The sequence below is a fragment of the Chelmon rostratus genome, chromosome 7 (genome assembly GCF_017976325.1).
Source record: "Chelmon rostratus isolate fCheRos1 chromosome 7, fCheRos1.pri, whole genome shotgun sequence".
In the NCBI taxonomy this organism is placed as follows: Eukaryota; Metazoa; Chordata; class Actinopteri; order Chaetodontiformes; family Chaetodontidae; genus Chelmon; species Chelmon rostratus.
The window spans coordinates 14665589-14783286 of record NC_055664.1 but is presented as its reverse complement, the minus strand read 5'-3'; the positions used below and the strand labels follow the sequence as shown (position 1 = coordinate 14783286).

The window sequence follows — 117698 nt, the reverse complement described above, 5'->3', positions numbered from 1 at the left end:
TCTCTCTCGAGAGAAAAGGGAATCAGCTGTTTCCTCATTGATTCATGTGATCCACGTCCAGCTGTTCTGTGAGCTTATTGTGTGCTCATTCGCGTAACTGTGGCCAGGATTAACTGCAGAGAGGGGGGGGGGTGTTTTTATACATAGTCACAGTTGACGCTAACCTCTGAACTGCAGGTGTAGCAGATTTTTTTTTTTTTTTTTTTGCTATATAGGGTTACTTTGTGTGTCTGTTACATCACTCTCCTACTCATTACCCACTACTCCCCACAGCAGACAGAGACCTCTGATCCCTCTGAGGCCACAGCTACGCTTCCTCGTGCCAAAATTCCCGGAGAACAGCATTTCTATAAGGTTTATCTTGGTTGCCACACGCAGGGCCAAGGCCTACTTACTGATATGATTAGCCTTGCTCGTGGAAAAGGAACACATTATCCTCAGACAGTCTGATCCCACCTCCATTCTTTCCAAACACCCTTAGTTGTCTGTTGCTTGGAACTAGTAATAATGATAGTGTCTGAGAGGCACCTCTCTCTTCCTAAAAAGAAAGAAAAAAAAAATGTCGGCAAGTAATGTTGAAGCTAATAGATGCAGACAGGCTGGCAGAACCGTGGCCGCTGAAAGTGATGACATCACTCCGATAGGGAGACTTTGAGAGAAGACGTGTTTGTGACAAGTGGTGGCTATTAGAGCTGACAGGCCACTCTCAGGCACTTTCTTTTTCTGGGTATCAAAGTGCCAGGGCTGGCTTTTTCACACCGGCAGGTTAAATATTAACACCATCCAAATCTTTTGTTTCGTTTGAACTCAAAATCTGTGACTCATTGGATCAGTTTGCGCCAGTCCGTTCGCACCTCCGGCAAGGCTCTAGCATGTCTGCTTTCCATGCTGTGACACCATGTGACAGCATTGCGGCAGACCGGCCAGCGAGATGCCTCAGACTCAACTGGCACTCCGTTTTCCGACATGCACTCTCACGGATCAATAACCTCTTACATAACATTCTGGTTTGGACTAGAGGCGAGATTCCAGCTGACTGGAACATGTGACAGGGCTTTGACTGCGTTGACCCACATTTTCCCTTCCTCCCGAGATCCCTCCCCTCCTGCAGTCCGTCTCCTCTTCCCACCGAGTCCCTCCACCAGCCCAAACCCCTCGCTACCCCTTCACGCCCTTCAGGAAAGCAGTCATGTAGGCAGTCAAATCCAGACTTGGGTGGGTCAGGCCTTTCTGTGACGTGCCCAGACACGCAGCCAGACAGAAGGAATGACACACACGGGGAATGGCTGGTGGCTGAGCAGGAGTTCTTACTTGGACAAATGGCATTATGTGTACAGGGGTGGCCGTGGAAAATGTTTGACTTTGTATGGTATTCCAGACAGACACAGCGTTATAGCTTGATGCTTTTGCAGAATTTATTTTTTTTAAGTGTTTCTCCTTTAACTGCCAGCTAATAATCAGTGTTGGGGGACGTGTTGCAGTAATGGGATTGCCTTTTTCAGGAATGTGCACTCGCCATTAGAAGAGATTGTAAATTTTGTAAATACGTCACAGTTGCTAATCCCAGTAAAGCTCCATTATTTTGATCATTTGGAGTTTGAGGGAGGATGGATCAATTTCTTGTCTGTGTGTTCGGAGGACAGACTGCTGTGGGATGCATCTGCTAGTGGCTGTGCTGCATTAGCTCAGATTTCAGACTCAGGAGCATCCATGCATTTTCTGGGAGGGTTACCCCGACTGCTGACCTTGTAGTCACACCATTTAAATGGCCTAAATTGTCTTATTTCTATGCATGTTATAGAATATAAGAGGTGTGAGTGTGATTGTTTAAAGGCATTTTTGACTGAGCTAGCTTGGGTAATGAAAATAAATAGTAATAGAAATGTAGTTCATTGTTTTTGTTTTTTTTAGCTGAGGAATTAATAAAAGAAGTAATGTAATAATTTTTTTCAGTGAGTAATATATAATTAGTAATATATTACATTTGGAACTAACTTGCCCAACAATAATTGATATAATGTATTGATGAATGTGATTGTCGTGGCTGTTTTTTATCCAGTTTTCTGAGGTTGTGTTCAAGGTATCAGTTGACTAACTCGTGTTTCCACACACAACATAACCTTGTTGTGCCTTTAGTGGAGAAGGGAGATCATCCTGTGTGTGTGTGTGTGTGTGTGTGTTTGGGCAACACAAACACACACACACACACATATGTTAGAAGCAGTTGCACACTGCATTGTCTCTGCAACGTTCTTTGATGTTCTTAAAGCGAACAATCAGACAGCATTACAGTACAAGACTGAGGTTTAGTGAGGCGAACTCCATCCTGGTTTCCCGCCACATTAACCTGTCTGACTTCGCATTACAGTAAGCTGATTAAGCCACCACAGGTGTCCTATTTAAGTGTTTGTTTCACTAAAACTTCTTCCACACAAGTGCCTCTGAATCTTGTAAGTCAGTTTACCCTTTGGCAGCTGAGTGACGAGTGGCCTCTGTGCTGAGAAATGTCTTTCGTGCAGTCTTGATCACTCTGAGCAGATGAATGAACAATTCCTTTCTACTGATGTGTTTGCGAGTTTGAAGCATACCAGGTCTACACTGGTATGTACTGGATCCGGGAAATAGCCATGGCTTGCACTCTAGAGTCTGATGCTGAAAAAGCTCCTGTAGTCTCCATCATCCATATAAATGGTAGCAATACAGCTTTAAATAGTGTTACAAACTCTGTCAGTATTGTATTTCGGCTTGCTTTAAGTAAGTGCGGTCATGACTGACTGATGCATGTTTTTTCCTCGGGGCTTACGGCCGCTGCATGCTGACAGCGGCTCACGTACATACTCACAGCCCTTGACGCTTCCTGTACATGCCGAGCTGAATTGTCGAATACTGAAGAAACGTTTGTGGGCTCCAAGGCTTGTCAGATTCGCACGTGTGCCAGTCAGACAGTAGACTGTGCTATTAAGCCTGCTAGCCTGTGGATACTGTGGGTTGCCTGCAGACTTGGTTGATATTAAGACAACTATCAGTGCCTGTTAGAGTTAATAATGGTTTTGCACTTTGCTTTAAATACTTAAACCGTCTCTCAGCCGTGTCTTATTTCTGCTGATGTCATGATATATATGGACAACATTTTTATTTTATGTGAAAAAAATACACAGATAGCATCACAATTACCACCTCTTGATTAATATTTTGAGAAGATAATGCAGCATACTGTTTCCCTTCCGGTCAATACCAGCATGGATCATGGATCACGATCCAAACTGGATCGTGGCCTGAAAGGTGCCCAACACCCAATACTTAACAACTCAAGAGACTTCTGAGGTCCAGGCAACATAACGCTCAAAGCTCCCAGCACTAATCATGACTCATCTTAGTGGAAAAATTTACTCAAGTGTTCTCTATAACTTGATGTACGAAAGCATTACCGTAACTCCAATTCTCTGCATGACTTTTTTTTGTGTACTTATGTTGTCTCTCAGTTGTCTGCTTGGGTACACTATGTGAGTAATTAGAAGACTGTGAGTTGCACTGGGCCTGCAGTTGGTTCTTTAGGAAGTAGCAGTGACTCATCAGCAGCTCGCTTCCTGCTTCTATAAATAGCCAGTTATTCACTAGCTTGAACATGAGGTACCAATCAGACTACAGAACCATCTCTTTTATTCTTGTTATTATAAATCTAAATATCAGTCCATGGCCTCATTCTCTACAGTTAAACGGAAAAGATTGGTTTGTATTTCTCATATCCCGTGTTTGAATTGGGGTCTTTTTAACATCCAAGTTAAGGTTGAATATAAAGTTTGAAAAGGTTTTGTGGACATTATCGGCAATATGAAGTCTGATTAAGGAAATCATGAACTTGTTTTTTATTTTTAAGCCTTCTATAGGCCAAAGCTGAGTTATTTTTAAACCTACAGTACCGAAACTCAAGTTAAAGATCTCTCTCTTGTCTTTCCAGCTCAAGCACTTTTGAGTCAATGTCTGTCAGTGTCACTTTTTGTCTTTGCAGACATCAAAATGAAAATATATGTAAAGTGATCAGATTAAACATTCTGCAAGTGTCAGGCATAGACTGCTCAATTTCCAGCTAATACATGACATTCAGAGCCAAAATTCACATGAATGCAAATTAAAAACAGTGACAGCTTGAGGCCATGCTTCCCTTTCTTACACTTAAATGGCTGTTGTGTGACAGAAAAGAAAGGAACCTGGAGGGAGAAGAAGCCTGAGAGGAATAAAAGAGTAGGGGCAGAGGAGAAGGGCAGGATGCCACCACCAGGGTGGTGGATGGGTGTGCAGCAGGTCAGCCAAATGGACTGTGATGAGACATATCAGTAAAAGAGGAAGAAAGAAGGCTGGTATTTTTCCAGGGAGGCTTCCTCTGCACGTGCATGCACACACGAACGCTGATAACGCACACACACACACACACACGCTCTACTCACCTCTCTTATCCACCTTCTTGGTCTTATTTACCTTCTTTCAATTCTCTTATTTCTTACACTGTCTTCCTTGCTTGTGCTTCTCTCCACTCCCTTTTCATCTCAGTCCTTCCTTGTTCCTCCCTTTCTCCCTTGCCTCCTCACTCTTTCCACTTTAATTTCCCTCGTCTCCTACATCCCTCTCTCCCTTTCTCTCCTACTCCCTATTGCTCTTTCCTCGCTCACTCCCCATCTCTGTCTCTCCTCCCCACCTCCCCTTCATTTCCCATCTGCGGCCCTCGTCAGAGCCGTGCAGCCCAGACAGACACCAAGGGCAAGGAAACATCCTCGGGTAACGCCTTGCTATCACACACACTGATATGACAGTGTAAAATATCTGAGGAAGAGACTTTGGTTTTGTTCATACAGTGTATGAGCATATTGAGATAGATGCAATATCTGCATGCCAACATGTAGTGTGGTTGTGTGTGTGGAAGAGACTGCATCCTGGAGTCAATTTTTAAAGCAGCTGCTCATGGGCTGTTTGCTTATGTAAGCCTGTACTGTAAAACACAGCAGAACAAGAACAAACTGCCTGGGACAAAGGCCCTGCCCTCCCTCCTGCACTGTCAGACATGCATGCTTTTCTGTCTGTCTGAATCTGGGAGACACAAGATGATAGAGACAGAAAATGCAAGATAGAGACAGAGAAAGAAAGCGAGACTGAGTCTTCTGGATATTAAGGTACTGTAGGGTCACGCTGTACAGGACTGGTGTGCTGCAGATGAGGGGAAAGATGAGCCTTGCTGGGCCCTGATAGTCCACCTGCTGCTCTCTGGCCCTCATATACTGCTGCTCTGTCATACAGCACACTGCCTTGCACAAGACTCCATGGGTTGCACAAGAAGTGAGAAAAGGCAAAAACAAGATAGCATTACAGGCAGAAGGAATAAGAGTGAGAATACAAATGAGAGGAAACAAGAGAGTTTGACATAGATCCTCAAACTGAGCCCTTTAAACTCTGGTCCGGCTGCAGCTGAAGCCTGGGAAACTGCAATTCCAATCCCAATCCTGCTGAGTTGTTTTGTTCTATCATGAACCCATGTTTTCTAATTATACAACAAAGTTGCATAAATTGCATTTAAAATTTGCTACAGTATCAGTGATTGCACATGACAGTCATTTCAGTGACAAACACCTCACAAAAACCACTGTTTTATTTCCCCGAAACTGAGACAAAATAAACCAGGACTGACCCAGCTTGCAGGTGACTCTTGTCCTATGCTCTTGTCTTCAGAGATGCTTTGGGCTTGGTTGCCAGGGTTGTTTGAACTGTGTGCAGAGACAGTTGGGCAGACCAGGCTAGCTGTCATGTTGCATTAGCTCTTCCAGTGTTAGCTGACTCCAATTTAGCCTGAAGGAGAGGTGGTTACCTACCAGCAATCTCATCGTACAGAGAAAAGAACATGCATACACATGCAGCGTGTGCAGACTGAGATGTACATTCACAGCAGTATACACTGACAAAATAAAAGACTTCTTTCTCATGCTTGTTTACCTGTCTTGTGTCTCTAGTGTCCCTTTTCTTGTTTCTTTCAGGGCCAACAAGAATGAAACTAGCACACATGTAGCTGGTGGATACAAGCTAAACTGCTCCTCAGCAGAGAATGTCCACACCCTGTATAATGTGACAGTTAAGGAATTTGCTGCAGGCTAGCCACAAATACTTTCAGCCTGAGTCCGAGATACTTGTACGTCACTTGTGGTGTAAATGACAGGAAAATTGTGGAGCGTGAGTCAAGCTTGCTGAAAACAGTTCAGTACAGCATGGCATGGCACGTTGCTGCCATTTGATGGAACCTAGGTAGTATTGCATCACCCCAGATGGCAGTTGTTTTTGGCCTTGATAAAGAACATGTCAGCACTTGTGACTCGTACTGTCACTAAATATTGAAACATGGTGGAAAGGGAAGGACGATGCCGTCATCTGCATTTTTGTCATGCGCTAAGTCATGGCAGTAGAGAACATGATTTTCCCTCCCGTTCCAGTGAAGCTCAGTGGAGACTAGAGTGGTACTTTGGACTTTTTCAGTGCAGAGTTTGAAGATTACAGTTTAGCACCAGCACTGTAAGAGAAATCGGCGGAAGTCTGAGCAGCTACCGTGAGGAGTATCATGGGCACTGAATACAGGCATGTATACAGGCACAATCTGGAATGAACCCAAGGTGGAGCAGATGGAGTTAAAGACAATTCTTGATGCGTTGGAGGGATACTTCAATCCCTCTAAGAATGTGATTTGTGACCAATACATTTTTGGCTGTTGCAACCAGGAGGATGGTGAGTTCATCGACGGTTGCGCTATTTGCATGAAGAGGGAGAAAAGATTTAATACTGACAGCTGCAGAGGAGGCATGCCATACTGCAGAGCTGAAGGACATGAATATATGATATGATATGATGCGGCTACAGATTGCGTTTCCACATGTAGAACCTCCAATGCTTCACATGGGCGGGGAAAAGAGCAATGTCCAGCTTATTGCAAGGTGTGCTAAGGGCAAACCATTTTGCAAGAGTGTGCATCAAAGCAGGAAATAAGGGCACAAGTTCATTCCGTGGACAATTCAATTCCAGGCCAGAGCTGAAAATGACGTTCATTCAGACAAATGTATTGTGGCTTTGAAATGAAAATGACAAGCGTGATTTGTCACTCTTCAACTGAACAACAAGCAGCAATGCCAGCTTGATTCAGGAACCACTTGTAATGACATGAATTTCAAGAAAAAGATGCGGATTGCATCTAGTGCTAAGTAACACCAAACCTAAACTCTACTCGGTCTAGTTCATGCCCTCTATGGGCCTGTTTGTGACAGAGTGCGTCATGCGTGGCTTCAGATATACAGAAGTGTTTGAGCAGCCATTGCTCTCAGGGTCCACTTGTGAGTGCCCACCATAATGCTATCAACAATGTTCAAGCTGGGTCCTGACTAAGGACACACTGCATTGTATCTGTCCCATATGGTCTAGCATTTAGGATTCCTGGTTTTCACCCAGGTGGCCTGGTTTCGACTCTTGGTATGGCAACAAATATTTTGGGGCAGTAGCAGTGGCTAACCCTAACCGGTCGAGGTGCGACAGCAGTCCAACATCTCTCCACATCAATTGCATGTATAGGTTTCTCTGTCTACCTGTTTGTCCGAAATTTGTAATAATCAGAGTGCAAAGATACATTTGGGGCATTGATAAAGGAATTTGTCTTTTTCAATAATAAGATGTTTTCTCTGCTCCAGTTGTACCAGGTGAGGTTAATTGTTTGTTATATGCAGCGATTCACCAAGTCCAGTGTGCAGCTCGCAATGTTCAAGTTGGTATGCAAACAGCACTGCAGGCGCAGCTCTACAAACATGAAACAGAGGGCTACATTGCTTTAGTTATAGAGCCAACAGGTCGGATTAGTAATATGATGATTGTTAAGAAACGTGACAAGCTGAGGATATGCATTGTTCAAAGCACTTCAACTAAGGTCTGAGTCAATCACACTGCATCATGCCCACCCTAGAGGATGTGCTGTACAAGCTCCCAAAGGTGAGGGCCTTTACTTTTGGATGCCAGAGATACCTTCCTTCAATGCAAGCTTGATGGTCTGTTGCAAAACAGATGAGACAGACCATGATATCAAGATGCTGGCCATAATGGACCAATGCAGGCTGGTCAAGATGCAACTTTGCCTAAAAAAGCTCCAATCCAAGGTGCCAGAGTTCACTTCCATGGGCTCATCGTTTCCTCTACAGGTTTGATAGCAGATCCAGAGAAGCTGAATGTAGTCGCTGTCTCCAAAATCTCTCAGCGGAGATGATAAAAAAACACTGCAAGGCTCAGTTTCCTCTCCTGATGTCGAGGCATCTGAAGACCGTGTGTGGTGACCAGGGTACTGGACCAGCTGTGGCAGAAGTTTCCAAAGTGATCTATGACAAATCAGCAAGGGACCTATCTGCACTGAAGCCACTACAAGGAGACTGAACATGCATCCGGAGGGGAGAGGACCCTGTGTAACAAAGGTTGCTCCACAGTCGTACCTCTTAGAAGTGCAGGGATCATTGCAGTGCTGAAACAAGCAGAGCCAGCACTGTCGAGTAACCCAGGAACTCATCTGGAAAGTATGCCAATGGCCTGACCTCCTGCATGCCATGCCAGCCATGAGGCACTGCGAGAAGAGCTGAGTGGTCACAAAGAGCATGCACTGCACTGACCCTGATACCCCACTCAGTCGTTCCGACGTTCAGCCTGCCCATTCTCTCGCAAATATCCCGGCAACGCTCTTTACACAGCTGTGCAGAGCACAGCTGTCCCAGGCAACTCTGAGCTTACTTTGTAGCTGGGCTACTCTAAGTTTCTCTGTATGGGACTGTTCTAACATTATTGTTGAATAAATAAATGGGACAAGATTGTTGAATGTATCCTGATAACTGCATAATAATGTCTGAGAGTGAACTGTAATACTTGTGTCGAGTAATGGAGGACTGTGTATGGTTTGCTTCTGAAACCCAACAAAGAAACCCAACTATTCAGAAAGGCAAGATGTTAGGAGTCTTAGATGGCCTGTTTCTGCTGTTGGTATCTAGGTAGTACGGCATTACTTGCTGTGTATTACAGGAAGTACGTCAGTTGTTCTTGGGCTTCATGACTCGTCACAGTTGGCCCCTTTTTTTAATTCTGCAGGTGCTTAAATAATTGTTTAGCATATTTTTAAATACTTGTATTTGTAAATGGGGGTAAAACAAGCAAGCCGTCAGAAACTCAGAGTATTTATATAATTATACTGTCAGATTCGATACCAAAACCCTTAGTTTCCTTTGTAATATACAGAAGATAGTGATATCTGTGTTAGGATTGGTTTTCAGTGTTTTGAGAGCTAAGAGAGTGCATTCATTGAATGCGCTCATATTTTTAGGTCAACGGTGAACTCAACCAATCTATTTGTAACTCATGCATAATAATTTGGTGCAATGTGTTTTACGACACATGCCGGATGGCAAAGGTATGACTGCCTTATTCTGCCTCTGTTTGGTTTACTCTGATGTTCTTATCCTAACCCTAACCAGCTCAACCAACAAAGTCAATGAGTCCAAGCCAATCAGAGGCAGAGCAGGGTGGGTCATGACTTTGGCATCCCGAGGAAAAAAAAGGCATTCCTTACAGATTCCAAAGGAAAACAAAAAAATCTACATTTTTATGCAAATTAGGCCCATTGGGTCTGAAGAAACAAGTCAGACCATCAGCCACATAAGCAATGAATCTGAAACAACACAATGAGTTGAATCATTCAACCAGTCTTGGGAAATATCTGTGAGTGAATGATGGCCCCAAGAAATCATTAACAAAGAGTAAGGTCATGACAAAGGGTCAAACTCACAGTATTTGCAAGGTATTGGTTACCTTTGTTTCCCAATCAGTAGACAGATGTGCAACTTACTGGACTACATTGTAGGAGATCTGCAGCCTTTGCTACTCATTCAAAAAAGGAAGGAATAAATGTTGAGTAGTTCATTTTTGTGATTCAGAATTCAGAATTGTTAACTTTGAGCGTGAACTAGTTCATTTTAATCTGTTGTCAGTGGTATCAGGAAACATCTGAGTTTCTGTAGCCTCTAGTCCAGACACTGTTTCTGCAAACAACTTTGAGAACAAAATGTTTGCTTAGAAGCACTGAGAACCATTTTTATAATTATAGTAAGTGATATATCACTTAAAAGTAATTTCTATTACACAGCATCTTAAGTTGCTTTGACGTCTTGCCTGTTCCACTTTAGAGGTCTATGACATAACACACATTGAGTCACATGACCAGTTAACTCCTTGGACATCACAAAATACAAATATGCTGCACAGGCTCAAAAGCTCGGAAAATGTAGACCTTGTGCATTTTTGTGCACAAGGTCTCATGTTTGTGTTACACATTATAACTGCACTTCTGCTTTTAGGCTCAAATCTGGAAACCTGAGCTTTTTAGTCAGGTGCACTGACACACACTGTGCCACAAGTCAAGAGAAGCCAGCAACAAGAATGCAGATCATATCACATTTTCAAAAATGTTCAGTATGAAATGGTACAATGCTGTATCCAGTTTAGGCTTTCAGTTCAAATTCCCAAGGTTACCAAAATAACTAACATTCAATCAAATCTGAAGGTTTACCAACATGTCCCTCTAGAAGCTTCTCACACATAGAGCAGAAAAAGCATTTTAAATGCACTTATTATAGAAATACATGTATTTATCATTGTTTAAATATAATTCAACTATGATAGAGTTGTACAATTCTTTGATTAACTACAGCTGTGGGGCTGGTTATTTGACTTGTTTTATGGCTCCATTGTAGAATCTGATGAAAACATATGTTCTTTCTCACATTATTTCTCCCACAACTGACAAATCATGGTAACTCAGCATTGGTTTTGTTTCATGGAGCTGTTTTGGTTCTTATTGACCCAACTTTGCTTGTGAATTTTCACATTCTGCAGAATATCAGTCCTGCATGTACAGGCACACCACATGTGGCTCATTGTCAGTGATCATCTATTGATTTGTGGACCAAAAGCAGACACAAAATGAGTAATGTATGTCAAAGAGTTTTTTACGGTCTTTCAGATAACATTTAGTGAGAATAGTTGTGTAATCGTTCACTGGTCAATCACCATGAAACACAAGATTCTAATTTAGGGAAATTTAATGTGATTTTATTGCGAATAAATTGTTAAGCAGGGAGTAACTAACAGACTGGCCACAACCCAAGTGAGCAACACCCACAAAGAGGATCAGAGTTCAACGACATGGTACACTAACATACCAATGAACACCAAAGTACACAGTTCTTGTGAGCTGATGCTAAACACATGGCGAACACATGTTCCAACACCAAGCCAGCATGCAAAGAAAAGAATGGCTTCTACTTCTTGTCACCAGCTATCCAGTTCTCAAAGTGAAAATAGAATAAATAGCAAAGATACAGAAAAAAACTTCAGAGCTTATGAATTAGTTCACCTGTTTGCATTGTCATGCACATTAAAATACATAGGTTGCTACGTGTCCTTATGTAAAGTGGAAAGAATTACAATGGAGTCATGTATCAGCAACCAGTTTGTATCACAGCAAGTAGTTATAACGAATCAATACACCCAGTTTGTCCACATCTCTTCAATATGGAGTTGTGCGACATAAAGTCACACTTCATGAATGTGCATTTTCCACGGAAGATGATCCACTGTTTCCTCAGAAGTATCAGTGAGGACCCAGAATGAATATGCAACAATTAAAAACTTGGTCAAATGCTTTTATATTCAGGTTCTCAGAAAGTTGAGCTCCTCCTTTACATCCGCCCAGTATTTAGGGACATATGTGTGTCCAATTTGTGTGACTCGGCAGATAACTATTTAAACTGCCAGCTTAATATATTCCCCATGTGCTGAGCTCTAATTTTAAACAGGGTGCTAAATATACAGACAGTTTCCAAGCCAAAAGCAGAGATAGCTGCGTCATTGTGTCTGTCAGAGCAGAGTCAACCTCTGGAGAAGTCAGCGCGTGGAACATTCCAGGCAGAAACCTGGTCGATACCACCATCTGCTGGCCGCTGCAGCAGAACAGGAGGAGGTCTCCATGGCGACGTCAGATGACAGGGTTGGGTAATTTGGATGGGCAAGTAGGTCGAGTGATCTTGATGAAGGCATCATTGTAAAACCAGGTCACAGGGAAGCAGACAGACGTACAGTATTGTAAGGGTTGTGGCTGTAAAGCTGCAATAAATAATGATGTGCTCAGAACACTGGCGTGGTTTTAATTCCTGTTATTGCTGATGGACTGTTTGCTTTGTTAGCTTTACCTTTTACTCCCATGACCACTTTATAACTTTGGATGCAGAATGTCTTTTCTGCCTCAAACTTTTTCCTGAATTAACTTTTTTATATATAAAAAAATTGCTGTCATAAAGTTGGCTAAATAACCTAATCATTAATACTTAAAAAAAAAAAAATCTGTTCCTATAATACCAATAAATGTCTCCCTTGGACCATATCAAGCCATAATCTTAAATACTAAAATCACTTAAAATGTATCACATTAATGACCCAGAAAAATCTTTTGCTGACCAAAGAAATCTCCATTTCTTTTTCTTTTTCTTTTTCTTTTTTTTTTTTTTTTTTACAATGTAATTGTGAATTGAACATTCGAACCCTCTTCTGCAATTCACACTGGAAAGATCAAGCCTTTCCCCACAACATCCACAAGATGGTGCCCCTGATCAAAGTAATTTTCTGTGTGATGTCTCTAATGGTGAGGGCTGTGTTTTTTTTCATAGCTGCATTTTCAAATACTACAAAAGCACAAAACGGAAAATATAAAAGAGTTAATCGATCCCTCAAACATGCAAAACTAATGACTGATCACAAGCCAAGTATGAATCCCAACAGGAAGAATTTGGTGATATTACACCAAATGTAAATTACATACACTTTTACTTGTAATACGAGTGGATATCTGAACAGCTTGTGAGCTCTGGATCTCAGACATGTGGAGCCTGATTCAGTGAATCATGATGGGCCATGCTCGCTTGATAAACTGAACTGTGTTGTGGTAAATACTACATTAGAAATACTGCAGGTGCAATATTAATATTTTACACCGTCACGTTTCATAAAAGATTGATCATGCAAAGGACTTGTTTTGGAGACAAAGAGTAAATACGCCCTGAAGACAGTGAGTAGCTAATAAAATGCAGCACTATTTGTGATTGATTTAGTCCAGTTTTTTCATGCGTAAATAGTTGATTGCAGCTCCCTCCTGAACATCAAAGGTCATCAGTAGGTGTTCGTGTTGAACTCTAAAACCAAGATTTAACAGCAAGCATAATGTGTACACCACTGTAGATCAAACTCTTTTGCTACCTCTCGGCAGGCATCAGAACCTGAGAAAGAATGAACAGAAAGCTGAGAGTCATATAACACTCTAAAAAAGTTCAGGAAAGCTTTCAGTAACAGAAGTCAGGGAAGGACTTACTGTTGGTCCCTCTGTTTTATCTGTCTGCCACACTATCTCTGGTGTTTTATTGAAGTTTTGCACACATGTAAACACCAGACAGACAAGACATCCTCTACTATAATCACTGCCCGTGCACAGTATGATTCTTCTGGATACTGACAGTGAAGCGGAGCCAACAAAAAGGCACCAAAACAATCTTATTCCTCACTCGCTGATTATCATCTAAACCAAGTACAATTAGGGTGTCAGCGACCCAAACCTAAACATATGTTTTGCATTTTTGTTAGCCTGCTGGTTGCTAGGTCCTCTCTGATCTCATTTAGTCGTCTTGGCTCAGGAGATTCCGATGACGTAATGCTTCTGCCGAAAATATCTCTAAAGTGACTGCAAAAAATCTCAGGCATTCCTGCTATTTTCTGTGAACCAGACAAGTAAAAGCTTTGACCATACTAGCCATGAGATCTCTTTTTAGCAGTAAAGGAAACATGTCAACAAAAGGAGTCCATAAAGTATTTTGGTGAGGCGGTTCTTCTTATGCGCAGGGGGCCATCCTGAGGATCTCAGTGTGTTGTTGCTCCTTCCTAAACTGGTTTCATGTTGATTTTTGGGGCGAGCGGTTCAGTGCTGAAAACTGGACAGACATGCTAAGCCTCAGTGAGTCAGTGCTCATCATAGACTGTATAAAAACAATCGGTGAGACATCGGTCTTCAGAGATACGCTGTTCTGTTCACATTGTATTTAAAGGCCAAAGTTTATCTGCAATAAAGAGTCTTTAACAGAAACATGCATGAAGGAAAGAGTTTGATATTTTTGAGAAATACAGTACATTTCTTCACTTGCAGAAAGCTACTTAGATGAGAAAATCGATACCTATGTAATATATGCATGCTAAATAGCAAGCTGCAGCCAGGTTAGCTTATCTTTGCATAAAGACTGGAAACATGGGAAAACAGCTAGCCTGTCCAAAGGTAACAAAATTTGCCTATCCTTCTAAAGCTCATAACACGTTATATATCATTTGTTTACTGTGCACAAAAAACAAAGCGTGCTGCAAGCACACTGTGGTTGTACGGTGTTTATGTGTGGGACTCTTGACCAGGACCAGCAACTTCCTGGATGCTTGTTGTCACTGTGAAGTTGTCCGGCAACGAGCTGACACTTCAGAAAACTAGTGCACCCAGCCACAAAACCATTTCGTTCACAGGGACTTTACTAAAATAAATGCAAAAGAACATTCATATATAAAATGTCATTAAAAGAAAATCCAAAGTACATAAATAGTAATCAAGAAGAGAATTCAAAGATAAACTCAATTTAGAACCAAAGATCACTGTCATTTTTACAGTTCATCTAACATTCAGCAAGAAATCAAATGGTCATATTTCCCAGAATGTTAAACTATTTATTATTTCATAGATAAACCTATGAAACTTTTCCCAAACAGTGGCAATAAGTGGCAACTGTTGGATAAAATTTAGAATGAATGTGAAAATGTCATGCGTGACAGTAACACAAGCATAAAGTCAACTGTTGGACTCAGTAATGTCAGTTACACAGCAATATCTATCAAACCTAAGCTAACATTAGCCACCAAAAGCTAATGGTCATACCAGACCAAAAAGGTTAGAGTAGCAAAGTTTGTTGTGTGCTGAACTGAGAAATTGTGCGTTTTATTATCTATGAATGCAGCTTTTGATTAATGCATAAGATTAGGAATGTGTTAGTCCTTCTTTTAAAAGTTAAATAGTCTTGCTTTAACACACACATAGTGTCTCGTAGTGTTACCTCAGGGGCTGTAATAAACAACAACAGAAAAAACAGCTCATGCATGTTTTTTATTGCAAAGTTTATTTCATATGTTGTCAACTTAAATCTTGTTAACTGAATGCAAATAATTTTCTATTGTATATGATGTATATGTATATACTGTACAAATGTTTCACCTCTTTTTTCACATTAAGATTATAATGCTGTAAACATTGTGTACTAATGAGATGATACAAACATGTTTTCTTTGTTTCAACAAATGGCTAGCAGAGTGTTTGCCTGAACTCAGAGAGCCTATGATTTAGTTCATTCAAAGTGATGTGAATGTCAGGTTCTTTGTTAATTAAATATCAGTCATTTTAATTAAATCAGTCCCTGGTCGCTGATGCAGGCTGTTGGGTCTGAATTGAATAAGCAAAGTGGGAAAGGGCAATTCAATCTTAATGGCTTAATTTGCTGGAGGCCAATGAAAGCCAGCGTTTATTGTGGGGAAACAATGTCTACTTTTGCTTATAGGCCTACATGATGAGGCTTAATGTCAACAATAAAACAGGGTGGATTGTGTCAAGCCCTGTTTTTGCATGGTTCCCCTTCTGGTCATTTCAAAATAAGAGTGAGCCAACATCTACTCTTAAACACACTTTCTGGACAGGAGTGATAGAGACCAGTGAATTCACAGCTCAAAGGGCTTGAGTGATGAAGAGATTGCTTAATTTCTTTGAATCATAAAGATATTTGTGTACTTTATTTACTGTGTATTGGCTAGACATGTTAGTGTGCATGATCTCTCTGCTATGACAAGAACTATTTAAGTCCTTCAGGCACTAACATTTTACATTATTACATTATTAGATCCTTTTAAAACAATCGAAAATACTGCTACAAAACAAAGATTTCTGCATGACCACTTACATCTTAATAAGACAGAAATTCATCCATGTTTTGTCTATTTTGTCATGCATCTCTTGCTCTGATCCGTGCTTGTAGATTTGGCTACTGTCATACATGTGTAGAGTTGTACGCAGTGAAACTTTTTGAGTGTCCGTCAGTCTTTTCTGGTTTCTGCTCCATTAAATGGGGTCAGATTTTAGCCTCAGGATACTACGCATGAAGTGACAATCCTCTGAATCTAAGCTTGACATTTCTTTGGGACAAAACCTGAAAATTAAATGGATTTAAGACCAAAGATATGTCGGTTTCACCCCAGGTTTTGTACAGGGACAGGAAAGAAAATAATACACAACCGCTTCCCTCCACAGTGATTGGCAGTTGCAAACAAAGTCTGTATCTTGTTGGGTCCAACCTACAGTATTAGAGAATGGCAGCAAAGTCTGTTTGTCAATACAACTTTTCCTGAATACCAAAACAGAAAATGAAATAACTTTTGAAAATTTGCTTCCTTTCACATTTTTTTGTGTTATTTTTTGTATTTCTGTTGGGTTCATGAGCCAGATTCAGTCTTGGAGTCACTTCAGGTTACTTTTATGGACGTATTACATGTTTTATGAACAGCGTCATTTGCATTGGATAGTGCCTGTATGTGTGCATGTGTGTGTGTGTGTGCATGTGTGTGACAGGCAGTTTTTGTTTTGTATGAGACTGTGAATCCTCCTGTAGATAATGAGCATGTGTAACAATATCCTGCATGTGTGTGTTTGTGTGAGCATTTCCGTGTGAATCCCTCTGTTTGTGCGTGTGTGTGTGATGGCGAGGATGTGTTGACAGTGTGTCTGCCGGCACAAATTTTGTGTGTGTCTGTGTGTACACTGCTGTGTCCCAGCTGTCTGAGTGGATAAGACTCAGTGGGCAGACAAACACTGCAGCGAATGTCACACACCCACCCACCCACACACACACACACACACACACACCCATTCATACACAGCATGGAATGGCTGTGGGGACTGAGCTATAACAGGGAGCGTCTGTGAGCATCGACTCTGCAGGGGTTTGACAAGACCACAGATCATAGCTTCAGCGTGATGTTCTTTAAAAAAAAAGATTTTAAGCAAAACTAATGAGAAATTGAGATATACAAGATATTAATGTTACTAAGGATTTACTTACCTGGGGTGGAGAGATTGTTAATTTTTTTTATTTTTCAAGACACATTGCCTCACAGAATGTATTTGCCAAGTTTTTCCATCGTGTTTCATTTATTATAATTCCAACTTTTTAATCCATCACATAACACACATTAAACAGGTTTATAGCATTTTAATAAAACAACAGAAGACAAAAATCAGAACTTCAGGCCTTTTCCTGCTTATAAAACAGCCGAGCTGCCCTTTGATGTGTTTCTCATCTGAACGCTCTCAACACAATATTTATTACTTTGTGTCATTTTAATTTGTACAATTTAACGTCCTAATGCTCGAGAATGATAAACACATTTCCAGGAACTCGAGAAATGTCTCAAACGATGTTAAGCTGCTCAGTACAAAACCCACCACCCTCACATCTTCGCCACCTTCAGATCCTGAGCAGCCTGGGTTTCAATGATGAGAGAGGAAAACTCACAGAGTGCTCTGAGCCACCCAGCTCATTAAAATGAAACCTTCACACACAGACTTTCCTCTAAAAGCTAACTGGGTGGTAATCACGCTTGAGTTCCTCTATTCTGGGCATCACAGATCATTTCCCAATACAGAAAAGAACATTCAATAAACAGTAATCTCTCTTTAATGTGCACGATAATGCCAGCATGAGTTCATTAAACACTTTTGACATTTACCTCCTATTAATTTAAAATTTTTACTGGATTTTCTACCCTAGGCACAAGACTTTCAGCGCTTTTGCTCCCCAATAAATATCCTTGCAGTGATGAAAAAGAATAACAGTAAGATACATCAGGTTTCAGATATCCCGAATGACGATGCAGTTGTGGTTGCAAACATAGTTGCAAATGTAGTCAACGGTGTAAAATGTGAGGCAGACATCTGTGTGTGTTCATAAAACAGACGGAATGACAGAATCCTTCAGTTTTAACAGCTGGCAGTGAATTTGTGTCTTCTGTAGAAAAATACAGTATAAAGTCACTCATCCGGAGATTTAGTGTCAACTGTTGAGCAGTTAAATGTAACAACTGCATGCAGGCTTGTGGCCTGTCATGATCTTTTTTCTATTCTTGTGTTTTACGGCTCCCGTCGAGTGTGTGAGAACAACATTTAAAAGTACTCTATGACCTCAGTTCTTGAGCTTCTGCACTTTTCTAGTTTCTTCTGTCTTAACACTTTGTAGCTGAGTGTCATTCAGGCAGGAAACAACCTCCCAAATCCAAACACTATCAGAAGGCGTCAGTGAGTCCATTAGCTACCGTGAAGCTCCCTCATCGTGTATAGGACCTCTGCCAGTTGTAAATGGCGTGGATGTTATGAGAACATGCTGGCATTCGTTTGCATGTACTGACGCTGCGGTGGCGGAAAACCCTCCCGCCTGCGCCTGCCCCCAGCCCCCTCCTCCTTGCGGCGAGCTGCTTCGCTCTCTCCTCTGCAGCAAAGAAGTCTGTGGTCGCCCTGAAGAATTCCAGCAGAGCTTTGTGGCTCCAGTTGGTCCCACGGCTCTCCGGCCCACTGTTCGGCGCAGCCACAGAGCTGACTGCACCAAACGCACCGGTGGCACTCCCCTCGGACTGGGTGGAGAAACCGCAGTGACCTCCGCGGTCGGTTAGGAGGAGAAAGAAATGTGGGTTTGTCTCAAAGAGTTCCAAGGGTACCGTGGATTGGGTGTCACCACGGACAGGGTCATCCTGAGCGCACACATTCAGAACAGGAATAGCCACTTCGTCTACGTCTCTTAGGGGTTCGTTGCGTTCCCAGTAAGCATCCCATGCACCTGCAGTGTTGCTGCTACTGCCGGGCCCCGTTGATGCTGCTGGCGCGCAGCCCACAGTCTGACAGAACAACGACTCCTCCAGGCCACGCAAGGAACAGCTAGAAAACACGGCGTCTGTTCGTATGGTCTCACCCAGCACAGTCTTGTACCTATTCATATCATCCGAGTACACACACGCACAAAAAAGAACACAATCACACAAATAAACAGAGGCAAGAGAAAACCAGTAAATCAATTTTGAAGAGCTGCATGGGTCTCGTATTCGCTTCTCGGCAGTGATTCGGGAAACTTAAGCAGGGTCACAATGTCTCTCAGAATCAATGACTTGACACTGAGCAGGCCATCTGTTGCTACAGTAACTTGATTGAATTGTCTTTGCCTTTCCAGTAAATGGATGGTGAGCACTTGCATCTGTTTTTCATTGCCCATTTATGTGTTTCTCTCCTTTGGCTGACTGAAAATTCATAATTTTCCACATTTCAGTGTATTACAGTATGTAAAGACATTCAGCAGCTTTATGAAGCTTCATTTGTGCCTTCCAAAACTCATAATGCTCACTTAAACTAATGCACTATGATCCCAAGGTTTAGGATTTCTATGTACTGCATATCTGCATCAAGAAATCTACTTAATAATTATTACTGTTTTGCAGGTTATGTTATTTTTGTAGTTCTGGCCATTGTTCCTATTGATAAATATTCACCTTAATTGCTAACATCTGGAAACGCAGCAGAGCTACTAACAAGAATTCAAACGTCAAAGAGGCACAAGCACTCAGATGATCAGGCAGGTTTTGACAAACTTTTGGGTCAGCTAAACATTTTTCTGGTTCAACTCTGAGCTACCCTACTTAGTTGCACATGCACATGTGTTTTAAGTGAAAGGAAGGATTGTTGCTGACATTTCAGATGCACTTTTATTCAGTTTTGCTAAATCTGGCTAAAGTGTTGATTTGTTTGCCTTTTAGATTTTGTAGTACCGCTGTTTCTCCGTACCTGCTGAGACATATCTTCTGGTAGAGCACCAACGCCCACTGCAGGGGCCGGCTCAGCCCGTTCTCAAACCAGCTCTGACAGCGGAACACGGGTGACAGGCAGACAGCCGCTGTCACATAGCTCGACGATCCGCACTCCCCCAGGTAAGACAGGAGGAGGCCCGACCCGGTGCTCTCGCTCACGGCAAACAGCCTTCCTGCAGGTTGTCGGTAGCGGATGTAGCGCACGGCCTCGCGCAGATCTGCAGGGTCCCCGAACTGCTGCAGCTTCAGGGTGGTGAGTGGGGTGCCGTTGTGGCTGCGGCGGTTGAAAACAGCCGGAAGGTAGCCATGGGACAGTGCCGTCTCACACAACTGCAGAGAGCGGGAGTAGAAAAAAAAATCATCAAAGGATGTATTCAAAAAGGTGAAGGTGCTATGGATTGGGAGCATATGCTTAGTATTTTACATATGAGAAATCCTCTTTTTTCCCCTCTGAATAAGCCACGTGGTGGAATTGGTGTTACCCGGTCTCTTGGTTGTAATACCACAGAATTACACAATGTCTACTTGCAGAAAGAAATCAGCGTTCATTCTGTTCCATTAAATGTTTTTGCAGTTGTAACACCTTGCTGGTAGAAGTGAGAATACAGTAAAGCTACAGGATTAAGTGTTGCTCCCTTTTTGCTTAACCAATACTACAGAACAGGTTCAAATGTCAACACTGCATTAAAAAAAAGAACATGTAAACATTTACTCATAACACTGAATCACATGCTGCTTCCTCTTACACTTTCACCTATATTTGATTGAACAGTAGAGGAACCAATGTTGTGAGACAGATGTACAGTATTAGGCTGCTTAGTGATACAGTTCTGCACAGATGCAGCCCAGGATACTGCCTTCACCATGTGGCCCAAGTGACAAAATAACAAGATGCTTTCTCTCTGATACATAAATATCAACTTATTTTCCTTTGTAAATGAGCAGTAAGACAAAATTTTGAAGTACATTGCAGTTGTCGTCTTGGAATTAAGTATAATAACATGCAGACATGCAGAAACACCTGATGGGGCCATAACCAGGTAGACTACTGATAAATGAGAAGTTCATCTCCAGCTACAGTAATCATGTTGCTCGGCCTTAAAGTGGAGAACGTCCAGGAATTTGAGGCCATTCTCACACTGCGGAGGCCTCAGTGAAGGCAAACATTATGCACAATCTCATTAGCTGCGGTGATGTCCATGAAGCCCACAGCAAGCTGTTTAGCTCACCCTGTACTGGGGCTGGGAGCAAAGCTGGCACATGAGAGCAGAAAGGGTTTGACTGTGGAAACCTGTGATCTCATGTCTCTGGCAGGAAGGCTTCTCTTTCAGTCGGCTGCACTGTGGAGAGAAATATCACCCCTCATTGTTTCTTCAATAGAGAGCTATTTTTATTATGTTCATTTCATATGAGATAACCGGGCTGTAGTCACTGACGCTGAATGAAACTTTAAGAAAATGTGATACAACTGAATGAGAAGTGATGACTTCCATGTTTCTTTCAGAGAAATATGTAAATATTATAGATCAAAGTGGAAATTCATGAAGAAATGTAAACTTAATGAGACTTTTTGTTTCATTCGGCACCTAAAAAACATTTTACTACACTTTGAATCTCTAACCCAAAAGCTTTTTCATCTCTCCGGCCCAAACGTTAATCATCATTCTCTTTTGCTTTTAAGGCTCTGAAGGATCTGGCTCTCCAAATTTAACGGCTCTGCTGGTGTTTTTCTGTTTTTCTTCCCCTCTGCATGTTTACAGTAAACTGTTTACTGGCCTTGTGCCTGCTGGTGTTAAGGACGGAGATCAGAGTAAATATATGACTTCTTGTAGCCCTGCCTGCAGATTAGATTATTGTAAACATTAGTTCATTCATTAAAGTCTGTGAGTGAGTCTTGGTAACATAATTAACACAGATTCTCATATGTTGTTTTTTTTCTGTCATATCCAGAAGGTTGAGCAGTAAAACCAAAATACTCATTACCCATCATCAGACCTTAAGAAGCCTAAGCCTGAGCTTATAATTACACAAACTGGGAAAAATAACTCTGGAAAGTTTTGATCCGGAGCATAGCAGAAATGATAATTATACAAATTACACTGGAAATCTCTCCATGCAGAGAAGGAATGAAAATGACAGATTGTTCCAGTCAAGGCTCTGCATATTACCTTTAGAATAAATTATCCGAATCCATTACAGTGTCTGGAAACGCAAGGAGGGGTTTGTCTTCCCTCTGCATCTGCAGTGTCACTCTGCTTCATCTCAACACGGCAGCTGAAAGCTTGTGGTCAGAACCACTGGCGGAGCTTTTGGTAGCCTGTGCAAATAAACAGTCGGTTTAAAAAAAAAAGAGTTACTTCCTGCTTTAAATCTGAGATGCCGGTGAGGAAGAGCTGCAGAATCGCTGCATTAAATATTTACAAGCTGAGAAAGACTGCAGATGCACTTCAGCCACTTTCCGGCTGTCTAAATGAAAGGAGGATTTACTCGGCCAGACACATGAGAAGGCAGCGTCAGAGCAGGGCTAATACGCCGCAACATCATTCATTTGCTCATTCATTAGCCTCTTCCCCGACTCAATGCACAGATTCTGTTTTGAACCTTCGTGATTCGAGAGTTCATGAGAGGAGGGGAAGAGAGCAATTTCAAGTGAATATAAATCACTTGAGTTCAGTTTAATTCCCAAAGATATTAGGATGCACGATTAGATATTTCACAGTTTAAGCTGCAGACATGAGCCAGGGCTGAGTGATGAATGCTGCGGCTGAGATTAAATTAGGCGAACTGAGTGTGGAGTGATTTCGTCCTGCTTGTGCTGCCTGCTCAGGTATTAATACAGCAACACGGTGTAAGCTAACATCAGACACTGTGTGAATCTCCCACAATAACAGACACAATGAGTCACAGCCGCTCAGAGATAGATACTAAACACACCTTCAGGATGCAGGATGCTGACACTGTTACCTGGTCAGGAAGAGTCCACTCTGATCTGTTCAATCATTTGATTACAAATAAATACAATAACTTCACCTTTTTTAGAGGTTTCTGGCAATACTTTTCCTAACGTGTTATGTTGACAGTGTGATTTTTAAAGATCCCAACTTCAATTTCAGAAACAGTAAAAAAAAAAAAAAAACTAACAGCAGCGACTCCAGCAGTTTCCTGTCAGAGCTGATAAACTGTCAGCTCAGTGACAAATTCCTCCAGACACTGGACGACATGCCAGCTCTCATACACACATGCAAGAAGTAGCATTCATTCTCCTCACCCTCTCTGAGTAAACGCTGTCCAACAACATTCCCTTCAAAGCATATTGAATAATGTCATCGCCTTCAGTGAGACCACCTCTAGTGTGAAACAAACTTCAGCAGCTTCATCGGGGCATGTTGCCACAAATCAAGTTAAATTAAGGATGTTATTCGATTAAAGGCCATTTAGAGGCAACAAAGCATCTTGCTACAATGCTCTGTCCTCTATTCAGGTCAATAGTTTGCCTAAATACTCTCCAACAGGCCTGTGATACATGTCCAGGGAACAGATTTGCCCTTCTGGGTTAAATATATGTGGGAGCGTAGCCAACAATTTGCTTTTGTGACAATTGTGTGGAATAATTTAATGTTCAAATGCATCCTACGACATGACTCTATTGTATATACTACCAGATAAGCTCACCCAGCATTACTTCTTTGCAAGAAACTTTCTGACAGTTCAAACAAATACTGAAAATCTACATTAAAAATTACTCTATTTGATTTATAATAAGTGCCATGACAGCCAGCTTTATTGTTAATTGGTTGGCAGCGTTCTAACTAATCGTATGCGACCTAAATATAGTTCGCCAAAAAAAAAACAAAAAAAAAAGAGGCTGTTCTTTAATCTCTTGCATTTCAGCAGAATCATTTTTTTCTCCTTCCATTCAACATGGCTGCACCGCTGGGGAAGACTGGGAAGTTAAAAAGTCAGGATACGGTGAAGTCTTACAAAGGCAGACAAAATGGTGGACTTTCAAATGTATTCTGCAGTTGCGAGGCAGTTTGTTCCCATCTCAATTTTAAAGTGATGAGCGTCACAGGCAAACATTCAAAGGGAGAGCAGCTATCAATTATTGAAGATAACGCCACAGTAAAAATGCCAAGAACCGGAGTCCCGACTGTTGTTCAAGCGAGCCTTCGTAAAAATGGACTTAGACTCTCTTCATAGACTCTATATTTAAGGTAAATTAATACCTAGTATGCTGTACTGTTTGGCAAAAATGTGTCACATGAGTCTTAGACAGAAGTGTTGCCGAATCCAGATGTGCAGTTTGCATATTTCCGATTATGCAAAACACTGATGATGGAAAAGGTCAGTGGACAAATGAGCAGTTTGCTGAACATCGGGGGTAAATTTCTTCTGTGTCCCCGTCTGTCCACTCCACACACTCCTGTTCTTTGCACATATAAACATTGTTCCATTTTGAAACCAAGAGTCGACACCAAAAAAAACAAGTCGCTGTCTCAAACTGAAAAAATCACAAAGAGATGAGAGGATGGAAAACACAGATCTGATGCCCCACTTGCGTCTGTGCCCCCTCATTGTTACTGGTTCCCTGTTTCATCAACAGTCTCCTTAGTAGCTATAAATCAGTATATTTGTGCCCTGTACTGTAGCTGCGTGGTGCTTTGTAGTGCTGGTAATGTCTCTATGATTGAGAAATGTCCAAGACTCTGACTGATGGAGTGTTAGTGCTACTATAGCCTCTCTCACTGGTCTAATCGTCACTGTTAATGGTAAATCTTTTCCACTTAGCTGAGCTATTATCCTATCCCCCAAGGAATTTGGAAAATTCCAAAGCTGCTCCCTCAGTAATCAGAAAGTGGAATGAATGGCCTGAAAAAGTGTTGAAAGGTAAATTACACACGATGACCAGATTATATCATACCTCACATCCATAAGGAATGTTGAATAGTGCTTGATGTGAGAACTGAAAGCCAAAAACACGCTGAATAAAACGCTTGTGACTGTAACTAGGTCGCAAAATTATAGTAAAACTGCTCACAAATCTATCTGCCCTGTCAGGAAAGTGTGACGGGTGTAAATCATGTGAGGCAAGACGGCTGCAGCAGCTGGAAGTCTGCTTCCAGGAACATTTATGGCCTTTCAACGCATTTCTCTGAACAGCGATCACAGGCCACTGGATATTGGGCTCATTCCTACATGTCTTTACACACCTCCGTGATATTAAACTGGCCTCTTTGACCTCTTTTTGATGTTCGTGATTTGAAGTTGGTTGAGATCAGGAGATATCATCGGTTTCTGGAGGGGTAGCTGTCATTGTAGACCTGCTTGAACTTGAGAGTTCAGACAAACGTAGCACTGCTTTAAAGGAATAGTTTGGGAAATACGCTTCTTCGCTGCTCCCACAGCGTCGCACACATTTGCAGCTTCTGCAGTTAGGCTTTCTTGGCCAGGCAGAGTAGGATCTTCATGGTGATGAATAAACTCTCGGGGATCACTGCGCCAGGCAAAGAAATAATCTGGCAAAGAACCCTGCATGTAATAATATGAGATATAATTCAATGAACAGTGACTTAGCTAAGCAGCTAACTGACTGCCTGAAAGAAAGAATGAACAAATGAAGTATATTTTGCATATTTAAGGATGAACACATTTCTAATTCTGATCCAAATACAAAGCCACTGGAAAGACTGCACTGTGTATGACAGCTAGTTAGCTGCATCAATAGATCATAGATTCATGAGCTCCTGAAATGTGCTTCAAAAGGAGTCTACGCTCCCCTCTCTGTGCCACAGATACACACCCACGTGTGTGTATGGCCACGCAAACATGTGCTCTTTTTATCTTCCTTTCACACACACACACACACACACACACACACTCTGGGCCATGCACAGTGAATCTCAGCAGTGACAGGAGCAATCTTAATTGGTGTATATCCCTTGTGGTGCCTCAGCTTCCAGGCCTCCCAAGCGTAACCGGCTGACAGCATCACAAATACTCTGTACCCTGATGATGCACGAGGCACAGATCTGTCTCATTGTGACAACTACCTTTTCATTTCTCCATCATTTTTCTTTTCCCCATGGCGAGGCTCAAAGTCAGCACATATTTAAAACCTTTTCACACTATGTGTTCCCTCTATTTTTGTCTCGCCATTGTTTCCTCTCCTCTCCTCTCCTCTCTTTGTTGTTTTTTTATAGATCCACATAAGAACTTAGTCGCTCTCGCTTCATGTCAAACCCATTTGGGTTTGTTAAACTTCTTTAGCAGAGTTGCTATTTCTGACAGGGGCCTAACACTGAGCCTGTGATGGATTTGCACACAGAGCTCATGGTATGAAATGAAACGAGCGAGCACGATGCCAGGTGCCCAGGGTGGCGCGAGAGCCAGCAGGCATTCATGTGGAGCAGTGCTGCGCTTCCCCAGGCCCCTCAAGTCAAGCGATGCTTTGTAATCCCTCACTCAATTACCTCAGTCAGTGTATTGAAAGAGCAGTTGAAAGACTGGAGTTGCCTCCGCATCTGCTCTTTTTTTTTCTTCTTCTCCAAACTGGGCTTGCCATGACTTGAGCTCACACGACTGCCTTTGCCAAATTTGATTTGCACATGGCATCTCCTCATGTCTCTTAGAAATAACTGAATGTCTGACTTCTCTTTTAGTCGAAGAACTTGCAACCAGTATTTGCCTGTGCATGCATTAAATATGTGTCTTGCATGTTTCTGGCTTCTACCCTTTGCTGCTGTTGGTTTAGACAGTGGAGAATAGCGCACAACATACTCTCATGCAGACTCTATGGAAACTCAATACTGGTCATCAGGTTTGTGAAAAGTTTAAAGTTTTTTATGATTTTCTTCTGTGTTTTATTATCATCATGCTCTATTATATGACTTGCTGCTCAGTTTCTCTATGAATATGATTCATTTATGGATATTCAAGTACCATCATCTCTATAATAAGATAATTTTAAGAAGAACGCACAGATTACCTTTAGCACATTTCTAGTGATCTTCCCAAAAGAGTTTGGGATGATGAGCAGCACGGGACTGGCAGAGTGGCTGGACGTCCTGCGTCGTTTCTGGTAGGATGGCACTGCCCAGTCCAAGGCCACCAGCCCATCGTCGCTCAGCTGCAGGTTGTCCCGCACAAACTGGACCGGGCTGTCGTACGGCCAGCACGCCTCGTACACGCTCTGCAGGAAGCCGCTGGCCCGCCACGTCCAGCCAGCACACGGCGAGTAATTACTGAAAGTCCTGCAATGTTTCAGGAGGTAGTTGGCGAGCGCGGACGGTTTGCAGATCAGTGCCACGGTGCGTGCTCTCTCAGCGGTCACGGCACCCGCACTGGCCGCCTGGACACCGTCGCTCCCCTCTCGGTCGGAGACGCATCTCCCGGTCTTGTCCTTCGTTGCCTGTTGCGAGATCCCCAGTCCTTGAAGCAAAGCGTCCGGCTGGCTCTTGGATCCTGGCCATATTAAGACCACCAGGATCACAATGCACAGAGCCACAAGCCATTCCAGCATTGGCACGGCTGGAGAGAGCAAAATGAGCACAACACGGACGCTTTGCACCCCTATTCTGGATCTTAAGTTGATAATTACAATCTTACATGATAGAAAATCGTCCACGGTAACGCGCTCAGTGAGTGTTGTTCCAAATGATGCTCAGCTCGTCAGTGAAGTTTGGTGCTTCTCTGCGGTGCCAGGACGCACCAGTCCCCCGTCTGTGACGGCGTGCTGTCTCAGTTACGCAGCGTTTCCGCTGTTCCAGCTCATTCCGAACCCGACGTCATGTTTCCATTTCTGTAGGCACTTGTTATGAACGAGGAGATCCAGTCGTTGTTTCAGGCATTCAACGCCAAACGGTACAGTTAGAGACCCTGTGCAGGACTGCGCTCAGCCAGTGCTTCTACCCAACAGCTGGGAGCGCAGGAAATATGTGCGAGTGACCCGCCGCTCATGCTGGAAACGCCCCCATCATGTCCAACTTCCCCCCGCCCCAATACACGCACGCACGCACGCACACACACAGCGAGCAGGTACTCTGTGCGCGTGGTAGTCTCTGGCGTTATTAGCCTTCCGCTTAAATCACTTCCAGAACACCCAGAACAAGGAGGGACATCTCGAGCGTTTTTGAGACTACACGTGGACTATCTTCATGCATTCCTGCTAAATGCCCCCCCCCACTCTCTCTCTCTCTCTCTCTCTCTCTCTCTCAGACACAGACCTGTCTCCAGAAACGTAGTGCGCATGGTCGTTATGAGGTCTCAGTGAATTTGGCAGCATCTGCACACTGTGCAATCAGAGAGAAGACAACAACTAATAAAGCATGAGTTCCTCATACATTAACCTACGAAGGGCGTCAAATGTAAAGTAATGCAACCTGTTAAGCAGGGTCTTGTTATGTAACAAAGCACCTTCAGGTTTTGCTCAATTTTGTTGGTGTAAATTGAAGGAAGGGTGAAAGTGGGCCAGTGCTCTGTGGACCTGCAGATTGCGATGCACAGTGAGCGCTGCAGACATCCAGTTTGATTCAAGCTTATAACATTTATGTAATGTGATAGCCTCCTCGCTGCTGTTTTCTGCATCCCCATCTAGCTTATACTGTCTATGAAACTCAAACAGATAAAAATAGATATTATCATCTACAAAGGCCTCTGTGTAAAGGACAGTTTCCTCTTCACATTAGACAGTGGAAGCCATAGTTGTTCTTGCACATTATTCAAAGATCCATGGAATATTCAATTGGCATACTAATCAGTCACAAACACACTTCGGTGCTACTATGAAAAGGCTTAATGGAAAGCTGTAGCCATCTGTTTTTGAGGAACATCTTGTTTTGGACACTCATTTAACCGACGGCAGCACAACAAAGTGCCGGGGCCTGCTTAATAGAAATCAATGGCGGCGTATGGACCAGTGGTGTGTGCAAGCGAGAGAAAACAAACCCAAGCGAAAGTGACAAGACAGTAGATCATTGTGTATTTGTTCCAATTTTCAATGCCATGCCATTCCTGTGGATTAGCCAATGGAAAATGAAAACAAATGGCAAAGCGGGAGATGCAGAGCCAACGTGCAGAGAGCAAAGACAAATGAGTGGATGGAAGGCTCTCGGTATCACCTCAGAGACGCTTTGAATGCCAGAGCACAACAGCTTCCAGCTGGTCCGCAGCGAGCCAGGTGGGGCACGTCATGTTCTGTTAATTAACTCAGTATGCAGTTCCAGACACTGGTCATGAGACGCTTCTCTTATGCGCATGATAACCATCTCTGTTGTTGCAGCCCTACGGAAAGAAACTCTCTCCCTACGTAATCTTAGAAGCTCTGTGGTGGTCTATAAAACAGTTTGCTCCTTAACTTTAATTAGACGTCTGCACACTTGATTCCTGGAAATGTTATTTGCGTAACATTGATTCAGTGTTCTTCAAGTCTGGAAAACTTGCATCAAAATGCTTTATTTCCCAGATGAATAATAGAACAATATGGTACCAACCTGGCTGACACAATGTCATGTAGCAGCGGGAGGGCAAGATTAGCAATAACAGTCTCAGGTTCAAGAGGTTTGATGATAGTTCCTATACTCTTCTATGATGGATGTTTTCAGGGGCCACAGTTTGCTTGAGTTACAGGTGGAGGTCAATTCCCTTTTTAATTGATTCACATATTGGCCTTGACATGATCAGATTTAAGCCGAAGCTAGAGATAAATGAATTAAAGTCACGGAGGGGAGCACAACCTGTTTGAAATGTTGGGAAAAATCATGCAAACCTGAATAATGGTTCTATTTTTTTGGATTCTAAATTTTATTTCGGGCAAATTACATATAGCCAGGATTCAATTAAAACACACGACGAATGATCATTTTTTGATTAAGGCCTGCTCTCTGATGTGCATACTGTCTATCAGGGGTTGAATGAGGCTGATGTCTATTATAACAATAAACACTTGAATTGCAGTTTGTCAGATGGAAGATCACTGAGTCTTAGAGCAAAATATGGTCCTTGGTGCTTGTATATTACATTATTTATCATGGAAATGGGAGGTTGCATTACATTTCTATCAAGCACTTCTTTTATTATGTTGTATCAAACTTTAAGTAAAATGTGCTTTTCACCCACATTTATGACAGTTTAATACCCCATCTCACTGATCTAATTTGTAATGGGATGAAAATAGATGTCACAGTTCTGAGATTTATTTTTTATTTTTTTGGCAATTTCTGCATTGTCCTGAAAATAAAGACTGTGAGGATTATTAAAAGAAGGCATTCGTGCCAGAAAACTGTTGGAGTCATCCAGATGTAGTCTGTGTTCAAACACAGTCGATTCCTAAAAGGTCACAGGAAAGAAAGAAGAACACAAAAACACATTTTGCATTGATGAGAGGAGATGAGGAGGGAAAAGGTCAACAAATGAGCTTGAACTTTGGGACCAGATAACTGGACCAACCAGATTAGAAAAGGTTTGGACTGACCTGGTGGTGTAGGCTCTGGAACATGTCACACAGGTCGTCCCTAAACAAACAATTAACAGTGGCTTTTAAGAACCCTGATCCTCATCTTTAGGTTTGTTGACAACTGAAAAAGGCACACAAAGAGCTGGTTGGCAGGAGAAACAGATGGTGGAGACAACAGAGGCCAGCCGTGTTGATCGCTCAAGTACTTTTAAGGAGGTTCATGCGTATTAAAGATAACACCTTTCAAGTAACATCTGTTGGGGGGAGGTTTTGTGGAACATGCAGTTCTCAAAACAAGTCCTCAGTATTTCTTTAGATGTGAACTTTATGATTACCATATAAGACGCTTTTAACCATCAAATGTGGGTGTGAGCAAACAGATGACGCCAGAGCTGATGATGATTCTTTGAACTCGATTTGTATTCATTTCAAATGAATGCAGAACTATTCCCTCAGCCCTAGAAAGCTGGTAGAGCTTCACCCGGTAACTTTCCAAGTCAATGACCACAGATGACAAATGCACACACACAAACAGACACACCTAATCCACAATGAAACATTGTGCTTTGATGTGCAGGATCTGGAGTCTTTCCTCAGGAGTGCTGACAGAAGTGGAAAAGTACTGGGTCCAAATGACGATGTATGGATGCACTTTCTCGCACAAGATATTGAATGAATGGAGTCTCCTCGCAGTGATCTCGCCGAAATTTACACATCGTCACTGTGGCACAGCGGCTACAAACGGTATGAACAAGCAAATTGAACAACAGAAGTATTTTACTGTAACTGGAAGATCCAAATCGACATTTTGGGAAGTATGCTTATTCACTTTCTTGCCAAGAGTTAGATGAAATGATTGCTAGCACTCCTGTTTATACGATATAATCATAAGAATATAAATTATATAAATATAAAGCTGCAGCCGGCAAACAGTAAGTGCTTAGAAGCTTAGCATTAATGCTAAGGGAAAACAGATGAAGTGGCTGCATCCGAAGGAAACGAGGTCAGCCTACCAGTAATCTCTATAAACTGATATCTGTGTATAAATGCAGAATCTGTGGGCAAGGGACAAAAAGCATGTTGGTTTCTGTTTGTAGTCAGATTAGCATTGAGCAATCATGTTTGAACTGACTTTGTTTGCATGCAGGTAAAACCATCTGTGTGGAGAGCAAAAGAGGTGCAACCCATAGTCTATTGACTTACGACGATTTAGCTTTTTATTAGCTTTGTTTTCATGGATCTGCATTCTCAGTTATCCATTTATAGAGGGTTAGCTAAAATGCCAAGTTGTTTTCGAGTTTGAAAGCCAACTTGCTAATCAACGATGACAAAACAATGAGCAGTGCACATAAGGGGGAGTCTTGGATAGCTATTATCTGTTATCTGGATATCTGCTGGCTACACCAGAAGCCCCGAAACATTGCCGCTTGCCCCCAGAGGCTAAGCTATCGTCAGACGATAGCTAATGGGTACCTCTAGAGCTAAAGCATGATGACCCCTGCTCCAGAGCCTGATTCTGGCTTGTTGAAGAAAGCAGACCAGCTCTGCTGGAAGTTTTCCCAAGATCCTATTAGTCAAAGGAGAACAAGGTCCTCGTCCTTGAAGTCTTTTTTCTCGCACATTTGTGCAGCTTGAAGTTTACCAAAGTGCTATGAGTGGATCTGTTTTCCAGCACGGCTGGCTGCAGCAGGAATTCAATCTCTTACGCGATAACCTCCAACTCACTGAGCTCAACTGGAAAACATCAGCAACATTTTAATGCGTCCATTATTACAATTAACCGTGACGCACCGAGAGAAAAGACTTGACTCAAGTTACTCAAAGCGAACAGGAACGAGCTGGAGATAAGATGACACTGGATCCAAGGCAGAGAGCCTCATGACTCATGGTTTATGTGTTTAGATCTAATTTGCGAGCCCAGCCAAATATCCCTCCTCCACATTTGAGATCTTATTCTTATTGCCTCCTCGGTGGGGATGCAAACCAGCTGTGGTCATTTGCCAGTTGATTTAATATTGACATTCTGAAGTCTGACGTCTGTCTAATGTCCTAGTGAGAATGAAGACTGCTCTGCTGCTCTGTTAGTGTGTCCTTGACCTCCCCTCCTCTCCCTCCCCTCCTCCTCAGGCTCAGCCCCTCATGCCCCGTCACCATGGCACGGTCACAACCTTTAACATCAAAACAAACAGGGACTGTGCCACAGCCTCAAACAGATTACTGTAATTCAGGGGAAGTGGAGCAACATCTTGGCTCCAATATGAATCTGCTTCAGCCGTAACTTACGTTTGATTGTTTTAGGGGTAAACGCAGTCTAAATAATTACTCCAACAACCCAACTATAAGCAGTTACAACAGCAGGTCACCCCTTACCCAACCTCTGCAGCCACAACCATATGCAGGAGTCATGTTTAGGTTGGCTTTAACTTTTTCAAACATCAACATCTATTTATGTGGTGTTGCAGTACATGTCCTTCCCTTGAACCCTGGCTATGACGTAGGTCTACTGTTGACTGACTCAATGATCAAACAGATGTGTGCACTCCTTCTCTGGGTGAATACTTGATGGGCCGCAGTCTGCGAGGAATGCTGCACCAGCAGAAAGAAATCCAAACATCCAACAATGTCTCAGTTTTCACACTTTTAATTTGATAACATCAGTGAATCACACATGAATTGAGAGCACAGAATGCTGTCCTCCACAAGTGCCACAAAGAAACATTATATCAAGGTAGCTGTAGATGCTTTCTGAAGTTACAAGCAGCCCAGTCAGCCACAATGTTGCATTACCGCCCTCTTGCACATGTCAGTACATGACCACATCCTCAGCAGCGGCCTTCCTGCCCTACTTCAAGTTCCTGTGACACTGACATCAAGCTGACGCATAAAACCCACTGAAACTTTAGCTAATTGCATGTAGGGATGCAGGTTGTTAAGCCATCAGGATAAAGAATGAACAGTATGTCAGACCTAAAGCCACCCAGGGGTCAGTACATGTCTTTAAAAACACAGCAGCTGGGATTTTGAACCTTCAACTTTACTTTTTGATCATTTACAAGTGAGGTTTGGCCCAGTTCATCAGAAATAGTCTGCAATGGCTTAACTTCACATATAGCCTATCTACAACATTGGCGGTGCTAGATCAGCAGAAATATCATACCCAACAAATGCAACAGCCCTGTTCCAATTTTAAAGCCTGTCAACAAGAAAGCTAATCTGCCACCTATCCTCTGAAATTAAACAAAAGATGAGAGGAGCTGTTGACTGAGCAACAGAGAGATGCCGTGGCAGAGAGGAAGAGGAAAATAAGTGATAAATCATGAAGTGATTTACATGCACAGAACGAGATATCATAGAAGGCCGAGGTGGCACAAATGAAAGGGACAAAAATTATGCAGAATATGCAGATGTGCCCTGACTGCTTTTTTTTTTTTTTTACCTCTTGACCTTCTTCTCTGTAGAGATGAGCGAGCTGCCTCCCGGGAAATAGGTTAGATGGAGATTAGCAAGTTTTGGATGTCAGTCTTTTCTCCTGCTTTTCCCATTGTCTCTTCCTCTCAAGTAAACTATCAGGAGAGCAAGTCAGGCCACACATGAGAGTGAAAAAATACACCAGCACACACACGTTTAATGCTTGATGAGCAAACATTAAAAAGGCCCTGAAAAAACTACTTCCTTAGTCAGTCTCTTGTCATGAACAACGGGCTCATTCACCTGTAGATAATTTTCTGCCAGTTTAGGTTGTTCCTCATAAAATATTTCTGTATTTGTGTTTTTCCATGTGCTCATAGTTTGAGGTGGGCAGGAGTTAGATGGAAAAAGAGATATTGCTGTGCACCAATCACAGCTTAGAAACATTTGAATCAAAATGTGACGACACATGTGAGTAATTTGCCCTGTTAACGGCACCGACGGCACTGGCAGTTAAAAATTTCATTTATCATGAGGGAAATTGTTGCAAAGTATGAAGAGTGCAAATATAAAATAGTTAGTAAGGTGCAAATTCAAAATGTACACAATGCCAGAGATGTACACAGGTTAACAGTAAGGATGGCATGAGTAGTCCCATATAGCTGTGTACGTCCAATGTCTTAAATACAGTAATGGTTAATTCAAAATGTTTATTATTATGTCTATGATATTGCACATAATTTCCCATTATTGCACGTCATATCCCATAGTGTCCCCTCAGACAGAGAGTTGTCGTGATGCTCAATGCTTTTTCTCCCGAAAACTTACCACTTTTTGCTTATTTAACCATAAATATTTAATGTTATCAAGAAGGCAAACAACATTCATTCATAAAACATTAGAAATCTTCTGTCAGCATCAGGTCAAAAGTTATCTCGAAATCCTTTCCAAAGTCTTTCCAGTTTTTTGATATTATCTTAATTGCCTTGTTGAGATTATGAGTCAAAACACAACCGGAGAAATCTCATAAAGTATGCCGAGTCTCTGGCTCAGCGATGTTTTAGTAAGAAGAGAACGAGTCAAAATATGCTGAGTTCCAACTTGGCAGCAGAATTGGGTGTTTTGACACATACATCAGGGAGTGGGAGGGCTGATGAGGGTGTACAGTATCGTTTCACAGCACTGGGCCCAAAGAGGAAGTCACTCACGTTTTCATTGAAATAAAGAAAACATGGCAAAACCTTTTTCGCCAGGCTCCTAAACTGATTAGATGATTCTAAATTGCAAGCATCTGGTATGTCAATATCAGGAGGGAAAAGAATTTCACAGACTCATTAGTTCGACCGATCGCCAGAGCAGTAAAAATGGCTCCTATTCAGCTCTACTGTAAAAGCCTCAAATTCCATTGCTTTATTTAAGTTTTATTTCAACAGTATGTATTTCTACTGCAGGTTTAGAAAAGCGCCAGCTCAGGTTTTGTGTTTTCACTGTGACCTCGGCTGCCATCGGTACAGAATACTAAGTGCCGAAAAGACTGTTTGAACACCTGCAAAAGAGCTGTCAGTCAAGCAGATGATTTAAAATCCCATGTCGGGGTGGGTATGATGTTGCGAGGCAGGCAGCCAGATCATTGTTTAGGCCTACGCTGTGACTGCTAATGTCAACACATACTTGAATTAGCTGTTAAGTACACGCATCAAATCCTCATTGAATAACATGGAACATGCCTGGAATTAATTCCAGGCTTTGCATTGACTGACTTTCCACATTATTTTGCTTGAAACTGCATATTAAATTTAAGATGCCATCATAGCAGTACTTTTCAACATAGTGCAACTGCAGCGTGGAACTGTATTGCAGCTATAATATTACTTCAACTGTAATCAATTGAGTTTTGGTGCCTGGATCGAGACTTCCTATCAGTTCCCATTTGCTCTCCTGGGGGTGCTTCTTGTGAGGAGAGCTTCTTCAGCTCTTCAGCCCACAGAGCAAATAAACACAGATTTCCATAGAGAATGAGTCAGTTGAATCATGGCAAAAAGTGGCTGTTCCAAGAGGCCGTGCCTTTTGTAGCATAACGCAACAGAAAGATGGCGAATGTCTGTGAGTGCAATATTCAGTCTCCTTTCACCTCTGTTTTTGGTCTCCACCAACTCCTGAGGGAAACATCTGGATCTTTAGCTTCTAAATGCTCCAATATGTTCACCACAGCTTGTCATTAACTGTGTCTGTCTGCTGTTTGGTGCTGACAAGGTAGTGCACAGTGGTTTTACACAGCTTTAATGCTATTTTTTAGATTGCCTCTTTAAAGTTTATTGGGATTTATAGTAATTACTGTTATTATTTTTAGGCTATTAATATCCTTGTCATTATAATAGTCATAATGCTAATAATAGTGATAACACTGTTTTAATCAGCCAGTAAGGTTAAAAAGGAAACACTAACATGTCAGTTAATGGTCTCACTATTGCCCCAACATAAGCCAGAAGGCGTTCAGTGACATTCAGAGTAATTATAGATATTTTCTAAATTTTTATGAATATATAGAGAGGTTTTATTTTCATTTATATCAGTTTTCTTCATGATGTAATTTCCATTGAAGGTAACTTTAATCAAGGCCCTGTGATCCTCTGGGATGGCGACTGCTCAGAGGGCATTTGGATCTGACACCCTCAACTCAGTGTTACTATGGTGATCTACCTCACTTTAAAGGGCGTCCCCTACCTGACACCAGAAAGTCTCATCCTACAGTGAAGAACTGAAGTCCACCTGTCAGGTGTTACACCGATTGCTTTGATAATAACTCACCACTTCAGGACTTAAGAGGATAACAAGGTTGAGATCTAAGCTGATCTTTTCCTGGTTACCAATGGCCACCGATGACGCTGGCAACAATAAACATAGAGGGCACAGTGCTCATTAACTCTCCCATAGGTTTTGTACCACAGCATATGCAGCTAACAAGATGGAAGCCAATCCCATATGTTTATGCTGGATCTCGTCCAATAACAGCTGAGGGGCTGTGGTAAATCCACGATCCTTTGTTGATCTTTTCACGGATGGTCACTCTCTTTGAGCTGCATAGCTGAGCAGCTTCCCTGTGAGGGTGCAGCGTGCTGTTTACATGTGTTTGTATGTGCGTGTGTGTGTGTGTGTACGCTCTTTGTGCCAGTGCTGAATGTACAGTAAACAGAACATGACCCCTCAGCTACAGTGCGCTGGCATAAGAAGCCTGACAATGAAGACGGGCGTGCAGGATCAGTGACTGGGTTAAAGGTCGCCTAAATCTGCAGATATATTCTGCAGACAACATAAATCACAGAAACAGAGGATTTGTAGATAATCTTCTGGGAAAAGGCGGATTTGAGTTTCGAGTTAAGGGGATAATAAAAATAATTCCATAAACAGAAAGAAGTGATCTCAGAGCAGCACAAATCAGCACCATCAGGGCGTTGGGCCATTTTGTAAACTACCATAAAACACTGTAAGACATAATCTACTTTTGTGACTTTATTAATATGCTGCAAGTAAATCTTCAACTCCACACTGAGTCTTGACTGAAATTTACAGATTGATTCCAACTGTCCACGTGCCTGTAGGGTCTGAAAAACAAAATAAAGCTCATTTTTGCTTTATTTTCCATGACAACAAATTTCAGCAAACAACAAACAATTTCTGCAAGCAACATGACAACCGTTTATTGAGTTGCAGAGATTTTGAACGAGGAAGAAATTGAATTTCCTCATATTGTTTTATGAGCAGCTTCTCAACTGAATGCTTTGCACGTCACAAGGTTTTGTTTCTGCCGGAGGCAAATTTAGGAGCTCACAGTGATTACAAAAGGTCAACCTGTCAACTACGTTGATGGCTGAGGCGCTCCAGAAAAAAGGGACATTTTTTAGTTGTAATTTTCCATCTCTCTCCTCCCTGATTTCTGTCATCTCTCTACTGTCAGGCATGAAAATGCCCCCAAAACACTTTAAGATGGAGGCAATGTTAAAGCTTTTGTAAGGTTGAGTGTATCCTAATAGATCCCAGAAACGCTCACACACACACACACTTACATCCTGTCCTTAAATGTACTGTTTCTATCACTTAGCACCCATTAAAACATTAGCCTGATGTAAGCTGTGCATAAACACACACAGATCACACAAGTCAGTGTGGGTCAGAGCGGGAATCAAGTGTTTGTTTTGATAATGAGATGGTTTATTTTACTCCAGAGGGATAAATACTGTAGAATTTCTGAGAAGCAGAGACATGAACACCATGCACTGCAGTTCTCATATGTAAACAGACCACATACACATTCATGGCCAAACACACCAAGAAGATAATCCTTCCACGTGTGCATGATAGGAGGTGATGTTTTGTACTTGTGGTTCCTTATACAGCATATTGCATACCACTCAGTTCCATAGCCTGTCTCTCTCTCTCTCTCTCTCACACACACACACACAAACACCCACACAAATATCACATCACTCTCCACTTAATTAAAGCTGCTTCCGTAGTGAGACGTATGAACCCGTGAGATCTTTAAGGATCTGTCAGTCACCGGGGTCGGCGGTCAGTCTTCCTCTGGTTGCACTGACGGGGAAGTCGGGTGCACATTATCAGTAATTGAAGTCACAGAGCCGTTATCAGTCAGTGCGCAGCAGCAGCAGGCTTCTCCAGATTCTCCGAACATGCAGGTTTATACTTTACCACATAAAATCCACCACATTTATATAAGTTATATCATCATCATGGGTAGAAAGTGACATTTAAAGACCAACTCTTTAAAATCAATCTTTATACGATACTGAGGGTTATTTGCACGTGTCTCTTCACTAATGATCAGGGCACTACATGTTTCTGCACACTGCTGGGATGCTGTAGGAATCTCCATGTCCCTGTTGTGCTTCAGCCTTCTATAGAAATCTTAAACTGTAACTGGGCTATGGTTACTGCCTGTAACTGTCACCCCTGCATGAAAGATTTAATCGTAAAAAGCTACCTGTGCAAACACAGTGCTCAGATAGCAGCATTTCGGCCGATGCTGAAGGTGAATAAAGGACACGGTAAGAGCATGTGCAGCTTTCCAGCAACCTGATGTGGGATTTTTTCATAATCCAGCATTTATTCATTAGTCAGAACGTCAAGCTGTGAACAAGATGTTATTTGTGTATCAGAAGTGGGCCATGTTTCTCAGGCCCCATAGGAGTTTTAACCCCTCCGTCACTCAGTCACCAATCATTTTTCTTTTTTCTTTTCAGAGTTTTAACCCCTCCCCAACGCTAAACATTTGTTTCAACTTTTCCACTTTCGGTCACTTACACAGTGATGACAGTTTGCGATGTGCTCTTGAAATAGCACCAATGCCATCGACAGTGAATGGCAGGAAGGAAGTCCTAAGATGAAGGGATAAATGCACATTGAGAGAATGGCCTTTAAAGAGTCTCAGACAACAATAGAGGCTCACGGACCCATCCCATCCCAACAATGATGTGATAAAGAAAAATAACGCCCACGGCCACTTTGCAGCCATTGGAGCAGCAAACAGAAAAACCTCCAGTGTTAACCTGATTCACAGCAGACACTTGACGACGAGAAAAATTGCTTTTCTATGTTGCAGGAAACTTCTAAAAGGACTTTTATGTTCACTTGGTGGTCTCAGCTTATCTCGAGTGACGGGTCTCACTGCACAGGGATCATAAATACGAAACAAAAACAATCCTTTGAGATGTTATATAATAATCCTGATGGATAAATGGTGTATGCCCTTTTAGAGTGTGAGAACATGTTACTATGAAATAAAAGCTCTTCATAAGTCGCTTACTCCCCATGATTTTTTTTTAAGATAAAATAAACCTTTAACCCTTCGGCCATTACTTCATAACAGGCATGGGAATGATTTTTTTTTTCCATTTGCAACTGATCAGCATATTCTTAGTGGTGGAAGAAGCATTTAGATCGTTTACTTGCGTAAAACTAGCAACACCTCAATATAAAAATACTCACTGCAAAAACCCCCACTAGAAATAACAGTCCTGCTTCAGTAATTACACTGAAGTAGAAGTACAGAAATATTCAGTGGCGTGCGGGGGGGGGCTGGGGGGGGCGACTGCCCCCCTCATGGCCCAGTTTTTGAAAAACGCGCGCTAAAGTGCCCTCTTGGACTCCAAAACGCGTGCTAAAGTGCCCCCTGGGAGCCAAAACGCGCACTAAAGTGCCCTCTTGGACGCCAAAACGCGCTCTAATGTGCCCCCTGGGAGCCAAAACGCGTGCTAAAGTGCCCCCTGGGAGGTCAAAACGCGTGCTAAAGTGCCCTCTTCGGTGGCGAGGACACGCTATATATGCCCTTTTTTTCCTTTTCGCCCCTGCCCTTCAACAAGTCTGTGCACGCCACTGGAAATGTTAGAAAAATTACTTTAAGAAAAAAGCAAACATACTCATTAGATAGCAGAATGCATCTTTAGAATGTCATATTATATTACTGGGTTATTATCACTGATGCACTAATAAGCAGAATTTCCTCCTTTAATGTGTGCAGCAAGACGTTGCGGATTTTTTACCAATCTGTTGTCGCGAGTGCCGTTTTCTTTGCAGCCATCTGTTGGGGCAGCAGCATCAGAGCCAGTGACACTAAGAAACTGGATAAACTGATAAAGAAGGCTGGCTCTGTGTTGGGGACTCTGCTCTGGAGGCCCGAGGGTTGGCTGCTGAGAGGAGGATGTTGCACAAACTGCTCAGCATAACGGACAACACTTCACATCCTGCTTGACCAACTAATCAGGCAGCAGAGTGTTTTCAGTTAGAGGCTTCTTCAACTCCTACCCACTGCAATAATACTGTGCAATGACTCCCCTCTGTGCAAGGAGAGGAGACCTATTGTCTGAGGGACTTTGCACATCATCTGAAATGAAATAATTTAACACGTTTTGCCGATTTGAACCATATTTCTGTAATTGCAATAGTGGGCCTTCACATTTCTCAAAGGGACTTTTTATTTTATGACTGAACCCATTTAATCAACATTCTGACTGAGCCAACTGCTTTCTTTTCCTGCATTTCATGTTTATGCCAGCAAATTACAGCATCTGTCATAGAGGTCTATTTGTTCCTGCATGGATTCATATACATCTAAAGGTCTGAAAATCATTGTGTGGCACAAAAACACAGTCATGAGGGTTGGCACTGCCCTTTTTGGCATCCTGCCTTAGTAAACAATACTTCTCTGGATCTCTGCAATGCAAATTCTGCCTCTTCCTCTTTTACACACACACACACTCACATCCTGGCCCTGAATGTACTGCTTCTATCACTTAGCACCCATTAAAACATTAGCCTGATGTAAGCTGTGCATAAACACACACAGATCACACAAGTCAGTGTGGGTCAGAGCGGGAATCAAGTGCTTGTTATGATAATGAGACGGTTTATTTTACTCCAGAGGGATAAATACTGTAGGATTTCTGAGAAGCAGAGATATGAACACCATGCACTGCAGTTCTCATATGTAAACAGACCACATACACATTCATTGCCAAACACACCAAGAAGATAATCCTTCCATGTGTGCATGATATGAGGTGACGTTTTGTACTTGCAGCTCCTTATACAGTTTAGAAAAATCAGTAAATCAGAGTATATGTTGCTGCATCCTCCCCTGCATTTAGATGAACAAGTACGAGCCAAAGTGGGTGTTTACAGCATTAGCCCCCCGCCTGCTTTGGTGTAATTGGGGAAAAGCTGGAATGGAAAAATGACACAATGGCATTTTGACAAAATGGAACAGAGATGCTCTGGCTGACAGTGAAGAAAAGTGTGTTGAGGATACATATCCAGTGTCTTGCTTTGAACACATTTACGAGGTTCCTCTGATCTGAAGAAGCAAACAGAGAGACCGGGAATTACAGTGCAGCCATTTTTGGACTTTAACATCCACTCAAGTCCAGGAGACAGCACCAAGTATACATGCCAGCCGGATCTTGTTTGATTACAGGAAAGCAAGTCAAGGCTAAAGGACCGTCATGGAATCATGTGATCAATACTTCTGATCTAAAATGCATTAATGTCGCAAAAAACGGCAAACTCATGCTCTTCCTTTGATTGACCTTGTGAGATTAATAGTTCTCCTTACAGTGTTTAACATCACAACAACATAAGCTGAAGGTAAAGATAAGGCAGTCAAACCGAGGAGCCTGGTCCGTGTTAGTATGAGCTTGGTGTTTGTTGTCATTTTCTTATCCTTTCAGAGGAAAGTAAACACATCGCCACCTACAGAGATTGAGTGAGAGTGAGATTAGGTTTCAATTCAAAGAACCATTTAAAATTTTTAATTTAGACAAGAGAATGAGGTATAACAGAGAAAATCCCCTGGAGATGAGGCTGTATGGTAACAGTTTAGATTACAGCGCCCTTTTTCTGTAACGGCAGCATGCAACAAGCAAATCACAAGCACTTACTGCAGCTGGTTTTGCAGGCTGCCAGTTTTTAAAATCTGAGTGGAGATGTAAAAACTAAGGATGCCCAAATCGTTTCACTCTACTGTTTAGCATTAGCTCAGCTCACTTGGAACCTCTGCTGAGGTTATACCAAAAAAAGTGGTGCTATCTGCAGCTTTAGATAACGGAAAACCAAAAAAAAAGCAAGTACAGTCAAGTTGCACTGAGCTGTATCATCCAGTGGAAACACGGCATAACTTAGAAATGCCAGTTATAGAGCAAGATCTATCTGAAAACAAGCAAAAAACTGTGGAGTGAAGCTAAACAGTTTTGATGTGAGAATTAGCTATTTCTTCTTTCAAAAGTTCCAAAAAGCCTCAAAATGAATCAGAAACTTCGGGCTGTTGATACAAGGAAGATGCGACAAAGTGCGACGGAAACAGACTCAGCAACAAAATCATGAAACATGTCACTTGATGTCAGCTGTTTCCGCTCCACCGAACAGATGATGAATACTGGCAGATAAAACATCAGATCTGTTTTGAGCGACGGGGAGTGTAACCTCCCTCAAATGAATACATGAAAAATGTCTTACTCCCATCATGTTTTCTCCACCGTTTTTCACCGTTTGACGTCTGACTGGCATCTCATTGTGCTCTCTTCAGCTGCAGTCACTGAATGACCAGAAAATCATGCATTATTTACATTTTCTATAAGACTTTCTTGAAATTGGATTAAGATTTGTGCTGCATTTGGATGCAAATCTGATTACTGTTCTTGTTTTAATTCAGACGCTCTCTCTTTTTCTTAGCGGTTCCCGTTTGAAATACCTCTACTGCCCTTAATGAATGTCATTAAAGGACTTCTACATCAAACTGATGCACTTTTAACATCTCAGACAGAGTGAGTGCTGCCTGATGAGATTAACTTTCCCAAAATAGAAAATGAAGTCAGCTGCAGTGTGTGTGTGTGTGTGTGTGTGTGTGTGTGTGTGTGTGTGTGTGTGTGTGTGAGAGAGAGAGAGAGAGAGAGAGAGAAAGTGTAGAGGAGGAACACTGAGCTCAGACAGAGAAGACATTCATCTAAATTAAAAGACATGGACGCTGGAAACCTCATCCATATCAACACCACATTGACACCTGTTAAAAACTCATATTCATGGACTGATGTTCCCGACAGCTAGATACAAAGCAGAAACAGCTGTTCATTAATATACTGCATGTGCACTGAGATCCCAACAAATACACGCACACACACATTTACTTGGCTGCAAATTATAAGCTGAGCTAATGAGTCCTGAAAAATGAGCTTTTTCTGCAGACCCAAAATGTTACATTGAAAGGTCACCGACATGTGGTCGATAACAATGTGTGACCTTAGTGTTGAATGTTTCCGTAATGGACAAGTGCATACTGTAAATACACAAATCCACTCAGGCTCTAAAGGGTTTAAAGGAGGAGTCACGGCTTTGCCAAAATATTCCAGACCCTCATATTCTGACGCCAAAAGACAGAGCAGCTAAGTGCTTCTGACGGCTGCCAGGAAACGTCTTTCAGATGTAATGCACCTGCAGGGACACACACACACACACACACACACACACACACACACACACACACACACACACACACACACACACACACACACACACACACACTCCCATGCACACGCACGGTATGTATATATATGTACATGTATATAAGTTCCCTACATTATGGCTGCATCCAGAGCTGCCTCCTACATACAACTGACAAACACTGTGTGCAGTATGAAACTGTTAAATCGATTTATTCTGCAGCGTGGTGGGTTCAGTTTTTTCTGGCGAGCTGACTACACCCGCAGGCGCTTATGGAGCTTCTCAACTCCAAAACTGTTCAAGCACTTCTACGATTTGTCATTTTTCTTTTGTAAAACGGCCAATTTTCAAAAATCTACGCAGTTTATTTCTCGCCTCGAAAATTCTAAGAAGTGAATTTAGTGATGAAATAGCAAATGAAATGTAAAAATGTGCGTTCCCACGCTTTGCATTGTGGGACACAGTAGGCGAGGCAGACTGGTCAGATGCATACTGGAGATTTTGTCTGAATTAGTATGAAGGTACATACATTGGTTGACTCTCATTTACAAAGCTCTTCTTGGCCTAGTTCCAATGTACTTGTGTACATTTCTGCAAAGAGCTAAAAGCCACTACGCCTTACGCTCTAGTGATATCATTCACCTGATTGTCCCTCGTGTCAGGACTGAACAGGCGAAAAGAGCCTTCAGATTTGCCGCCCCAACAGCCTGGATAACCCTCCAGTCTGATTTTAAAATGTCGGAGCTCATACCTTTGGAGAACTTTCGCTCTCTACTGACTGATAGTCATCGCGAGACCCTGGAACACTGCTCATGTTTTTAAAATTGTTACTGTACTCCACTGCTGCACTTTATATGTTAACTTTTAACCTAGTTATTGCTGCTCTTTCATTTTATTTACTGTCTGTTATTTATCGTGACGTGTGCTGACCTCTTGGCCAGGTCCCCCTTGTAAAAGAGATCATGATCTCAATGGGTCTTTTACCTGGTTAAATAAAGGTTAAATAAAAAATAAAAATGACATCTGTGTATTTTTGGCACACTGTAGATTTTGTGTTGCATGCTGCATAGCTCATGCTCTAAGACGGCCTTTGTTTCTTCGCCTTGATTGAATAAAAACTCAGAGCAGGATCCAAACACACATTCATACACACACTTACTCTTTTAGCAACAAGTCAAAGCTCCTGTGTGGACACGGCTCTTGGCATGACGGCAACAAAAACTGTATACATCAGCACCTCATGGAAAATCTCTCTCTCTCTCCCTCTCTCTCTCTCACACACACGATATAGTGCATATGAAACCTATATAAACTGTAATATATCTCCATCTATCATGTTTTCTTTTTGTAACAGCAAAGAAAACACCTCAGATTATAAGATTCAGTTACTGTCAAATTGCTTTTCATGAGTTTTATCTTGAAATCCTGCATACATACAGCAGCAAAACATTTTTACTGCTACGCTCTGCTACTCATTCAGCCGGGCGGATAAGGTAATCAAGGATGAAATACAACATGTTGTGAGTATGACTGCACAGCGATACAGGCTTATTATTCAGTTCCCTGTTTGTTTCCATCTCATTCATTCAAGTTTCTGTCACAAAGGCAAACCTTCGTCTCTGGCCTGATGCTAAATCAAACCCTGGACAGAGGTCAAGGTAATGAACTGGAAAGGGCCGATAGTTCGCTAAGAGCTCTATTCGCCATGGGCAATGGCCCAGACATCCTCTCTCCTGCAGCATCTCTGGCCAGCATGATAAGGGCCCTGTAATTAGGATGGTAGATAGGTGGAGTGTGCGCCATAGATTGTAAAAACTAATGGACTCGCTAAACTGAGAGCAGGCTTTCTGAGGGCTGCTGTCAGTGATGGAGAACGGCAAAAACATGCTCTCCGTCTTGTGCATCATTATGTTTCGCCAGTGAGAGGAGCAACATGGATCCTGAATTTAATGGCTATTATTTCTTTAATTATAAAAAAGAAAGTGTGAAAATCCCTGTGACAAATAGGCAGAATAGTATTATTACTGTAAAGAAGTCATATGTACAGTAATAACACGCTGACTGTTTCATCAGTGGATTCAATATGCCAGAGCTGTGCACTGGGTGCTTATAATGTAATGAAAGGTGTGCTTTGATGTGTGGAGGTGTTCACGTGGCAGCATCTACATGCAGTACAGAAACACTTGGATCCTTTAGGGATGAAAGAGTGAAATTGCTTTTTCTTGAACTCGGTAATTAAAGTGGAAACGGACAACTTTTTAACACCTCAGGCGTTTCACAGCGGTTTCACTCTTGGCACCAGTGTCCGTTCTCCTCAGAGCCGAGCGACTCCCCATATGAAATCCAAATCCAAAAATCCAAATTTTTGTCAATAAACGATCAACGCCACTTTTGAAATAAAAGTATTGTGTATTAGTAATAACATCGTTTGTGTACTGCTTTGCGCAAACAAGTAGCTACAGCAGGGTTGTGTGGGTGGAGGGGCAGCAGAGGAAAAGATTAGGAGACAAGTTGTGAGTTCATTCATTCATTTAGTCTATAATGGAGGCATGAGAGCAGATTGCAGGGAGATCGTACACGGTGAAAAAACAGAATTGCACAGTGAAATCAAGGCTTATAGGGAACCAATCTAAATGCTGATGGTGTCATTATGCGAGCCATTACACTGTGCAATCAACGTTTACCTCATGATGATGCGTTTAAGGAAAACACTTGTCTGTTTCCGGTTTCATCTTCATAAGGTGAAAAATGAATCACACAGATGCTGAAGCAACGCAGTTAAAAACATTGATTGGAATTGGCGAATGTGCACACATATGTCCATCAGGCATGTTTGTGCGTTGGAGAATAGATATTGTTCTTCTTTCAGGAGAATAAACATCCAGCAGAGAAAAACATTCTAACACTGGAAGCGACTGCAGTATGAATTAATGTTTTATCTTGTTCCTTGTATTGATTCAGCCAGCTGCTTCTTTGGAAACTCATTTCCATATCAAATATATTCAAGTTTGAGGTGCCTGCAGTGCATGAACAACATCCTAGGACTGTAACGTGTATGACAGCTTTAATTCAAGTCTCTCCTCACTTTACATTCAGCAGAGAAAACACACATTTGAAAAACAAAAGATGTGATATGCAACAATTGAACTGGGCAGACTTGAATAAGAACCCAGATTTCTTTTCCCACGCCCACACTGTTGCTCATAAACACAGAGCCAACAAACGCTGAACCAGCACAGCCCTCTTCTAGTGCAAAACACAGAGCCAAGTAGAGCAAGCACCTCTCACGCTTTACAACTAACACGACTGGTTCAGGTAGACGAAGGTGGGGAAATCAAGCAGCCCGAACTAACATAATAGAATAGGCTTGAACAATGTTAAAACAGGAAGAGAGGGACAGAACCAGTGACAGAACAAAATAAAAACAGAGAGATTTTAGTCCACGAGCAGGCGACGCGGCTGAGGCACAGTAGCAGCGAGTCTGCTGGCTGATGTGAAATGACAGGCTGTTTACTGAGGCAAGAGAGGGCAAAGGGAAAGCAATGGGGAGCACTTTGGCCTGCCATCAGGGTGGCTGTTGGAGCTTTTAAGAGCCTGAATGAGGGCTGGCGTAACTTCATTAGTGTCCCTGGGCAGCAGTGAGAGCAGGTGGGAGCACTGAGGGACTCGAGGGAGGAGGGCCGATCCCATCTGCAGCCAAACAAACAATTAGCCACACCGCGTCTCTGCCACCTGCCTCGGCTCTGACGAATAAAAGGTGGATGAAGATTACTGTGTAATTATGGTGGCTGTCCAAGCCATCTATCGATGTGTGTGCAGTGCATCTGTGTTGTTCTTGAGTGTGGATGTGGATGTGTACTACTCGCACTGTAGGGACATAAATCTGTTTACACTCAGTTGAGTTGGGGGGACTGCAGGTCCCTGGAATGTAAATCAACAAATTTAAGGGTTAAGACCTGGGTTAAGGTCTCCAGGAAACTAATGTCCCCAAAAACGATGTATGTATTAGAGTAACACACCAAGCTGCTGTCAGCAACAAAAAGTGAGGGCATCGAAGGCACTCATTGATCTGGACACTGTGTACGCACAAACACGAGCACGCACGCATGCACACACACACACACAGGGGGAGGAAGTTAATTGTGTGAAATGGAAGGATTGCCTATTAGTTGCTATAGCAACAGTTTGATTAAGGCCTATGCCGCTAAAAGAGGCTTCTCAAAAATGCAATTTTCTGTTCATGCAAGACAGCGAATATCAATCTTCACTTTGTTTTCCTCAGCTGTAACAGTGGTGGTCAATTAAAACTTGCAATTTAGATAAGCAGCATATGAAAAGCATAAAATCCAGGGTTGAAGGTAAATACCCCAGAAAGTCTGAATAGATTAGAGAGATTTGTCACATACATGAAAAATCTCATTAACCTGACTTGAATTCTCCTTTAACTGTTCAGGGGACACTTTTGTATCTGGCCTATTTTTGTCTTCAGGACAGATTCACTTATAAAAATTCACAATAAAAGCAGGAGAAAGCTTGTATAGCAGGGCTGTTGGTAGAGCGCTATGCAGGTCTGTTTTGAAACTGTTGGCTGGCACCACAAAACTGGGTCACAGGCCAGTTTTTGTTGAGCATCATCACGAAGAGTTCACACATACAAACAGTCTCTTGTAAACTTACACCTGATTCAAAGAATGATTACAATCTATTTGGATTCAGTGTTGTAGCAAATACTGTAGGCTTATTTCATCTCTGGAGGTTTCAGTATAATTTGTATGACATATTTGAGCCACAATAAAAACAATTAAACACATATTTTGCTGTATGTATGGTTAGGATGGCTCCCTGACACCTTTGATTGCGTTTGTCTTGTAGCACCATCTAGTGGTTAAAAGTTGTCATAGCAGCTCAATGCCTCTGCTTGTTCCTATTAGAAATTATATTGAAACAAGTGTTAATTTGTTCAGTGACAACAGTGCATTTAGATGAACAGATATTTTATTTCATAGGAACTCCATTTTCACAGGAGTAATTATCTTGCACTGCTGGTACAAACGGTTCATTTTAAAGGGCTAAGCTACTAATGGTTTGGAGAAGACAAAACATAAAGGCTGATACCGCACTAAATTGTCAGTGTATGCACTAGTGCTATAAGATGCATGGATGGCATTTTAGGTTAGATGTACTGTGACCTAAAAGAATGACTGTGAATGTGGAGATTTAAAACATGATTGTTTTTAATTACCTATGAAACACATTCAATGACTTCCTTACTCAAATGATATTTCTGAAGAATCATTTAAAAAATCCAGTCTGTTTACACACTTTTTGCCGGTTTGAGTAAAGGGAAAATAAGCACTGCTAATGACTGATACATTGGTCATATTGTTTATGTTAGGCTGAAAATATTTGCTTCTTCTTTCAGATTTCCATTAGGGGGAAGCATCGTCCTCTGGCTCTCTAACAGCGGCCTCAGGGCTGCTCATTACTGTCACTGTGGCTGAGGCAGCTGCGTTGACTTGAAAACAAACAAATTAAAGTAACGAGGAACAAACAGACATGAGAATGTTTACCTCTGCATGACATTACTGTCGCACACTGTGCTCTCTGCTCTCTCTACTGCTTGAACATGCTTTAAGATAGAAACTCTGTGCACCTTTCATCATGTTCAGCTTTTCATGTGCACTGTGGTTTTTAAAAGTATTAAGCTTTTAATATGGGCTCTCAAAACGTACTCTACATGGTGCCAAAACTATTCATGGCTCACAGATATTTTTAAAATGATAGCAGTGGTGCCATCATGTGGCCAGTGATGAAGCATCCACCGCTACCTTTGTGCAGTCTAATTCTCATTGATATGACCTCTATCTCCTCTGGTTTAACCAACACCAAACACAATTAAAGGGTGGAGAACGCCTGAAATACAGACATAAGTTATCAAAGCGGGACTGCTCTGTTCTGAGTTCAGTTAGTTCAAAAGGAGTGAAGCAGCAGGATTGCCAATTGTAATGCAAATATATTATTATGCATGCAGATAACTTATATTTAGGTATCTATACAAACAGTGTAGCCAGATGGGAACACAGCATTCGAAAATATAATCACAGCATCTTCCCATGTGAGTACTTAATCTGAAAGTGAACACATTATGAGATGGCTTGATCTGTAAAAGAAAAAAAAAAAGAAAGAAAGAAAGAAAGAAAGAAAAGAAAAAAAGAAAGTCATCGTCCCTAATTTGCATGTAGGCTACGGTTTGCAGGCTAGTGCTGCTCCCTCATGCATGTCCTCATCTTGTGCCATGCAAACATTTACTCACGTATGCATGAATGCTAAAATAGACACACATGCAATGCACCCCTCGTGTAACTTCCAGCACTCACACACGCAAACGCACCAGCCCCCCACCCCGACCCGCCAGCACACCCGCTCAATATCAGTGGTAAGCCATGTGAAAATCCACCGGAGCAAATTAATGTGGTCTTCCTCATCACCATTTGAAAAAAACAGGACACTGAGTCAGACCATATGATATGAATGTGAATAACAGGGTAATATGAAAACTACTGAATTTAGAACCACCGGATGCAGCTCTTAAAATAAATCCTTTATTCAGCCGCACGGACTAAAACATACATTTGCACATGCATTCACTGCAAGCAGCAACAACAAAGCAACACACATGATTGGCAATAACGTTAAGATGTCCTGTGGCATTCAAGCATGACTCCCCTTTTATCAAGGGGCCCGGTGTTTATTGAAAACAGAGCTGGCGCTGTCACAAACAGTCGGAGCGATGTGATCGATATGTTTTTGCCTGCAGGCCTGCTGTTAGCTTGTTGTCAGCTGGACGATTGGCCATTCTTGAGGCTCAAGGGAAAACTGAACTGCAGCTCCTGAAGTCAAACTCTAACAACTAGCAGCAACCACAGCTATGTCCCATTCAAAGGCACTGAATTATTTTGTATTGTTTAACTTACACAGATGCAATCTATGTCTTAATAATCCAGCCCACAGATGTGCATTTATTACCTGTCTTCTCTCCATCTGCGCTAATGTAATTAGATTAGACATGTACAGTAGTAAGAGAACATGCTGTAGCTTGCAACTGTTTTGGTCAGTTGCTGCATTTAACTGTATAGTAATTGCATTTCTAAATGCCACAATGAAACACCATATACTGTATGAGTCTTTTCTTTATATACTCTGTCAACGAATTTAAGGTCCTGTTATACCCATATGTATCACAACAGTCTTTACTGTTATGCATTATATGATTGTGCACCTTCTATGCACAATGTTTTTGTAGATAGTGTTGCACCAATGCTCCTGAGACAACCTCCTCTACACTAGTTGTACTTTGGAAACAAAGAGATGAACAACAATCAATCAAGTGATGAGTATTTGGTTGGAACGTTTTTAAATCATGTATAATGATGATTTATGTGCTGTGATGATCCGCTGGTTCAGCGGTTCCGCTTGATTCCAACCACTTTTGAAAATATGAATAGATTTGTTATGTTTTAGGTAACAAAGCTTCCTCTGATCACTGTAAAAATCTTGCCTGTGATGCTGTTGTAAATATTAGCGAGCATGAAATTTATTGTTGTACATTCAGCCCCACATTTGAGCCAGGTGGCGGGTGACAGGTTCAATAAGAATAATAATCATTTTGGGAATAGTGTTGAGAGATTTGATCCAGTGTACAGATATTCTCCATTTCTGCCATTTTGGATTTGATCTCATCATTGGATCATGACTCATCCCTGCTTATGGGGGCTTTTTGTAAAATGAGGAAGATTGATCCCTCAGCACAAGTTATTTTATAGCATTTGTTTAGCTTTGCTTTTTATTGAAGGACCATCTGGACCACCAAATAGCAAAAAAAAAAAAAAAAAGAAAGACAGAAATAAAGAAAAGGAAAAAAGGTATAAATGAGGAGAATATATATATCCACTTAACCTTTGCAGTATACAAAATGTTAAATCATAGATCAGGTGGACGTGGAATCAGAAATGCGATAGCAGTGAACGTATCATTCACACACACTCAGACTGGGCGCTATGACGTATGCACTTATCACGAGCCGTGCTCATGGCGGGCTCTCCTTTGTGATGAGAACTGTGATATGAACAAATACTGCACACACACACACACACACACACACACACACACACACACACACACACACACACACACACAAACACACACAAACACACGGGGTCTGGCCATATTGAGGTCTAGTCCTGTTTCTGTCTTCCACACGCATCACTGGCTGGGTTTGTCTGAGCCAATCAGCAAATGGCTCACTGGGTGTTTCCTTTTACTGCAGCACGAGTTAAGAGGAGCAGGTCAGAAACAAATGGCTGAAAGGTGTGTGTGTGTGTGAGAGAGAGAGAGGGGGAGAGAGATCAGACTATTTACTACAGTGACGCGAGTTTGTTAACTGTACGTCAAACAGGAGAGCAGTGTCACACTGGATGAACCAATAGGAGGCAGAGAAATGGGGCCACTTATGACATCAATGCTGGCATGGGATGAGAGCTGCCTGCATGAGGGAGCTTTCCAATGAGTAGACAGACGGAGTGAGCATACAGTGATACTCCAATACAATAACACAACCCACACGCTTTCCGCTTTATAATCCATGTTTGGCTCACTTTGCAGGAGCCAAAACACTCTCTTTTTTCATTCACACTTATGTGCACATACAGAGCATAGACACACACAGCTTGAAAAACACCCACAGATGGTGATTCCTGCAAAACATTAGACACTGTGGGTGTAGCATGTCTGCTCTGCAAATGTGCTGATGCTGCCTGGAAATTTTATTTCAGCGCACTGGCAAAGACCAGCTCACGCTTGGTAAAATCTAAACCATATCCCATACAAAATATATTCATTTTTCAAATGAATGCATGTAGGGTTGAGCAGAATTGCAATAGGCATATCTTTTGTACATATACAAATATTTCTGCATTAGTTATTTCTGCAATATCCAAATAAAGGGTAGTAATGTATGGCTGAGGACTAGTAATGGCCAAGGTGCTAAAAACCACTTAGATAAGGTTGCAGGAAAGATTGTAGTCATTGCTAAATAGTTCAATAATTAATAATAATTATCATATCTAAATTATATCATTAAAGTTGAAATCACACCCCATTTAATTTCAAATGCTATATATGGTCAACATTCTTCTGCAATAACCATTCAGAGTGTTTACATCCTGAATTTAACTCACTGCAGTTTTTATTGTTAGTGGCGGACTCCGCCATCGCAGCACTGGACTGAAATTGAATATTCAAGATTGGGTCATAAACTTTATTGCAAGTTTAATTTAAGAAAAAGCAAACCAGAGGTCTGACCTTGTCAGACGTACGAACACAGATGTTATCCAGATCCACCTTGGAAGCCTTCAGTGGTGTTTGATGGTTTGTTGGGCACAAGACAAAACCCTTGTGCTGCTTTTGTGCACGTGCACACAAAGACAGATGCAAGACACACAAATACGCATGTTTGTGATGGACACAAACACACACTCAGGAGGAATCCAGGTGGTCAGATCATCTATTCTCAACAAAGAACTCTCTTTGTGAGTCACTTCCTCTCTCACACACACTCACACGCATTAAGCGGCATATAACAGTATATTAATTGTACGTGGCGATCATGCTGGGTGGTGAAAATACACACTGAAGCAGCAATCATCTAAAACTGATTTTTGTATAGAGTCTATTATACACCTATTGTTTTACAGGAATTACATTTTGCTAAGTTGTTAACATGAGAAAATGCAATCAGATTTCCAAATACAAAGTGACAGCGTAACAATTAACATAACATTTTGGTAGTAAGGCAAGATTATTTTTTTCTTGGCAGGCTTCAGCCCCCCCTTAACGGCCCCTGAGCCCCAGGTATGTATGCAAGTCTTTATCCAATGCAAATCTGCGGGCGTGGACGTGTGCACATGCATCATTCATGAATATTGATGGATGCGTGAACACACAGTGTGTATATATTTTCTGCTCTGTAATTCAACAGCCCCAACGCTGGGTATGATAAAACTATTGATCCCACACAGGAGCACAGAGGGGGGGAAGTGTTACCATTCGCAAGCACACACACATCTTCAGAAGGAGCTCTGATTGATCAGAGACCTTCGTGTTTGAAGAGATGGAAATCACTGGCAACTTGTAACGACGTTTAAATCCTACATATTATGTAGACATTAGTGATGTTGCTCCCTGGAGTACTGTCAGTGGCACTCAAACAGAAATGCAGAACTGTATCTCTTTGTGCACAGACACAAATCATGCATGCAAACACATACACACAGGTACTTGCCAACACTTTTCTGGCCTTACTGACCCCCACAGGAGGGATTAAACACTGGCCTTGAGGAAAAATGTTTTGGACTAACCATTTCAGTCATCCGAGTTAAGTGACCTTTCAGTGCCATGTCAAATTCCAACCACACAAGGACAACGTTTTAAAAACACCAAAGACTTATCTTGTAGAAAACGTTCTCAAAAGTGAATGAATTCCTTCAAAGACCCAGCACATACCCCAACTTGTGAATGTTGGCTGTGACTGTGACTACTTGAGACTTGCAAAAGAGGCTTTGCCGATGCACTCCATCCTTCACGCTCGGTCTGCAAGCGACAAACTTCACCAGAAAAACAACAGAAAGCAACCTGGCAGATGTGGCGTAAAACTGCTGGATTAAGAGGTCAGCATGGGCTCATATCAAATATCAAATTCAGCCAAATTAAAAATGCTATCATAATATTATGCCTCATTACTATTATTATTATCTTTTCATAACAACCTTATCAGCTATCGCAAAGAGTGTGGTCAGGGCAAGGTCGCATAGGAAGGGATCAAGATACTGCTTGGCTCAGTGTGACTCAGGAACCAGCAGTGAGAGAAATTCACAAACTTAGTATAGAAATACCTCTGGGAATTGTGGGAAATGAATGACGTCATGACAGGCTGCTGTGAACCAGTCGTTCTTCTCAAGAGGGGGACGTGCAGAAAGAGAGTGAGGTCGGGATGTGGCTAATCAGAGGGGCCTGCCAACTCGTCCAGTTATGTTCCCACATTGTTGGCGTGCTGCACAAATGAGTGGACAAATGATTCCAAAAAAGTTGGGACGCTTTGTTTTAGACATATGCTCAATTGAAAACAGCTCATCAACTGGGAAAGTTGTGGAATGCTCCAAAAACACCTGTTTGGCTCCTTCCACAGGTAAACAGGTTGACAGGTGATAGCAATAAAAGGAGCATCCTGGAAAGGCTCAGTCATTCACAAGCGAGGATTGAGCGAGGTTCAGCACTTTGTGGTGATTGTTCCTACATGGGCTCAGGAACAGTTCGTACAACAGATTTTTTTGGGTACATTCTTTTGCAACGATATGAGACAGTCAAAAGTTGTATAATACACTGAAAGCATTAAATATAAACGCAGTACTTGCATTTACTGTTTGCTTATAAAATGATTATTTTGAAAGCACTTAGCCCAACCATCAAGATCTGTGTACACTGTGAATTCTACATGAGAAATAGGCCTTTTCATAGAAACATTGTTTTCTGATAGACAACATGAATTTTAAGTATTGGGAACAGAGCGCACATTGGCCATCTGGCTGTGCTCACACTGGTAAAAACAATGTACATTAAGTCCAGACCAACTTCAATTTGTAGAATAATGATGTGAATTTTCCATGGGCACATTTTTGTCCAATCTGATGTGATTGTTACAATCCTCTGGGATTTTACTGTACATTAATCTGCATTTCCATCTACTTTCTTTCTTTCTTTCTCACCCTCTCTCCCGCCCTCTGTTGCTGTAAGCCCGCAGCTCCTATGGGAAGGTGTTAGGACGATAAGAAACAGACAGTCTGGAAAGCAGGGAGAGGCAGGAAGGGAGCGGGGGGGTGGAGTAGTTGGGGCCTGGACAGCTGTGTCTAGTGCTTTATTCTCTTTCTATTTATGATTCCCAGATGTTTTTGAGGCAAATCCTGGTTTAGTGTATATATGCATGCACAGACACAAGCCAGCAAACCAGCATAAATTGCTACATATGCGGTGAGTGTATTAAGCATTTAGCAAATTGCCTTTTAAGATCACCAGGTGGTGCATTTTGTTGCATAACTTTGACGTGGTGCGTTGTTCAGGGACTACTTTACTGAGGAAAGAGGCAGAAGGAATGAAAGACAGAGAGGCATTACAGAGAAACAAGGAGAAGCATATGAGGTAATGGCATCACCAGTGGCTTTGTAATATCTTTATTTATCCAGGTTAAAACGCATGCAGTTACCTGGAAGCTGCCCAGCACAGCCTCATTCTTTTGCTGTTAGTCAGTGCCATTGTGATGGTAGCTGTGAGGCAGCGGGGGGTGTTGCTCATTTACTCTCCGTAGCTTTCTGTTGCTGAGAAGTCAAACCAATGACGTTCTGGGCACGAGCCCACTGCCATAACCCTGTGTCCACCTCCTACCTCCTGTGTGTGTGTGTGTGTGTGTGTCTGTGTGCGTGGGGTGTTGCAATACTCTCACTTATCATTCTCAGATTTTTTTTTTTCTTTAAAAATGAAACATGTTTCAGGCCTGGCTCAGCTGCAGATTGTTGAACAGATTGCAGACACAAAATGGAATAATACAAACCATCAGGAAACGAACGACAAAAAAACAAGACGTGCTGGTAAACTCTGAGATTTGTAGCCGTGGATGTTCTCCTCTTTTGCAGCCTCCTTCCTTTAAAGCTACACTGATCGAGAATTTCATTTGGACAGCAAATGAAATGAAGACGTGACAGAGGTTGCTCATAATGACAATCCCACAGATAATTATCTCCTGACTCTGCAGTTTCCTTCACCTTTTTTGTATGTTTTTAGACAGTTTTTAAGTTCAGTAGTCTTTTATATAGTCTGTAATGTTGCTGTTTGCTTATAGAATGGATGGATGGATGAATGTTGCTGTTTGCATCAGCCTTGTTTGGACCCTCAGCAGGTTGTTGGTTTCAGTGAACGCCACCTAGACAGACAGTTAGTGACTGGCTGGAGAACCTAGTGGAGTATTCAGCCGGTAAAGAGTTGGTGGAAACCAAAACAGAGCTTAATGGAGAGTGAATATCGGAGCATATTTATTAGGTGGCTAGAAACATGACTGCAAACGACTGTTGCTCTGTGTGTGCTTGATGTCTAAAAAGTAAATTGCTTACTAACACGTTTATGATCATAACTGAATAAAGTGATAATACATTGATGTTTCCATCTTGTTCTTCTGGCTCCAAGTGGAAAAAATCATTTAAGTCAGCTTTAATATACTATTAGAGAACTGTTTTTTTGTTTTGCCTCTGAATGCCCTGAATGAATCCAGAGTCCAGATGTTTTATTTACACATCTTCAGCAAATAGAGCTTATGTGTATTATTGCGCTGTGTAAGCAACAACCAAACTCTGTTCAACATGACTTTGAAGGGTCTTCCTCCTCACCTCTCTGGATGCCCACTGCTGGGTTTATGGCTTTACAAATAAGGCCAATTACATGTGCATTTAGCTCTGCATGCTTACTGTGAGCCAGTGTGACGCTGGTACAGTGCACCAATAATGGCTCCCTTGCTGGGCAATAAGCCCGTAAGGATGATGACTAAATGGATTAGCCTTTTCCTTATGTCTCGCCTCTGCTTACTTTCTTTCTCTGTCTCCTATTCAAGCTATGCGTGTATACAGCCTTGGTGTGTGTACATACGCTTATGTATATATGAATGTGCATCACTGTTGGTAGAATAAAGATTGCCTTTATGTTACAGACGGAACGAGCACTACATCTTCCCTTCTTACTAAAAACCTGAAAATTGTTGTAAGGTATTATGAGGCAATTGCCAAGCCAGCTGAGAAATGTAGTTCATCTATTTTGTCTCACATTTTCTGCCACTTGGTTGCCCCCTCTTTGTCTCCGATGAGGACCCCCATAGGGAGCCTTTTTGTCACTTTTCTGAACAACATAAACAGACTAGCAGCCCTGCAGGGAAATCTCAGTTAGGCAGTTTGGGCAGCTCATTCTCTTGGTCAGTAGCAGGACTGCAGCCACTGTACTTAACAACACTTCTCACTGTCACTCGAATGAAGGGCAGGTTAGAAGTAGCTGCACCGCCATGTTGGATGGCAGATGGTTCTGAAGCTGTTCAACCATCCAACAAGCAGTTCAGCTGAAGCAGACTGGCCCCCATTGCTTTTAAGATCCTGAAGTCCTCCATTTGGCATTGTGTCAGAGGTCCACCCTTCACTTGGAGGCTGGTCTTTATTGGGACTGCATCTCAGAGAGCTGAGTCCAATAATGCAAGCCAAAAAAGGCTACCGTGATGTCACCAAGCTGAATAGTCTGCAGACAAACTGGATATTCTGATGATGAATATCATAAATGAAAGGGGGGATGAGGACCTTTCAACATAGACAACCACCGTGAACATGCTTGACTCAATGCACAGCAGTCAATCTCAGTGTGCACCGCTCAACTCCCAGGGTGGAGTCGGCAACATTAATTTGGAATTTGGGAGTCATCTGCAATCAGCCTCTTCAGTTGTTTGGATATGAGGACGTGTTGAATAAACTCAGTAGAGCAGAAGAGATGAATAAACACGACAGACAAAAACAGGTTAGTGTTTCCTGCAACATCCAAACAGTTCTACCAGACTGTAGCAGAAAGTCACTCCTCAGAAGTACTTTCACTCTACAGATTTGGCCTGTATTGACCTTCAAAGCCCCACTTGCTTTAAAGGAGTTGTCTTTTTTTGTCTGCTGTTGATATCATCTATCATTAACTAACAGCTAAAGGTCTGATCCACTGCGGCAGCATTTCATGCTTTTGTCTGGAAATCAACCAACTTAAAACATTCATAGCCCAGGTGCACAGCAGTGTTATTGGTAGCAGTCCAGATTAGAAAGTGCTGCAGAAGCTTAACCACTACAGTGTCCCTCAGGAATGGTTTCTATTTCAGTGTAAGTGCACAGTCTGCCAATGGATATGGATGAGGTGATTGGAGGAAGGTTGTAGAGGAGACAGACAGGAATATTTTATCCCAGAGTGAACCTGCTCGGCGGTTTAGCTTTAAACGTCTCCTGTGTCACTGATTGGAGTCCTTAGAGCTGTACTGAATGTATATGATATTGTGTTTGGTTCAGTATAGTAAGGGATGAGATATTAAAAAGCCCAACAAGAAAAACACTTGTCCTTTTATGTCACAGTGTGAGGCAACACCCCATGAAGTCCTGCTCCACTGCAGCCAAAGAGTCCTCTAATCTGGCTTCATGATGTAACGTCTTGCAGTTACACACTGATCCTGACGTACAACCTCTTCATCACTAACGACGTCTAACTGGGGAACAAATTAACTAATCACCTCTCTACTATCCAACATGTATCCACCTGTGTTTGGAGTCTTTTTCAAAGCAACAACTGTACAAAAAAAAAAATCACATTCCTACTGATCGACCTTCAGATCAGGCTCAATGTGCTGAAACAGTAAGATCCCCTTGGTTTTCTCTGTGGAAGTTGCACTTTGACCCATAAGTAATGGAACTGATGATGCAGTCATGATGACAGTTGATGCAGCAGCAAATAGATTTAAATCGGAAGCTTGTAGCATCCTTCAACTTCTGTATTTACAGAGGGATCGAGGCAGCCTGGTGGACAGCCGAGATTGCATTTTTGTATCTTGCCTGCCATTCAAGATTTCATTCCTGGGACTCTCACTTCATGTTAGCAATACAGCTTGCAGTGTGGCGGGTTATGGGAATTAGTAATAATACCTTTGTATTTCAGGATTTTTCTATCTTATGTTTGTGAAGTGACAAGCATATGGATGAGCCTGTGTGTGGGTGTTAGCAGTCTCAGTGAAGGAAGAGCAGTGTGTGGTAACATGTTGCAAGTGCCATGGTGCCGCAAAGGGAGTGGTGGGGCGTGGGTGGGCGAGAACCAGAGGGGAACAGAGGAGCTTGAGCCAGTGAGGTAAGACAGATGAGGATGCAGAGAAGGGCCGGCATCATAAAGACGGGCATGAAGGCTCGGACTGCTGATCCGCGCTGACCAGAGTTCAACCGGGGACAGCAAGAGGGCAGGGTACGATGAAGGACTGCGCTAAATGGACTGGTTCTGTCACTTACAGTAAGATCAGCAGGGATGTGAGGTCTAGGCCTTCTCAGTGCGGATGAATGTTGCATGAATTCCTCACAACACACACACACACACACACACACACACAAACAGAGAGAGAGAGAAGCACATACAAAACAAAGACTGAAAAAACATGCTGCCTCTCTCCTTCAGAATAATTGAAGACAGACGTTTGCTGCATGAGCTGTTTGTATTGATGCTGCATCTCTATTGTGTTTTCTTCTGTGTCTACATCTATGTGCCTTTTGTTGCGTATTAGTGTTACTAGCGATGCTGTTCAGGCATGTGCAGCCACGCACAAACAAAGTGTCTTTCTCCGTCTGCCCGGATACATCTTCATCTTAGCATTCGGTCTTTGTCAGGAAATGCTTCATCACGTTATAAGTATTAGTATTATTGTCACAAGACATTCTCAAGAGAGATTTTTGCCCCATGTGGAAGGCATCCCTTCCTTGAAAAATTGAGTTTTAAGGGGAAATATGAGGGAAAGAATTATATGGCTAATATGTTTCTTTTCATAACTGGACAAATCACCCATTGGTAATTAGAATAGATTACCATCCACTTGCCCCAGTTCTGCTGTGGGGAATAGGCAGTGGTAGGAAGGAACTGATGTGATGCTAATGAAAGCGCCCGCTGAGTACTGAATGTTACAAAAGCTGATCAATGACAACCAAAAGTGGTGGCAATCATGTTTATCCAGTGTGTGCTTGTGTGTATGTGTGCGTGAGAGAGAGTAAATGGGTTGTATGTAAAGCTGGTTTGATGTTAATTCAAATTTGGCACAGTTACATTAACTTCACTGGACCCACAGGAACTCTGTCCTTCACCTCTTTCCTCCCTGCACCGCTGTCAGTCAGAGTTAAAGGTTCCTCTTTAGGCTTTCGTGCAGCATCGCCTGAAATTCTGCCAAGTCTTACACTGTGTTAAATGCAATTAGCAAAATCATTTAAAAATATTAGATGGCAGATTTATAACAAGAACGAAGTCGGTGCAGTCAGTCCTCAGAATCTGCACTGACACACAAACGGGAGAGGTATCCCACGTACAGTAATATATAGAGAAAGCTTTAATGTCAAACTATTCCCTCAGTACTGCTCCTTTGTGGGTGAGGTTAACCTGGTTATAAGAGACAAGTCTCATGCAAAAAGCTGGCAAAAAGAAGTGCAGTGTTTGGTTTGACATATTCAGTGATAATACAATCAGGAGCCACATTTTTCAGCTAACTCATTTTTTGCGTGCGTTTTGTTTTGTCTTTTTGAGACACTGTTGCATGTTTCAATTAGGTAACGTCAGGAAAAAAAGAGAAGCTTTGCAATTATCATAATGCGATGCAAGTACTGGCAATTATTCAATCAGCTGCCCACATACAGCGACATGTGTTGTAGTGGGACGAACACAACACTCCTGCGAATAGTAAACAGGTATAAAAAAAACTATTAGCATAAGGTTGAAAAGCAAAGAATAGCTTACACTAGATGAGATACTTGTCTGGAGGATGACAAGAGGCTTTTGTAGTTGCACACATACATAAATTCACATAAACACACACACAGGGCATGTGAATAACAGAGATAAAACAAGAGATAAAAAAAAATAGTGTGTGTATGTGTTTGTGTGTGCAGGATGTGTAAGCACAACGTGGCTTAGGTGTGTGCTTACATGCCTGTGTGGCCGTGTGATTGTATGATTTAACGTGAACGCGAGTGTGTTTTGTAGCTCGAGAAGAACCAAGACAAGTTTCTAACAGGTGTGTTCTCCGATGCCGCGCTGCTTTGTCTAATCAGGTGGAAAAACAGGATACAGTCAGCTTCTCTTCTATCATCCTGTTCCCTGTGAGGTGAGTTCATAAACAGCTGCCTGCATGTGTGCACACACACAAATGCACAGTACATGTGCATACTGAAGCCTCACAGATGCTTCCACCAGAAGCTCTGTCCTTTCATGAGGACAAGCTCCAGCGTAACAAGCCAACATAATTCCAAGGCAACCCAAAACACTATTTTGCATAATGCTTCTACATCCTGTTTTTAAGTGAAAAACGCCTCTTTAACTCCACTGCACGGTACCTGCCCTGCACCAAATAGCAGACAGGCAAAATTAGCAACTAGCTGGTGAACATAATGGAGCATTTAATGGCTAAAGAGCCACATATTTCCCCTCAGGAGTTGGTGGAGAATAAATCAGAGCTGTTGCCCCCTATCTGCTGGATGCTGTAACTGTTTGCTGACAAACTGACAAGTAGACTGGTGTTGTGTTCACAGTTTGTTTCCGCTGCCTCCAAGTAGCCAAAAAAATAAAAATAATAAATCATTGCTTCAACTTCAAGATGCAAACTAGTCTGAAACCTCTCGGTTCATTTTCAGTTTCTAAAGGGTGTTATCAGCGGGCGCAGACCAAAATGCCTCTGGGTGCAACAGACCCACAACCAATCAGAGCAACAAAACATGTGAGAAAGCGAGCAACAGCCAGCAACCAATTAATACGGCTTCTAGTTCAACATAATACACAGACGTTTGGCACGACAAACACAGCATTTTTAAGTAATGTGAATTTAGTCTGCGACAATCCCGATAAGGTTTTCTTTGAAACGCTGCCACAGATTTCCGAAGACACACTGACGGTTTTCCTTTTGTTTTTGTAAATTTCAGCACATCTGGATGGAAACAACTTGTGCTGTGTGAGTACCTCACACTGCAACAAACTGTCAAGCATCTTGTAGCATCAGTAGTCTGATCCTGCAGCTAACATATAAGGTTACTGCCCTTCCTATATAATTCATTGGCTTTTTCTCTAGCCACAACTCACGTCTGTTCATCTCTAACCACTAATACAGTCACACCAGGCTAGACCTTATGTTTGCTCTGTTTAAGTGGAATTTGTAAAGCACTGAGGGATGAGTGGCCCTTCTTCGGGTGTGTGTAAGTGTGTGTTATCCCAGCGGCTCGCAGTGGTTTGTAGATAGCTAGACACATACACACACACAGAGGGAGAGGGTCAGTCAGAGGTGGCAGACGTGAGAGGGAGACACACGAGAATGGAGGGGCTGTGTGCAAATAAATTGGACTGAGACCAGCGGTGAAGCACGGCTACAACTCCTGATAACACATCTGTCCTTTTCTCTGTCTCTTTATACAGTGAGGTCACGCAGCACCATACATACAAATAAAGGAGCGGATGAATACTCACAGTCTCACCACATCTCCTTTTCACCTGTAACCCCATAGATACAGCAGACGCAAGCACATATATGGTACATACCTACATACAAGCAAACATACAGTATATGTACAATTGCAGGCATGGAACTGCTCTAAATGTCTTTCAATCTAGCCCTTTGCCTACCTGAGTTAAAGTCACACACACACACACACACACACACAGACACACACACTCAGGCTGCTATCACAGCCCTGATAAGCAGGTTTTTTTATCCGTGGATTCCTGAAGGGTTAGCCAAGACAGCTTATCAAGCTGCTGACGCAATGCCATCCTGCTGCCCAGTACAGGGGCTCTTTCTAGTTTGACCAACAGGGACTGACTGGTTTGGTTGTGTTTCCTGCTCTGGTCTGATGACATCAAGCAGCAGCAGGAGTCTCTATCAGGCTCGCTGCCTGTTTCAGTTCCAAAGAAAAAGGTTGAGCGAAATACACTGTGGCTTTTCTGCTGGAGTCATAGATTTTTTGCAAGTTTTTCCTCCTTGTAAACCGTAGATACGACTTGTAAATAAGACACAAGAACATTATAATGCATACTTCACAACCACAACATAAATTTCTCTCCTCTGCTACCACACACACACACACATACAAGCCTATAAAGACAAGGATATTTGAGCTACATGTTCCAAGTCATTACTGGTGCGAACAGGCCACTGCTGAAGATTTATTCCTGGTGGAGAGTAACAAACAGGATATGGTACATAACTCATAAACAACTCCTAATCCATCATATGGTAACCATTACAGAGAGACAGAGCTCGACTGAACCAGGTGTTTGTGTGTGTGGGGTCAGGGTCGGGGTATCGCATGTGTGCATGTCAGCGTGGTTTTTTATATTTTCCTGTTTAGCAAATCAGTTCCATCAAATGAAATTGAATGAAATAAGTCCCATAGTTTGGTAGTGATCATCTCACATCAGACTCCATCTAAGAGACAAGCATAAATTGTATATGTCTCAGCTAAATTTAGCTGACGTCTTGGATTACAGTGCACGGAGGACATAATAGCAACAAAGCTTCATGTCAAACATACAAAACAGCTGTCCGTGCATTCCTCATTGCTTTATCCGTGTAGTGCATGCAATGGCCTAATAGCTGAATAATAAAAATGAAATTTCTACCATGCATCCTGTTCATTTTGTCAGCTGTGTGCAGAATCAGTGAAGCCATGTACTTCAGATCAGGGAATATTGATTGACTACCTCTGAGGCGTTCCATAGCTTCCTTTATCATTTGCAATTCAGTCAATGTTTCATACTAATGCATAAAACACCACTTGTTTCATGTAACATTAATCAAAGCTGTTATGAAGATCTTTGAAAGTTCTGAGTGCAGATGAGGTTTTGGTCAGGCTTTATTATCAGGCCTCCCAGTAGACTTCACAAGTTTTTGTTGTGGTAAAAGATTTAGTGAAGATTCAGCGTCCCTGCTTCAAAGTAGTTTTCCACTCCATACACATCCACTGAAAAAAATCTGTGTGAAAGTAAGAAAAAAAAAGGAGTTTGAACAGATTTCTGGCACTCTGGACTTTCTTCACGCTGTCAGTTTTGCATCCCGTGCATTTTCAGCTGCTCAGAGATGGCAGATGGTGCTACAAGCAAGTGACCAGCATCACCACACATTTTGGTGTCCAGCCAAAAGGAGGATGACATGATATATTAGTACACTTCTTGCCTGGATGGATCAGTTAGTCACTCTGTGCTGAAACCATGGTTTTTATATTCCTTTCGTGTTAATAGCTACTACTACTACTATTTACACGTAGCTGCTAATAGCTACGTGTAAATAGATTTATTTTTTTTTAACGTCTGTTCGTTAATGATAAAGAATGGAAGCAATAAATGAACAATTCCTCTTAAAAAATATAAAAAAAACCCCAAACACACCACATAGCTTAACTTATCATTAATGGATTAATGGATGCATCTTTTTCCAGGACTTTTCAGTTTGCCTTTGTGCATGTGTGCACAGGCGTGAGAAAGATGCACCTCTCCTTTAAGATTTACAGAGATATGCAGTATGTAGTGCACATATATGCATGTTTGTCTTCCACTTCCATACACCTTTATTGCCCCCATGCCACACACAAAACAAACACAGAAAATCATTAGAACTGCACTGCGTTTCCCCCCTCCAAGGTATTACAAGCCTAGTGTACGAGCTGCTTCTTTCTGAACCCTCCATATGATCAGACTCAGCCTTTTCTGTGGCGTCCGCGGGGGATCACTAATTTGGTGTGCTTTGTTTAGAGCGAGTCGTGTGTCCTTGGAATACAGGCTCTCCTCAGTCACTGTTGGAGGGTGCCACTGCACCCAAAACTGTGGATTGCCAAAGGCTCACGTAGAGAGCCCCCCCCCCCCCAAGAGCAGGGAAGGGTCAGCACCTTCAAATAACATTTCTGGTGTTTAGCAAAACACGGAGAGGCAGAGGGAAGAAGTGAGAGAGAGCAGTCATCTCACTGCTGCACAGCCCCCAGAGACACAGTCCCTTCTCTCTCCTCACATTCGCACATGCACACATACTCTCAAATGCATGAAGTATACACACACACACACACACACACACACACACACACACACACACACACACATATATACACATGAAGGGGCAGCAGCCTGGGTCCTCCTTCAACAGGCACAAGCACAGGCAGCGTGTTGTCTCTGGCAGCCAAACAACTGGCCAATGACGTCTCTCTGGCCCAGTGTGTCAGAATATGACGAATTTATGTGCCATTATCCAAAAAGGTTATGACAACACATGCTATAATGTCTGAAAAGAAGAAGTTTATTCAAGAGCACAGGCAGTGGGACGGGGCTGTAGCTTCGCCTGTGTGTGTGTATAACTTGGAGATAAACCAAAAGCAGTGACACGCTCGGTTTTGCTTTACATTTTCATAGCCACAAAATAAATAACAATGAGTTGTGCTGGCGTATGTTTGAATGTGTGTGTGTGTGTGTGTGTGTGTGTGTGTGTCAGAGAGAGAGAAAGGGTTGCTTGAATTGTTTTGGTGCTTAACAATTTTTCTACTCCACAGAATTCACCACTATTTAAACAAAGCCTGACTGAAATGTCAGAAGAGAAGAGAAATCAAAAGACACTCTTGATTAGGATTGGCTCTCGGTGTCCTTCCGTGTGGTGCAGAGGGTATTTTTAGCTTCTCAAAATGTGTAACGCTGCATTCTGCAGCCTGCGCGCGGCCAAACCTTTAGAGCCCAGAGCTCTAAGTTGACCATGACAAAGCTAATTAGTCAACCATAACAAAATTTAAAAAACTGTTATCATTATGAGTCACCCACTTAATTTGGAAACTCTGAGTGTTTAGAAAATTCTGTCTGTTTTATGGCACTATTCATGCTCATGAGTGTTCACCGTGTTACAATAAATGGGAGCCATGTGTCCAGAAAATATTTAGAGTTCTATTTCTGGGGGGTCTTATTTTTGAACAAAGCATATTATGACTGGGTTAATAAGGTGAAAATGGCAACTGTTTTGGATCATAGCTGAACTGATTGTGGTACTCCATCACTTGCAGCTGACGGTCACGTCCCATATCCTGCACATGAGGAAAACACATTGCTGTCTCTTATAATTGCTGCATTATAATCCAGTTGTGCACCTTTTTCCAGTAGTGCACCTTTTTCAGGTGCTGTTAAAGAGGAACTCTGCGGTGTTGTGCACGTTCACACTTCATGAGAGCTAGCTCAAAGTTCATTTCACACAGATTCAAATGAAATTTTTTAAATGAGCTGTGAAGGCTGCACATCTCCTACAATGCAGTCAGTCCCAAGACTGGTTGGATGCATCAGCTCAGTGTGTCAATTCAAATTCGCTGCCAATGTGGCTGATGGACGCTTGTTCAGTGGCCATATGCTTCAAATTACGATGCTCTGATTAGCCCTCGAGTTTCAGTTTTGCACATGCATCAAGTGATCAAGTTAGCAATAATAAATACATCTGGTTAGACTTTCAAAATAAAAGCTTCCTGGTAACAGTGGTTAATGTGAAACGGTCAGAGTTTGTTTACGTTTAGGCAACAAAACTACTTTGACGTTAAGGAAAGGATCATGGTTTGGCTAAGTACATTACTTAAATGCATATATTAAGTAATGCATGTTGCATGCATGCTATTTCACTTACAAAAGAAATCAAAGGTCACTTTTGGTTTCAGACAGGAGACAAACCCCAGTCTCCTGGGTGAAAGTCCAGTTCAACCACCATCCAACCACCCCAACCTCCTCTGTGTGTGGGCTCTTCTCGGTCTCTGAACTACGTCATTTGACAAGCTGGGAGTGAGAACGGCCACTCTATAGAAATTTACGGGCAACCATGCACACTGAAAAATGATGTTAAAAAAGTGACACCAAGGGGTCCTGACCAAGAATCGGTGTGGAACCTGGACTCATTCCCAGACTTGGTCACGCCCCCCGGCCTCTCATAGTTTACGTCTGTATGACACCCACCGGGCTTTCAACTACCTCCACCGTAAATCCGTCCGTGGAAATATTAGAAGTTTGGAGCAACTGCTCTGCCTGCCCAACATGTTCTTATCCCAGGCAACAATCTACTGTATCAGCTTCCGCAGCCCCAGCAGACCACAGTGTAAAAGTCTGCAGATGCAACCACAGAGTCATAGAAAGTCCTCAGTAATGTCCTTCATACTCCAAAGTACCTCAGTCTTCTCAGGAGATGGAGACGACTTTAGCCCTGCACAGGAAGGGCCAAAGTCGTCTTACTTAATCTGTGGCCCCTTCCTGCGAAAGTCTGTCACCATCTTCTTAGTCTTGCTGGCGTTGATGTGCAGGTGATTCAGTCCACACCAGCCGACAAAGTTAGTAACGACTTCCCTTTATTCCAGCTCTTTCCCCTGTGATACACCTCTAACATGACTTCTGGAGGTGGCAGCTGGTTGTGTTGTGTCTGAAGTCCGATTGTGTAGAGGGTGAAGAGGAAAGGAGAGAGCACAGTACCGGTGCTGCAAACTGCCACATCCAGCACACAGTCGCGAAGCCTCACATACCTGTTGGTGAGGTTGTCCACAGTCTATGCAGCCAGGTGACAGTCTACTCCAGCTCCCTCCAGCTTCCCCCTCAGCAGTGATGGCTGGATTGTATTGAAAGCACTGGAGAAGTCAGAAAACATGACCCTCACTGTGGTCCCACTGCTCTTCAGGTGGGAAAGATATCTGTGCAGCAGGTAGATGATTGTGTCTTCCACACCAATGCCCGGTCAATATGCGAACCGTAGGGGGTCCAGTTCCCTGCTCACCAGGTGACGTAGGTGGTTGAGTATAATCCGCTCCAGGGTCTCCATCAGGTGGGAAGTTATTCTTCAAATTCAGCATTTGCCAAGTTTTCGTCATATGGAAGTGTGTGTGGTTTCATCTAAAGTGACTTAAAAAAATTGAATATTGCTGAGGATGGGCCGTGACAAAACGCCGGTTTCTGACGTTCTGGGGATGACACCAGGCTTGTATGTGACGATTTGGGAGTGAGGATATTTTCTTTGTCTTTTTTTTTTCAGAGCTGGTCGGCAGAATTTGCATTTCTCTCATTTGAGTTAACAATAAACACGCTCTTTCAACACATTCATGCACAAAACTGCAGGTGTGCACATCTGGTGGGGTGAGGTCAGAGGTGTGCTCTATTGTACCTGTGACCACACCCATCGGTGACATCACAGGGTACTCATACATTTTATGGGAAAAGAGAGGTAAGAGAGGGTTTTGATATGGACATACTAATTCTGTGACATATTAGCATTTAAACGTGATGCATGAATGATTAACACAGGGACACAGAACTGCACAACTTTTGCCAAAATCAAACCTCCTGGACCCATACAAGCATTTTATTTCTGTTTCTGTGAGCCTTTTAGTGAGACTTATGTTTAAAACTGAATAGCTACAGCACACAACAGGAACATTTTGTGAAGAAGTCCTGTCGTCCGGTCTGACAGGTCAGAATGCAGAGCGGAGCGTTTACATATGATGCCATAAATATATTCTACCAGGATGTAGTGTGGCTGTGCAAGCGACCACAAACGCCAAAAAGAAAAGCCAAAAATGAAACACACACACATCCTTCTCTCCTCCGCTCTTCAAGCAGTTCACAATGATAGATGACACTGTTACAACACTTCCTCAGCACAACTGGAGAACAGTATCTGGACAATATCTCTGAGGGCAAAGGTCGCAGAATGTTATTATCATGGCCATCTTTGCCAAAATGTGATTTACAGTGTGTTTGTGCTGATATACAGCACAACATTCTACCGCTGGCGCATTAAGTTTTCCTCTCTCAACCCCTCTTACATCCAAACCAAATTTCTATGGAGCTTGAATAAGAATGAACATTTCATTCTGGCAAATGTCCACCGTCCACTGTGACGAGATGACTAAAACAGGAGATTTATGCCCTGATTGCACTTGACTGATTATACTGACCCATGTTGTGCAACATCACTGTAGTAAAACAGTGTTTCTATGTTACATCATAACTCAAACTACTAATAAGAGGGTAAAGTAGAGAACTCATGTATGTATGTATGTATATATATAACAAAATGGTATAATATATATATCCAGGAGGACGTCCAACAACTTCAGGTGTCGTCAAACTGACCTGAGTCACATGACCTCCTCTCCACCGTGGAGACGACAGACTACACAAAAACACAAGAGGCAAAGCTCAACTACAATATTCACACAGGTAGAGAAAGAGAAGAGAGAAGAGAAAGGAAACACACACACACATGGGAGAGGAAGAGGGACAAGGACAACATGCACACAAGGGAGAGAAAGATGAGAGGGGAGAAAGATCCAGATCCAAAACATCTGGAATGAAGCTCCCACAGCTGGGGGAGAGAGGGAGCGGCTGATGGTGAGTGAAGAGTGAAAAGAGAGGGACATGGAGGAGAAACGAGAGAGAGAGAGAGAGACAGAGAGAGAGAGAGACGGCACCCAGCTGTTCTTATGGGACAACAGACAAACAAACAAACAGATGGTTAGATAGATGCAGTTGTTTTCAGAAGGTTATAGCCAGAGTATGGGCTTAATATATTCACTGAGACTGAGCCTGACCTGCTGGAAGGGTGATGGTAGCAGGTACTAGGCCTGAAGCAACCAAACAATAAGACTTGACTGACGTGGATAAAGAGACAATGAACCATGAGAGGACTTTTAGCACTTAAAACACAACGCTCTTCCTCTCACAGAGCCAGTTCGAATGAACGATACAGCCGAAAGAGACGACAGACTTGAAATAGCTCCGTGTGATTGCAGTGCATCCTTGTAAATCCTCTCATAAAATGTAGGGCAAACAGGTGAAGGCTTCTAACTTGTGCTCAGCCAGTCTGCCACACAGGAGGCAGAGGATGATGTGATTTAGGATTTTAATCCAGAAAAAAAAATCATGGGTAGCAAGATGATTATTGTGAGAGCTAAATTCTGCTCTTTGTTGTTTGTAGGATTGTGCTTTTTCATTTTACGGCGCATCTGTTTTTTTGGAGTTCATCCATGAAAATAACCACTGGGTGCATAATAAGAAGCTTCCTCTGGCGGTTCTGTATGCAGCGTCTGTGATATATGAGTTTTGAGTGACCCTAGACTGATAAATGAGACAGTTGAAAGTTGTGTGGTACCAGTATGATATCCTTTTTTGGTCCCCTGTCATATTCACACAGTGGAGTGCCTCTAAAATGTATTACAGGATTACTATAGTTAATTCACATAATGGGCTGCTCCATCTTCTAGAACAGGCCAGGAAACCTTCATGTAAACATGGCATCCATCCACTGCGGACTGAGTCACATCCAGGGCACGGTGGAGCCAGCAAAGTGAGCAGAAACACGGGGAGAGAGCTGAAAACGTGACGGAGGAATCACCGGAGCGGCGCAGAAAAAAGGGACAGTGTGTAGTGGGAGGGGAGAGAGGGAGAGAGAGAGACTATGTGGGGGAGTAGAGGCAGTGGCCTGGATGCATGAAACGCCGGAGGTTGCGTTTTTGGTTCACTGGTCGACTACCAGGGGGCAACTCAATAGTAGACCAAATGTGATGGGGAAGTTCTGAATCACAAAACTAAAGGAAAAGTTGTGAAGCCCATAACCCCACACTTACTGAACTTTCTTTTGGAGGCACGCGTCACTGAGCAATATTTTGGTGTCAGCTGCGCACAGAGAACATGCATGATCGAGGGGATTACAGGTGGACCATGTAGGTCTGAGACACTCACACAGAAGCCTAATCTATCATTTTCCCGGACGGTCAGCGCTGCAGACTGACAGCGATGGCCCTGGAGGCGGACGGCGACAGGGGTTCATCAAGAAGGGCTCATGAAAAATATCCCCGGGCGGCGCTGGAGCGCAACGGCTACGTGAAGACATGTGTCACCCCGCTGTACCAGGACGCAGGGAGCCAGTCGTGGCTGAGACTCGCCGTGACATGGACTTGCCGAGGAGTGTCGTCTGCGGTCTACGTCGCCTCCGTCTCCGTTATTCTCGCTCTGCTGCTCAGATTGGTCGACTGGGATGCAGGCTGCAGCAGCAGCAGCAGCAGCGGAAATAGCAGCGGCTCCGGCTCTCGTCTTCATTTCGCGGCGGACTGCGCTGTGGAGCTGATTTTCACTGCGTGTTACTGCGTCTCCCCCGTTTTTACACTCGTATGTGCCTTCTTCTGGGTCGGGCTGTATCTTATTCGCTGCGGGGTGCTCATCCGTACCGCGGTTTTCTTGTTAGCGGTGTGCCACTTGGGCGAAGCCGCGGCGCAGTCCCTCCTGCGCGGCGCCGAGGAGCAGCTGCTGTCTCTCCCCGCAACCCTGGTAGTCCTCGGCTGCCTGGGCAGCGGGGCTCTGCTGGTCGTCCGGCTGCGTCAGGGAGTGTCCATCCTCGTCTTCATTAGCGTCATCAGGGCCGTCTCCCTCGTCTCTCTGAGCAGAGTCCGGGCCAGCTGGAGACCCTACCTGGCCTACCTGCTGGGGCTGCTGGGGGTTTTGCTTGCGAGGTATGCTGACCGGCTCCTGCCGGCCTCAGGGACCAGCGGGACGGGGTGCTGTGGCTCTGTGACCGGGGCGAAGGAGGAGGACATCCCTGTCTTCAAAAGGAGACGGAGGTCCAGCTCCATAGCGGCCTCGGAAATGATGGCTCACAGTCAGAGCAACAGCAAGTCCCACCGCAGGACTTCGCTGCCCTGCATTCCGCGGGACCAGGTAAGACCTGATCAACTTCGGACGGCTGAACCGGAGCGTTTTGAATGTTTGGTTCCTGCTTTGCTCTTGACCTTTCAACTACTTGACCTTATGGCCTAACGCGTTTTGGCATCTTCCCTCTGTCGCTGATGGCATGTGTGACAGCTTTACGCGCGTCCACTTCATGGCAACAAACCAACCGGGACATCATAGATTAGGGATTAACACGCTTATTACAATGCAACTGATTTCTTTGCCCCATAGACCTTCATCTGTAGTTCCCGAGAGTCATGACTAGTACAGTGCATTTGTGATTTACGCCTGATGTGGTTTTTGAATTGCAACACCCTCTACAACGCTGCTGTTTACCTTCGATCTGACGCTGCTGTTAATTTGGTCATCATCATGTGCTGTGCGCGCTGTGTTTGTGCTGCTGATAAGCAAACGGATGGTGCACTTAGCGTGCCGAGTTACTGTGGTGCTGCGTGTGTGTGTGTGTGTGCGTGAGTGAGTGAGTGCGCATGCATAGGTGTGAGGTCACGTCTAAGTATTTTGAGAGCCTCTGTTTATCGTGGGTGCTGGCCAGTGGCGCGGCGCACGTGTTCCCAGACTTTACACACGATGGAGCCAAATTTGATACAACGGTGTCCTCACAAGAACCTCCTCCTGTGTCGTATGCGTGATCACGGCAGGAGTGTCGCTGTCAGAAACAGCTTTGTGAATAGTTAGATAAACTGTGGGCTAAATCACTCTGATCTTATTGTGATGTGTTAATTAACATGACATTTAAGCATTGATGTAGTTTAACTCATTGATCCTGGAGGTGCTTTGACTTTTTTTTTTTAATATAAGCTCTGAGGTGAGAGAATAGCTACATTAAGGTATATGATACTGGGAGATGTTTGCAGTGTGGTCCAGGGTAATTAGCTCGATGTGACCGAAAATCCATGAATGAGGTGGATACTCTCTGCCCTGAATACTGGTTCAATGAGCTAACTTGGAGCTTGAAGCATGTCCCCGTTTGTTCATCCAACTCGAGCTGCCCGCATCCCAAAATAGCACCGATTTCAGCCTCTGAACACACTTTCTGAATTTGCGTTGGTTTATTTTTGATTGAAAAACGTTTATTTTCGGCGTGTGAGTGTGACGCTGTTTGGGATTATTTTCTATGAATCAGCATGTGCTGCATGCTCTGGTTTGAATGTGCAGGTGTAGAGATGTCGATGTTGCAGAGCAGTCTCTGATCACATGCTTCTGACTGTGACTGACTCCTGGTTGTAGACTGGTATACCATATTAATAATAATAATCAGAATAATCCTTATAGTTAATGCACAGAACTGTGCTTTCATGAATGCTGATTGCTTTGCAGCCTAATGGATAACAGCCACATTGGAAAAATTATGCTTTTTTAAAATCTCTTGTGTATTGACTTTTTTCCACAATATTACATTGATTTACACAACATACAAATAGCAGCCTTGACTACATCCCCTTGTAGCTTTATAATCTGAGTTTTTTTGTTGAGTCTGCAAACTTCATCTTAACCTTACAGAAAGTTGACTGTTCACTTTTGAGACATGACATGCGCTGCAGGATTAGACTCATGTCCACATCAAATCTTCATTTTATGCTTTGAACCCTGTTCAGAACCACTGATGTGAGCAGTAAGACATATTACCATTATCAATCTATTTGATAGCACAAATGTGTGGAGGGAAACTTTAGACTGTAAATGCCCTATTTAAATAGAAAAAACTGCAAATCCTGTGGTGTGAAAGGAACAGCGATGGACTGCAGGCAGGAACCAGCAATAGCCAATGAGAGGAGCTGGTCGGGAAGCATCACCAATCAGGTGTCAGTGTAGAACAGAAACATGGCTGCCAACAGCACGAACAGGACTTTTGTCTTTTTGACAGCAGGAGAGGAGGACAGCATTGTGGAGCTATGGCAACAGTGTGAGCGTTTGTTAAATGTCTCGTGCAAGATGCACCACAGTGTCAACAAAGCTGATGACGACAGTTCGCCTAAATGTTTATCTTTTTCATGTTTGATCACGCGAGATCCCTGGAATCACTACTCTGAAATTGTTTTTTCGGAGCAGTACAACAAACTCATTTCACCACCTCAAGCAGAAACAGAGAGGTCAGCTGCTATAAGACAAGCAGACAAACGGCATCTGCTTAGTACATCATCACCAAATCTTTGGAAAGTTGTATATTTTCCATATTCTGCCATGTCGCCAAGAATATCATTATCACAGAAACACTCTGATATATCTTGATGTTATTTTAGGGCCATATCGCCCACCCCGATCTGTTGTTACTGTCCGAGGGCCCACTTTTCTAAAATCAGTTAAGATTTGAAATTCTGTCAACCAGGCACGAGACAAACACCAAGAGATTTGGGGGGAATGAACGACCACAGAGATGGCGATCCATACACATGTGCGTACAGTGGGGATTCACAGTGATCATCCCGAGTGGGTGAGCTCATGTCATACTCACCCATGTATGGCTTAGTGAAAGAAGCAGCGTAATCCTCACTGATTACACTGCTCTTTTTCCGGTGTTTGCCACTTTGCCCAGATCTCATTTGTAGCTTTTGAGGTTAGCGAGGGAATGAAAGTGTGACACAGAGAGTAATTAATTGGCTCATCGGTTCTTTGCTTCTGATTTGTGGTGCAATTGTAGTTGACAGGGTAAATGCACAGGAGTATATACACCTCACAGTGGGGTGATGGGTGACTCTGTTTGCTATCTGTTATAAGTGCTTACCATGAGTGTGCCAGCATACTAGTCTTTGCACTTTCTAGCTACTTCAAAGCTGCCTTAAGGCCTCGTCATTTCCTGGATATTTAAACAGAACATTTAGTCAGATCAGATTTGTTCTATCTGGATTTTTTAATTATTAATTTTCTTAAAATGTGTTTTTTATGCTTTTAAATCATCAAAATACACACTGATAAATAAAAAAAATCTTACTAGAGCTACACAACGCTTCAGGTAGTCTCTCCAGTGCTGGTGTTAGGCGAGTCAGTTAGCCTTTTTGATGGAAGACTAAAAGTTAGTGTTTCCAGTGCAGTTTGAGATTGTGCTGGTCTGTGCATAGTGTGTGAGGGTGATGGTGAGTTGCCAACGGCCCTACCACAGCACATCACATACACCTTTCAAACTGCCCTGATCCAGAATTACACATATTGACCCATCGCCCAAATTTCAGCCTTTCATTTGGAAGCCGGAGCTGATCCCACATCAGCTGACCAACTCTTGATGCTTGGTTGTTCGTCGCTAATTGGTATCCAGGGAACGCTGAGTTAGTGGACTATCTGTACTGTTAGACCAGCTCCATTACCCGTTCTACCCCATTGTGCCTCTAACAGGACTCATGACAAATTGAACTTTGAAACTAAAGAAAAAAAAAAAAAAAAAAAGAAAAACCCTCACAACTGACCAGATGCTGAGGACGGCGTGTCCTCCTGCGGCCTGTTCTCTGTAATCTGTAGAGATTGATGCAGGGCACAGAGAGAGCAAACAAACGGATCACTTTGGGTTACCACCAAAGCGGCACAGTTTTCTAGATTTTTGATTCATTGTACTTGCAGTTGTAAATAAAGACTTCACTGAAGTCTGTCATCAGTATAAGACAGAACAAGGCGCGCAGGTGTCCAAAAATAATGGATGATTCCAGTGTCGGGTCATTTGACAACTAGAAGTTCAATGTAAATCCTGTCACATGTACTGTTTCACTGTTTGTTGTTTTACTTAATGAGGGTTTACACTTTGTTGTAGTTTTACCAATGGTTAGCCTACCTGTGTGGTGTATGCACTGTTGTTATTGTAACCTGCAGTTTGAAACACCTGGTTAAACTGTGTTTGGTATCCCTGATAAAGAATATCTTAATGAACACCTGTCATCCAATCAGATACAAGTGTCTTCTGTGGCCAAAGTATGACATAGATACTATGTTTTTAAAAAATAGCAATATTGTCATATGGTTGTAAAAGATTGTGGAAATATTCTATGACCCAGGCTGTCTGACATAATTTCCTGCTTGCTATCTAGTGAACAAGATCTTCTATAATTTTACGTGTGTCCAAATTAGTCCAAAAGTATAATGTATATTCAATATATATTGTCCTCAAAATTGGTACCGCTTTGATACTAACGCACAATCAATTCATATTAACTAGTTTCTTATTAGCATATAGCATATTTGCTCTTTATTAGTTATTATAAAGCACTTATTATGCCTTATTCTGGAGGTTAGTGTTCTTAAGGGTTAGCTTATTAAGATAGTAATTCATGCACAACAATTTCCTGACTTACTATCAATAAACAGTAATTAGGAGGTTATATGGGGAAAACCCTTCATGGCCCAGTAGCTGTGCAATATGGTCATGTAGAATAAGGCATTGATAAGTGCTTTAAAAATGACTAATAAAGAGTCAATATGCCACTAACATGCATGCTAGTAAGCAGCTAGTTAATGGTGAATATGTGTAACATAATGACATTCTTGGCTTTTACTTGGTTCGTGAATCAAAGTTGCACAATGCTACACCGATCAGCGAGAATGCTGCAAAATGATGATTAGCGTCAGAAGAGCACTGCTTACTTGAGAGTACGCTACTGAGTCATTATTACGAAGGTGAACAAGTGAACATGGGAGTGATTTTGGACCCAGTCCCAGTCTCCATATCAAACCGCCCCATATGGGATCATTACCCCAAGTGGAGGAATGTGAGACATGCTACCACAATCATTAGGTATTTAATAATTCAACAATACATTTCGTATCTCTAGCTGTCTCTTACCACTACCGCATGCTGACAAACTGAAATGAACCTTTTATTTGTAAGGTCTCGTCAGCCATGGCCCCTTTCGGAAGCTGCCATGTGTTCATTCACTTGAGGTGTTACAAAAGAGACTTTTAAAGACATTTAACAAATGACTCAAATCAGTTATTCGCCTTTTCTTTATCTTCCTCTCTCCTTCCTCCTCTCCTAAAGTCTCTCTCTGACACAAACACACACAGTTTGTAGGTTCAGTTTATCCATACGGTAGATAATGAAGCTCTCCAGAGTGCAGTTGTACCTGAGAGAAGCGGGGGTTTTCATCAAGCGTTGGCTGTGCAGTATTTATGAAGCAGGCTGGTGCAGCCTGCCAAGCCAGAGGCAAGACAGGCACTCTGCTGAACTGGAAGCTGGAAAATAGCATCGGCTCTGTGACTTTATTTCTGTAATTTTTTTCTTTTTTAAGGTGAATGGGATTTATTGTTTTGGTGTTGTACTGTGATGTAGAACAAACAAGCTTCTATTAAGGTCATGACAGGTTTCTACACTGTCAACATGAAGCAACTTTGAGTCTTAACATCGGAGGACTGATGATCCTTCTGCATCAACTCGGCCCAGTTGTTTGTGTTTTAGCCACGGTCTCGGTGGGATGGGGGATTTTGGGGGGGAAAGGTCTCTGCTTGTGGTTTTTGAGTCACATGCAATTGAAAAGCATTCGGTCTATACAAGATAACAACAGCCATAAATAGAAGGTCTAAAAAAGGCAGCAATATTTCCAAGTGTTTTGTTTTTTAATGCTGCATCTTGAAGTTTTCTTTCCCTCTCTAGTGCGCAGTCACAGTAGGTTATTACAGAAGTGTCATGAGAAGTATCGATAAGTTGCACCACATTGTAAACATGTACAAAGGCTGAGCAGGGCGAAACAAATGAGCTTTCTTGTAATTTTGAAACCTTTGGTTCTTAAAAAACGAGGTCAGACCTCGAAGGCTATAATGCGTTGCATAACATCTCCATCGTCTCATCATCATATAGGGTATCTGCATGAGAGAGGAGGGGGCGAAGGAGTACGGGAGACAGATTTTAAAGCAGAGACATGTGCTCAGAGATCTATTTGAGGGAAGGCCCACATTCTCTCATTGACGCAAATGCATTTCCACGGAGACACACAACCTGTTCTGGTTGCCAGAGCTATCTGAATTTGTGTGGCACCGAAGCTTATTATACCTTTAATGAGATAATGGAGGGTATTGCAGGGTTTTTTTTTCTATGTCTAATGAATTTAGAACATTAGTTGCGGGTCTGTGATGGGACACGAGCGTCAGTTTCTAGCATTCTGTGTTGCAGTTAAATGTTACCAATGAACACAAACAGATGAAATCAGATCACATTCATGTTTTTTAAACTCAGAACAATTTCAGTTTATGTAATTACATTCACATCCTGTTTTTCTATGTTTCTTGCAGACATCACCACTAAACATTTCATTAAGGCAGACGGTTAAAGATCAAAGATGTCCCAGATATTAAGAATGATTTGTCAGTGCCTCACCACTCATGGAAGCATTGTAGGCACCTGCAGAACAAGTGGTTGTTTTTTTGCTGTCTGCAAAAATGGACACTAGAAGCCAGCCATGAGCAGATCTTAAAGGTTTTATTGTGTTCCAATAGAATTTACGAAGCATTTACTTGATGTATGGTCTAATATCTTTTCATCTTCCCTTCACTCTGATACACTAACAGCAATATCGAGCATGAGCTGCACTGCCGCTGCCATCGTCTCCCACCGTATAACTGGATAATAACAGGAACACACATGTGCATCATTTGTAACGTTTTAAATGCTGTCGCTATTTACCTGAGCACTGTTTCATCTGCTGGATTTCATCATCTTTAAACTGGTCACTGTGAGTTTGTTAGCAGCTGATGGCGTGCAGAATTACTATCAGCAGGACTGAACGTACATCTCAAGTAACAATACATTCTCATACCTGAACGACTGCCAAAGAGTCAGAATCCGACACTGAACCGGTTGGAAAAGTACCGGTGACAGACCTTTGTCCTCACCTCATTAACGTTGTGAAATGGTCGCAGTTTGCTTAGATTTATGCATTGAAACTACTTGGTGAGGAAAAAGGCAAAGGAAAATAAGTAGACACTGTTTGGTGAGTTGTCACCTATGACTATTGGTTTTCTATTGGTCCTGTTTGTTGACCCATCCATCCACCCCACCTTCCTCCAAATGAAGACTTACTTGCTCTTTATACGACGTCACCTGACTTCCTTTTCCACGTCATAATTACTGCGTCCACTCCAGATTGCCACCTGGCAATAAACATAAAGATGGGTCACATACATTCTTCTCTGGTGGGGACTTGCTGTGTAAAAGCTGTGGACTTTTATTGTCATGAAAGTGGGCACGCATGTGAATGCATGCACATGTCATGACAATGCACACCTGCATATAGTCCCGCGTCTAAGATACAATAGGGACACATGTTTCTGCTTGTGTAAGAGGTACAGAGAAGCAGAGAAGAAGATGTTTTTATATATAAATCACTATATTGTAATCACATATTGTATAGCTGTTCAACTAGGCAAGTAAATGTATCCATACATCATGTAGCCCTGTGATCTGGTATAACTGGATGGATGGATGGATGGATGAATGGATATATTGTGTATACCCCCCCCCCCCCCCCCCCCCCCCTTCTGTTGATGGCTTGGAACTTTTAACTTTTTCTCACGCAGTATGAACAGAAAAAAGAATGATACTTTCATCCAAAATACATGTAAATCAATTATAGATAAAACCCCTGGTATTAATATATCAGGAAATAAGACAGATGAATGCAAATTCAATCAGGGGAGAGGCTCCAGTGCATAATCAGATGAAATATCAACTGTCCTACTCTCAGGGGCTCTTGATTGTTCATTGCTTTAAGAAAGTGAGATAAAGTGAGGCTTCAAAGAGCAGCGCAGAGAAGAGACAAGGGGCGAAGGAGCAGAGTGAGATGTGCAGAAACTGGGGAAGGAATTCGGGAATTTGGTAGCCGGGCCTGTGTTGTCAGAGGGGCTTTTTTTTGAATGGATCGTTTCATTCAAAAAGACACGCAGAGAAAAAACAGCAAAGGTAGACGGACGTGGAACAGGGGAGGAAAGATGGGTTAAAAAAAGACGCGATTGAAAGAAAAGAGGACATTGGCATGAGTACAGGCTGCATCCAGCCCCGAGCAGCCGTCAAATAGCCAAATGTGTGTGTGAGAGGAGGAGGTGGAGGAGGATGGTGTGTGTGCCGGGGTGGGGGCGGTGGGCACACTAGCTTGAGGGGACCAAATGCAGGAGCTGCTGCATGAGAGAGGAGCAGGGAGGGCGTGAGGGGAGGGGAAAGAGAGAGTGTTGAAAGATTTGTTGGGGAGGGTGAGGAAAAGAGGGGGAGTGAGAGGAGGTTCGCTGCCAAGCACAGCAGAAGTGTTGATGGTAAAAGGACAACTATCTGGTCCCCGTGTTCACCTCGCTGCTGCCGTTCCAAACACACCGTCGCTCCGAGCCCTCGCACGCACTCGCAGACGCGCCGCTCCGGCGGGTGTGTGTCGATCGCATGCGGATTGTGCGACAGATAGTGCATGTGCGTGTTTGTCTCGATGTAATGTGAATATGGCTCCATGCCATGTGCTCCCACAGAGAGAGGGGAGGGACGGGGAGGGAGAGCAAGAGCGAAAATATGTGTGTGTGTGTGTGTGAGAGAGAGAGAGAGAGAGAGAGAAAGTGGCCTCCACAGCTTGCTTCTGAAAGTCAGCAGCAAATAATTTTAACCTGAACTGGCCACTACTGTACACACGTGCTCAGACACACACACACACACACACACACACACACACACACACACACAGTGGCTTCCCTGCTGGCTGCCCAAATGAGGTTTGGTGGCCTTGGACAAGGATTGCCTTGTTACTCGCTTCAATGGTGTGTTTTAGCTCCAAAATATGCTTGGTGAGAGGTGAGGGGGGGTGGGGGTGGGGTGGTTGGCCTGGGCAGGGGGCAGCATCGACGAGCAGAATCTAGATCTGTCTATACGTCTGTCTACTTTTCTCATGCGCTACACAGTAAACACTGTCACCGGTGTAGCGGACAGGCAGCAGGTGAGAGTTCTGCTCCAACTGTGCTTCACTTTCCTGACATTCGTCAGTTTGAGCTTTTAACAAAATCTTAAGTGCAGGTCCCATCTCTCACAGCAATTAAGGACTCCCAGTTTACTTTTACTCTGCGAGCAGTTTGGGAGCAGTTAGGGGCTAAGAGACAAGACTTTTGAACTGTATTTATCCAGGAATGGGTTGGCATTGACTCCTCTGTGTGTTGTTTCGCAGCCTCGCTTTGCAGACTTAGTTACCTCCTACCGACTCATCTGGGAGCTGCTCAGTAGCTCGTCCGATTCTATCATTTATAATCATCACCAAATTCCATTAAATGATGAAACCCGACAAAGAATTTATCCTGTTAACAAGCTACATGCAGAGCTGAGTGCCGCCTAGTAAAAGCACATAAAAGAGCCGTAGTGTTGAACTGGGTGACGGTTTTCCTCTTCATTAGAAACACAGACAGCTCACCTGTGTCACATGTATATTTCCTCTCATGGCACTAAAAATGCCATCATGCCGTCATTTGCTTTTGGAAGACAGCTTTGGAAGAAGCTACATTAGGCTGTGGCTACACAGACCTTTTAGCAGGATAAATTCATTGTTTGTTTTTGGTATTTTTCACGAGGTTTGTTGGAGATAATGAAAAGATAAAGGAGAAGGGAGGGCATTACTTATTCAGTAGTCTCACACAGTGACACCATTTCAGGGGAAACATTTGTAACAATCCTCATTTAAATGTAGAACCAATTAAAAATTCTGCCTTTGGCCTTTATTATCCCTTATTTCATGACGTCAGTTTCTCCAAGTGAGATTATTCATTCACAAGACTTCAGCGCTCACACCTCATTTGGAAAGTTTAAGCAGCATTATTTAAGTCAGTTTTTTCAGCACAATTTAGGCCACTAGTGAGGTCATGCTGTCAAAAAACCTACATGACTAAAACCAGGATGAGGCCGTCACTGGACTTGCGTGCTGCAGCCCTGCCACCAGTAACGCTGGCAAAAATGGAAAGCACAAGTGACAATTCAGGAGGCTTCTAAAAACAATGCTGGACTTTTGGAAGCTGCTAAAAATTTCCCTGAAAGAACAGAACTGATATGACCCCAGCTGTCATTATTTAAAGCTGCACAATATGTTTTTACTAACTGGAACAAATGACTACATGTAATGCGAGGGTACTGATCACTGGGACAAACTCACCTCTCTCTGCGGTTCCTCTCAGCTCTGCGGAGCATTTTACTGTCTTTTACCTCATTGTTTAATTTTACATCCTCCTCCTTTGCTGCTTCGTCTCATCAACACAACTTTCAGCTGCAGCATGCAGCGTTCTCCAGCAAAAGACCGCTCTTAAAAAAACACTGTTCGCCACCTTCCCAGAACCAAACACCGTACGTCCATTAGTTAGTTAGCGGCTTGCTGGTGAACACAGTGGAGCATTTAGCTGCTGGAGAGTCAGACCCGTCTCTCAGGAGGAATAACAGAGCTGACAGGAGAGTGAATATTGGGCAACAAACACGACTCCGGCTGAATGATTATGTTGCTTTGTGTATGCTGGATGTGTAAATAGGCAACTGTTTGCTAACATGTTCACCGTATCAGTTTCATAAGGTGATAATATGGCAACGGTGAATTTACAGCTTAATGCCCCAAAGTGAGAAAAAAACAAAAAGATTGCAGGTTTATAATCTCAGTGATTGTTATCGTCTCCAAGTGGTGTCATTATTGTGCATTTAAAACACTCTGTTCATGAGATTACACCACATTTTAAAATGATTTTGTGTATTTGCAACAAGCACTAGAAGAGATATGTATAAATGTACTATTTTATATGCTATTTTAGTCATTGCATAAAGACACACACACACACACACACACACACACACACACACACACACACACACACACACACACACATCAGCCTGGCCTCTGTGAAGCTCCCAGATGTGTCATGTCCTTGTAAAGCAGGACCTCTATCCAGATTGAGTCAAAGTGTCATAGTGGGTTAGATCCCTGACCCAGTCAAGCAACATCTCTCTCTCTCTCTCACACACACACACGCACAGACACACACACACACAATATACTGTACTGTGTGTACACAGGACACACAAGTACATGCTCAAATCCAGGTGTGTGTGTGTGCATAGTTTTGTGTGTGTGCATGGTTGTGTGTGTGTTTGTCTGTACGCGTGCATCCTTGTGGTTTATGCTCGGTCAACAGTCTGCCAACAGTGTGTTTGTCTTGGACGCCTCCAGCCTGCCTGTAGATTACCCAATCAGACAATCAAGGGTATAATTGCATCACATGCATCTGGGAGTGTTTTTTCCTTCCATTATCCCTCATAATGCACATACACACATGTCGCACTCACAGGCACACACAAGCTGCAGATACACACAGATGACGTACATACAGCAGCTAATTGCCAGATGTTGTCAGCGTTTGAGAGACAGTATGTCCACTCGTGGTCTCATCTGGACATAAAAATGTAAAGGCTTGACGTGCTGCGCTCTGTTTCGACAGGAGAACGTCACTGACTCTGGCGTACCTGCTCCTTTGAAACTGGGCCTGAAGTTATTATAATGATGGGGAAGTGGACCGTGAAATGATGGATAAGAGAGTACAATGTTACTCTGCCTCTGATGTTTAAAATATATCCCAAGGGATATTTCGGTACAAAATGGGCCCTATTTTCCAACGGGTGATTTTGTTACATTCGACTAATGAACAAGGTTTTTACTCAGTCACATTTTCGACAATTGGTCCTTTACTGGAAGACATTTATAACTGCGGTTGGACTCATTCTTATCTTATCACATGCATCATTAATTACTAATGCAGTGCTATTTTGTGATGTAATGTAATTAGCCTAGTAGTGTTTGACAAAAGTCACATAACTTTATTTTAGAACTTCACATTTCATAAAGGAAAGAAAGAGAAAAAGGGAGAGCTCCACACATGTTACTAAAAACATGCCTCACTGTTTCAGATTTAGATGAATTGGATCTGGTTGCTTCTCAAATGCATATTGTGCGCATTGAGGACCTTTCCTTGCACATAAGGTTGCTACAAAACCTAAAGTGTACCTTATGCTGGGATGCAACTGTTTTGGAAAGCATGACATCTGAAATTCAAAGCAAAGCTAATCGCCATTAAATAAGCCTACATCAGAAGTCCCCATGGTCTAAATAGGGATCCATCTGATCTCGTGTCTTAAAATGAAAAGGAAGCGCATTTTTAAGGGGACGTGCAAATTAAAACTGGGATGAAACATTCATGAGAAGTCATCTTAAATTCTAAGTCTGCATGGCCCAAACCTGTAAATGAAAAACATTTCCCCAGGACATCGTGTGTCAGGATCAGAGACGATTCAACCAAACAAATTTGATCTCCACATTATCTAATACAGTACGCCTGTCGCTATGAGATTTGCCAGCAGCAGTGACCTCGGAGGTCACTTAGTTTATATTCCAGTATGAACTTGCTTCGACCTTTTAAAGTGTATTGAATTGGTGCAGGCACATCAAATCTTTGGTGCATTATCTCAAAGTCTCGAGCTGCAGTACGTTGTCTGGGAAAAGGTTTCAAAGACTCTTGATGAAAAAGAAAACTGAGACTACGTGAAGACGACTGGACTGCAGCATTCATTTGGGCGACATTTTCCCTTGGGGCATTTTGCCTCAAACCATGGGCATCTGTAGTGAAAAAAAATCTCTCTCTTTGTATCGCTTTCATTCTCTCAGCCTTTCTCTGCCTCCATCTCTTTTCTCTCTCTCGCTTTCTGTCGCTTTTTTGTCTGCCTGTCCCTCTCTGTTTTCTCTCCCACTCACCCGATTTCCTCTCTGTCCAACTTTCACAGGACAAATGCCAAAGGCAGTATTTTTGTGTCCTCAGCTGCCATCACTCACTGTGTTATGTAAGACACTGCTGATGTGTGTGTGTGTGTGTGTGTGTGTGTGTGTTTGTGTGTGTGTGTCTTTGTGGATGAGACATTTAGAGCCTCAGTAATTAAAAAAATATATATATTGTGCAAAAGACACGAAATAAAACTTCACATGAATGGATTTTGTCACTCCTATCACTATTCGTCCTCGTCTTACTCTATTTGGTAAATAACAATGTTTTAACTGTTGGAAAAACAGTTCCCATAATGCTTATGGGAATGTAAACAGGAAGTGTTGCCATGTTAATTATGCTGTCAGCTACAAGATGAGCTTCGACTTATTTGTTTGTATTTTGGCAAATATGCACCATTGAAACATGCCGATTTCGCTATTAGCAGTTCCTCTTTGCACTGTAGTCATAGATGTACAGACAACTATCACAGGGATATTGATACTGAAGAAATCTCAAAAACATACTTATTCTCAGGCAAGTTCTGGAGTTACAAGAGCATTTTTTCTGTGGTTTCTAAGCGGATTTATGAACGTTTGTTTGGAAAATATAATATCCACAGAGAGTGTCTGTCAACCTGAATCTAAAATCTGTTTATTATGTCCGTGTGTTCAGATTTCAGCAGAGCTGACACTGACCATGCACCTGTCTCCACCTCAGTATCTTCTTCTGCCTCTTTTAGAGCTTGAAGACCTCTGCACTAAATAAATCAGTCTTAGAATTATTGTGATTGGTTATTCACCGTGCAGGCAGTTCATGCATGGAAACTAATTAACTCAAGCTAAATCAAGTTATTTACTAGATGGAGGAGACCGGCTTTGAGATTAGTCATGGAAAAAATAACTTAGCTACTTTTCATTTTCTATTACTATTGTGAAGTGGCTTGTGAAGTGTACAATGGTAGTCCTAATTTGCCTTATTACCTCGCACATTTTCATATTCATACATGTTTACGCTGGAGTGTGGCTGCTGAAATGACATTGCTTGTTAATTGGGAATATTAAGATTTACGTGGGAATTTAGATGGCGCATTTAACTACATCATAAAATCACCTGTTCTAAAAAATGCACCAGTTGAAATTCAAAAACCAGTGTATTTGTGATTTTCTAGCAGATTTTGCTCTATCATACCTTCTCTTTCAGGGTACGTTCAACCAGGTGTGGAGCAGAGAGTTTATTTTCAGGTCAAGTCTCAGTATTTAGAAATAATTGGATCCATTCTATAAATGGCGCCCCTCTTTCTCTGAGCTGTGCTAAAGCATCACAAAGTGAGCGGGGGGTTCTCATCTGAAGAGCAGACGAAGGAGTTGGCCTTGGGCTGTGATGGTATACACACACACACACACACACACACACACACACACACACACTCTCTTTCCCTGTCTCAATCACTCGCTCACACACACATACACACATATGTGTGGCCGGCTTGGTTCCTTTAGGCCTGATGCAGCTTGTGCTAATGTCAATGTGTTCCCTCCTTTCATTCAGCTTATTTTCTCCAACATCTTTCTCTCGCTTTCTCTCCCTTTATCCACCTCCCACTTTTTTCCCTCTCTACCTCCCTCCATCCAATCTCATTCAACAAAGAATTCAATGAGCTGGTCCTTATTGGATGAAGCTGCTGTGGTGTGAAACATGCTGAATGTCTTTGGTTTAGCCTGAAGACAAGGCTACCCAGAAGAGCCACTTTCTTTCTCTGGATTTGTTCTCCTTCGAGTTTCATACTCGGTGTCTTTCTTGTTGTTGTTGGTTTCTCTGACCAGTGTGTTTACTAAGTGTTATCTTTTGTGTACATACACAGGACGCACACACCAACCAGAGTAATAGGTTTTGTATGGCTATGTATGCCACCAGACTGTGTGTGCATCACTGGGTAAGACAGGGACAAATACTCGTATTTTCATGTTATTTAATGGATGCTTTTATTTATAGGACTCTACTAGGAGGTCTGGGTCAATATTTCCATATGAGAAGTTTCTTGGCTAAACAGGCACAAAAAGGTTGTTTCCTGTCGATCTTGCCAATGGCAATAGGCCACACAGGTCTTTTCACTGATTTTGCCTGATGTCTTTTCAGGGCTGCGTGGCTGTGGACATACTGCACTTGTTGGATGGCTCCCTCACTCTCCTGTCAGCTTTGTTGCACCTGACAGTTCACACCTTTATCGTAGTTTGTTGACATCATATAATTCCCGACATGAAAACACCTGCTCAGCTGTGCAGAGCCTTTAAGTTATCCAAGCAGTTTCCCCTCACAGTGACTCTTATTGCGTTATTTTTTAAACCCAAGGATTTCAGTTTAAAATAGTATATTTGTAGCTGTCTGCAATAATTACGTTTTGCCTGTAGCTCATTTTCATCAAATAGGACATTAGTGTAAAACAGTATGCTGACACAGACTCGTTAATGTAATTTAAATTAGAGTTTATACATTGACACAAAAATGTTGAAGAATGCATACGGTAAGACTTAATGTTGTTTAGTTCACTTAGTTCAGGGTAAGGCCAAACCATTTCCATCATGCATGGAGCTCCTGCATTTAACATCAAGCTGCAGGACCTGAAAACTGCAGCCAGCATCACAGTAAGATGGACACAAATGTTTTACCGGCATACTCTTTCGTGAGCTGTGCTCCGGTGATAGACTCTAACAACACTGTGCCAGGTCCTGATGACGCCCCTTTTTGTATTATGCCTTGTGATTCTGAGCTTTATATTTTAGTTTGCATCATGAATCAGAGAGAAAAGGCAAAATAACTGCACAGAGTTAATACTACTGTTAATGAAGGGGCCTAAAAGACCCCATAGTAGGTCTGGTGACACCACTGTTTGGGGTATTAATCTGTGGCTGTCCGGACACACAGTGCTCAGGCCAAACTCTTTTGTCTTTTGTTTATGTCAGCTAATATATGTTTTTTCACACCTCGAAGTTTGCACCACAAATCTAAAAACATGAAATGGCTGATATCAGTTATCATCCTGGAGATTTTGGAGGGGCAGCATGAAAAAGCAAAACTTGAAGTACAGACACAAAATGGGATGCAAAGTCATTATGCATGCAGCTCCAAATGGAAGACCAGTGTCTGGACGCTCGCGTCGCTCCCGTGGGACTCGGCCTGAAATGCTAACGCCCGGCAACGTCAGTGTCAATCAGCAGGAGCAGGAAGCTGACAGAGAGAAGTGGGTTGTGGGAGCTGTGACGCACTCCCCTCTCACAGTAATAGGAGCAGAGAATGACAAGCTGGCGTCAGTAGCCTAACATGGGTACAACAACGCGAGGGAAAAACACTCCACTTAGCCGTGGAGCCTTGGAGGGAGAAAGGGAGGGAGGAGGAAGACTGGGATGAATTGGTGTGTGTGTGTGTGTGTGTGTGTGTGTGAGGAGTTTTGTGCATGCATGAGGACTCGTTTGCGTGTGATGCAGCTTACTCAGTGAAGGAAAGATGTCAAGTAGATGGTGCAAGAATGTGAATGCACACTCCTATCATTCTAACTGTTCTAAATGAAAATATGTGTGTTTTGTTATTATTATTAGTGCTACTATTATTGTATTGTTACTCTTCTGTGTTGTGTCTATGCATCATCATTCCTTCATTTAGTCATTTATTTGCTGCAAGCAGTCATAGTCTTTGAACAGATTTTAGTTGCTTTGGTGTTTATCAATATATTTTTGTTTCCTATTCATTTTCATTAGTATTGGTGAATTCTGACAAACACTCTCAAGTCTTTAATCATCTTTAATTGCACAAAGATAGCATGGAAGAGATTCTTTTTTTTAATTCAACAGTAAGAGTGGGTGGCATGGATAAAACCTCTCTGCTTTGTCACACAAGTATCATACAGTTAGCTTCAGTTGGCCATGGATGCATGGCTTTATTTAGCACAGTGTTGTGTCGACTTTGTTGGTCCAGTCATTTGTGAAGTGTCATTTGCTTCAATGTTAATTTAAAAAAATACCACTTAATACTGACTTATTGTTAACCCTTATTTAGTGCAGTGTAAAGCAGTGTACTGGTCATCTGGCATACTGGGACAAATCCCAGTGGGCTGCCTCATTGGTGTCTTTCTGTCTGGGGTGTGCGTTCCAGGACTGGGTTCACTGGCCATTGGCATATCAAGAAAAATCTTCTTATTTTAGTGGATTTATCATTAACAAACTGGCCAAAAAAGAAACATAAGGGTTGTGAATAAGAGGGTTTTTTTTCGTAGAGCAGGAACCCAGTATTATTTTGACTGCTATTAGTCACTTATTGATTACTCATTTTGCAGAAAATATATATGCACATTTAAAGAGATGGTCAACACAGACAACTCACGTCACGTTTCTTCAGTCCTGTGAGGTTTCATTAATTCAGGGTATTGTACTCTGGGGCATGTAGTCTAATTACTCAAGATGCAGTTATATTAAGCTGCTACGCTACAGAACACATGATCTCACGCACCTGCAAAACCACTGCTTTGTGAATGGGCCATGTGTCACACATGAGAAGGAAATTACAAAGACGAGATGTACAAATCTAAATTTGCTGACAAGAGACATGCATGCACTTACTTGAGAGAACATGCAAAGGCTTAGTCATGCAACCCCCGCTATGAAACACACACACACACACACACACACACACATACTTGTCCCATCACAGGGGCCTAAAAAGATCAGAGATACAAATGAAATGATGGAAATATTTTTGATTTTCTACAATTTAAATCTTAACATTCTATCTAGATATTCTCCATCAGCATTAAGTCATTTTTAATTTTAGTGCATTTGCTGTAAATGTACCACAAAGTGAGAGAAAGGCTTCTGAAAGCTGTCTTTCCCCTGCTCACCAGCCTACTTTTACTTATTCATAGCTACTGTAAACAAGACATATTACTGTGACTTTTGGGAATGCAGTGAATTCGGGGAACTTGCACTGGTCATAAATGATATACAGCAAATACATTTTTCATGAAGATGTTTAATTATGCAGAACATTTAACCTCACTGTCTTTTCCAATCATCCAATTTCCAATCCCAGTTGAAAGTGTAAGTGTATGAGTGATTTGCGCGTGTACGGTTGTGACCCATGTGACCTGTGTGTTGCATCTGCTGAGATAAAACACAAACGCCAAGTGGAGAGAGATATAGAGGTAGAGATGTAAAGCTGTGGTTAGGATCACTGTGAGTCTTGGTAGCTTTATGCTAACACTGACAGCATCAATGGAAATGTTTTGTTTTGTTTTTTTCACGTAGCAACATGGCTGAGGGATGGCAATGTCGGTCTATTGCAGAGTAAAATATTCCAACAACTACTGGATGGATTTCCATGATTTTATCTTTATTTTAAGATAAAGCCTCCTGACTTTTGAAGTCCCACCACTTTTCTTTAGATTGACAATTATGGTTGTTAGTAAAATCAACAACTATTGGATGGATTGCCCCACATGATCACCAATAGAATTCTCAATCCTTTTAATCAAGAGCCACCATCAGTATAAAATTTTACTTTGTCCAATTCTTTGGTTTATGACCAAATACCAGCAAAGCTAATCACATTCCCGTCGGCCTCTTTTACACTGTATGTTTAGGGCTAATTAGCACATGTTAGCATGCTAACACTAAACTAAGATGGTGACAACTGTGTGGCTGCTAAACATCAGAATGTGAGCATCATCATTGTGAGCATGTTAGCATTTAGCTGGAGTGCTGATAAGCATGGCCTCACAGAGCTGCTAGCATGGGCGCCAGCTCGTTTCAATAAGTACAACGAGTTGACCGGATTTATTTTGATTACTTGCTCAGTCTTAGTTTTAAATAGTTGCAGTGTTGGGCTCAGTTCTAGAGCTTTGATGGACGTGTCAGTCATCCCCTCACACACATGCACACAAACACTTGGTTTTGACTGAGTGACGTTAGCAATGTAATGAGATCAATAAGCAGTCACCGGTGTGGTCTGGTTTCACGGTGCATCGACCGCACCTCTGATACGCTCATTGGGAACAATTAGCATCAGCGCTAACATGCTTTTGAGTAATGACGGTGATGGGTGCATGTCTTAATTCACATGTGTGATTGTGTGGGTGGGTGAGTCATCATCATCCAGCCCAGGAGTCCCAGGAGCCTCACACACACACACACACACTCATAAACACACACACACACACACACACACACACACACACACACACAGGCAAACCATGCATACACAGGCAGCTTTGCCAAATCCATTTGGCAAGCTAGCTGTGTTGAGTGGGTGAACTGTGATTCTTGGGGTCATTACGAATCAGTTTGTACAGAAAACATTAGGTGCTGTACCATCAATGAAGTTAACTGCTTTCACTTCACTGTGAGGATTGCAACAAAATTAGGGTATTGAGCAACAACATTACAGTGCAGGCAATAAGAAAGCCTGAAAAATGGCATGCTCACAGGAAGCACAGATGGGGTGATGGGGTTTAAGATGAAATGAGGTGAGAGGAGATGTTTCTTCTCGTTATCAAACCTTGTCTTATCACAGTAGAGATAACACTTCATTATTATTGAATTACTGATTTGCGGTAATTTGTATTGTGACAATTAGTGACAATATCATGTTATCATTTTACTAAAAATTCTAATGAATGTAATTTTGCACACATTTGCCATATCATTTATCTATGGAAAATATTCTTTGTAATATCATAATATTGATTTGGGCTGTCTCTCTCTCTGTCTCGCTCCATGTATGTGTTATGTCTCTCCCTCCTGTCTCTCTCGTTCTGCCTCAGCTGGGATCTAGTAAGAACAGTTGCTGGTCAGTAGGGGTTTTGGTCCGGCTTGCTGGGTTCTTCAGGACTGGAGCGTCTGAGTCGTGACAAACAGAGGCCGTGTGTGTTGATGCGTGTGTCAGTGCATGTGTATGCACTCATGGGTGCTTGTGACTCTGTGTGTGTGTGTGTGTGTGTGTGTGTGTGCGTGTGTGTATGTGTAAAGATAGACGCAGGGATCTTTTGTGCTCATAGCCCATACATGGCTTTGTCATAGTACATCTTCGTATGCACAGTAACACACACACACACAATCACACACACACACACACACACACACACTGCTGTTAAGAAGCCAGGGTCGAGGAAAGTCGCCTGTAAGCAAGTCAAATGGTTTCACATTGACAGAGTGGATTCCATGTGAAGTACTTAAAGAGCAGCTCAGGGGAAAAAAGGGCCATGTCAAAGAACACGCATTGTATTTCCATGTTGTGCTTGTGGTGAATTAAAGTCGAAATTTTTACAATGCAAAACAAGGATGTTTTCTTTAAGCCTGTGGGGCTGCCAAAGAAATTTCTGTGTGTATTTTTAGCTTTCAGGCAGTTGTTTTTTATAAGAAGTGGGTCACAACATCGGAAACGCTCCGTGATTATGGTTTTGAATGGTGTCTTGTTGTAATAATGGGATTGAAGGAGGAGTTGTCGGATTAACATGTAATAGACATTGTGCAGTGTTGCATGTATTGTTTCTTGCATTACAGTTTAATAGGAAGAGTATGACGAATAATTTCTCTCGAGGACAAAGCTAATTACTTCGAATAAACCGTAACAGCTGTTCTGTGGTTTGTAGGACCATGTTTGGATCAGCGGTGTCCCAGACTTGTGCCGTTTTTGCATGTTTTAAAATTCCAAATCCATGCAAGTCAGATGAAACTGAAGCTACGAAGGTATGAAGAGTTTTGGCCACAGTGCTGCCCTGTTGCCTATCCAGTGCTTGCTGGGATGGGATCCAGCCTCCTTTGAACCTCAATATAAAAATATATTGTCAGATTCTCTTGTGTACTGTAATTAATTGTGTTAACTCCAGAGAAAATGTTCTGTCCATTGATTTTTATTTAATTTCTTTTAATGGACATAAATGACCAATTCTGTGAAATCCTGCATTCTGGGCTATGTGTTTTACGCTGTTCTTAAATCTATGCATTTAACACATGAAGGTTCTCACAGTGAACAGATTTAAATTCTGCATACCACAGAAACACCCCTGAGACTAGCAGTGTTCATGTAAATAAAAAGAGCTCCCCCTGCAGTGTGCTGTGTGTTTATGCATGTGTGAGCCATCTCAGCCAATATACAGTATAACATACATCAATATACACACTCAGGTGTGTGTGCCGAGATGAATCAACCGTAGTTGCATTTCTTTGCAGCACAGATACCTACCAATATGAAGCTGCTGTATGCTTATGTTTGCATGAGGGAAATTAGCAGCAGTCTGCTTAAGACTGCACGATGGAGCTGTCGAAGATTATGTGGCTCAGAAGTGCATTAGGGCTCTGTGATTTCCCAGCATCTTATAGACTTGACATGTGAAGTGTATTTGAGCTGTAATGGAGGCCGTCAAGGGACAGCAGAGCACAAAGGAGGATTTAGGGGCCTGGGTAAATGACAGAAGCTGAAATGTGATTTCTGCTGTGGTACAGCACTGTAACTGCATCTTTGCTTTAATGCAGCACAGCACGTTTACCGGTCTGACTCCTACACAGACGTTATCAACAAAGACGAACGGCGCGCACAGCATTTGGAGATGAAATACACATATTATGCACGATCAAGGAGTTTGGTGTGATTCAGCACCACAGTGCTTTTATTCTTCCAAACAACCTCCCTCCCATCCTGAGGGGCTCACATAAAACATGAATCCGCAGTATTAGGCAGATTATCTCATCTGCCATTCAAGATGCAAAGTCATCTCCAGTGGATGACAGTTGCACTGTCAGGTCAACTCATTTTATGCCATTTTATACATCAGCCTACGCACTATGACAGCTAGGGCAGTCCACAGACGCAGCGCGGACACACGCATGCACGCACACACACACACACACACACAAATACAGACATGCACACACACGCACACACAGACATGCACACAAGAATTAAGCTATATATATATATATATATATATAATCAAAAGTACTCATTTCATTCGGCAATTGACCTGATGCAGTCAGTTACATGGAAAATACAGTAAAGCTACATTTAGACAATAAAAGTCAACACTTGTCATCAAGTCATCAAGGCTTTGTTTTTGTTTGTTCAAATAAAAGTTCAACTGCATTCAGTGTGTTTGAGGAGGGTTGTGATTTTTTTTTCATGCCCAGCTGAAATGAAAAACGGACTGAATGACCAGCTTAAGACCATTAATATAATTCTGTGAGTTGGGCAATCAACAAAATACAAAATAAAACTCGTACCTTTTGTCTGGTAGACTTACAAGACATTATCTGTACATGCGCTCAAAAATCACATGCATCTTTGTGGTGTAAGAGAATATATAGAGAGAAATATGTCTTTTTGCTGTTTTGATGGATGTCTTGTGATCTCTGCTCTGACATTTAGCAGCTAGCAAGGCAGCAATTTAGCGACTGTCGGTATAACAATGTCAGAATGTACCTGCATAATAGCTAGAAATCTGACTTTTTTTCCCCACAACCACTTTTCAATGACAAATTTAAAGAGTAATACATGTTTCACTGATGGTCTGTCTCACTAAATGAGTTTGAGAGGGAGTAAGGTGGACCATAATGTAGAGAAAAGATAGAAATGATTCTAAACTTTGTCCGGATTCATGATTATTAAAACATACTGTATATATAAATGTGTATTGTTGTAGCTCAAATGCACACACACACACACACACACACACACACACACACACACTTGCACTTGTCCTATCTTGCAGTTGTCTGGTTCAGCACTGGCTTTGCTCTTCAGTTGCAGTTTTAGAGACAGAACCTGAACAAGGTCACATGCCGGTGATTATTGTGTCAGCCTTTGTTCTTAGCTGTGGTGACAGGCCCTGTGAGGCAAGGAACAAAGATAATTGAACGCGGTGGTTTTTTAAAGTGGTGCTGCAATGGCAGAATTTTCTAATGCAGAAATGGGCTCATTTTGTCCGTCCGTATCATGCACGCACGGGATGCAACAGAGAAGAGGCTCCAACCGAGATGCTGTAGCTTCCAGATTAACCTCTGCTGTCAGGTATGATTACGGGTGTGAAGCCCTCGCTGTCTACAGGAAATAATTAATCAAAAGTCAAGTGCAAACCCCCCAACTTGCTCCAGCACAGCAGTTGTTAGCTCTTCATTCAGTGTGAGCTGGGCTTCTTCTTCATCTCCACTACACCAGCTGTTAGTAACATGAAATGCAGGTCAGAGGAGCTCATTCCATGACCTCTGCATTTTGTTAAGTGTCCAAACAGTTGCCTCTTGCTGCCGTTTTGGTGTGGGATATGTTTAGTCCAGCGCAGCACAGATGCTGGAGGCAGGAGGAAAGGGTTAGACCGGCTCTGTTAAAGGTGCCTTCACAAAACTTCAAAGCTGTCGCATTTAAGGAGAGCCGCTCGGAGACTCATTGTCCCACTGTGAAATTGAATCGCAGTTTTCTCTTACTGAACAAAAATGGGAAATAATTGCAGCGAGGGGACAGATAGAGGGGTGGCGGTGGAGGGGAGCCGTATGTGGATCAGCCCTCCAGCATTAAGGGTGATGTACTCTTTTCTTCTTCTTCATCACGAGCAGCGCCCGCTCTTCTTTTATTTTTAGATGGCTTGATGGAGGGAGGAGGAAGTAAAGGAGGGATGGCAGAAGAAGAGGAAAGAATAGATAGTGCTGTATAGTGTCTCGGAGTGGACGGGTCTCTGACAATAGTTGCTGCTTGCACTGTGTGCTTCTATCTTCAGATTATGTGCCAGCCAGAATGGGACTACAAGAGAGCTCTGAGCAGATCCAAGGTCAGTGCCGCCCAGAGGGGAAGGGGAGGAAGGATGTGTGCGTGTTTAGCATGAATAGCACTTGGCTCATTACTGTACTTTTTAGACAACTAATTGGCTGAATTTAGCTGTAAAGTAGATTTTTGTTGTGGTCACATTAAGTCCATGAGCTTTTTAGTGACCACTGTGAAGTTCCTGCTCTCCTAAACCTTCTCTTCTTGTGCCTTTTTGCTCGTTAATTTCGCTGTTAATTGCTTAGTGCTACGGCTTTTTGCTTATATTAATATTCTGTGGATTTTATGACAATATTGATTGTTATCAGAAATTATAAAAGCTTTTTTAAATACATATATTTTAATTGCCATTTTACAGCTGGAATATCACCTTTGAATTCTGCCTCCTAACAGCCAGTCACTCTATGCATTATATGCTTTATACACACACACACACTCATATATACATATGTAGTTGATATATATCCAAACTGTTTTTATTTTAAATGATATAACCACAAGTACCATTAGACTATTTCTGTCAATTAATGGTTTGTCTATTTCAAGCTACTTTATGTTTTTACCACTGACGGGCAGAAAAAAAGTTAATTGCCTACATACACGTCAAGAAAAAAACAAAGTCCATCACTTGCCTTTTTGCCAGGGTTTTCTTTATGAGCTGATGAGGTAAACATCTTGCTTGATTTTCCTCACAGTCAGTCACATTATTTCTTCTCTGTGCCATTTTGTGCTGGGCAGGTTGCGAACAGTGTTACGCAGCCTCATGTGTTTCCAGCAGCTTGCCAAGATTTTATACAAAACATCATTGTTTTGGGTTTGGTTTTATCTGGTCCAGATGAATAAAATAATGAACTGAAAGCTGCTGAAACTTGCAGAGAGCAGCAAAGTCGGATGTTGATTTTCTGTGGTTTCAGCAGTGAACTGGAACTTCATTGTCAATTACTTAGTGTGTCACGTTAGCTTAGCCCGCAGGCCTAACAAGATTCATCTTAGGAGGATTGACTAAGAGAGCAAAATCACAAGACGGGCTGATTTTTGACTGAGACGAAAAGAAAAACAGGTGATGCTCATCCAGGACATGTCATAATGAATAAAAATGGTGATGATGATGATGATGATGATGATGATAATGATTTTGGACCAGGGTTGAAAACCTTGTGTCTTTTGTGTCTCCAAACTGTTGCTTATTGGACAAAGTGTGACTTGCATTTTTTTCACAAGGATAACTCATGTCAGATTAAAAGGAAACATGCAGTTCATCCCTTCATGATGCATTTACTTCCATAAAATAATGCCCAGCTTGTCAAGTTTTGTCACTGAATTTCAAAAGATTGTTGGTAGATTTGACTGGGTCAGCTTTTTATTGACTTCCAGGGGGTGAGCCTGTCACCTCTCATGGCTTTTATTACCTCTTTTTGTTGCCAGATGGTTTGCATTGTGTCGTTTTGTTTGGCGGGACTGAGTTTTCCCCATTTTTTATATTCTAAGAACAAGTATTTTTATCCCCATGCTGAAACACAGGATGCTGCTTGTTGAACAGATGACACATCCCCCTCTCCGTTAATTTGGGCAGGACAAATTATTTCAATTGTCATAAGCATGCAATGCAAACTAAGTCTAGATCACTGGTTAAGAAAATTGGAAAATCATAAAAATTCATGCATGTGAACTTTGGGAAAAGGTCATCAATTAAAATTTTTCACCGTGGATGTCACTGGTTTGACTTTTCCCACCAAGGCTCACAGATGATTATCTTTTCGACAAAGGCTATAGATTTAATATTCAAATCATCTGTAATTTCCTCCATACTGGATGTGCAGCTCCAGCTTCAGCCTACAACAAACATACTATCTTAATAGACTTTTGAATCCATTAATCAATATGTTCCTCAGTGTCCCGATGTAGGAAGCCCTCCTCTGATAATACACAGCACTCGCTGCTCGGTTGTCAAGCATCACCTGCTATCACAGGAAACACTTGACAAGTAGTGGGCACAGCATATAGCTGTGGCCAACTGAGCCCTGAACAACTATTTTATGGTTCATAGACGAGTCACTTTGATCTTTGTCCCAATGTATCCTAGCAACCAGGTATCTTCAATGCAACTGATTTCTGTGTGCGGCAGATCTTCTCAACCCTGAGCCACCGGTGAACATTTGCAATTGGCAGATGCAGAGGTAGGGGCGGGTGAGAGGACAGAGGGAGGTTCATGAGGCGGCAGAGGAGAGGAGAGCAGAGGAGAGGAAGTGTTTGTGGGCTGCGTTATTGAAATGTCAGTTGCTTTGGATTCAGACTCTCACGACTGTGACATTTGAACTGTGTGGTTAAAGGAAGGAAAAGAGAGAATCAAGCTGCTGTGTGTATCTGTAGGAAACTAGATAGTGGGATTAAGTGGTCTTGATCAAACTGAGCACGAATGATGCAGAGGAGGCACTCAGCGAGTATCATGGGACGCCATCAGGACAATACACATCCTCCTAAACAGGTTCAGTATTGGCTTAACTGGAGTCTCTCCCCTCCAGCCCGGGTGTATGCTGCTGCTGCGTGTGCATGCGCTTTGTCGGTGTGTGTGCGCACGTGTGTGCAGAACAAGAAAAGCCATTTAATCAGTAATGATGAGATGGTTAAACTAGGACAACTTGGAGCAATGTCTAAATTAAGCTTCGTGATACAGCCTAGTTTTTAGGTCAATTACGCGTGTGAGAGGCTGGTGTTCGTAAGCAGGAGAGCTGAAGCCGCTGCTGAGAGATTCACTGTCCCTATTGTTCTTAGATGGGTGCTGTTTGTTGAGCGGCGTGTCCCATGAGGGTGGCTGTGTTATCTACAGAGTGTGTTACATGTTATCTCACACCAGCACAATGGTTTGCATAGTTTCATTATCTTCAGCGCAAACTTAAAAAACAATTGCGTCTGTGTCTATTGATTTTGTGTTTGCGCGTGGTGAATATGATGGAGAAGGTCGATTTAGCGCACGATAAAACGGTCGTCTCTGGTGCTCGTGCATCTCGGACAACACGTCTCAGCTCCATAACACATTCCAGAGTCATTATTACCAAATCGATAAGAAACGTTTGTTAAGGATTAATAGCCTTGCGCTCCTGCTCTGCAGTCCTGCAACTGTTTGCAATTCTGCAATCATCCTCCAGTATCCACACCAGGAACTTGGCCTCTGGGTTTGCTTTGTTGGCTACTACTGCTTCAGTATTAAATCTTCCAGCTGAAAGAGGTGTGAAGACTTTTCTGCATGTTTTACACTTTCCTCTGCAATTGGTGGAGTAGCACAGAAACAATGGGCAGCCCTTCACTGTATTTACAGTTGTTGTAGATGAGGTTGTGGAGGAGCTCAGCTGGCCTGCTCGTGTTAGCCGTCCTCTTTTTCACTTGACTTGCCAGCCTGCCTGTGGACTCAGCTCCTCTCTGCCTCTGTGTCCATCACTTTCCTCCTTTCTCTCTCTCTCTCTGTGACGCTCTTTTTCTCTTTTTCTCTCTCTGCTCGCACCATCTGCCTTAATGCCTGATCTGCCTACATATCCCCTAACTTTCTCCCAGGAGATGGGCTGGGGGATGGGGATGGAGAGGGAAATACTGAAATAGTGGGAAATATCAGATATGAGAGGAAGAGGAGGAGAAATTGGAAACTGCAGGAGAAGTAATTCTGCGAGGGAGAGAGAGAGAGAGAGAGAAAGGGGAATTGTCATTGTCTTCATGTTTTGGAGCCAGTGTCTGCAGTGAAACTTTGGTTTAGTCTCTGTGTCAGCTCCATTTTTGTGGTATTAGCCTCTAACTTGGGTTTGGTGATTGTGTCCATCCCCTTGATATTAACGTAGACAAACATCTGTGCTCAAAGGGAATAGTGTGTGTGGTTCAGGCATGATAACTGAAACCAAAACGTTGACAGGGCTTTCTTAGTGGAGTTTCTTGCACCTTGGCTGCCTTTTAAATGATCAAAGGTCATTTAAAGCAGAAAAATAATTATTAGGGGGGCTTTCCAGAGGTGAAGGATTTTTGTTCACTGCTGCTAAAAAAACAATATAATTCAATCTAATTCAATAACTCTTCTAAATCAGATTTTATTGATGTTGTATAAAACAGATATTGACCCAATATTATGGTAATTTTGTGATGTATATACGTATAAAATTTTAAGGTGTGACCATGTATGCGTTCATCTGAAAGCCCAACCCCACTCTGAATGGCTATTGGTTTATCTTTGTTATGTGGCTTTGCTGGTGATCCACATCAGTAGTTCTATTCTTAGGAGCTTGATGTACAGAGATCTTATTTTACCTATCTGTGTACATTATCATGAAGTGAATGCACTGCATTTGTTATTATGACCCATCTTTCTGTACGCAGCATGCACTGTATAACCCTGACAGACTGATCCCAAGGGGCAGTTCTGGTACATGCCTGCCTGTGTGTGTGTGTGTGTGTGTGTTTGTGTCCAATGTCGATTTACTCATTGACCATCACCCCCCCCCCCGCCCACATGCTTTATGCTGGGAGGGATCAATAACCTTCTCCCTCGCCTTGCCCCTCCACTGTGTCTCCACCAAAACGGGGCTCTGCAGCACTCCGTTAGCTCAAATGCTTCTGCATGTTGCACTGAATGGACCTGCACATGCACACAAATACTGCAGGTTGTGTTTTTTAAATACTATAATTTCAGAATTCTAACAGAGAAAAGTTCAATAGGAGACAGCTGCAACACACACACACACACACACACACACACACACACACACACACATTCAAGCACCCGTTATCGCTCTCTCTCTCCCTGACATTAGCTGAGCGGAGTCCATTACTGCCAGGTAATGGGTGAATGTCACAATAGCAGGATGTCATAAAGCTCTGGAGTGGTCTAATGGGTTTTGTTCAGGTTGAGGTGACACATGCACACCCACACATGCACACATACAGACATGCGCTCTTCCAGGAAATGTTACTCATCACATCACAACCCTGATTTGCGACATGTTTGAAGAGCTAATACAATCTGTTTAAGGAAGCAAATTATGAGAGTCATCTGTCACTTTGTGAAATGTGAGGTGTGTTTGTTCGTACGTGTTGTATATATAAGTTTACATGCATGAAAAAACACTGAATAAAATCAAACAAAAAAAAAAAGAAAAAAAGCACAGATACAAACAGAGGGGCAAAAGCAGAGGTTGCTGCCAATCACCAAGGCTAGCAGCCTCGGTGGTGGTGATGGTGATGGTGGGGGGATTAGGGTGGCAGGCAGATGGGAGAGTGAAGGGATGGAGCGATCATGTGATTTGCTTCATATGTCAGCACAGTCAGGGAGAGGCCGATGCATGAGGGGAGCGGGAGGAGAAGATGAGGAGACACCAGGGCCAGTTTGAATGTCTTGATTCACCAGCTCCATGAGCTCTCCTCTAACTTTTTTTTTATCTTATAATTAGAACATTTTTTACAGCCTGAAGATGTCAAGAGTGGAGGCAGATACATTATTGGAGATGTCAATGTTTTATCAGCTCAACACAGATTGTTATCTGCTTTTATTCGTTTTATTCTTTAACATAGCCTTCCTCCACATATTAAATATATTTTTCCAAACACACATTTCTGATCCTTCTTCCAAATAAGAGTCTCCCTGAAACACACACATCCAGATTGTTGGGCTGGGTATCAAACCAGCTAAAATGTATCAGATGGTGTATATATATATATATATATATTATTTATATATATTATATTTCTCAGAGTTCTCTAAACAGTATTGTTTATGTACTGGCACAAAGACTTGGATCGTTTTTCAGCAGCAGCATTAAATATCCGACACTATTGTCAGGCCAAAGACATCAACTGTCAGTAATGCAGAAAAGTTAAGCAGATTCAGATGTGTCAAACTTTTCCTTTCTGGTCCAGTCAGTCCAGTTTAAACATTATTGGCATTTCTGATTGAAACTAAGAGCGTCAACATCACAGGCATGAGTTGGGGAGTTTGACGGGATTATTTTATAACTCAGTTCATGCAGGGTTCAGTGGAGAGCCGCAGCTCAGCTGACTCACCTCCGCTCTCTGCTCTGGCTCCACTATTCAAACACATTTTGTCTTTTCCCTTAAATTTCTTTTCACAGTTACCATAAAGGTTGCTGCAGAAATGTGTAAAGCAACTGTTTTTTGTTAATATATTTCAGGTGTTCCTGTTGTGTCTCTTTGTGGCTTAAAACATCTGTCCAAGTTGATAACAATAAATTGTGATGTGTGGGATGTCAGGTCTTTGCAGAACAGTAATATTCAGCCCTGTTCCCACCTTCATGAGTTCAGAAGCTTTTAACTTATTGCCGACAGCCACGACACATAAACATGTGTCATTATTCTTTTGGAAAGACTGTGCTTGATTGCACTGTGAGATTTATGAATTGCATCCAAAAGTCTACAGTCTCAACTCCTTTTTCACATACAACTTGCGCCTTTAGCCTTCTCTGTGTACATATCGATTTACTCTTGCACAACTAATATATACTGTGCATGTACAGCACATACATGTTTGTGTGTGTGCGTGTGTGTTTGGATGGCATGTGTGTGTAGTTGTGTGTGTGGATAAGTTTCAGAGTGTGAGGAAATTGATTATAAGCTAAAGAGGAGCTGATTAGCATATGTTGACATTAACGGTGGAATCCATTACTGAAAGCACACATGTTTGACCTTTGACATAGATGAGCCTTTGGGCTTATCAGTCAATATGCTAAATCAGTGACAGCTAAATGGCATGGGAGTGGGCTGTGTTATTATATATGTATATTGTAGGATGTCTGTTAATGATGCTTTTCATGGCTATAATGTAACATCGTCAGGGCTCCTTCCTAACCTTTACATGTTCAACCCAATTAGCCATCATGCCACTAGCTTTATTTCAATTACATTTTTAAACTTTTACACTACCTGAGCAAGCTGCTGACACACTGTACGTACAACAACAGACCAGATGTTATAGCAAACACTCTCCGGTACACGGACAAACATATCCTCTTTCAGTTATAGACACCGTATTGTTATTGCATGACACCAGAAAAGACAAAGAGTGGCCCGTTCCTCACCTTTCCTCTCTTCTCTTGTCCAGTTTTCGGGGACCAGCGTGGTGGTGGACATCGCAGTGATGGGGGAGGCCCACGGTTTGATCTCAGACCTGCTGGCGGACCCCTCGCTGCCCCCTAACACCTGCAGCTCTCTGAAGGCCGTCAGCAACCTCCTCAGCACCCAGATCAGCCTCCAGCCGCTCCACCGGCCTCGCGTCCCTGCAGACACACACACATGCTCTGACTCTGAGGAGGGGCCCGAAAAGGCAGAGAGACTGGCCATCCCAAAGGTAAATGCTCGTCTCCCCTAAAAAAATGTGGTTCTGTTCATTTATGTGGTGATTGAGGTGTCCAGTGGCTGAACCACAGTTTCAAACTCTGCAGGCTAAGGATGTAAACTGGAAGTCCATCACCAGCCAGTATGCATGCATTGTACTAAGTTAAAGCTATACTCTATTCTGCAGAGCGAGGACAATCAACACCTGAGTCATGTGCAACATTACATGACCCAGGATCAAAAGTTAGAAGAAACAAGAGAGAAATTCTGTCACAAAGAAATTGTTCATTGGTGTTTTATGTGAAATAGCTAATGCAGAAACAGAATTACCATAACCCATTTAGTACCCCACCCGTTCAGCATTGCAGTCCTATAACATTGCCAGAAAGCTTAAAAAAGGATCGAAATCAATGCAGCAGAACCGGAGATATCGTCTCTTTTATTCCATGCATTCTAGTTTCTTGTCCTAACCTGGTGCCTGCATTACCCACAATGCAACTCAACCACCGAAGGTTCTGTCAGAGATTCAGCTGTGTTATGCTAGTAGCAGTTAATGTTGCGTGAAGCAGATAGCCTCACTCAGAAATGAGGAGCGGGCCACAGAAGTCTAGTAAGCGCACTTCTTGTAAACTCCACACCCTCAGTAATGAAAAATGTCTGTCTTTAGTTGTATGTTGCAGATATGACTCACGCACGCACACACACAAGCATGGAAGCCCAGGTGTATCCCTCCCTGCATACATCACCCCCATTTCCTCCCTCACTGCTGGCGTAGTGAGGGCTCTAATGTAGCAAACAATGACGCACGGACTTCCAGAGGGCTTTTTAATGTTTTACAAGGCCAGTGCTTCAAAATGTATGCGGGCACTTAAGGCGGCAAGGAAACTAAATAAAGCGTGTGATGCAATGCAGGACAGCCTACCAGGAAAGTGACAAGCAGCTTTAACACTGCTTGAGTGCACTCAAATGCCCGACCCATGTCGTGAAACCCAATGAGATGCAGCCCCATGTTAGCTCACTGGGGATCTGTGAGTCTGCATGTGGCAGTGGGTTAAAGTTGGTGATTCAGCTCACTTGTGCCGCCGTGTTGTTCAGCAGAAGTAGCTGTTACATAAAGGTAATAAGAAATGTTGGTGACTGAGGTGCGTCTGGCACTCAGGTTTTGACTTCGCTTAACGGGACTGCGAAACACTTTGTTTTGTTTCTTCTTAAAAGCTCTGGAACAGTTTGGCTCTCCCTCGTCTTTTTCCGGCTCCAGCAGTTTGTCAAGTTTATAGCACTTTCCAAACATCGAACCACCTTCTGGTGCACAGATTTGTCTTAATAATGCTTCGTGTTACAGCCACACAGTTTCCAGAGCGTACCGTGGCGTCAGAAGACTTTTATAGGCAGATAAAGCAGCAGAGACTCCTGTAAAAGATAACATGCAGCAATCCATCACAGCCCGCAGCATGTCTGCTTGATTTTTTTGTCAGCTGCACCGAAGTTGCATAATAATGCAGCGCAGATGTTTCCGATCTGCATTTCAAAACGCATTACAGCACAATAATACAATTCACAACAGCCACAGCAGACGTGATGTTCACAGTGATTGATTACCGCCGAGTGTTGTTTGTGTTACCCCCCCACCACCCGTCATTCTTTCACACACTATTAGACGCATTTGATTAGCTTCCCCTCACTGCAAGAGAGAAGTAGACCACTGTGAGACCGTGTGTGTGTGTGTGTGTGTGGTTATCTGCCTAAGAAGTGAACAGACAAAGAGGGATGGACATGATTTTCTTCAGTACTCTATGAAAGTTGATCCTCTGCTGCCCTCTGTATTCTTGTGTGTGTGTGTGTGTGTGTGTGTGTGTGTGTGTGTGTGTGTGAGAGAGAGAGAGAGAGAGAGAGCACCATCTGTACAAAAATACAAACTGACAAATAACTGAGTTTAGCTCATGGCTTTACAACAAAATTTACAACAGTGGATGGATTGACACCAGGGGGGAAACAAACATGACTCCCCTCTACTTACCATTCTGTCTCCCATATGCTTCAAGAAAAAACAGGAATAGGCTGAAAGAACAAATATGGCATCCTTCTAGTTTGATGTGTTTACTTTTTTTGATGGAGGAGGAAAGGAAGCACAGCAGATGCTCTGAGGGGAAATATAGCTCTGTTTATAAGTTAAAACACATGCCTGAGGCTGAAATTCACTTTTTAACGACTTAACAGAGCCGTGTTTCCCTCCACTGCTGCTGCGCCTTTCCTTTGTGTGTGACTTTTAGAGTAGAGGAGACATTTTGGATCGCAAACCCCCAAGAGATTTAGTTAGTTAGTTATTGTGACACCGTACTTTTAGAAGATAAGACAGGGACCAGGCTTTAATTATCTCGGAAACAATGTTGGGAGAGTAGACCATTGCAGCAGCAAATTAATGAAACACAAAGGTGATATAAGTGTGAAGTCACATTAACAATATTTGTTTTATGCTTATAAATACTGTGAAACATTTAGGATAAAATAACAGTTGCAAAATATCCTACTGGGACACAACATTGTCATATTTGTGAATTATTAAATATGTTATTACATATTATCATTAATATTAAATAAGTTGAGGATGATCAAGAGTTCTAGAGATTACAGGAAATCTCTAAAGAAAATGTTTGAGCCTCCAGGGGGCATCACATGCTGTAAATATTGGAGCTTCGGACATGTTAACATGCAAAGAGGATGTTCACTTATTAGCTGCAGATCTAGAAAACTGGATCAGCCTATCATGACATATGCAGGCAGGGCCATGTGTTTGATGTTTCCGTGGAGGAGTCTGATAAGATGTACCTACTAATAGCTCTTTATTGAAAGTACCCTCAGTTCTGAGATTCTGTCCATTGCCTGAGTACAGCTGAACACTAATGGCGTCCTGCTTGCCTCATCTGCCCCTGTGAAGCTTCTGTGAGTGTGTAAACACGTGTTTGCTTATCTGCATGTCAGCGTCTAAGACGGAGCCTGCCCCCGGGATTGCTTCGGAGAATCTCATCAACTTGGACCACCACCACCTCAGCTACGGGGCTGCCCACCATCGAGCCTGGCCCTGTACGCCGAGACCGCTCAGCCAGCATCAAACACACGGCAGACAGGTAAGCCTCGCTCACTCGGCACGCAGGCTTTGAACGGCAGCAGATCAAGAGGAGGGTTTTTGAGTTGATGTGTCTGGTGGTCTTCTTATATCACATCAGCGAATCGTGGAACAACTCGCTGATGATGACCATCTCAAAGAGTCGCTCCATGTCTGCCTCCTGTGCTGCCTCCAACCACCTCTTCAGCAAACCACTAGGAAGACCAGGTGTGTGTGAGTGTATTAATCCACAGTTGAGTTTTCCTGAGCCCGTGCAGTAACATCCTTTATACAGTCATGTGTTGTGGTGAATTCCGCTTCATCCTCACTTCTGAACGACTGAGCCTTGAATGACCTAATACTTAAACAGAACGATTTGTGTAAAGGCTGAAACACTTGAGTCATTATTGCTCTCTTTTTCAGGTTTCCCCCCCTCCAACGTGTCACCTCTGGGCTCTCCGTGCCCATCTCCTCCTGTCCAGGGCACTCCTGCCCCCAGCCCCACTACAAAGACATGTTCGGTGCAGCTTCCTGAGCCGGCTGGGCCCCTGACAGAGCGGACCCCTGGCTCTGTGGCCCCCAAGAGCCACCACAGAGCCTTAACTCACAGCCAGAGCGCCCCGAGCTCCACCACCCCTCACTGGCGGCCTCCGTCACTCTGCAGCAGGTAACATCGCACACGAGATTCCTTCTTCTGTTACATCTTGATGAGCAGTTTCTGAATATAGAAATTCAAAGTGACAAATATAAGGCTTCTCTGTCTGTGGGAAAATGAGGGAAATGAGTCACTTCATTAGTCCGTGCTGAGAGGACGGGATTCAGTTATCTGCTTCATTTATCAGATGATAGAGGACGATCGGGGTGGACCAGTATGTATCCTCTGAATGCGTCTGTGTTTCTCTGCTCTCTTTCTATCAGCTGTGGCAGGCCGTTCAACAATCGACTAAACCACAGGGTAGAGTCTGTCGACAAAGGAGACAGGATACCCCATCCAGGTAGACAGCAGAGTACAGCCTGCAAGCGCTTGACATTAGACATATCTGTCCAACTGAGCTAGATATGATGATTTTTACAGGGAAAATGCTTCCTCCATAGATTTAACCTGATTGATAAATATAGACTACGCTTCTAGCTTATTTCCTAGGCTGATAATTTGATTCACTCATACCGACCTCCTCCACAACTGCAAGCCACAACACGGTTAAATGAAACTGCAGCTGTCTAACACGTGTATCGCCCCCGCAGATGAGCGCGCCGTAGCCTCTTCAGACTATGACAGCACCTATGACAGCACCTACGAGACCAACCACAGTGACAGCAGCGACTTTGCACAGAATGAAGAGGAGGGAGAGGGAGGCAAGAAGCCGCCTGAGGCGAGGGAAGGTTGCAGGGAGTATCTGGCAGAGGGCATCGTTCTGCACCCGCTCCTGCCATCACCAGAGGTGGGCAATCAGGCTGGCTTAATTTGGTCACTCAATAAGAGTGACAGAGGAATCTTGCCAATGATTTACTGTCATTAGGTAGCTAAACTACAATTTTTGAAAATGCCTTTCCCAAATCCTGCAAACCATCGTGCATCGTCTGATGGAGGTTGTATATTTCTGACCTCTCCTCTGCACCCCTACCTCCACCTGACAGGAAAAGCCAATCTTGGCCATGGAGCCTCTGGTGATGCCGGGGCTGGAGCCTCTGATGAGCCAGCTCAACAATTGGAACTTTCCCATTTTCAGCCTGGTGGAGAAGACCCAAAGCAAGACGGGCTGCATCCTCAGTCAGGTAAGCACAAATTAGCGAGGAAATGTTGCAGCCCCTGTGACATGTATGACATTTATTGACACATGACATTTATCTAATGAAAACACATCAATCCTGATTTAATTAAAAGGAACCCTTATCGACGGAAAATGTTCACAAGCACGTAATTAGCAGCTTTGCTGTGGTAGTGACATTAGCTGTTAATGCAGGCCGCGGGTTGAGAACATTTGCATCTTAAGCTTACGACATCAATAAATGTACATCTGAACCTCTGCAGACATGAGATGTGAGTTTTCCCCGTGTTATGTCCCAGGTTTCCTTTAGGCTCTTCGAGGACACAGGTCTATTTGAGACCTTCAGAATTCCCGTACAAGAGTTCATGAACTACTTCCACGCTCTGGAGAACGGATACAGGGTCATCCCTTGTGAGTAGGAGAATTTCCATGTTTATCAGACTGTTTAAGTGAACTAGTGATGTTCAGCATTACCTTTATCTGCCACAAGGTGGATGCATTGCTTTGTCAGTGAAGTAAAGCCCCGCTCACAGGCATTTCTCCCTCCGCTTCAGTCATCTGTGGCTGCTCATGTTGCTCACAGTTGGCAGGAGGTTCCTGTTCCTGTTGTTTAATTACCTAATTGAATACAGTGTTTGTCAGTTCATGTTGAAACTGGAGATGTGGCTGCCAGGAAACATAAGCTCTTGTGTCTCTTAATGGAATTTGAATGACAGTGTGTGACCAAACATTTGGTAAAAGTGATTTTGATTACATGATCTGTAGATTTTAAGAGAAATGTAAGTAACTTTCTATACTCTATACTTAAATAGTCCCTGTTCAGTGTGCTATTTTTGCATCATGTAGATTTTTACCAGTCCCTTATAGAAAAGTGTGAGTCTTAGACACATCCTGCTTACCATCTAGCTTAGTCTCAGTTTTAAGATAACAGCTGACTGCTATCAGTCTGTATCAGCCTCTTTGAAAAATACAATTTAATCCAGAAATGCTCTGCCAGTTGTACACGTAGGCGTTATGTTTTAAAAGCTCTGAGGGGAGATAAAACCACGAAGACTTGACAGAGCTACCCGAGCCACACTACTACTGCAGAACTGCTCTCCCTCATGATGAGATTACAAGTAGACAACCTCTAGTCCTGCACATCAACTTACTACAGATGAGCGGTAACATGGGAGCTTATCTCTATCCATTTTGTGTTCTCTCATATTTGAACGTGGCTCAGCACAGAGCTTTCTCATAAAATACACCTATGTCAAAAGGTAGAAGACCATTGCTTCATTAATGTTACAGATTCCTTGTGTGAAAGGGGCTTCAGTGTATATTATTTTCCAGTTCCAGCTGGATCTCTTCACAGTGCTCATACTGCCCTCCATTGGTGTGAATTAGGATTTTATTTTGCTCTCCTCAGATCACAACCGGATCCATGCCACTGATGTGCTGCATGCTGTGTGGTATCTCACCACTCAGCCTGTGCCAGGCCTGCCCAGCCTGCTGACTGAGAATGGGATACACACTGGTGAGGACTTTTAATACAGTAGAATAAACAGCTGTTGCTTAAGGTGCTTTAAATCTCTTTTTTTGGCGTTATGTTTTATGCCACAAGTTATGTTTTTCTCTTGCAGCAGCAGCATTGGATTGGTTTGAGTGGTGTAAATCATTAGTTAATCACTGTTCTCTCTCACCTTTGGTGGTGTCATCATTTGCTGTCATCTCTCTCTATTATTGCTAATAAAGGCATAAAATGCTGCAAATTCTAATTATTGAAAAATTGAAACACAAAACCAGCCTTGTGTTTTGATTTGTCAATATGGTTCGTTTTCTCTGCCCCTTTTTATGCCTCCATAATGCATTTGTCCTATTCTCACGAACGCCTCATGTCTTAGGAATAGCTTGAGGGAATTTTTGGTGGCATTTCACACTCGACAACATCATTGTGATAGATACTTTAAAGTAGGTGAAATGCCGGAAGTTTCTTCCTGATTAAACAGTCTAAGAGAACCAGGCAAGCAATTGTGGTCAGCAGTGGTCTCTTTTTTCCCATAGACTCAGAAAACGGCATCACGCCCGGTGCCACAGGCTTCCTGGTGTCCAAGATGAACTCTGTGGTGGAGGAAGGGTATGGCTCCCTGGCTGGCCTTATCCCTGCTCTGGAGCTCATGGCCCTGTATGTAGCTGCTGCCATGCATGACTATGACCATCCTGGAAGAACCAACGCCTTCCTCGTAGCTACCAGTGCACCACAGGTAAAAAGGTGTGCTGTGGTGGTGGATCAACAGAAAGGTGGCACCAGCTGCAGTGTGGAAATGTCTGAACCATCACCTCCAGACACTGCAGAGGACAAATTACCCAGTGACTGAATGACTGATACCTTTAAATTTAGAAATCTACCTGACACGCATTAACAGACTAAGACAGCAAGCTTCAGCAATGCAGCGGATGCTCATCAACGTCAGCACACTAAACTCACAACATAGCTTGAAGAAGACAGCTTCTGTTGAAATATCATCAAGTGTTGATAGGCAACTGATCACTAGCGCATTAGCACATTGATGTGAGCTTAACGTCACCATCAGCAGCGTGAACCTGCAGAACAGGAGCTCAGCGGTTTAGATATAATTATGATTGTGATTTACGTCTCACAAATCCATCGCTCTGAGCTAAAATACTTGTGTAATTCTGAATGTGAATGTGACGACCTATCCAAATCACTCGTAATCTCACCTGCAGGATAGCAGCATGTATGCAAGTCAGAGTTTAGGATCTTGCTGAAGACAATTTCAGAAATGTTGTAATTTCATTTGCCATTTCAGCCCAGATCACAATCTAAACAAAGCTGTGCAGTGATGCGTACGGCCATGTAAGCTCCTTTGTGTTTCACGCTAAATGCTAAGATTGAATGTTTCTTTCTGCTCTCGATCCTCCGCTGTAGGCTCTTCTGTACAACGACCGTTCAGTCTTGGAAAATCACCATGCAGCTTCTGCGTGGAACCTCTTCATGTCTCGACCTGAGTATAACTTCCTGGTTAACCTTGAACATGTGGAGTTCAAGCGCTTCCGCTTCCTAGTCATTGAAGCCATCCTGGCCACCGACCTCAAAAAGCACTTTGACTTCTTGGCAGAGTTTAATGCAAAGGTAACCATTCGAATCCTTGGAACAAAGAAGTGACCATGCATCCAGCTGCATTTATTGCTGTCATTAGTCATCTCCTCCCAGCTCTTGTTAAATATTTTGCTCTGTTCCTGTAATAAAAATGGTCTTTTCTCCCAGATTGCCCTAAAGTAAAGCTGACAACCAGTGAATAGGGAATGTTTTACAATCAATAACTGGATTTTTTTTTTGCACAAAACTTCCTGTGCACATCTCCCCAGGTGGGTGATGACGGAGTGTCTGGTATTGATTGGTCAAACGAAAACGACCGATTGCTGGTGTGCCAGATGTGCATCAAGCTGGCTGATGTCAATGGGCCTCTGAAGTGTAAAGAGCTTCACCTGCAGTGGACAGAGGGGATCGTCAACGAGTTCTACGAACAGGTACACTTCTAAATCTCTGCAGTCTGACAGGAACAGACTGGAGGGAAAACATCACTTTCAAAGTCATTAGCATTTAGATGGATAGCACCTCACACATAGATAGACGGGAGTTGACTGTAATTAGGCACTGAATAAAAACCAGTGATAAAAATGTGCAACAACTGTCGCTAATAGAAGTGAGAAAATATTGATGTGCAAAAAAAAAGAAATGAAATGAAAAATTATGGAAATTTCCATAAAAGCAAACTGAAGAACTGAAGAAATTTATGTGTGTCCACTTTTATGAGTCTGTAAACTTAAAGCAAAGCCATGTAACTTGCTGAACAGCAGCCACTATGAGCACAAGTGATTATGGGATGAGGGTAAATGCCAGAAAGAGAGGAGAGTCATGAAGTCCACCAGTCGACTCAGTCAGTTAGGTAACAGTATCTCTTTTAAGTCTGCAAATATTAGCGACCATAAGCTCTTGGTCAGACCGGACCAAGTGCTGCAAAACCCTGAATTGAACAAAGTTGTGTTCAATATTTCATTTGTAAGAGAAAAAGTGTGTTATATCATCTTTTAAAACTTACATTCTCTCACTTTAAAGCCCTTCAAAATGTTAAAGTTATTCAAAACAAAAATAAAACATCTTTAAGTATTATTTTTTAAGAGCGATCAGTCAGGGCTGATCAGATTTGATTGGCAGGGACCAAACAACCCACAAGCTGTCATCAGGCAATTTATCTTTTTGCCCACCTTCCTCTACCGAGAATTGAGGGTCAATTGCATAGCAGCACCTCTGCAGGTGACAGGGATTTAGCTTTTTGCTCAAGGACCCTTCAGCAAGGTTTGTGTGCAACTGGATGTTCAGTCTGAACAGAAATAGAATAGTAAAACCTACCAGCTCATGAATTTATTAAAGACTTCTGTAGAAGGATGCCTGGCAACAAATCCTCTTCTTGACTGACAATGGCTCTTATTGGTCAGTTCGGTTAGTGCCAAACACATTGATAAAGATCAAATCTGATTAGCCAGAGAGATATGATTACTAGCCTAGCAACAATATGCCAGACTGGAATAGCTCTAACTTGAGACTCTTAAGCCATAATTGAAGCTATTTTATGCACTGCAATCAGTGGTAACCATAGCGTCCATTCTTCTCAATAAAAAATCTTTGTGTTTGTACACAGATGTACAGGTGTGATTTATCACAAGATTCCCTTGATCAGCAAGCTCACTATCAGCGTTTATTTTGCTTATTTAGGGCATTTTTAATTAGGGGAATATCAGAGCAGCTAGAAACCTCAAATCGTAGCTGCGCTGGTGACTGCGTTACAACGTTCTGCCTCTTTGCATTCTGCTGTTCCTCTCAAACCTCCTGTTCAATTCTCATAATAGCTTTGAGAATTATGTATGTCCTTTGAGTGGGAGCATCGCGAAGGGGTGGGCGAAGCATGAGAGGGAGTGGGTGAGAGACAGAGGGCGTGCGTATGTTTTTCTCTTCAGAGGAGAAACAGATGACCTAAATGAGTCATCTTTGACAGCGCTCATTCACAGTCACACAGATCACAGGGATGCTACCGAGGCTCCCAGTGGCAACAGACTAAGCACAGATGTGCACGCACACATGCACACACACACACACAAACACACACATAAGCATATCGTACAAACATATGCATGTACATTATGCTCAGCAAAGCACCACTTGAATGTTCAAACACTGGCGATTTTTGCTCATGATAAGCAGTTTTCTCTCACTGTCATGTCCCTACTCTCTCTCTCTCTCTCTCTCTCTATATATATATATATATATATATATATATATATATATACACACACACACACACACACACACCTCTCACATGAACCATGCCATCCAGGTTTCAGGTTGTCATGGTAATGTCAGCCCCTGCCCCTCTGTCCTCCTATTGAATTGCTTTAAAAGCCCAGTCATCAGAGAAAAAACACAAAGGCAAAATGCATGACTGTCACAGTATATGAAAGTACAACACAAGCTATTTTACATCAGATGCTATGCAGCCCGCCGCCACATGAGCCTCCGTTATAGTCAAGAAACGGCAAAAATAATGGAAAATTTGCCAAAAATTGGTTTCTGTTGGGACAAGTTCTAGAGATTTGTTTATTTACATCTGTTGAGACAGTATTTCATGCAATTCCACTTTTTATTTATTTTCTATTGGGAACAACATACTTTCCTGGGACAGTCACTGAGCAGGTGTATTTTGAAGGTTAGTGTATATATGGCCTTAGTTTGTGTGAATGTGCACGCCATCAGCAATGTAACCAGAAGAATAAATGCAAAGATAAGATCCCAAACTATGTTGGAAATTGGGAAAGGCATGATTGACAAATGTCTTAAGGATGAGGGAGGAACAGCATGGCTGCACTTTGGCTTGTTTTCATTGACAGTAGATGATTCTGCAAATGACTCATTAGACAGGACAACTACAAACATCTGACATACAGAGAGGAGTCAGACTTTGTTGTCTAGTGAAGATAATTGGAATATTTATGTCAGTATTTATTAGTGGTGACCTCTGCTGACTGTCTCATTTAAATGATTGATACCTAAAGATGAGCCATAGTTTGAATTGATGTTTTTCTATTTGTAGTACTTTTGACCTACATTCAGGAGGCTGTACCCAGAGGTGGTGTTTCTGTGCCAGTAAAGGATAAAATGCATATCTTTTGTCTGTCTAAATAATTTGACTGATATTGAGTTGAAAATATATTAGTGAATTTGTATAATGTAGTACTTTTCTTAATAAAGCTATAAAAAGTAAAAACATGAGAAATTAAACAAATGCAAAGAGGAATCTAAGAAAACAAAGTATGAAATGCAGAGAGAAACATGAAAATGACCACCTACAACAACAAAGCTCTTCTGAAAAATGTTTGGCCGATATATAACACAGATATCATGTTGTTTTGCTTCTTTGCTTAGCCGTATGAATGAAAAATAACAACAGCAGCATCTATCAGCAGATAGCAGCTTCACCTTGTTTTTCAGAGAGAATAAAAATTTGTTAACTAAATAAAGATAAATAAATAAGGAATAAATTAGCAGTATTAGTGCACACAGTAGCCCCCAGCAGCATCTCTGTGGTTCCAATGAACATTTATTTAAGACAAATGTATTATTCACTTGTTAGTCACTTCATAAACAAATGTCTGCAATGCAAATGTCCGTGTGTGCAGACCTTTTTTTGTTTAATCAGCCTCTCAAAATGCCAGCTATCGCCCCAGTTCATCATGTGACTGATCAGTCCACCACTAGTTTAAAGCTTTTAACATCAGAGAAGATGATCAAAATAAAACAAAATGTTCATGTTGTGTATGATGTCTGATTTTGGTTGTTGACGGTGCACAAAAACAGGAGCAGAAAAATCTTTACTTTGTTGTCTACTAATTGTTCAGTAGAGTGAAGAGACTGCTGGATTCATTTCAAGCCAATTACATTTTAGTCCTGGAGCTATGAAAACATGGGGCAGGGGAGAAAATTGTTCTGTCTTTTGAAATCTCATCATTACACAGCATGATATAAACGTCCCATCATGTGGTACGTTCATCATAAATCATCATATATGTGATCATTTCTGTGCGTCTCACATATTTGCCCCGTTCGTACCTTTCTAGGGTGACGAAGAAGCGAGCCTGGGCCTTCCCATCAGCCCGTTCATGGACCGCTCCGCTCCGCAGCTCGCTAAACTACAGGAGTCGTTCATCACTCACATAGTGGGACCTCTATGCTCTTCCTACAACTCTGCTGCTGTTATGCCGGGACGCTGGGTTGACCCGCCTGAGGGAGAGACGGAGCCAGAGGAGGCGAAGGAAGGACAAGATACAGAGGAGGAAGAGGAGGATATGGCCGATGAGGACGCATCAACGAGCTCTGACGCCTCTCGTATGTCGACCTCTTAATAATTCACGTTGCAGAAAACACCACACTGTCTGTTTGTATTGAGCTATGTGTGGCCTCAGTCAGTATCTATTGATACTGCATCGCTTTGTCAAAACTTTGAGATTAATCTCCTCTTGCTTGGTGGGACCCGGAGAAAATTTGACTGGACTTGAGGAGTTCATCAGATTTTTCAGCTCCTCTCTTCAGGGAAGTTAAGATTGTAAATCAGAGCTCTTGGTCAAGTTTTTAAGGTGGAAATTCACAGAAGGAAACCAATCACAGAGCAGAGTCTGAGACTTCCAGTGGTGCCGATCATGTTCAGGGCTTGGTTGATTCGAAGAGAGATGGGCTCAAGTTTTTAAGCTGATATGAGTCTGTGTTTCACCCCTGCTGCACTCATTTCATGCACCAATATTAATTTGGAAAGGGGGTTAAATTTATGGAATCAGATCAGGTTCAGTATTAATAAATGCACACAGAAGGATTAACAAATGTATCTCAGGATTTATATATAAAAGACACATAATTATTTTTCAACACGCACAACAGTAGTTATTGTTGAAAATGAATGTAAAACAAATGTATTTCTGATGCACACTCAAATATTTGTTTCCCCTAATGCCAAAAGAGATTGTGACAATGAAACTGGCTTTGGTTGTTCCATAGCTGACATACAAATACAAATACACTTATTTGCATTGGACTAAGTGTTTAACGCACAGATACCAGAGTGGTATCAATCCTTTCATCTGCAATGCATCTACTTTCTCAGGAGCTTGTTTAACTGTTGGCTTTGTGTCTGACAGAGCGGGGGCAAACCAAGAAGGCGAGCAGGAGGAAAGTGTTTTGCCAGATCACACAGCATCTTCTGGAGAACCACGAAATGTGGAAAAGGGTCATCGCTGTGGAAGCCCAGGAGGAGGCCCAGAAAGAGGAGGCAAACTGCATCGGCGGCGATCCAATCACAGCCATTCACGAGGAAGAGGAGGAGCAAGCGAGCAAAGAGGAGGAGTCGACTGACGGCCTCGATGAAAGGGAAGAGGTGCCGGCTATAGAGGAGGAGGAAATCCTTCCACAATCAGAGACTTCAGGGGAAAAAGAGGAGGAACCAGAGTGATATTATGAACATCCTCCTAAACCAGGAATCTGAGCGTTGTCTAAAAATGTTTGTTTCTTTCCTAACTAAACTCTTGATATGGTAGCCAGCACATCACTTTGACACAACACTGTAGAAGATGTTTTGGGTAATATGTGCCTAACAAAAACTGGGTTTGAGGACGGGGATGAAGCATGCCCAGTTCATCTGATGAGGAGAGAGATGAGATGAGCAAAAGATGAAGTGACTGAGGAGCAGAGGAAGAAGAAGAGGGGACTGTTCTCGTTGTAGTGTTTGTCTTAGTCTGGATCTGGTGCCCTGCCCTCCCCCAGGCTGCCCATCCTGCACTATATGCCAACCACGCTGATTCACAGATTCACTCCACCAGTGAGTAATACACTGTTGCAAGCCCCCGACCCCACCCCGCACCCCTTGTCGCTCCCATGCTATCAGCACACTGTGGAGCCGCCCGGCTGGTTGAGGATGTGCAACAAGCCCCTTCTCCTTGAAGACAATGGGATGAAAGCCAGGGAAAAAGCTGTGTCCACTGAGGCTCAGCCGTGTGGATTTCAGAAGGAGACGGGGAAAAGGGCCAGTTGTAGTGCGTTGTGTATACAGATGTACACCCACACAAGGTTGATACACCCCCACAAACACACACACACACACACACACACACTGCACTACGACACAGTAGAAACACATTCCATACTCGGAACAGATAGGAAGTTTAACAAAGAACCCTGTTGCTCTAAAAGCTTTATTCTCGCTCAAGGAAAAACATACAAAGCAAGGTTTTGTTCATGTCCAGTCACGTGTTTTCTCCCTGTCTCAAGTCGGTCCAGCACACCTACACGTTTCCAGATCACACAACTCAGGAAGGCAGGAACAAAAAGACATGAAAAGGACTC

At 42.5% G+C, this 117698-nt stretch overlaps 2 protein-coding genes across 2 annotated transcripts; one reads left to right on the top strand and one right to left on the bottom strand.

Moving 5' to 3' along the window:
- Positions 1-17364: 17364 nt before the first annotated feature.
- Positions 17365-27966, bottom strand: abhd15a (abhydrolase domain containing 15a). The gene is made up of 3 exons (XM_041940657.1): positions 27053-27966; positions 20045-20397; positions 17365-19198 (listed from the first exon to the last, which is right to left on the bottom strand). The coding sequence occupies exons 1-3, from the start codon at positions 27584-27586 to the stop codon at positions 18544-18546; spliced, it is 1542 nt and encodes a 513-aa protein (XP_041796591.1). The 5' UTR covers positions 27587-27966; the 3' UTR covers positions 17365-18543.
- A 43633-nt stretch (positions 27967-71599) lies between these two features.
- LOC121609393 (cGMP-inhibited 3',5'-cyclic phosphodiesterase A-like) lies at positions 71600-117328 on the top strand. The gene is made up of 16 exons (XM_041941014.1): positions 71600-72517; positions 96015-96065; positions 103149-103394; positions 106361-106506; positions 106606-106712; positions 106908-107151; positions 107403-107479; positions 107730-107926; positions 108123-108260; positions 108553-108664; positions 109662-109769; positions 110297-110496; positions 111183-111386; positions 111623-111784; positions 115427-115694; positions 116498-117328. Exons 1-16 carry the CDS (start codon positions 71600-71602, stop codon positions 116806-116808), a joined length of 3489 nt encoding a protein of 1162 aa, XP_041796948.1. The 3' UTR covers positions 116809-117328.
- The last annotated feature ends 370 nt before the right edge of the window (positions 117329-117698 follow it).

Coding starts and splice junctions, on each gene's coding strand:
- abhd15a (XM_041940657.1), bottom strand. CDS start 27,586: ATGCTGGAATGGCTTGTGGCTCTGTGCATTGTGATCCTGGTGGTCTTA. Junction 20,398..27,052: donor TCACTAGAAATGTGCTAAAG/GTAATCTGTGCG, acceptor CGCTCTCTGCAG/TTGTGTGAGACGGCACTGTC. Junction 19,199..20,044: donor CAGAAGATATGTCTCAGCAG/GTACGGAGAAAC, acceptor TGATATGAATAG/GTACAAGACTGTGCTGGGTG.
- LOC121609393 (XM_041941014.1), top strand. CDS start 71,600: ATGGCCCTGGAGGCGGACGGCGACAGGGGTTCATCAAGAAGGGCTCAT. Junction 107,152..107,402: donor CCTCCGTCACTCTGCAGCAG/GTAACATCGCAC, acceptor TCTTTCTATCAG/CTGTGGCAGGCCGTTCAACA. Junction 110,497..111,182: donor TAGCTACCAGTGCACCACAG/GTAAAAAGGTGT, acceptor CCTCCGCTGTAG/GCTCTTCTGTACAACGACCG.